The 121896-nt window shown below is 39.0% G+C and overlaps 3 protein-coding genes and 1 long non-coding RNA gene across 5 annotated transcripts; 3 read left to right on the forward strand and 1 right to left on the reverse strand.

Annotated features, from left to right (window-relative positions):
* Positions 1-16231: 16231 nt before the first annotated feature.
* LOC110382840 (uncharacterized) lies at positions 16232-34945 on the forward strand. The gene is made up of 10 exons (XM_049840176.2): positions 16232-16427; positions 28516-28697; positions 29137-29268; positions 29488-29878; positions 30340-30719; positions 31038-31159; positions 31404-31538; positions 32017-32268; positions 33112-33225; positions 33754-34945. The coding sequence occupies exons 2-10, from the start codon at positions 28521-28523 to the stop codon at positions 33836-33838; spliced, it is 1788 nt and encodes a 595-aa protein (XP_049696133.2). The 5' UTR covers positions 16232-16427; positions 28516-28520; the 3' UTR covers positions 33839-34945.
* A 3922-nt stretch (positions 34946-38867) lies between these two features.
* Positions 38868-121690, forward strand: LOC135119218 (uncharacterized). Its single transcript, XR_010278055.1, has 2 exons — positions 38868-39248; positions 121060-121690. It is a non-coding gene; the product is annotated as an uncharacterized LOC135119218 (long non-coding RNA).
* LOC110382839 (protein PFC0760c) lies at positions 40368-54352 on the reverse strand. Of its 2 annotated transcripts, XM_064043292.1 has the most exons (12): positions 54098-54352; positions 52943-53095; positions 52071-52217; positions 51173-51292; positions 50725-50781; positions 50153-50241; positions 49357-49554; positions 47331-47471; positions 46379-46512; positions 45756-45839; positions 44815-44939; positions 40368-44138 (listed from the first exon to the last, which is right to left on the reverse strand). In XM_064043292.1, the coding sequence occupies exons 1-12, from the start codon at positions 54281-54283 to the stop codon at positions 42378-42380; spliced, it is 3195 nt and encodes a 1064-aa protein (XP_063899362.1). In that variant the 5' UTR covers positions 54284-54352; the 3' UTR covers positions 40368-42377. The 2 variants fall into 2 exon arrangements, with proteins under 2 accessions (XP_063899362.1, XP_063899363.1); XM_064043293.1 differs by lacking the exon at positions 50725-50781.
* On the forward strand, positions 54742-119626 carry LOC110380284 (nuclear pore complex protein Nup98-Nup96). Its single transcript, XM_064043153.1, has 45 exons — positions 54742-54910; positions 62182-62313; positions 64122-64250; positions 64556-64765; positions 65622-65756; positions 66242-66384; positions 66875-67004; positions 67574-67753; positions 68369-68463; positions 69112-69262; positions 71486-71617; positions 74347-74466; positions 75109-75211; positions 75756-75868; positions 84429-84571; positions 85574-85725; positions 86641-86771; positions 87068-87107; positions 87556-87638; positions 89121-89285; positions 91614-91721; positions 92786-92905; positions 95428-95578; positions 96559-96773; positions 98882-99001; positions 103236-103298; positions 103746-103844; positions 104263-104553; positions 105498-105587; positions 105875-106003; positions 106640-106755; positions 107517-107678; positions 108225-108303; positions 108601-108729; positions 109285-109407; positions 109979-110153; positions 112279-112456; positions 113395-113516; positions 114028-114156; positions 114646-114796; positions 115755-115857; positions 116481-116602; positions 117312-117433; positions 118957-119104; positions 119564-119626. Exons 2-45 carry the CDS (start codon positions 62271-62273, stop codon positions 119624-119626), a joined length of 5706 nt encoding a protein of 1901 aa, XP_063899223.1. The 5' UTR covers positions 54742-54910; positions 62182-62270.
* Positions 121691-121896: the final 206 nt, after the last annotated feature.

The following is a 121896-nucleotide window of genomic DNA, read 5'->3' on the forward strand; positions in this document are numbered from 1 at the left end:
AAATATTCTTTGAATCATTTGCTATTGTGTCTTTGTTTTTTTTAGCTGAAGGTATGTACCTAATTACTTTTATTTTTTAGATTTTTAAGTATTTATTTCATACAATCCTAAAAACATGTAAATTTCGTCGTAACAGTTGAATAAAGTCCACTGCTGGACATAGACGAATTTTGCATACATGTTGATGAGCGCATTGTGGGAAATTTTTGGCTTCGGAGTTGCTGCTGTCCATCTCGCGAATCTCTTTGTCGAATAAGCTCGCGTGGGACAGGCGGAGCCGTCAAAGAAGTCAAACCGACTGTATGTCTCCTTTCTGAGAAATGATGATCCTGCTTTTAATGACCATATAACATGTTCGACCTCCTCGTTGAAGGACATATTACATGGGACGTTAACGGTGTAATACTCTGACCAAAATGTGAGGTGTTTTTTCACATACGAGGTCAATTTTTTTCCTCTAAATAATATAAGTATAGACAGTCTCACCAAGGGGTATTGTGTTGCCCGGGTAACTGGGTTGAGGAGGCCAGATAGGCTCCTTGTAGTCAGCTGCATCCGGTGAGACTGGTAGCCGACCCCAACGTAGTTCGGAAAAGGCTCGGGAGATGATGATAATATACTAAATATCGTGTCTGTGTAAATATTCTCATTTCGTAAATATTCTTTGAATCATTTGCTATTGTGTCTTTGTTTTTTTTAGGTGGAGGTATGTACCTAATTACTTTTATTTTTTTAGATTTTTAAGTATATATTTTATACAATCCTAAAAATATGTAAATTTCGTCGTAACAGTTGAATAAAGTCCACTGCTGGACATAGACGAATTTGCATACATGTTGATGAGCGCATTGTGGGAAATTTTTGGCTTCGGAGTTGCTGCTGTCCATCTCGCGAATCTTTTTGTCGAATCGCGTAGGCGTTCAGGAGCAGGTGGTAACCGTTAAAATCATGTGGGACGATAAGCTCGCGTGGGACAGGCGGAGCCGTCAAAGAAGTCAAGCCGTCTGTATGTCGCCTTTCTGAGATATGATGATCCTGCTTTTAATGACTATATATCATGTTCGACCTCCTCGTTGAAGGACATATTACATGGGACGTTAACGGTGTAATACTCTGACCAAAATGTGAGGTGTTTTTTCACATACGAGGTCAATTTTTTTCCTCTAAATAATATAAGTATAGACAGTCTCACCAAGGGGTATTGTGTTGCCCGGGTAACTGGGTTGAGGAGGCCAGATAGGCTCCTTGTAGTCAGCTGCATCCGGTGAGACTGGTAGCCGACCCCAACGTAGTTCGGAAAAGGCTCGGGAGATGATGATAATATACTAAATATCGTGTCTGTGTAAATATTCTCATTTCGTAAATATTCTTTGAATCATTTGCTATTGTGTCTTTGTTTTTTTTAGGTGGAGGTATGTACCTAATTACTTTTATTTTTTTAGATTTTTAAGTATATATTTTATACAATCCTAAAAATATGTAAATTTCGTCGTAACAGTTGAATAAAGTCCACTGCTGGACATAGACGAATTTGCATACATGTTGATGAGCGCATTGTGGGAAATTTTTGGCTTCGGAGTTGCTGCTGTCCATCTCGCGAATCTTTTTGTCGAATCGCGTAGGCGTTCAGGAGCAGGTGGTAACCGTTAAAATCATGTGGGACGATAAGCTCGCGTGGGACAGGCGGAGCCGTCAAAGAAGTCAAGCCGTCTGTATGTCGCCTTTCTGAGATATGATGATCCTGCTTTTAATGACCATATAACATGTTCGACCTCCTCGTTGAAGGACATATTACATGGGATGTTAACGGTGTAATACTCTGACTAAAATGTGAGGTGTTTTTTCACATACGAAGTCTATTTTTTTCCTCTAAATAATATAAGTATATACAGTCTCACCAAGGGGTATTGTGTTGCCCGGGTAACTGGGTTGAGGAGGCCAGATAGGCTCCTTGTAGTCAGCTGCATCCGGTGAGACTGGTAGCCGACCCCAACGTAGTTCGGAAAAGGCTCGGGAGATGATGATAATATACTAAATATCGTGTCTGTGTAAATATTCTCATTTCGTAAATATTCTTTGAATCATTTGCTATTGTGTCTTTGTTTTTTTTAGCTCCAGGTATGTACCTAATTACTTTATTTTTTTTAGATTTTTAAGTATTTATTTTATACAATCCTAAAAATATGTAAATTTCGTCGTAACAGTTGAATAAAGTCCACTGCTGGACATAGACGAATTTGCATACATGTTGATGAGCGCATTGTGGGAAATTTTTGGCTTCGGAGTTGCTGCTGTCCATCTCGCGAATCTTTTTGTCGAATCGCGTAGGCACGTATGAGTTCAGGAGCAGTTGGTAAGCGTTAAAATCATGTGGGACGATAAGCTCGCGTGGGACAGGCGGAGCCGTCAAAGAAGTCAAACCGACTGTATGTCTCCTTTCTGAGATATGATGATCCTGCTTTTAATGACTATATATCATGTTCGACCTCCTCGTTGAAGGACATATTACATGGGACGTTAACGGTGTAATACTCTGACCAAAATGTGAGGTGTTTTTTCACATACGAGGTCTATTTTTTTTCCTCTAAATAATATAAGTATAGACAGTCTCACCAAGGGGTATTGTGTTGCCCGGGTAACTGGGTTGAGGAGGCCAGATAGGCTCCTTGTAGTCAGCTGCATCCGGTGAGACTGGTAGGCGACCCCAACGTAGTTCGGAAAAGGCTCGGGAGATGATGATAATATACTAAATATCGTGTCTGTGTAAATATTCTCATTTCGTAAATATTCTTTGAATCATTTGCTATTGTGTCTTTGTTTTTTTTAGTTGAAGGTATGTACCTAATTACTTTTACTTTTTAGATTTTTAAGTATTTATTTCATACAATCCTAAAAACATGTAAATTTCGTCGTAACAGTTGAATAAAGTCCACTGCTGGACATAGACGAATTTTGCATACATGTTGATGAGCGCATTGTGGGAAATTTTTGGCTTCGGAGTTGCTGCTGTCCATCTCGCGAATCTCTTTGTCGAATAAGCTCGCGTGGGACAGGCGGAGCCGTCAAAGAAGTCAAACCGACTGTATGTCTCCTTTCTGAGAAATGATGATCCTGCTTTTAATGACCATATAACATGTTCGACCTCCTCGTTGAAGGACATATTACATGGGACGTTAACGGTGTAATACTCTGACCAAAATGTGAGGTGTTTTTTCACATACGAGGTCAATTTTTTTCCTCTAAATAATATAAGTATAGACAGTCTCACCAAGGGGTATTGTGTTGCCCGGGTAACTGGGTTGAGGAGGCCAGATAGGCTCCTTGTAGTCAGCTGCATCCGGTGAGACTGGTAGCCGACCCCAACGTAGTTCGGAAAAGGCTCGGGAGATGATGATAATATACTAAATATCGTGTCTGTGTAAATATTCTCATTTCGTAAATATTCTTTGAATCATTTGCTATTGTGTCTTTGTTTTTTTTAGGTGGAGGTATGTACCTAATTACTTTTATTTTTTTAGATTTTTAAGTATATATTTTATACAATCCTAAAAATATGTAAATTTCGTCGTAACAGTTGAATAAAGTCCACTGCTGGACATAGACGAATTTGCATACATGTTGATGAGCGCATTGTGGGAAATTTTTGGCTTCGGAGTTGCTGCTGTCCATCTCGCGAATCTTTTTGTCGAATCGCGTAGGCGTTCAGGAGCAGGTGGTAACCGTTAAAATCATGTGGGACGATAAGCTCGCGTGGGACAGGCGGAGCCGTCAAAGAAGTCAAGCCGTCTGTATGTCGCCTTTCTGAGATATGATGATCCTGCTTTTAATGACCATATAACATGTTAACCTCCTCGTTGAAAGACATATTACATGGGATGTTAACGGTGTAATACTCTGACTAAAATGTGAGGTGTTTTTTCACATACGAAGTCTATTTTTTTCCTCTAAATAATATAAGTATATACAGTCTCACCAAGGGGTATTGTGTTGCCCGGGTAACTGGGTTGAGGAGGCCAGATAGGCTCCTTGTAGTCAGCTGCATCCGGTGAGACTGGTAGCCGACCCCAACGTAGTTCGGAAAAGGCTCGGGAGATGATGATAATATACTAAATATCGTGTCTGTGTAAATATTCTCATTTCGTAAATATTCTTTGAATCATTTGCTATTGTGTCTTTGTTTTTTTTAGTTGAAGGTATGTACCTAATTACTTTTACTTTTTAGATTTTTAAGTATTTATTTCATACAATCCTAAAAACATGTAAATTTCGTCGTAACAGTTGAATAAAGTCCACTGCTGGACATAGACGAATTTTGCATACATGTTGATGAGCGCATTGTGGGAAATTTTTGGCTTCGGAGTTGCTGCTGTCCATCTCGCGAATCTCTTTGTCGAATAAGCTCGCGTGGGACAGGCGGAGCCGTCAAAGAAGTCAAACCGACTGTATGTCTCCTTTCTGAGAAATGATGATCCTGCTTTTAATGACCGTATAACATGTTCGACCTCCTCGTTGAAGGACATATTACATGGGACGTTAACGGTGTAATACTCTGACCAAAATGTGAGGTGTTTTTTCACATACGAGGTCAATTTTTTTTCTCTAAATAATATAAGTATAGACAGTCTCACCAAGGGGTATTGTGTTGCCCGGGTAACTGGGTTGAGGAGGCCAGATAGGCTCCTTGTAGTCAGCTGCATCCGGTGAGACTGGTAGCCGACCCCAACGTAGTTCGGAAAAGGCTCGGGAGATGATGATAATATACTAAATATCGTGTCTGTGTAAATATTCTCATTTCGTAAATATTCTTTGAATCATTTGCTATTGTGTCTTTGTTTTTTTTAGGTGGAGGTATGTACCTAATTACTTTTATTTTTTTAGATTTTTAAGTATATATTTTATACAATCCTAAAATATGTAAATTTCGTCGTAACAGTTGAATAAAGTCCACTGCTGGACATAGACGAATTTGCATACATGTTGATGAGCGCATTGTGGGAAATTTTTGGCTTCGGAGTTGCTGCTGTCCATCTCGCGAATCTTTTTGTCGAATCGCGTAGGCGTTCAGGAGCAGGTGGTAAGCGTTAAAATCATGTGGGACGATAAGCTCGCGTGGGACACAGGAGTTATGTAATGCCCATAAGGCTATATCTGTACTAGAATGTGGTAAGATTAGTGAACAGGTTACTAATACTTGCAACCTTTTTGATGAGTTAGTTGCCTGTAGGTCAAACAAGTTGCCTTGTAAGTTAGCTGAAACTATTGATTTGACTGGTGATGATACCATTCCAATATGTCCTGTAGTTATGAGTCATAATAAATTAAAAAAATATATTAAAATCAACAAGTTTATTAGACGGTCAAAGAGATATTTGAAAAAACAAAATCTCTTAAAATTAAACATTTTACTTAGAAAGGACCGTGTTAGCTTAACAAAGACACTAAGTTCCTGTACTGCTGAATTAGAATATTGTAAATCTATGTATGAGATGGAAACTCAGCAGCTTCAACAAGATTTAAAATACAAGGAGTCTTTGCTAAAGGATATTTTTAGTAAATATGAGTCTTCTCAAGAACAACTAAGCAAGCGGTTATTTGAGGCAGTGGAGCTGATGGACCTGGTGAAGTCCAACACGGAGAGGTATGAGTCTCTGACAAATAGCCTTTCATGTGATGTTGCAAGCCAACCATCACCTTCAATACCATTGTCTGAAATATCTGTGCCTACACCTGCTATAGAGAATATTCATATACAAAAATTTAATACTTTGCTTTTCACAGATGCATTGGGTGCTGGCTTTGGAAAAATTTACCCAATTACCTTAGCCATCACTTTACCAATCACAGTTACCATGACATAACTTTTAAGCAAATTGTTGAGAAAATTGGCAGTACAAAATTAGATAGTAATTCTATAATAGTTCTGTTGTTAGGTAGTAGTTCTGGAACAACAAAAGAGGACATTGTGAAGGGTATTGACACCTTACTTAGTTTAAACATTGGAAAGTTAATGTTATGTGCTTTCCCTTATTCTGATAGTTTTTCAGAATACCAAAATAAGTGTATATTTAATTTAAATAATACATTACACATGTTGACATGTTGTCATAGTGACAAACTTTTACTTTTTGATACTAATAAGTTTATTAGTGATTTTACTTTGATTAAGGGAGCTGTATCTGTTCCTGGTAGTTACATACTATTGCTATGTTGATAGCATATAATATTGACAATATTATATCTAATATAATGAAATGTAGGTTAGGGGACGAGGGTATGCTGTATAGTTATACTAACAGCACACTGATAGATTGTTGTATGATGACGTCATGTACGAAGGGGGGTCCACAAATACTGTCTACCACCACTACCACCACCACCACCAATATGTTAGAACATTCTAATCATATTGAACACGCCGGTGGCATAGATTCTTCTATGCAAGTTATATCATTTGTGGAGAAAACTCCTGATATAAATAATTTAAACTAATTATTAAGACAACAGAAGATATTCCAGTATTTAATAATTTTAAAGATAGAAGCAAGTTATCTTCTGGCGACTTAGTTAATTACAAAAATCACAGAAATGAGCAACATATTTTAAAACTTTTCAATCAAAATATTCAGAGTTGCTCTTCTAAACTTCTTGAAATAGAATTAGTATTAGAACAAACCAAGTTTGATGTAATTTGTATTACAGAACATTGGCTGAAAGATTATCAAGTAGAATCTATAAATTTTGAGAATTATTATGTAGCTAGTTACTTTAGCCGGAAATCCATGATACATGGTGGCTCCTTAATATTAGTCAAAAATCATATTAAATATAAAGTAAGAAAAGATATAGTTGATATGTCAGTGGAACATAATATTGAATTGTCCTGTGTTGAGCTAGATAAGCATGTGATAGTGTGTGTCTACAGACCACCGCAACACCAGAATCTTTGTGTATTTGATTCTGTCATGGAAGATGTCTTGAAAAAAGTCAGTAGCAGTAGTAAGTCAGTCATCATATGTGGTGATTTTAATATTAATATTTTAGAAAATAATATTATAAGTTCGAGTTTTTTAAATCTTTTCAAATCATTTAATTTGCATAACGTTTTTGAAGAACCTACTAGGGTAACACCAACTACTGCTACTTGTTTATACAATATTTTTTGCAGCTGTGAGTACCTGCATAAGTCCATAGTGAATTACTTGCCATCTGATCACAGTGGACAAGTGATCACTTTCCACACTTACTCTCCACCAGAGAAAACAAAAATAAATTTTAGAGAATATACTTCAAAAAAAATCGATAAACTAAATCAGACTCTAGCTGATAAACTGTGTGTACATAGCTTCAATCTTAAAAATCCAAGTGATATTTATGCCGATTTTTTCTCTGTATTAAACGACCAATTCAACTTAGCTTTTCCAGTCAAAACTAAAATTATTAAATCTAAGTTCTTATTTAGTGACTGGGCAACCCCGGGTATTCGTAAAAGTAGAGAAAAGCTGTTTGAACTTTATGGTTTAAAGCCTTATAACGCCGATCCAAGTTTCCGTGACCACGTCTCAAAATATTCAAAAATATTTAAAACCGTTTGTAAACAGGCAAAATCTATTCATGTTAGAAATAAAATAAAACATGCTGATGATAAAATAAAAACTACTTGGACAGTAATTAACAACGAAACAGGGAGACGAAAAGTTCGAAAAACTGATTTAAGTCTAGAAACTGATAAAGGTCCCATCAGCAGTAACCTTGAAGTAGCTCAAGAGTTTGAAGCATTCTTCACTAAAATACCTTTCGAGACGACAAAAGCACTAAATTCTTCCACCACCGTGTCTATCGATCTACTCAAAAAACATGTTAAACCATGCTCTTTACTATTTAAATTTCAACATACCAGCCCCGAGGCTATTATTAAAGCCTTTAAAGATCTTAAAATAAAATCAACAGAAGATCTGTGGGGTATGTCTGTCAAGGTATGTAGTTAACTTACATATTTAATGTTAGCGTAGACCAAGGCTTGTTTCCTGACTTAATGAAACACAGCAAAGTAGTTCCTTTATTCAAATCGGGAAATAGTAAGGAATCGAATAACTACAGACCCGTTTCTGTCTTGCCGGTTCTCAGCAAGGTATTTGAAAAGTTGATGCTTGAAAAGATGTTGCGCCATTCCAATAAAAACTCCATCTTTCACAAAGAACAATACGGTTTCACTAAAGGTCGCTGTACAACCGATGCTGGTGTAACTTTGATCAAGCACATCTTTAAGGCTTGGGAGGAAGCTGAAGACTCTATTGGAATCTTCTGCGATCTCTCAAAAGCTTTTGACTGTGTAAATCACGAAACGCTTTTGCGAAAGCTAGAGCATTACGGAATAAGAGATACTTCTCTCCAGCTGTTAAAATCTTATCTAAATGGTCGGCAACTTAAAGTTCAAGTAAACGGCGTAAATTCACGAGGTTCAGTGATGGCAATGGGCGTACCACAAGGTTCTATATTAGGTCCGTTCCTCTTTTTAGTTTACATAAATGATTTGCCCTACTTATTTGATAATCAACCTAAAATGGTGTTGTTTGCCGATGACACTTCTCTTATTTTTAATATTGATCGACGTAGACGTACCTTAGACGACGTAAACAATTCCATTATCCAGGTTCAAAATTGGTTCAACGCAAATAACTTGGCTCTTAATGAAAAAAAAACAAAATGCATTCGATTTTCATTGCCAAATGTAAAAAGTAGTGAATGTGACATTATACTTAATAGTGAAAAACTAGAATTTATAAATCAAACAGTTTTCCTGGGAATCACTCTTGACAAAAAACTACAGTGACCCCACATTACATCTCTTGCGGGTCGTCTTAGCTCGGCCGCCTATGCTATTAGAAAGATGAGGCAGCTAGCGGACGTAGAAACAGCTAGACTGGTATATTTTAGTTACTTCCACAGCATCATGTCGTACGGCATTCTGCTGTGGGGACGAGCTGCTGACATTGAATGCATATTTATCTTGCAAAAGCGAGCTGTCAGAGCTATGTACAACTTACGTAGTCGTGAATCTCTTAGGGAACTGTTTAAAAAAATTAATATCAGGACCGTACCTTGCCAATTTATTTATGAAAATATCATGTATGTTAGGAAAAACTTACATTTGTTTGAAAAAATATGTGATAGACATAATTATAATACTAGAAATAAAAATAAGATAGCTATCCCGCAGTTTAGATTATCTAAAGTACATACATCTTTCATGGGATATTGTGTCAAATGTTATAATAAAATACCAGACAACATTCTGGAACTAAATGACATGCGGTTTAAAACTCATATAAAAGCCACACTTTGTAAGCAAGCATATTATAAATTAGAAGATTACATTCAAGATAAAAATGCTTGGAAACATGCTGGTCCTGCTCCATAGGACATACTGACAATATCTAATTAATTAACAAATTAAAATTACACCAGCAAATGAAATTGTATTCATCTTTTGATTATTTGTTTGTAACTTTGTACCAAAATATAAACCAATTTGTAAATGTGAACACCATGTAGCATTTTAATTGTCACTTTATCCTCATTTGTCTTTGCGATTCTACATGATCTTCGCATGCTTTTACTGTATGTATCAATACATACAAATTGTAATACTATATTATTTTTAAAAAGAGTAACCATGGAGTTTCTTGCCCGTTCTTCTCCATAGGAAGCTACTTTTGGAATGGGCAACTAGAATCAAACTTAGTTATAATTTTGACGTTCATAAGTGCTTGTAAAGGCCTAAATGAAATAAATGATTTGACTTTGACTTTGACTTTGACTTTGACAGGCGAAGCCGTCAAAGAAGTCAAACCGACTGTATGTCTCCTTTCTGAGATATGATGATCCTGCTTTTAATGACCATATATCATGTTCGACCTCCTCGTTGAAGGACATATTACATGGGATGTTAACGGTGTAATACTCTGACTAAAATGTGAGGTGTTTTTTCACATACGAAGTCTATTTTTTTCCTCTAAATAATATAAGTATATACAGTCTCACCAAGGGGTATTGTGTTGCCCGGGTAACTGGGTTGAGGAGGCCAGATAGGCTCCTTGTAGCCAGCTGCATCCGGTGAGACTGGTAGCCGACCCCAACGTAGTTCGGAAAAGGCTCGGGAGATGATGATAATATACTAAATATCGTGTCTGTGTAAATATTCTCATTTCGTAAATATTCTTTGAATCATTTGCTATTGTGTCTTTGTTTTTTTTAGAACCAAGTATGTACCTAATTACTTTAATTTTTTTAGATTTTTAAGTATATATTTTATACAATCCTAAAAATATGTAAATTTCGTCGTAAAAGTTGAATAAAGTCCACTGCTGGACATAGACGAATTTGCATACATGTTGATGAGCGCATTGTGGGAAATTTTTGGCTTCGGAGTTGCTGCTGTCCATCTAACTAATGAATCGCGAATCTCTTTGTCGAATCGCGTAGGCGTTCAGGAGCAAGTGGTAAGCGTTAAAATCATGTGGGACGATAAGCTCGCGTGGGACAGGCGGAGCCGTCAAAGAAGTCAAGCCGTCTGTATGTCGCCTTTCTGAGATATGATGATCCTGCTTTTAATGACCATATAACATGTTCGACCTCCTCGTTGAAGGACATATTACATGGGATGTTAACGGTGTAATACTCTGACTAAAATGTGAGGTGTTTTTTCACATACGAAGTCTATTTTTTTCCTCTAAATAATATAAGTATATACAGTCTCACCAAGGGGTATTGTGTTGCCCGGGTAACTGGGTTGAGGAGGCCAGATAGGCTCCTTGTAGCCAGCTGCATCCGGTGAGACTGGTAGCCGACCCCAACGTAGTTCGGAAAAGGCTCGGGAGATGATGATAATATACTAAATATCGTGTCTGTGTAAATATTCTCATTTCGTAAATATTCTTTGAATCATTTGCTATTGTGTCTTTGTTTTTTTTAGAACCAGGTATGTACCTAATTACTTTACTTTTTTTTAGATTTTTAAGTATTTATTTTATACAATCCTAAAAACATGTAAATTTCGTCGTAACAGTTGAATAAAGTCCACTGCTGGACATAGACGAATTTTGCATACATGTTGATGAGCGCATTGTGGGAATTTTTTGGCTTCGGAGTTGCTGCTGTCCATCTCGCGAATCTTTTTGTCGAATCGCGTAGGCGTTCAGGAGCAGGTGGTAAGCGTTAAAATCATGTGGGACGATAAGCTCGCGTGGGACAGGCGGAGCCGTCAAAGAAGTCAAACCGACTGTATGTCTCCTTTCTGAGATATGATAATCCTGCTTTTAATGACCATATATCATGTTCGACCTCCTCGTTGAAGGACATATTACATGGGATGTTAACGGTGTAATACTCTGACTAAAATGTGAGGTGTTTTTTCACATACGAAGTCTATTTTTTTCCTCTAAATAATATAAGTATATACAGTCTCACCAAGGGGTATTGTGTTGCCCGGGTAACTGGGTTGAGGAGGCCAGATAGGCTCCTTGTAGTCAGCTGCATCCGGTGAGACTGGTAGCCGACCCCAACGTAGTTCGGAAAAGGCTCGGGAGATGATGATAATATACTAAATATCGTGTCTGTGTAAATATTCTCATTTCGTAAATATTCTTTGAATCATTTGCTATTGTGTCTTTGTTTTTTTTAGATGAAGGTATGTACCTAATTACTTTAATTTTTTTAGATTTTTAAGTATATATTTTATACAATCCTAAAAATATGTAAATTTCGTCGTAACAGTTGAATAAAGTCCACTGCTGGACATAGACGAATTTGCATACATGTTGATGAGCGCATTGTGGGAAATTTTTGGCTTCGGAGTTGCTGCTGTCCATCTCGCGAATCTTTTTGTCGAATCGCGTAGGCGTTCAGGAGCAGGTGGTAAGCGTTAAAATCATGTGGGACGATAAGCTCGCGTGGGACAGGCGGAGCCGTCAAAGAAGTCAAGCCGACTGTATGTCGCCTTTCTGAGATATGATGATCCTGCTTTTAATGACCATATAACATGTTCGACCTCCTCGTTGAAGGACATATTACATGGGATGTTAACGGTGTAATACTCTGACTAAAATGTGAGGTGTTTTTTCACATACGAAGTCTATTTTTTTCCTCTAAATAATATAAGTATATACAGTCTCACCAAGGGGTATTGTGTTGCCCGGGTAACTGGGTTGAGGAGGCCAGATAGGCTCCTTGTAGCCAGCTGCATCCGGTGAGACTGGTAGCCGACCCCAACGTAGTTCGGAAAAGGCTCGGGAGATGATGATAATATACTAAATATCGTGTCTGTGTAAATATTCTCATTTCGTAAATATTCTTTGAATCATTTGCTAATGTGTCTTTGTTTTTTTTAGGTGCAGGTATGTACCTAATTACTTTAATTTTTTTAGATTTTTAAGTATATATTTTATACAATCCTAAAAATATGTAAATTTCGTCGTAAAAGTTGAATAAAGTCCACTGCTGGACATAGACGAATTTGCATACATGTTGATGAGCGCATTGTGGGAAATTTTTGGCTTCGGAGTTGCGGCTGTCCATCTCGCGAATCTTTTTGTCGAATCGCGTAGGCACGTATGAGTTCAGGAGCAGTTGGTAAGCGTTAGAATCATGTGGGACAATAAGCTCGCGTGGGACAGCCGGATCCGTCAAAGAAGTCAAACCGACTGTATGTCGCCTTTCTGAGAAATGATGATCCTGCTTTTAATGACCGTATAACATGTTCGACCTCCTCGTTGAAGGACATATTACATGGGATGTTAACGGTGTAATACTCTGACCAAAATGTGAGGTGTTTGTTCACATACGAGGTCTATTTAAATGCTTGATCATTATGAAAAATGCCCAATGTATCATATATGTGCACCTATACATATAATGCGCTGTGCGGCACTTCATATAAGAATATTATTCATCATATTAGGTTCGATACCCTCGTCGGGCCGAAGTCGCTTTGTGGATTTTAGGAACTTTCTCCGAACAGCCAGGAAACTGAATTGGTGATTATAACACACTGTGCATCGGAGAGCACGATAACGTCTCGGTCCTGCGTCTCTCCGGTCGGGTCGGATTGCCGTCCCATCGCGCTATGAGAGCGATGGAATAGAGAATGCACCTGTGTCTGCAAAACGGTTCATAAAATGTATTTTATGATCGATTAGCCGTTTTCCCGCGGTTTGACCCGCGTCTCGTGGGAACTACTGCCGGTACCGGGATAAAATATAGCCTTTTTTACTCAGGAAGAGTGCAGCTTTCCAGCAGTGAAAAAATTAAAAAAAACAAACAAACAATTTCCTTTTAATAACATTATTAGTACCTACCTATAGCAAAAAACTATCAGGTACTTACTTCATTTCGTGTTTTATTATTGTTGAATTCGATTAATCATGAATTAAATCATTAATTTTTCTAGGTACACGCAGAAAGGTAATTTTTTGTCTTATCTAAACATAATAATGACGAAATGGTTTGGAAATCATAACCTATGCGGGTATAAGGAATCCGCTAGCTTCTCTGTTGCTTGAGTTAAATTTTGTTATATGTGCTATGTGAAAGAATATGTTTCTTGCGTGGTAGACTTGTGGGAAAACCAACCTCTCAAGTATGAGTGTGAAGGTTCGCTTCCAAGCAGGCAAGTACGAATGCAACTTTTCTAAGTTTGTATACATGTACTAAGTATAGGACAACAATCAAAATCGGAGGGCACAATAAACTATAGGTCCCGGCTGCTTTGAAGAGAATAGTGAGAGCACCTGTGTGCGCAAATGCTTGTGCACTATAATATATCCTGCGCAGCTGGCTGATCTTATATGGAAACATGGTCACAACTATGTTATGTTCGAATATTTATGATTAAGTTGTAGACATAAAGGGCTTTTTTTTATTTTTATTTTCTCTTATATTACTAGCGGATAGTGTACATAGCTTTCCAAACAATGACAGAATATTAATATTAATGATACTGGCGGTTTTCCTGCGGTTTCACCCGCGTTCCGGATTTACGTCCTCACGTACCTGAACAAAATATAATCTACATATGTTACTCAGGGATCATGTAGCTTCCCAACAATGAAATAACGTTTTCAAATGGGTGACTTTTTCGGACCCTTTAGGCCGCTGCCTCGAATTTTGCGGGCAGCGGGGCGGCAGCGGCGGCGGCGCGGGCGGTCACCGTTTGACTAGCGCTCACCGCTCGTTGCCCGCTCCCCGCGCCGCTGTATTCGAGGGCCGGTCCATATCATTATACGCGTAAGATCCTGCCGCTCCCTCGCCGCCGCCGCTGCCGCCCCGCTGCCCGCAAAATTCGAGGCAGCGACCTTAGAGTTCAAATAAAAAATGTGTCCTCTTTACGATAAAGAGGACACATTTGTTCCTTCTTCTTCTCCTTGTTTTGTTTCTTCTTCTTCTTTAGAAATAATAATAAATGATGTGGTTTTCATAACGGTATTTGTTTTCAGGGCCCGGCGAAGCATTAACAATGAAGAAGTTATTTTGTGTTCTTTTGTGTTTTATCCGAATATTACTATATTATATTAATCTGAGCATCCCAAGCTGTTGGTTTTATTTCTGCCTTTATATCGGGTGTGTCGTACCTAATCACATTAACGAACATTAAAATTACCTATCACAATATCTATACTAATATTATAAAGCTGAAGAGTTTGTTTGTTTGTTTGAACGCGCTAATCTCAGGAACTACTGGTCCGATTTAAACATTTCTTTCAGTGTTAGATAGCCCATTTATCGAGGAAGACCATAGGCTACTTTTTATTCCGGTACGGGAAGTAGTTCCCACGGGATGCGGGTGAAACCGCTGGCAGAAGCTAGTAGGTACTTTATAATATTCCATGACGAATTGTAAAAAAAAAATAACCTAATCTATTCAGTGGTTTAGCCACAGGAGTAATTTTTCTTTTATCTCTCTTACAACATCATTTGTCAGAGATAAAAAGTTAGGAATATCGACTGTTTTGACCAATTGACAGCTGTCATATATCAAGGGAGAATTTCCGTTGTTTGTAATGACTGACTCTTATATGGTGTTCTATCTAAGACTATGTAACTAAGACTACCCCAATCTGCAAAGCGTATTGTGTTGTCCAGGCAACTGGGTTGAGGAGGTCAGATAGACAGTCGCTCCAAGTGGCACACTGGTACTCAGCTGCATCCGGTTAGACTGGAAGCCGACCCCAACATACATAGTTAGTTAAAAGTGAAGCTAATGTAAGCGTGTTAAAAAAGCTGTTCAAATGATGAGTCACACTGACTAACCAGTGGGCCGACAGTTGACCCGGTACATTTTAAAGAAAATATGAACTCCAATCAAAGGTTTCAGTCGATCTGAGACCAGCTAAATCCAAACTAATATTATAGATGCAAAAGTAACTGTCTGTCAGTCTTTCTGTCTGTCTGTCTTTTCTTCACGCCTAAACTACTGAACCGATTTGTGTGAAATTTGGTACGGACATAATTTGGAACTTGAGAAAGGACATAGGATAGTTTTAAGGAATTTTTTTTCCAGACATACAGCGCCATCTATTAGTCAAAAATCAATTCACTACTATAAATAAACTAATAATACTAAAGCTGTGCTATTTTGGTCTATACGGTTACTCTATAATCATATTGCAATCGTAAATCATTTACAGACAAAATGATTCATTATTGATGACAGAAAAAAATAATAACGTTTATTTCAAAGAAAAAAAATAGCGGAATGCCATGCGCTTCAATCGTAATTAAGTCGGGACTGGATCTCAGTCGAATGTGAATCGTATGTCGCTTAAGTAAAATTAGGAGAATCGGGCCCAGGCGTCTTCGATTAATCGGTGAGCCGACATAAAAACAATATCCCGACGAATTGAGAACCTCCTCCTTTTTTGAAGTCGGTTTATAAAATATATCGTGTTACTAGTGAACATTGTAGCTTCCCAACAGTGAATGAATTTTTCAAATCCGTTTCGTAATTTAGGACCCTATAGAGCACAATCACAAACAAAAATGTTGCCTCTTTATTATTTTAAGTAAGAAGACCACTAAAAAGTACACAGTACCGTACAATAATAAAGATCCTCCGAACGCCCACCCGACTCACACTTGGCCAGTTAAATTGAAGCAAACATTGCAAACTTTTTACATACAAACTGCGTAGACGCAACTTTCGCCGGTAACCGTACACAAATACCAACCAACATAACAGTATTCATATTTTAGTACCAATTTGACTGTCGGACCGAACGCACGTCATTTTTCTTTCCGAGCGCAAATCGTAATTTTGTTTACGTATCAAAAATCGTGTGTGTATATTGAATTTGGTAGATTTTAGTGTTCATATAAAAGTGTTATTTGGCATAAAAATTATTGGTTTTTGAAGTGGTTTTGTAACACTTTTTGTGGTGAGTAATTATGTGTATGTAGTTTATAAAATTATGTCTCTTGCTGTGACTTGCGTTTAGAAAGATTATCTATTTATCTTAATTGACTAACACGTTAGTTGAGAAGGGATGGCTTGCGCGGATTGTGGGTTCAATACCCGGCTGAAGTATGAATAACAAAGTTAAAAGGTCAAAATCGTTTTATTTACATTCTACTAGGCGATTTCCCGCGCTACTACTGCCCGTACTGGGATAAAATATAGCCTATATCACTCCCAGATAATGTAGCTTTCTAATGGTGAAAAAAGAATTTAAAATCGGTCCACTAATTTTTGATTTTATTCATTACAAACAAACAAAGGGCCTCATCTTTATACTATTACTATAAAAAAGAGGTCAAAAGCGTTGTTTACATTTTATTCAAAGTTTTTGAATAGAAAGTATCTTGCAAGTTTTAATATATTTTTAAGCGACTTTCCAAAAAGTAAGAGGTTCTAAAAGTTTAACACTTTCTTACAGGAGTATCATTAGTTATTTACAGTAATAATGCAACCTTATATTAAACAAATAACAATTAACAAAACAAAATTTACAAATTACCTATGAAATAAAGCGGAATTACAATCAAAGTATCAAAAAACTCATCTACGTCGTTGTCAGCGTGGATCGTGCTCAAAAGGCTGAAAAGAAAAATTCTTAAAACAGCCAAAAGCAAAAAAAAAAACTTTAAGATGCTATCATAGAGATGTCAGCAACCCCAGGGCCCCGATTCTCCTAAGTTAATAATGTCAAAATCTAATAGAAATCGAATCGCAATATGATCGAAATAGCAGTTTTAACCATATCGGGCATTCTGCTACTAATAAAAGCATTTGATTGACATTTGATTGGTGTGCGATTGGTCTGCTATTTTGGTGATTTTGGTCTATACGGTAGTTTGCTGTACAATCATTTTGCAATCGTAAATCATTTGCAGACAAAATGATTCATTATTAAATGACAGAAAAGGATAAAAACGTTTATTTCAAAGAAAAAATAGCGGAATGCCACATACGTTTCAATCGTAATCGAGTCGGGATTGGATCTCAGTCGAATCGAGTCGAACATGAATCGTATGTCGCTTAAGTAAAATTAGGAGAATCGGGCCCCAGCGGGGCCCAACAGGGCCGAAGTCTGTCGGGGCTGCGGGTTGTTCGAAAGAGATACCGCGGCCCTGGTACATAAAAGGCCGACGACTGAAAACGACGGTTTTTAGCCAGTAAGAGTCTAACACTCCCTCACCGCTGCTAACCCACAGCGGGAGGGGTCATTTGATGATTTTTGACGTCGTTAAAAAAAAAGGTGCTATCATGGGTCTAGCTAGAAGGCGGTGACGAAATAAACATCATCATGATCTCAGCCATAGAACGTCCACTGCTGAACATAGGCCTCCCCCTTAGATCTCCACAGATACACAAATTATGAAACAGTATTTTTAAAAGCTTCATGAAATACAACTGAATGAAATGTATTGTGGAAGCCAATTATTTGTACTTAGCACCCTCTAAGTAAAAAAGTGTTAGTTGAAGCTCAAGTTTACCGACCACACCACAAACTGTGTCACCATGAATCACTACCATTAAACTATCACTAAAGTTACTACTAACTTAGTGACTATCATTAAAGTTGTCTCAAAAACGCTTCAGCGTGTTGGTTAAAGCTTTGGTTTCCTAGGAAAGCGGTGCCGTCATATAGCGGCCGTAATACAGCGGTGAATGACGTCACCAGAACGTTGTCTCTATGTAAACAAAATGGGGCGGTTTCCCAGAGAGCGGTAACTGACGCCGTAACTTGTAAAAGCGGTGCCGCCATTAGCACGACGGCCGTCTTGACGGTGTCAGATAGTTTGGTGAACGTTTTATTGAAAGCGGTGAAGCTTTATTAAATACGTATTTGTGTTTTTTTTTTTCGAAAGTACCTACCATATTATTGTATTGTCATCAGAACTAAATAGGTACAGTTGCCAATTTCAAGTTCAATTTTCATGACGCTACGATCCTTGGAAGATACCACTACATAGCTACATACAGGTCGACCTAATAAAACTGTGCTGATAAATAGATGTAATTTCATAGTCACAAGCTGGTATTTTCTCAAAATGTATGTGAAATCGTGGGAAACACAGTTCCAAAAATGTCACCCAACTCAGCAGTTCACATGTCAGTACTTACTTACCTATTATAATTCGGTCAATTTTGACCAAATCACATAGGCAGAGCAAAATTACATATAATATTTTCAAATGGAGGCAAATAGGCAGTCGCTTCTTATAAAGCACTGGTACTCAGCTGGATCCGGTTAGACTGGAAGCCGACCCCAACATAGTTGGGAAAAGGCTCGGAGGATGATGATGGATGACAGCCGGGACCCACCAATTTAACGTGCCTTCCGAAACACGGAGGAACTCGTCATGACAATATGATTACCCATCCATAGAGCGACCGCGCCGTTTTTCGAGTTTTTAACCAACATCAAAAAACGAGGAGGTTCTCAAGGCGCCAGTTTATTTTTGTTTGTTTCGTTTCGTCTTTATTGCATGCATAGAAACCTCGCATACTATTCTTTTAGTCGGCCGATAGTTTGTTCGGGCTCATAAATCAGTATGAAGATGAATGGTACTTAGTACGCACATAAGAAAGATCCTGGTATTTGGCCGGTATCAGACTGGCTGAAAACTTTGATTGGACTCAAGAATTTATTTAAAAAAATGTTTATTATGCAAGTTAGTTTACAATAAATAAACAGTTATTTTGAGAAAACCGGCCATGTGCGAGTCAAAATCGCACACGAAGGGTTCCGTACCATTATTTATAAATCGGACAAAAAAATAATCACGTTTGTTGTATGGGAGCCCCCAAAATATGCATTTAATTCTAGTTTTCAGTATTTGTTGTTATAGCGACAACAGAATTACATCATCTGCAAAAATGTCAACTGTCTAACTATCACGGTTCATGAGATACATCCTAGCTTAGTGACAGACGGACGGACGGACGGACGGACAGAGGAGCGAAAACAATAGGGTCCCGTTTTACCCTTTGGGTACGGAACCCTAAAAAACTGAGGTCTATGTTGTCTTTTTCCGCTGACTCATAAGAACAGTTATAGATTTTCTAAAAACTCCGTACCTAAATATTTTTGGTATATATAACCTTGCTTTCTAGTTTACATAGCTGGTCAGATCTATTAGTACCTATGCGCTAATATAAGAGTCTACTGACCCAGTCACGTGATACCTTTCACCAATTAGCTTAGATATATATATCAGTATTTGTGAACTTCTGCCATTTAACACTTCAAGTTGAACTGTTTAGATACCGCGGCCCTGGTACATAAAAGGCCTACTACGGAACACGACGGTGTTTAGTCAGTAAGAGTCTGACACTCCCTCACCGCGCGTAACCCACAGCGGGAGGGGCCATATGATGATTACTGACGTGGTTAAAAAAAAATGGACTGTTTACCCGATTATAGAAGGCAGACATGTGTTGCTGGGGAGTTTGTTGCGCCACTTCTTCCCAGCAAAAACACATAGGAAGTGGTGGGCGTTTGGGGGTTGTCTTTTGTTTTTGACGTTCGAAAAGGGCTGATCTTTTTTTTTTTACTGACGTCAAAAATCATCAAATGAATCCCGCTGTGGGTTAGCAGCAGCGGTGAGGGAGTGTCAGACTCTTACTGACTAAAAACCGTCGTGTTCCGTGGCAGGCCTTTTATGTAGGTAGCAGGGCCGCGGTAACTCGCGCGAACAACCCGCAGCCCCGGCAGAAAAGGGCTGATCTATCATCCTAATTTTTAGTTTAAGTTTGGAGGCTATATTCATATTGATATCAATTATTTACGTTCTACAAGTTTTTTTACACGGTGTTACAGTAAGCTTATAGCCTAGTATATATAAGGTATTGAATACTTACACTAATCTATTACCTACTCCTCAAGTTTCCATCTGTAAGCAAGTTTCTTGTCTTATTAATAGAAAACTGCGGCCCGATTCTCCTAATTTTACTTAAGCGACATACGATTCACGTTCGACTGCGATCCAATCACGACTCGATTACGATTGAAGCGTATTTGGCATTCCGCTATGAATGATTTACAATTGCAATATAGCAGACCAATAGCAAACCAATCGAATGTCGTTGGAATACGATTGGTCTTATTTTAGTAGCAGAATGCCCGATATGGTTAGAACTGCTATTGCGATCATATTGCGATACGATTTATATTCAATTTTGACATTAATATCTTAGGAGAATCGGGCCCCTGAGTTTAAAACAAAACGACTCATGATGCCGCTTCATGTGGCTGCGTCAGTATAACGGTAATATTAGAACCTTCGCAGGCATCTCGTCTGTTAACTGTAGTCTAATATCTAGGTAAGCAGATAACTAGGCATTCTGTTACTGCGGACTGTGGCCTAAGTTCACTGAACAAGCCCGTTTTTAGCACGGTTTTAACGTCAAACTATATGAACCACTAGACCAACGAGGCAGTCTAAACAATAATATGGTACTGTCGAACTGATGGAAACTGAACTTTATCGTATCTCTTAGCGTTTTATAAAAAGCAGTTTAGATACTATACGTAACATTATAGCGAGATATAACCAATTACTGCGTTACTTAACTTCCTTATAAAAAAGGTAAGTAAGTAGAATACATGATTATGTTGTAAGATTTACCGCATTCTGCAAACTTTTAGTCGGCCGATAGTTTGATCCATTTGTTTGACCATTGAGAGCAAAATAAGAAGGTGCCGTAACGGAAAATCGTCTAAAAAAGTAGCGCGACAAAATGCGGGTGAGCGGGGGACGAGGAACGTTACTGTCTTCGCCCATTTTAAGTAATACTAAAAATCAATGGTGATAGATGTCTCAAAGAGCCCAAACGCCTCGTTCGTTCTCTCGTAACTGATCGTTTTGGTCATGCCCACCGTAAGAATTTGACCTAGAAGAAGGCGCTTGATCTACCTGCAATATGGCAACTCCGCTCATCTCTCCTTACTCCGTGGTTCGAGCTCATAATGGAGTATGGAGACGATGGTATGGTAGTAAGCCGCGAGGATCGATCGCTTATTTAGCACGATCAAATTGTTGGTTCCCGGCTGTCATTTGAACATCTTTGGCATTGTTACGGGTAGTCAGAAGCAGGAAAGCCTGAAAACAAGTCTTACCAAGGGGTATTGGGTTGCCCGGGTAACTGGTTTGAGGTGGTTAGATAGGCAGTCGCTCCATGGAACAAGTATTCAACTGTTGTTTTGTATTGTATTCAACTGAACAAGTATTCAACAAGTACTCAACTGCAAGTCAAATAAAATTCAAATTTAAGTTCAAAGCGATCTCTCTCTTCTTAGTCGTTTCCCTCACTGCTGAGGATCGTGACTCCTTCTGATCTTGTCCACTAGATGTCGCCATTTATTGCGTTCTGTTGCTTGATGCATTGCAACATTCATAGGCATCTCCAGCTCTTTGGTAATTTGGTCAGACCACCGTATGGGACTTCGGCCTCTCGGTCTCCTTCCTTCTACTTTCCCGGTCACTATCAGGCGCTCTAAATTATTGGCATCTCTGCGAGCAATATAGCGATAGTCACATGTTTTTATTCCAAATAGGCCTTTGCAGGCTCCGATAAAACGACACACTGGTTGCACGGTACCAAAAAGTTGGGCTCATGGAGAAGAGCCGGCAAGAAACTCCATGGAGACTTTCTTTTCAGTTTCCACCGCAATAACGTAAAAGATTTCCAAATACCTAGCCCAATAAATCAATAAATATACCCAAACAGTTCATAGTTACCAAACAAACAGTATTTTACTGATTTGAATACCAAATTACTGAATCTATATTCGTAACTGCGAACAATTGACGTATACTCACCTACATGCATGAAATTAACGAAACTATTCATGTAGGAAAATAAAGTGGACAGCACGGATTGAAATAACTGATATTTGTGTCGCAAATGCCAAAAACAGAGGCCTCATTTCAGGAGCGGCTGGTCTCATTAAGGAGATCAGCCAACTGCGCAGGACATAAATTATAGTGCACAGGCATTTGCTTGGACACAGGTGCACTCACTATTCCTTTACTGTCATGGCGCGAACGGACGACAATCCGACACCACCGGAGAGATGTCAGACACAGGACTGACATTAAACTACTCTCTGATGCACGGGTGTATCAATCACCAACTTCAGGCTCTCAACACCAGGGTTTAAACTGAGAACATCCCTCTTTTTGCGTCGTTGGTTAAAAATCTCGCATCAAATGTATATTTCAGATATTATAGTTATCGGCACGAATCTTGAGCTCTGACCTTCACCTGCGCAGAAGTAATTTATTGGGTCCCTTTTGTGGTATAAAGCGAGGCGCGGAGGCGGGCTAAAGCGGTGATTGGCCCGCAGCGCATCGCGTCATAGCCGTCACTCGAGATTGGTTCTTTGCTAATAAATCACTTCTGCGCAGATGTAGGTCAGAGCTCAAGATTCGTGCCGATAACTATAATATAAATGCTATGCTACCTCTCTATTTTGGCCTTTTGCAACTGTGCTACGCTTTCAAATTGATAGAATATAATAAAAATTACCAAACAATGTGTTTATTAGTCAGAAGCACGATACCTATTCACGTCAAGTTTGAAATACGTCATAGAAGTTTTAACAACTTTACTGTTTGACGATATGGGTTGTCTTAAAGCTGGTAACTGGTTCCCGCAGTTTCATTCGCGTCTTGGGGGAACTTACTCCTGAATGTGGAAATATAGAAATATAGCCTATGTTACTCGGGGATAGAGTAGCTTTCCAACAGTGAAAGATTTTTTTCTGCAGAGTACAAACAAAGAACGTATTCTCCCCATTTTGTTAGTATAGATTAGAAATACAAAATGGTAATTACATATGTAGTTACCTAATATGAGTCACTTTATAAATAAAGAATTGTTTGCAATTTACAGTCACCGCTTTGAACCTGTTAATTAATATGTGTATGCTAACCCCGCGGTTTCGCCTATGTCCCGTGAGATTAAAAAGATAAAAAAAATACACTTTAACGGCCAGTTTCTTCATCAAAAGTTAAAGTTAAAGTAATGTCTAAAGTAAAAGTAACGGTCAAATTCGTTTTTTCAAGGCTAAAGTGACAGCAAAACTAATAGAAAATTTTAATTTAACCGTTACTTTAGACATTACTTTAGCCATAACTTTAACTTTAACTTTTGATGAAGAAACTGGCCGTAAGTCGACGGATATAGTTTGTTTGGACTCATAAATAAATATGAATATGTATGGTAGTATGCAGTTGTATATTACAAAGATCTGGTATCTAATCGTATCTGAATACTAATTCAATCAGTAGCAGACCGACTGAAAATGATTGAAATAGTTTCCGCTCAGTTTTAGAGCATATAATAAAAAAAAACTCATAAATTATTCAAAAATAAATTGCGAACATTCACAAATAAGAAACGTGTGAATTGCTGTTTCAATTTACTTTTATTGTAGCTGTAAACATTTTGCTAAAAATTACTTCGACTACCTTGGATTGAGTAACTAGGTTTCAGTGTGAAGTTTCACCCGCATCTCTAGGGAACCTACTTCCCACACCCGGATAAAAAAATGCCCAATAGCCTTCCTCAATAAATTACTAGTACTGATTTTTAGGGTTCCGTACCCAAAGGATAAAACGGAACCCTATTGTTTTCGCTCCTCTGTCGGGCGTATCAATCACCAACTTCCAGGCTCCGGGCTGCTTTGTGAAAGTTTTCTAAAACCCACAAAGCGGCTCAGCAGCCGCACTTACTACAGCTACCAACTACCTATAGGATCTGTTACAGCCTTTTTTTATCGTACCACTGCTCTCACACGGAGAAGGTTTGAGCGTTAATCACCACGCTTGCTCAATGCGGGTTGCTGATTTCGGACTATAGTCCAGGTTTCCTCAAGATGTTTTCCTTGACCTTTTTATCAGCCATTGGTGTCTAGGGTACACTTAGAAAGTACATAAAAACTGAGAAAAGTGCCATTGGTACTTGCCTGACCAGGAAACGAACCCCGCACTCTCATACTCGAGAGGTTGGTTCTTTACCCACTAGGCCCCTATAGGTATAGTGTACCTATTAGGCCTCGCCACGGTCCATAACTAGCGTAGGAACTGTAGAAGTCTCACGTGCTACTTACTGGAGCCAAACCACGTAAGAGCGATCTTTATCACGCTCTGGTAATCATGGGATATTATCTGTCGCATCCGCGTGAGTTCAATGACTCTATTTACCCGACTGCGGCGAATGAGGTTGTGTGTTTGACTAGTAGCTTGGTAGATAGATGGGTGCGTTTTTAGGGTTCCGTACCCAAAGGGTAAAACGGGACCCTATTGTTTTCGCTCAACTGTCCATCCGTCCGTCCGTCCACCAGGCTGTATCTCATGAACCGTGATAGATAGAGAGCTGAAATTTTCATCACCGCTATAACAATAAATACTGAAAACTAGAATCAAATAAATATTGGGGGGAGAGGGAGGGCTCCCATACAACAAACGTGATTCTTTGTCGGTTTTATAAATAATGGTACAGAACCTTTCGTGCGCGAGTCCGACTCGCACTTGGCCGGTTTTTAGGAAATAGTTGGGGCCAGATTCTTCAAAAGGCTAAGTTCTGTGGTGACCATCTTGTCATTAAGTTACTCCGTGTTTCGGAAGGCACGATAAATTGTTAAGTCCAGGCTGTCATTTGAACATTTTTGGTAGTCAATACGGGAAGTCAGAAACCAGAAAATCTGATAATCAGTCTAAAGGATAACTGTGTTGAGGGTGTCAAATAGGTAGTCGCTCCGTGTGACACACTGGTACTCAGCTGCGGTCGATTAGACTGGAAGCCAACCCCAACACGCTAAGAAAAGTTTTTTTATGGGTTATCATCAAATGAGCCCTCCCGCTGTTTGTTAGCAACATGAGGGAGTATCAGACTCTTACTGACTAAAACCCATCATGTTCCTTCATAGGCCTGTTATGTACCAAGGCCGCGGTAACTCGAACAATCCCGCAGCCAATTCTTTTAACAAAACTGCCTCTTACTAAACACTATAATAATAATTTATAGCTCAAAAAATTGCCAATATATCCTACAGTCTATGTAGTAAGCTAGCAATATTGCACACAGACTATGTAACTTCCTAGTTTTGTACGGTATGAGCATTTAATAGCTAGATTGTGATACACGCTAAGGCTGGTTATTCACGGTATGGTACGATACGGTACGGTACGGTGTGGTATTTTCAAGCGATGTGTAAAAATGTTCACCTCGTGGTGGCCTATTGGGTAAAGAACCAACCTTTCAGGTATGAGGGTGTGGGTTCGATTCCAGGTCAGGCAAGCACCAATGCTAACTTTTCTAAGTTTGTATATTATCATCATCATCATCATCTCAGCCATAGAACGTCCACTGCTGAACATAGGCCTCCCCCTTAGATCTCCACAGATACCTGTTGGAGGTACTTTCAAAGAATATCTTGGACACCAATAGCTGACAAAAAGGTGAAGGAAAACATCTTGAGGAAACCTGAACTATCCATTGGTGATTTTTGGTATAGTCCAGGTTTCTTCAAGATGTTTTCGTGTTACAGCGGCCCTGGTACATAACAGGCCTACGAAAGAACATGATGGGTGTTAGTCAGTCAGAGTCTGATACTCCCTCACGTTGCTAACATTAAGTAGCCTGAGCCTTAGGTCTTAGGCTGTCATTAAGCAGTGCTTACTATCTATACTAATATTATAAAGCTGAAGAGTTTGTTTGTTTGTTTGAACGCGCTAATCTCAGGAACTACTGGTCCAATTTGAAAAATTCTTTCAGTGTTAGATAGCCCATTTATCGAGGCAGGCTATATGCTACTTTTTATCCGGGTTCGTGCAGAGATTTCTACGGGATGCGGGTGAAACCGGTGGCAGAAGCTAGTTATAGATATATACGTAACCACGTAAGTAAATAGCTATTCCTTCTTAATTAAAACTTCTTTGACGATGTGTCGTAAAGTATATTACGCTTTATCTACGTTTTTGCTAGAAAATTACTTCCTCAATTTTAGATTGACATCTTAAAACCCGGCCAATCGCGAGTCGGACTCGCGTACGAATGGTTCCGTACCTTTACGAGTGTCATTAAAAAAATACGTTGTTAATAGATAAAATGCTTATTACCCGACTGCCAAAGAAGGAGGGTAATGTTTTATTATTCTTGTTTTCAGTGTTTCATTATAGCGGCAACAATAGGTAATACATCATCTGTGAAAGTTTCAACTGTCTAGTTATAATGTTTCTTGTGATACTTACAGCCTGTGACAGACGAACGGACGAATAGACAGCGAAGTTTTTGTAGTATGCTCACATTACTTAAACTTCGCTAAGTTTTAATCATCGGGTACATAATCCTAATAAAAATTGCGTAAATGTAGGATTCTGCTGGGGTGCACTGTGTGGCACTGTAACGAACTCAAATGTTTCTCCTGTTCTACTCGCTCTAATTATGACAAAAGGTTAAAAACGCTTAACCCTATAAAAAGCAAAAAATAACTTTTAACACTACGTAAACTAAATTTTGTCGTGTCGGGGGACCGCTCTAATTCATTACTTTAGATACGTTTTTTTTTTAAACGAATGTTGTAATTAGGTAGGTTTGATTAGATTTATGTAAGTATTTATGAAGGTAAAAAGCGGTCCCCCGACACGTCAAAATTTAGTTTACGTAGTGTTAAAAGTTATTTTTTGCTTTTTATAGGGTTAAGCGTTTTTAACCTTTTGTCATAATTATTGCGTACTTTTTTTGGGTCGGGGGTTTTTTTAAATTTATAATTTAATTTTATTTCATGCTTTTTAAAGGAGCTCCTTAATTTTTCCTTCTTTCATTTAATTTATTTTATCTTAAGATGTGATCGCTATATGCGATCTCGGCCAAAGGAAGCTGTTTAACAATCCTCATGACAAACTGGCTCTGGGAGAATTGCACAGATTGAGAAACAATAAAGATTATCCTTTGGACATTCTAGATTTTCAGCAAAAATATAAATCGGTTTATCCGTTTTATTCCGGCATTTCAGGGTTTCATCCACCACATCCCATTTCCAGCATCAGGTTCTCGTCAATTAGAAACATGAAGAGAACTCGTCAAGACAAATTCAACGAGCCCAAACTCGATGGGTTTACTAAAAGGCAGTTCAGGGTTACGTCTCCTACCTTCGAGCCCTAACAGCAGACCAGCTCAGTGGTTCCAAAAGACATTAGTGTTTCAAATTTCAGATCCCACATATACTTGCAAGTAAACTGAGCGTGTAACATTCCTATGACATCTAGCAAACGAGCTGATGACCTTGAAGACCTGAACCGATTTCCACCAAACATAGCTAAGAACACTCCCGACTGACATACCTTTTAAACAAAAAAAACCGCATTACAATCGGATCATCCGTTTGGGAGCTACGATGCCACATACACACACACACACACACGCACACACACACACACACAGACACGTCAAACTTATAACACCCCGTCGTTTTTGCGTCGGGGGTTAACAAAACAGCCACAAATGTAACTGGGTTGAGGAGGTTAGCCCATCTAACCTCCTCAACCCAGTTACATTTGTGGCTGTTTTGTTGTCAGTCGTCAGTCAGTCGTTCCTTGTGGCACACTGGTACTCAGCTGCATCCGGTTGGACTGGAAGCCGAACAAAACATATTTCGAGCAAAAGGCTAGGGTGATGATGACCATTATTTTTCTCTATTTCTAAAAAAAGATGAGGTTTTCCTATCTCTATTATTTTGCAATATTGACGACCATTTTTTCAGTTTTTTTTTTTTTTTAATAAAAAAAAAAAATATTAGCTTCACTTGTTACTATGTATTTAAGAAAATCTTGCAATCTTAATTTGACCCACTTCCCGGTCTTCGATTAGGATGAAATTTTGCACCCGCTCTGAGTTCTGATGACAATACATGACTTGGTAACGAAGGACTAGAAACGTTACAAAAAGCTTGTTTTTTAGTTTTTTTTAACCTTTTGGTGCTGTATTTAATTTAGTGTTAATACGTATTTCAGACACAATGTTCCAATACGACTACGAGAAGCGACCGCCGTCGTCGACGTCGTGCGAGAGTCGTGCGACGGCGACGACCGACTGGAGCCGAGGATACCCGAGCTTGCCCGAACGCGTGCCGAACGCGCGTCGCCCCCTGCCGCCCAGACCAACTGTCATACACCGGGTGCCTGATAAGACTACTGTGAGTTCATCTGCCTAGCCTTTTCTTAGCGACATTAATGATGAGGTCGGGTTCTTGTCTTGAAGGATGCAGCTGAGTGCCAGTTTGGCACATGCAGCGACTGCTTATCTGACCCCCTCAACCCAGATACCCGGGCAACCCAATACCCCTAAGTTAGACTAGTGTCAGATTTACTGGCTTCTGACTACCCGTAACGACTGCCAAGGATGTTCAATGACAGCCGGGACCTAAAGATTAACGTGTCATCCGAAACACAGTCATTGGTGTCTAAGATACTTAGAAAATACTTACAAACTTGGAAAAGTTGCATTGGAACTTGGCTGACCTGGAATCGAACCCGCGCCCTCATACTCGGGAGGTTGGTTCTTTGCCCGCTAGGCCACCACGACTTTATAATACTAGTATAGATATTGAACACATTTTCATCCATAAATTCCAGGTGCCTCTAAAAGTATGGATAATAGCGAGCGCGTCGTGCTTCGCGGTGTGCGCGGCGCTGGTGCTGGCGACTGTCGTCATCACCAAGTGGGGCAGCTCCGACGCCTTCACCACTAGGGAGCTGTTCCCGCCGGTAATCTATCTATCTATATGTATAGTTTAGATATAAAAGTATGGATAAGTATGTTTCGCGGTGTGCATAATGCATAATCTGAATAAATAAAAATGAATCCCTACAGCATCCCTAAAATTCGAGGAGAGATATACCTACTTAGGCCCGGGAGAAGGACACAGTCACAAACCGACCGCGCCAAGCGTTGCTGAACCTACATGTTAATAATTATCTTTTCAGGAACCAATCCTAGCTCCTCAGTACCCCACGCCAGCACAATACACAACAGAATCGGACGAAATAGAAGAAAGCGCCATTTTGCAAAAAAATATCGTTGCCAACAGAGAGCATAAAAACCTCATTTCGAAAACTCAAATACATCCTCTACACGACGAAATCCTTCATGAAGAACGAAATATTAAGAAAAAAGATAAAGCTGTCATTGAAACGCCTGAAGAAGATTTAAAAGCAAAAGATAATTTGAATTTGGAATCTCTTAAAGAACAGAAAATGGCGCGAAAGATTGAAGCCAATGAAACAAAGATGGTGGTCGAGGAAGTCCCGAGTTTCAAGCCGATGTTGCCAGAATTAAATATACATAAGGATTTGGATTTAATGTATAATATGGGTCGTAAGTTAATACTTTACACTTTTTAATAGTAGAAAACCAAAGTTTTTCTTTCTTCTATGTTAAGTCCTCAATCAAACGTGATTCAATTAAAAAATCTATGCTTAGAATATAAATATATTTAGTTATATTTATGTTTACTTATAAGATCGTTCTTGCAGCTAAGATATTATCAGACCTATAATCGATGGAGGCCCTTTCAAAATACGGGAGTGCAAAGGACGAGGAACATTACTGTCTTTGCCCTATTACGCTTTACTTGGACCTGAAAATTTTTTTGCAATGCCAAAAATGGTTGACAGGTGTCTCAAAGAACCCGAACACCTCGTTAGTTCACTCGTAACTAATCGTTTAGGTCATGCCCACCGTACCTATTTGGCCTAGATGATTCGCCTGTCCTACCTAAGGCATCTCCGCTCATCTTTCTTTACTCCTTTTAAATAATATAAATATTCTCTCCACAGCCAAAGACGACTACTTGTACGACGACGAAAATCTCTACGACGACTACATGCAAAGCAATACCATGACCTCATACCTCATCGAGAAAGTCCAGGAACTACACGACTGGGTGGTCACAGACCCCGACTTCAAGAACAACACGACGAGAACTGACACCGACTTCGGATCTTTATTAAAAGCCTTAAATGAAAGTCTGGTCGAAGGGAACGTGACGATAGTCATGCATAAGCTAAAAGACATGTATTTTGGGGAGAATTATACGAATTTGAATAGTAGTAGGAAGATGATTGTGACAAATAGTACTGATATGGTGTCCTTTGGGATTTTGACTCTGGATGTGATGCTGTTGCATAATATTCAGTTGATGGCTTGGGAGAATCAGGTGAGAATTTTAATGTTTCTGCTTTAGTAGACATAGCAATCATTTCTTTGAAAAGAATCATCATCCGCCGAGAATTTTTCCCAACTATGTAGGGATCGGCCTTCAGTTTAACCGGATGTAGCTGAGTACCAGTGTTATACAAGCGACTGCCCTATCTGACTCCCTCAACCTAGTTACCTTGGCAACTCAATACCCCTTGGTTAGACTGGTGTCAGACTTACTGGCTTCTGACTACCCGTAACGACTGTCAAGGATGTTCAAAGGCAGCTGGTTAAAAAATTCAATAAAGTAAATAATGACTTAAAATAAATATTTCAGGAGATAGCCCGAAACAAGATGCTGAAAGACCCCGACGTGTTTGCCTTCAACGCTCTGTTCCTAGACCCGAGTAAGGTGGAGACCAAGCATAACGAAGTGGCTCACGATGGATCCATATTCTTGTAAGTAACACTCATATTATAAACACTTCTTAAGAAAAAATAATAGTTTACAAAAAAACATGTTTTTAGCACGTCCGCCATATTGGGGCGGCCGCCATATTGGATTTGTAATTACGTTTCTTAGCTAGTCATGTATTGTCATCAGACGGCACACGTACCACAAACGATTTAAAGTTCGTGTGATGACTCGAGTCTTCTTTTGAAATGTTTTTTTATTTTTTATTTTTACCTTATTATTTAACAGGAAGCGACTAACCCCCCGTCAGGACCCCATAGACGACTTGGACATCGGGAAGAACCTTCTAGAGAACATCATGGAGGTCGGCATGAGCACCGCTCGCGCCGCCATACACCTCGGCAGAGCTTACAAGAACACCAGGTATGTACCACGGACCAACAATCTTCCGAGCCTTTTCCCAACTTTGTTTTGGTCGGCTTCCAGTGTAACCGGATGAGTACCAGTGTTTTATATAAAGCAACTGCCTATTTGACCTCTTCTGTTAGTAATTAAGTCTGACACCAGTCTAGTGAAGGGGTACCTATTGGGTTACCGAGTAACTGGGTTGAGGAGGTGAGATAGGGCAGTCACACCCTTGTAAAACACTGTCAATCCGCTGCATCCGTTTAGACTGGAAGCCGACCCCAACTTAGTAAGGCAAATGGCTCGGGAGATGATGATGACAATAATATAGTACCTACCTACTTTCAAACTGATCTGACGATGGAGTTGGAAGAACTGGAAATTCATGATGCAACATCGTATCATAGCTGGACCTGTTGGAAAAGTCTTGTTATGATTTGTACTTGCATTTATAAAATCGTGTTTTTCTAGTGTTTTTTTAATTTATTTTTTCCAGAAACATCCTCAACCAGATTTCAAACAAGGAACTGCAGGCTAGCAACATTCAGAACCAGTTATCCCGCAACATAGATGGCAACACTCACGCTCTCAACCACTTACAAACCTCTTTTGACAGTACGCACGGTGTTGCCAGTACAAATGGTAGTTTTTATACCGAGTTGGATTGCATTTGGTTGCTGTACTGCAGGAATTTGGTCGCGACTACTAAGTTGAATCAGCCTTACAATACTATGGCTAGGATTAATGGGTAAGTTTATAATGTGTTTTTTTCTTAAATAGCTATATTTTCTAATTAGCGACCCGCCCCGGCTTCGCTCGGGATAACAGTATTTCCCCACTATTTAATGTATGTTATTATACATTAAACCTTCCTTTTCAATCACTCTATCTATTAAAAGAAACCGCATGAAAATCGATTGCGTAGTTTTGAAGATTTAAGCGTACAAAGGGATATAGGGACGGAAAAAGCGACTTTGTTTTATACTATGTAGTGAGGAAGTCCATGCATAATTTAAATGGCACTGAACCTGAACACTAGGATACCCTGTATCGTGGGGCTCATTCCCTTTCGTCTCCAGTGGATAATTTTCTCTAGATTTTCGCTAGTAAGCTAAAACAGTTTCCTTACATAAGTTCTTTAACATTTATACTCGCACAAAATTTTGTTTTTGTTTCATAAGTTCTGAAATTAAATCATCAAGATAGTTAGATGTGGACAGGGTCTCAAATCATGGATAACAAATACATAGTTAGTAGCAATTCCCTACAGGAGAACCACTTCCCGAAACAGGGTAAAAAGTAGCCTATTTACTTAGTCGCTATATGTATACCAAACATTTTCATTCTATCGATTTGGTGGGGAAGGGTGAGAGACAGACAGAGTTACTCTCTTAAAAAATTTAAGGAAATTAATATTTTGGGTGTAAAATCTCTGACGTGTTATAAAAACTTAACACATAAAATAACGAATTGCTATTCAGAAGACCCTAGATTACTTTCTTATAAACTATCGAACTAAATTATACTGCTTACATGAATTATTTCTTGAATTAATGATGTAGGTATGTAATGTTTATAAATTTTGTTTCAGCGTGGCTCTGCGGATGCTAACAGGCGAGCTGGCAGCAAACAAGGCGCTGGACACCATGATATATGAACTGCTCACCGGCTGGACTGATCTCAAGTGTAACGATATGTTCCCCAGGTAAATAGGTACAATCAAATATACAAAAAAAAACATTATCACTTATATTATATAATAAGGTGTGGTGGTGGCCTCGTGGGTAAAGAACAAGAGGGAGTGGGTATCGGACCTACTCCCTGACATTCCAGGTCAGGCAAGTAGCAACGCAACTTTTCCAAGTTGTATGTACTTTCTAAGTATATGTTGGACACCAATGACTGTGTGTTCGGATGTCACGTTAAACTGTAGGTATTCAAGTCATCATCCTCCGAGCCTTTTTCCCAACTATGTTGGAGTCGGCTTCCAGTCTAACCGAATGTAGCTGAGTACCAGTGCTTTACAAGAAGCGACTGCCTATCTGACCTCCTCAACCCAGTTACCCGGGCAACCCAAAACCCCTTGGTTAGACTGGTGTCAGACTTACTGGCTTCTGACTACCCGTAACGACTGCCAAGGATGTTCACTGACAGCCGGGACTTACAGTTTAACGTGCCATCCGAAACACAACTACAAGTGTAGGTATTCAAGTATTCCTTATATTTTACCCAGGTGCAGCAAAGTGAACGCAGCGTCAGTAGTAATGGACACAATTCTTCAATCTCATAGAAAATCACAAGCCACCAACAGAGGATGATACACATTATTGAGTACATAGTTAAATTATTCTTTTTAACCTATTAAATACCCCAATTAGTTAGTTATTTGAGGTAGCTCAATTTTCCCGTTCCTTTACAATTAGTTTATCAGAAAGCTATTCTTTTGTTTGTTTGATATGTTTCCACGGTAATAGGGCTGAATTAATAAATATGAGATCTGGCATAATGAAGGACTGGATACAGTCAAAAACTATTAAAATACCTAAAGTGTCGTAGTAATTGCTTCGGCCGCTTTACCGTGAAAATGTGGCAAATAATGTTTCTATCGCATTTATAAAACAAGTTTGTTTAAAAATAGTAATATTGTATTAAATAATCTGATTTGTTTGCTCAGTATCTACTTATTGATTCGATTTAGGGATAAATCAAACGCTGTAACTAAGAATAGTTGAAAAAAAAACTACCAAATTGGTAAGAAAATTGTTACACTGGCAATATTTTTTGTAATTGTTAAGTTTTTAGAGTTTATTACTTTGCTTAATTTATCTGATTTATTGTATTTTAAACTCCGTTTGAGGTAAAGTTTTTATATTCAAACTTCGTACTCTCAAATGTAGTTTGAAGATTATATTTTTTAGTCTTAAGATTAATTTAAACTTAACGTTATGAAATAAAAGTACTTATAAAACCAGGAAATATTTCTAGCGTGGTCATACGTTAGCTATCTTATTTAAGAGGCTCAGTAAAATGCACACTAAACTGTGGGCCAACTATCAGCCGATAGTTTGTGGCGCTATAATCTATAAAATAGCTGAACGCAGGGATATGTATGTAATCGCGTAAACGTTGGAAATCTATTTTTTACCTAAGGTCTTCCAAACTATACACAGCTATAGCACACAGGGACGAAAATAATCGTGTATACTTTGTAATAATCTAACTAGCTAGCTTGTTCCAAAGTATACTGTATCTAAACATTTACGAACTAATCGTGTATAGATTGTAATAAGATTTCGCATCGGCGAAAGACCACGGTAGAAATTATATAAGCAGGCCTGTCATTTAATAACTTGTAAAGTACATAATTCCTTAATTTTAAGTACAAAAGTAAATCAATTAAAATAGGTATTGTATAAGTAATGTTAATTTAAATTAAAGAGGCTTATTTTGTTAAATAGACTGAGAAATTAAAATAAAAACGTTGAATAAAATGTGATATGTTTTATTTCACAAGTAAGTCGTGGTAGTCTACATAGTGGGTAAAGAGCCAACCTCTCGAGTATGAGGGTGTGGGTTCGATTCCAGTTAAGGCAAGTACCAATGCAACTTTTCTAAGTTTGTACGTACTTTCTAAGTATATCTTGGACACTAATGGCTGATAAAAAGGTGAAGGAAACATCTTCTATACATATAATATAGGTGAATATTTGTGAAAGACAGCTGGGTGATCTCCTTAGAGAGAATAGCCGCCGTGGCCGACAATCAGACTTGACGCTACTATTGTTATTATAGACTACATCCAACAACTGTACTGGGTTGATGCCTAAGGAAGACAAAAATCAGGAAGAACCCTCGTAAAATAAAAATACAGCAACACATTATTCATTTAATAGCTTAACCGAAGATTATATTCAGATTTTTCGATACTATCCTTTGACTACCCTTGTCTAAAGCCCTCAGAGTTTTCTTGAGGGTCTTTATAATAGTTTCCATTATCTCTTGAACGTCGTATCGCTTATTATCTGCAAAGTCCCTCAAGCTAGTTTCTATGTCTATCCATTCTAGAGTATTCGACTCGTTTCTAGGCATCTTCTGATCAAGTAAGTCGATAATTTCTAAAAATGCCAGCGTAGAGTTGACCCGGTGACTGGCACTAAGAGTCTCAACGATCAAAGGCTGATTTTTATGCGTTATAACGTTCTTCAATATCATGAAAATAGGACGTAAAAGTCTTACAGGTAACCTCTCCATTTTGTCGACTGCCTCTTTTAACTTTTTTTCCGTGTGACTTTCGAGAGCGTTGTGGTAATTTGTATTTTTCGCAACCTCGGTTAAGGCGTCTATGCTTTGCTTGAACTTCTTGTCGTCACATTGAAGGAGGATAGTTAGTACGTCAGTTAAGAATTCTGGGAAGCCCTTCCCACTGCGACATATACCGAACTTTTTACACGCATGTCCTAGTTCCAGCTTTTGTTCTTTCTGTATTTCTTTTTGGAATATATTCGCTGTGCCGACATTGTGTCTCAAAACACCTTTCTTATCCATATCCCCGATCATAAAATTAACCAAACGGTTCAAAATACGATTGGACATATCTATAGTGTTCAATACCACTTTCTGGGTTCCTAACCTGGTTTTAATTTTCTGCGTTTTGGTATCAGCTAGAAACTCTTTGAATTTATCTTCGTAGCTTTTTGATATTGCTTCTATTTGCTTTTTAACGTGGTACTGACTCGTTTTGCCTTTAACAACGTCGAAGACTTTGAGTGTTTGTTTGTACAAATGATTTGTGAAGTCATTCACTTTGGCGTCGTCCTTAATTTTGTGTGTCTTATTGTCATATATCTCGCCGGTTCTCATTGTGGTAACTACAGTTGTAGTTGGTTTAGTCGCATTCGTTACAACAGTTCCATTCGCTCTAACTACTTTTCCTGTATTTTCATTAGTTTTATTTAAATGATGGTCTTTAGCCAGTTTCTCTTTCTCATTAAATGCGGCATTAGTTTTGTCAATAAAAGAAGCCGCATCTTCGTTTACCTTACCATGTTTTTCAAAACTATTTGCTTTAAATTTCTCAACTTTCTCAGGCGTTGGTTCATACGGATCTATGGGTTTTCTGACCTTTTTTGGAGTAGTAAAGTCGTACATATCGAATCTTGTGGCTTCTTTCGGCGTGGTTGCTTCGTCGCTGTCGATTAAAGATGAACTTTCTTCACTTTTGGAGCTGAACGTAACATGTTTGGCAGTCTTTTTGTCATCATCATTTTCAAGACTTTCTTGCATTTTTTCAAACTCGTGATGTTTTTCCTTTTTCTTAACTTCGTGCTTCTTCTTATTATCATGATGATCATCGTTCTTCTTGTGTTTCCCACTCTTCTTATTGCTATGCTTATCTGATTTCCGTTCGTGCTTTCTAGGTTTACGCTCGCCTTTATCAGTTTTCCGTTTAACTTTTTCATTAGATTTTGCGTGTTTTGTTTTCTTGCGTTTATCAGATTCTTTTGGAGTTTTATGTTTTTCATGGTGGACAGTTTTCCGAAGCTCCGCTGCCTGTTTTCGCACTTTGGCTTCTTTTTGCGTCAGTCTTTCCTCATCTTGGTGCAATTTGTCGTGTTCTGTGTGAGCGCCTCGTTTGTGTGGCTTCTCGTCTTGTTCCTCGGAACTGTCATCGTTGGTCTTGGCGTCTCCGAGTCTGCTGGCTGCTCCGGGACTCAGGATCTTGTACTCGTAACTCCAGTTCGGTCCAAGATCTATGAGCCCATCTATTTTGATGTTCACTCCTTCTATGAATGTTATCGTACCTGAAAATTGTCGCACTATTATTGTAAAGGCAATTTTGTGTGGTTGACCTACGTTTGTTTATCGAATGGATTTTGATGCAACTTGGCAATAATACAGCTTATCAGAAGAGATGATCTCTCTGCGGTGGTGTCGGATTGCCATTCCATCGCGCTATGAGAGTGAAGGAATAGTGAACTTGTGTTTGCGCAAATGCTCGTGCACTATAATATGTCCTGCGCAGCTTTCTGATCTCCTTATATGAGAACAACCCATAATTGGCTAGGACGCCATTATTATAAATAACTAGCTGGTGCCCGCGACTTTGTCTGCGCAGGATTAGTATTTCGAACAATATGTTTATAAATTGTAGCCTATGTGTTATTCTGATGTATAAGCTATATTATTGTAAAGTTTCATTAAAATCCATTCAGTAGTTTTTGCGTGAAAGAGTAACAAACATCCATCCATCCATCCATACAAACTTTCGCGTTTATAATATTAGTAGGATGTATCGATCTATGGACTTTTTAATATCCATCTTTAAATGATATAAGGGAAAAATCACTCACAAAAAATAAAGAAAATCTTCTGTGTAAAGTACATTCCATCTCCTTATCGTGCCGGCTTAGAACAATATATTTCATAGTTTATTGTTTTTATAATATTTTTATGTTTACGATGAAATACGTTGTAGCATTTATTTTATCAAAAACTAGCCATTTTCCCGCGGTTTCACCCGCGTCCCGTGGGAGCCATTGCCCGCACCGGGATAAAATATAGCCTATGTTACTCGCAGATAATATAGCTTTCTAATGGTGAAATAATATTTAAAATCGGTCCAGTAGTTTTTGAGTATTACAACCAAACAAACAAAGTTTTCCTCTTTATAATATTAGTATACCTAGATGTATTTTTATAATAGGTACCTGTATTTTCTCTTTAAGAGCTCATGACAAAGTTAAATCGATCGCTTGGCGCGGTCGACCATGGATGGGTGACCAACTTATCATGACAAGGTCTTCCGTGTTTCAGAAGGCACGGTATATTGGCGATTGCAACTGTCATTTGAACATCTTTAGCAGTTGCTATGGGTAGTCATTAAGGGTGTCAGAAGCCAGAAAGACAAACACCAGCTTACTAAATAAAATGTTTTTCTTTCTTTCTAAAAAAACGGCTAAGTAAATCGGACTCGCTCACGAAGGGTTCCGTACCATTATTTAAAATGAGCAACAAATCACGTTTGTTGTATGGGAGCCCCTCAAAATATTTATTCTACTCTAGTTTTTGTTGTTATAGCGGCAACAGAAATACACCATCTTTGAAAATTTCAACTCTAACTATCACAGTTGCAAGAGATACAACCTGGTGACAGACGGACGGACAGAGGAGCGAAAACAATAGGGTCCCGTTTTACAATTGGAGTACGGAACCCTAAAAATACCTATCTAAATCAGTTCATTTACTTAAATCATTTTTTTGTTAAGAACTATGGCGCCACAGACAGACTCTCCTCGACAGACCCTCTTTTTGCGACAATGGTCAATTTTGAAAAAATAAAACAAAATCTTTATAAAATATCTATAATATGTAATTATATTCATATTTACAAAAAATAGTTTTACACTTATTATCAATATTATCTTAGGGTAGACTAAATCAATCAATTTTATCATTTAGCTTGGGTTTACTCTTAGCCGAAAGCAATTTACTTACGACTGACTTTAAACCATTTCACCAATATGCATAACCTCCTTTTTAACAGTCGGTTAAGACTGAGACTGAATCTAGCCAAAAACTTGTACCTAAATATACAGTTCTGAAAATATTTATTATAGATGTTTTTATCTCACGAAAGCGGGTGAGCTGTATTAGTGTGTGTAAATGCATATGCACATTATATTTGTACAGTCAACTGCTGGACAGTGGTAACAGTTTTATAGGAAAATCGTACTTATTACTATTGAGTTAAGGTGCATGACAGTTAACACTGATGTGCGGTCTACCGTACGACTCGGCGACTTGACACACATACAAACACTATATGCATGTACATTTACATACACAAGTATAGCTTACCCGTTTTCGTGTAGCTTTCTTAGCTTGGACGCATACATTCGGTTTCCTGATCAATAATTCAGATTCAGAAACCGAAATTCCTTTTTTTTCGTACAAAATGTTCATAAGAGTGCACACGTTCTTACTTTTTCCGAACGGAAAAAAACCTGACATGCGTTTCGGTTTTTTTCCGTGCGTTCACATATTCAGAACCGGAACGTATGCACTAGTGCCACGGAATCCCGATTCTGAATTCCTGATTAGAAAACCGAATGTGTGCGTCCAAGCTTAAATTTGATTTTACCCACATGCAAAAAAAAAGAAAATTCGGTACAATGGTTTTAACAACATGCAGGCTTTTGGAAACTGTGGTAAACAGTCAGATATTTTGTATATTTATTATATTATATATGTGTAGTCATCATTTGTCATCCTTAGGCTTAAAGTACACCGACAACATAAAAGTCAGTTTTGTCTTAAAACAACTGTTTACCTTGAAAATTGAAAGTAAGTTCAGACAGACCGGCTCGGAGAGCATCGGCGCGCATTTTTCTTTTCACACAGACCCGAATCGGCTCCGATCGGCTACGTTCGGTTGAAAGAGCATGCAATCAGAGCCAAACGTCTGCAAGACCGAGAAAAAGTACACGATCGGAGCCGATCGGCTCCTCTTATTATTTCACACCAAGCGCCTTCGAGCATTCTTAATGACAACAGCGGTGCACATGCAAAAATAAACCTTACTACAAATACTAAGTACTCGATTTTCAACGTATGTAATTTGCTCTCCTCTCCGAGCCGGTCTGTCTTGAACGGACCCTAAAAATAAAAAAAACTATTCTTAGGTGGCTTAATGCCCCGTCGGGGCTGCGGGATTGTTCGCGCGAGTTACCGCGGCCCTGGTACATAAAAGGCCTACGACGGAACACGACGGTTTTTAGTCAGTAAAAGTCTGACACTCCCTCACCGCTGCTAACCTGTGGGTTATTTTGTGGGTAGTTGTGGGCGGGAGAGGTCATTTGATGATTTTTGCCATCGTTAAAAAAAAGGTGCCTAGATGTCAGTGTCTCGTAGACGCAGCTATGTTTAATTCACCACCGACTTCTTCCGGGTTTCCATCATCAGATCCTGACCTGATGACTATGGGACCACCTGAGAACTATACCCTATCTGTCTTCGAGTAATCGGTGAACATACATAAGAAAAAAAAATCTAAGATCCCGACGAATTGAGAACCTCCTCCTTTTTGGGAAGTCGGTAAAAACTGACGTTTACATTGTCGGTACACTTAGGTACCAGACTTTTCAAGGGGGTGCCAATTTTACATAGAGCATGGTAATTTTACCGATAACACCTCTTAAAAAGGTATTCTTACAAAATTAGTTAGGTATATAGACTTTGCAATTTCTCTGCTTAATAATATTATACAAATTCGTTCACATAAGTAGATAAGTAGCGCTTTCTTTTGACTAAATCACTTCCCTTCGGCTGGCTTCGGGACCAAGAAAAGTAAATTATTTCTACGTAAAAGGTTACGTAGCAAGATAAATAATTATTTCTACGGGCTCTAGACAGACGGACTGCATTTCAACTGCAATCTAACTGCCAATTGCAGTTCAAGGGCAGTTAGATTGCAGTTGAACGTGCAGTCCGACTGCAGTTGAATTGCAGTCGGCGTGTAGTCGGGTTCTGAAGTTGATTTGCAGTTCTATTGCAGTCGTGTCAACTGCATTCAAACGGCCCATGAACTGCAATTTGCAGTTAGATTGCAGTTGAAATGCAGTCCGTCTGTCTAGAGCCTAAGTGGTTACGTAGCCACTCGATGGGAATCAGCGAGTGTGAAAAGGATTCATTTCAAGTGTTGACAAAAATGCTTTTAAAGCGCCATCCGCAAACACAATAAAAACTAATATTAAAAATAAAGTAACAAAAAATATATTTATCTCAATTCTCTTTCAGTTTGACGAAATCAGTTCAGGAAAACCACAATTTTGAACTTAAAATAACATATCGCAAAACAAAATATTTTTATTTATTTTTTCATTCTTGTATAACAAGAATCGTCAAGTTTTTAAATCGCTTGGTAATCGAGCGAGATATGGGCGACCAAGCAGAAAAAACATACAAACATCCCAATTTTCAACCTCCTCCTTTCTGGGAAGTCGGTTATAATTATATAATCATCGGCACGAATCTCTAGCGCTGACCTCCACCTGCGCGGAAGTGATTTATTAGCAAAGAACCAATCCCGAGTGAGGGCTATGACGCGATGCGCTGCGGGCCAATCACCGCTTTAGCCCGCCCCCGCGCCTCACTTCATACCACCAAAGGGACCCAATAAATCACTTTTGCGCAGGTGAAGATCAGCGCTCAAGATTCGTGCCGATGATTATACAAAATAGCATGGGCACTTTTGTATGAACATTGTACCTACCCAGTTTTCAAAATTGCTCAAGTGATGAGACCTATGTCATATGAAAGCTCTTGACGAGCACTATCAATTGTATTTTTTTTTATGTCTTTATTTGTATCATTTATTAATACATATTTTGCATTGTTTAACTTTCTGATGAACTGTTTCGGATGGCACGTTAAACTGTAGGTCCCGGCTGTCATTGAACATGCTTGACAGTCGTTACGGGTAGTCAGAAGCCAGAAATCTGACACCAGTCTAACCAAGGGGTATTGGGTTGCCCGGGTAACTGGGTTGAGGAGCTCAGAGATAGGCAGTCGCTCCTTGTGGCACACTGGTACTCAGCTGCATGCGGTTAGACTGGAAGCCGACATCAACATAGTTGGGGAAAGGCTCGGGAGATGATGTTTGTCAAGAATTTTCATATGACATAGGTCTTATTCCTCCCCACTCAGAGACATTTAATGATTACTTAATTCACTCCTTAGTGACGGAATGTCATACAAATCCTTCACTAAGGAATGGCTTAAGTAACCATTAAATGACGCTGAGTGGGGAGTATTGTTAAGCAATGTTAAGAAATGGGTACAAATTGACGCATAATCCTTTCAAGCATCAAAATTAAATTCATCCGGTATAACATCAATTTCGGCAGACTTTGCCGCGATTAAGTCTTCTAGAGCTATTTTATCATTATAATTCTCATTAATTTGCTGATTAGAATTATCATTGGTCTCCCCAATCTCAGCGTCCAGAGCCGCCATTAAGTTTGAATCGTCTAATTCTTCAACAAGCTTATTTTTATCATTATTTACTATGACACTGACAGCATTCTTATAATCTGTATCTGTCACGTCATTAATGTCATCTATTTTTGAGTTTTGACTAAAGTTTTCCATTGAGAATTCGTTAATTTGAGATTTATGTTCGGAACTAATTTCGGGTAGTGATGTAGCATTGTCACTGGTATCGATATTCATTTTATCGACAATTTCTTTTCGCTCATTTTCGCTAATAACATCACTCTGAGTGTTATCATTAAGTAAACTTTCGTTTAAAGTACCAATAGAATTAGAATCTTGACTTTCGAAATCATTTTTCGAATCGTCAACGTCATTTTTGAGTGAAACGTCATCGCTAACGTCATTACCTTCGTTCTGATTTTCGTCTTTACTCACTTCTGGTAAATCGTCATTAATTTTAGTATCGACAACGTTTTTACTTAGAACGTCACTATCATTATCGTCATTCATATTATTAATAGAACCATTATTAATTGTATTATCTTCTAACCGAGTTAAATCATCATTATTATTAAGCCTACTTAAATTATTTGAACCGTTTTCATTGCACACAATATTCTCATTATTCGCAACACTACTAATGTCTTTTTCTATCGATACTTGAGTCACATCACTAGCATTAATTTCACTTAAATTACTTTGTGCATTGATTTGATCATTTTTATCGATAACTTTGCTAACGTCACTACTATCGACATCAGCTGCTTTATCATCACTAGTATTAGTATTTTCAATGTCTTTATCAACAACAGACTCTTTATCAACATCATCAACATTGTTAGAAACAGCACTATCATCATTTTCATCAACAACTTTTGATACATCGTCACTAGCGGCCATTTTAACATCACTAGAACCGATTTGATCATCACTAGGACCGATTTTGTCATCACTAAAACCGATTTTATCATCAACTACATCATTATCAACACTAGGACAATGTTTTTCATCACTGGCATCAATTATTTGATCACTAGGTCCAGTCTCATCATCTTTAGTAGCAATTTTGTCATCACCGTCAACTTTGTCATCACCCGAGCCATTCTGATCATCAGTATTTAACTTATCATCACTAACATCCATACTTTTATTTTCATCATCAACTTTATCACTTAAAACCGCACTTAAGTTAGCACTATCATTCTTTTCATCACCAAAATCATCATCATCACCCAAATTGTTGATAATATCATTAATATCTCTTGTCACATCATCTTCTGTGTCATTCAGAAGAGAATCAAACGCATTCTTCTCTTGTTTAACTCTTCTGCGCTTTTTGGGCACTTTACCGAGACATTTTTTGGAGAATAAAGTCTTTAGAGTAAGATTAGCGAGTGTGTCCACTCTCTTCTGTTTAAGAGAAGGGTCGAGTACAGAAGTGCAGGTGATATCATCGTCAGAAGAGTCTTCTGAATCCCAGTGGATGTAGTTCTCTTCTGAATAGAATTCGTCCTTAATTTCGTCCTTGATTGCAACCATTTTGTCTAGACCGGGTTCTGACTTTATTCTGAGACTCGAAACAGATGATATGTAGGGGTAGATGCAGTTTTTGTCGAGGCCGAAATCCTGGGGACAAAATATAGATATTAGTATAAGTTGCTGATTTTAATTATTTACTGTTACTGTTACGGCCTTTTTATCGTCCCACTGCTGGGCTGCGGCCTCCTCTCACACGGAGAGGGATTGAGCATTAATCACCACGCTTGCTCAATGCGGGTTGCTGATTTCAAACTTTGCAGTCCAGGTTTCCTCAAGATGTTTTCCTTCACTTTTTTATCAGCCATTGGTGTCCAAGATATACTTAGTAAGTACATATTAGTATTATTTTACTATTACAGTGTGCAGAACGGGATGGATTATCAGACTCCTATTGATTAATAAAGCTATTCTCTGAGGTTTCTCTTTCCCAAGGGACCTACTTCCTGATCCCTGATCCCTTTTTTACCTTCTAGGCTATCTGTGCACCTTTAAGCAGCAATTTTGGAATAAAACGCGTCAGACAGTCATTTTCGCAATTATAATAAACTAGCTGTTCCATGCGGTTTCTCCCGCATTCTGTGTCGTACCGGGGTAAAAAATAGTCTATGTTACTCGAACTAAACTCTGGTAGACTCTGGAGCTAAAAAAGCTAAACTTTTCAACAGTGAAATAATCATTCAAATCGGTCCAGCCTTTTCGCAGCCTTTAGGATACAAACAAAACATATTTCTTCTTTATCATATTAGTATAGATATCTACTCACGGCGGTAACATTGGACACATCGTAGTGTTCCTGCTTGAGGTTGCTGAGCAAGGGATCGCAGCGGGATATCCGCACCTGCGCCGGCTTCAGTCTGCCCAGTAGCTCCGGGGATACTGTCACTTCACCTGGGAAAAGTAATCATTATATGAGAAATTATTTATTTATTGATACTTGTTCCGGCTATCTTCAAGATATCACTGACGTCACGCCGGCGGCCGCGGGCGGGGGGCACTTGCTATCATCATCCTCCGAGCCTTTTTCTCAACTATGTTGGGGTCGGCTTCCAGTCTAACCGGATGCAGCTGAGTACCAGTGCTTTACATGTAGCGACTGCCTATCTGACCTCCTCAACCCAGTTACCCGGACAACCCGATACCCCTTGGTTAGACACGGGCGGCACGGGGGGCACTTGCTATATACCAGCATAAAGAACGCACGCGCCTCGTCTTCATTTTTATTTAATAATTCTCAATGTATATTGGAGAATTAAAGTTGTCAATTTCTTAATTGACGACCTCGATGGCGCAATGGTCACCATGCCGGACTGCCGAACCTGAGGTCCCGGGTTCGATTCTCGGCTCGGTCGACATTTGTGTGATGAGCATGCTTGTTAGCCGTGGTCTGGGTGTTACAATATGTATTTATAAATATGTATATATATAGCTATATGTAGTTTATCAGTTGTGTTAGCACCCATAACACAAGTTAATTAATAACTTACCATGGGGCTATCCGACCGTGTGTGAAAAGGTATCCCGACATTATTAATAGTTCGTTATTATTTGTCCCACCCGTGGACAATACTTTATGTAAAAAAATGATACATTGGCAGACTTAATGCGACAAGGCATTTTCTACCAGTCTACCGTCGGGTTAGAGGGAGATAATAATAATCTTTCAATGTATAATATATTTCTGGGAAATATTATAAAAAATCTCACCTTTCTTCTTAGCAGTACAGACTAGTTCGTGTTTCTTCAGATTCTTCAATATTGCGTAGTTTCTCCTGCATTTTGGACATTTACCTGGAAATGACAAATACATGTCAAATATTATTTTTATAAGGTTTTACTAGTGTCCCGAAGTTTTTATATACTGTACTAGCCGTTTTCCCGCGGTTTCACCCGCGTCCCGTGGTAACTACTGCCCGCACCGGGATAAAATATAGCCTATGTTACTCGTGGATAATGTAGCTTTCGAATGGTGAAAGAATTTTTAAAAACGATCCAGTAGTTTTAGAGCATATTCATTACAACCAAACAAACAAACAAAGTTTTCCTCTTTATAATATTAGTATAAATGTATTGGAACCTCAGACACTCAGCTGCATTCACTTAAAATGATGAATATCTATAAGGTCTAATAATTAAATCTGGCAAAATTTTCATCAAGTGTGACTATGTTAGAAAGAGGATTAAAACTTAGAACACTAAATGTTTGCATATAATTTGTTTATATGTATCCTTTTCCACTGGCACCCAGGAAAAGAAAATTTTGGGTATAATTCTTGAGAAAGTCGCTGTTTTTCGAAAAATTCTTCTAATAGGGAGAATAAGCAACTCACCGCCAGGCCTGTAGTCCTCGCCCATACACTTGTGTGTGTCCAGCAAGTGGTTGGTGGGGAACAGATGCCAGCACACCGAGCATTTGACATCCGGCACCTCAGGCAGTGGGATGCATTGGTTGTTAGCGAAATGACTGAAATGTAAAACAAAAACAAATTAATTACCTATGTAATCTTTGTTTGACAACAATGACCACTAATTCTGTTGAAGAATTTTTGAAAAATATGTTCAAATACACAAATAATTAAAAATATATATTCTGTCTGTCACACAGCTGTATCTTATGGACTGTATAGAGATAGTTGAAGTCTTTACAGATTATGTATTACTTTTACCGCTCTAACAATGATTGCTGAAAACTATAGTAAACCTTATACAACCTGTACTGTTATTGACGTCGCCACATGACATACATGCACATTTGTTGGTTTAAAATATTGGTATACGTGGCCAAGTCCTGACACTATTATTGGATCAGTCATTTATTACAACTAGGCTGAAAAATCAGCACTTTGTGAAGGTCAAGTTTACAAAAGACAGCCGCCAAAAACGCCCACCCTTCACGACTTCCTGTTTTTGCTGGAAAGAAGAAATAGTGGAACCAACTCCCCAGCAATACAATTCTATTCACCGTAGTATGTATACTCACTCGTCATAAGCCGCGAGATGTTTGAAGTCAGCAGTACAGCGTCTACAGTTGTAAGGGCGGCCGCGACTGCGATGCTGTCTTATAAGGCACTCTCATTCACGCTCAAAGTAAATACTACTTTGTACTGCCCAAATGAAATCTAAACTCAATAAACATTATTTTGAGTGCCCAAATGATCTCTAAACTCAGAATACATTATCTTGTGCTGCCTAAATGACCTCTACAGCCGGTACACACTAGTTTGAGTGCCCAAATGACCTATAAACTCGTAAACATACTGCCTAAATGACCCTTATACTCACTCATCATAAGCGGCGAGGTGTTTGAAGTCTGCAGTACAGCGTCTACAGTTGTAGGGGCGGCCGCGACTGCGATGCTGTCTGTGATGGGTCGACGCTTCATCTGCTGACGGAAACCACAAGCCACAGGGGTTGCAGGCCATACTGAAATTAAGAGTATAGATATTTTTATTAACTGAATAAAAAGAAAGAAATAACATTTATAGGTACACACAGAAAGATATACCCACGATATATATAAGAGAAAAACCGACCAAGTGCGAGTCGGACTCGCGTGCGAAGGGTTCCGTATCATCTAGACACACGGCAGTGTGTCCGCCAAGTTCGAGCAAAAAAAGCGACACACCGGCCGTGGGTTATATTACACGAACCATTTCGGGCCAAATTCGACCCCCCTATAACTCAAAATCTATTTTATTTACTCATATCAAATTTCTAGTATCTGTTGAGACCCCCTCACTTATCTAAAATACAAAATTTCATTAATATACCTATTGTAGGTCTTGAGATATTGACGTCAGAAAATCGCTATTTTTACTATACACTCACTGACTGACTGACTGACTGACTGACTGACTCACTCATCAAAAACCTAGACCACTTCCAATGGTCGTATTGACTTGAAATTTGGCATGGAGGTAGGTCTTTATGTCAAGGTAAAGGAAAAAATCTGAAAATGGCCAAGTGTGAGTCGGTTTCAAAATAATGAAGGTATTTATACCCCTAAGGAACTAAAACGAACTAAATTTATCTATATTTATATAATATATCTTCGAATGGTCGTACCGATCTGAAATTCGTTACAAAGGTTTGTATTTAGTCAAAGTAAAGTAAAAATCTGAAAACGGCCAAGTGTGAGTCACTTTCGAAAATAACGAATGTGTAACTTTGATCCACGAACATAATGTATGATAACATGTCATGTCAGTCAGTTGGTAAATCTAGGCCATTTAGTTAATCTAGTTTCTTTCTTTGTAAGAAGCATAGTGCATATTCAAAACTTAATAATAAGAAAACAATAAAATAAACAACCTTACAAAAATAAATGAAATCCCACCCAAAACAAAAATGTGAAAGACTGCCAAGTTCGATGAAATGGGAATACTTCGCCTATAAAAGAAGTGAGATCTGAATAAGTACCAAGTTCCATACACATACCTTAGTTAAAAATAGTTACTTTTTAATGATGTCACTTGGCAAGTTTTAATAGAAAATTAAATACTTGATTCATTGCGTTTAGTAGGTTTATAACAAGGTGTGTGAAAACTTGCCAAGTAACATCATTAAAAAGTAACTATTTTTAACTAAGGTATGTGTATGGAACTTGGTACTTATTCAGATCTCACTTCTTTTATAGGCGAAGTATTCCCATTTCATCGAACTTGGCAGTCTTTCACATTTTTGTTTTGGGTGGGATTAATAATAAAACGGACAAAAAAATCACTACATCATCTGTGGAAATTTCAACTCTCTAACTTTCATGAGATACAGCCTGGTGACAGACGGACCGACGGACGGACAGAGGAGCGAAAACAATAGGGTCCCTCTGTGAGAATTTCAACTTTCTAACTATCACGGTTCATGAGATACAGCCTGGTGACAAACGGACGGACGGACAGAGGAGCGAAAACAATAGGGTCCCGTTTTACCCTCTGGGTATGGAACCCTAAAAAGAAGCCTGTATGATAATTTGATACATACGCAACATTACTGCTTAGTTTCATCCAACAGTTTTTGCGTGTATTTATAATCTACTAGCCGTTTTCCCGCGGTTTCACCCGCGTCCCGTGGGAGCTACTGCCCGTAGCGGGATAAAATATAGCCTATGTTACTCGCAGATAATATAGCTTTCTAATGGTGAAAAAATATTTAAAATCAATCCAGTAGTTTTTGAGTTTATCCATTACAACCAAACAAACATCATATTAGTATAGAAGTATAGATATACCCATCTAGTAAAGAGGTAAACAATGTTCGTTTTAAAACTTAAAAACTCTTTCTAAATATAGATTAGTTACAAAACACTCACCGTGGACTAGTAAACCCAACAACATGCATCTTCATATGATTGGTGACAGCCTGCACCGTCTTCAGACCCTGGCTGCAGACGCTGCACTGGTGAGCTGGGACGGGGGACGGAGGCCTTTTGGTTGGGGGCTTCGCTTTGAGCTTGGAACGGGGAGACGTTTTGGGGGACGGTTTCGGTGGTGGGGACTTTGCTGCTATCCTGTAGAAGAAATTTTAGAGGTTCATTAGCATAGTTACAGACATCAAAATAGTAGAGAAACGCAAATAATGGCGTCCACGGCCGATTTCGGCCACGGCGGCTGTTCTCATTTAAGGAGATCAGCCAGCTGCTCAGGACATATTATAGTGCACGAGCATTTGCGCAGACACAGGTGCACTCACTATTCCTTCACTCTCATAGCGCGATGGGACACGCAAATAGTGGTTAAAGAACTAACCTCTCAAGAATGAGTGCGTGGGTTCGATCCCAGGTCAGGCAAGTACCAATGCAACTTTTCTAAGTTTGTATGTACTTTCTCAGTATATCTTAGACACCAATGACTGTGTTTCGGATGGAACGTTAAACTGTAGGTCCCGGCTGTCATTGAACATCCTTGGCATTCGTTACGGGCAATCAAAAATCAGGAAGTCTGACAACCAGTCTTACCAAGGAGTATTGTGTTGCCCGTGCAACTGGGTTGAGGAGGTCAGATAGGCAGTCGCTCCTTGTGGCACACCGGTACTAAGCTGCTGCTTAGACTGGAAGCCAACCCCAACATAGTTGGGGAAAGGCTAGGCATATAATTGAATGTACTTACTTGACTTTTTTGACAGGAGTATCCAGTTTGACAGGCTCCTTATCGCGTGACCGTTTCAGACGCGGTGTCAACAAAGAATTGTCCTCAGACTAAAAAATAAAATTAAATAATACATTAAAAACCGGCCAAGTGCGAGTCGGACTCGCGCACGAAGGGTTGTTATAGCGGCAACCAAAATACATCTATGAAAATTTTAGTTCTCTAACTGTCACGGTTTATGAGATACAGCCTGGTGACAGACCGACGGACAGACAGAGGAGCGAAGACAATAGAGTCCTGTTTTACCCTTTGGGTACGGAACCCTAAAAATGTGTTTTAGACAAGTTAAACTGATGATTTATAAAAAGTAGTTTTAGCCACTTAATTAAAAAGAGGGGATGTTCAAGTTTCGACTGTTTTTTGTCTGTCTGTGGTATAGTTGCTCGTGGATGAACCGATTCAGCACAAAATATCAGATGAATGGATTTTGACGAAACTTAGTACATAATATTAGTTAATTACATTATCAGAATAGTATATAAATATTATTTTTCCATGTGTGGGAAATGGGTAGTCTAATAATGAATGAGTACCTTTATTTCCTTCTTCAGTATAGACTTGGGTGTACTCTTTGGAGATTTTGATTTATCCTGTAATATTCAAAATCATAATTGGATGGGAGAGTGTTACACTAAGTTCGATTATAGTTTTTTTTGTTGAAAAGAAACTATACAGATGTTACAGGCGTGGTCAGTTCGAGGATGAGTGACTATCTTTTCATGATGATTTACTTTGGTGCTAATCAACTATGTGAAAGATGGCCCGATATTATACCTATCTACACTAACATAATAGAGAAAAAAACATTTCATTGTTGACAGTAACCACTGATGTGCAGTCTACCGTACCACAACTAAAGACTCCTTAAAAAGGTACTGAACCGATTTAAAAAATTCTTTCACTACTAGAAATCTCTTCCCGAGTAAAATAGGCCACATTATATTTATTTATTCAAACCATGGGACCATGGGGAATAAATACCTGCAATCGACTGAGCGATACGTTATCATCTTTGGAGTTGTTTCTATGTCTGGTGAGCCGCGGCGGCGTCGGCGAGCGACGGCGCCGGCTCGAGCGGGAGTCCGATGAACTGCGCTTTTCCTGAATACAATACATTTTCATTAATGTAATATAATTTTAGATCTCTCTCCGGTGGTGCCAGATCGTCGTCCCGTCGGACTATGAGAGTGCAGGAATAGAGAGTGCACCTGTTTCCAAGCAAATGTGCCTTCACTATATCGGCCTTAGACGTGATAGAATAGCTAGTATCTGATACAGATGTGATGGGTAGAACAGAGTGGAGTAGAAAAACGTGGAAGGCTGACTCAATCACCACACCATATATGTCTAACAGGCAAGGGACGATTCAACTACCGCCGCCAGATTAGCGCGAGCGAGGGGGTGACACATTTTATTTTGAAAATGTATTATAACAGTTAGAGCCATAAAGTAAATAAAAAAAAAAATGTTAATAAGAATGCGCGAGCTGAGCGAGCGCGATTGTTTTTTGCAGTTTAGCAATACAAATCTACGTAATATTCACATAAAAGAAAAACTGACTAAGAATTGGCAAAATGCACATACGTTTACAAAGAAAAGAACGCGAGCGAAGCGAGCACGATTTTAATAACCAATTTTACTGATGATCGTATATTTGAAAATGTAACAAAATATTATAAAGACATTGGTTCATATTGGAATGTCATTAGAAAACGATTGGTCTTACATTAGAAACAGAATGCCCGCTAAGGTTAAAACTGCTATTGAGATTCGATTGATATACAGTTAACACATGATTAAATTAGCAGAAATAAGCCCTAGGCTGAATTTAACTACCTCAAGTTCGCGTTTCTTTGCTGATAGGCCCTTATGCACATACCTTGGACTTCAAATCCGGTTCTTTCTTGATGAGCACTTTGGGCTGCATCACTTTGCCTCTCTTGTGCTTGGCTATGGGCTCCCCATCAGAATCATCGTTTATGTACACCGGCTCTGTGAGTCCGAGGATACACTCTCCCGCATCTGGCTGAAAAAAAATAATTAAAAGTTAGAAACATACTCAACACGCGCGGTATACGGGCGAAAGTTTTACGTGACAACGACGTCTGTCTCTCTCGCTCTTAGGCGGGCTAACCATGCCCGAGTGGAAGGGATGCCTACCTCTCACTCGCTCTCATTGTGAGCGCATAGCGTGAGCGGAGCGTAACGCAGTTTCTTGAAATGTCACCCGGCAAACCAATTTATAAGACGTTGTCAAGTCAAAAGATATATTCCAGGATCCCGTGGGGACTACTTCGCGCACTTGGATAAAAATTACCTTATTATATTATACATATTACAGCCACATTTCATAAAAATCCCATTCAGTACTTTTTGCGTGGTGACTATGTTTTTGTCATTATTCTATGGTAATTGCGATCATTTATTTGAAATCACGTCTTATTGGAAAATACGACTTATTTTTATTTAATAAACACTGAGTTGCTGTTATGTGCTGGAGACCCTGGGTACTAAAAGTCTTATTGGACATAATAATTTGTATAAATGAATTTGTTTACTGCACTTGTCCACATTATGTAGGTATAGCTCCACAGGCAAAGAACCAACCTTACCAAAGGGCATTTAGTTGCCCATCTAATTGAGTTGAGGAGGTCAGATAGTCATGTAAAACACTAGTACTCAACTGGCCGGTTAAACCGGAAGCCGACCGCAACATAGTTAGGAAAAGGTTAGCACTTGAAGTAAACTTACAGCTCCTCGGGGCATGGACTGGGGCGGCAGGCCGAGCCTCAGGCGCGTCCTCTTGTTAGTCTGCCGGCACATCTCCAGGAACTCGTAGAAGTCATTCACCTTGTCCACGCACAGCTCACAGATGAGGGGGGGCATTTTATCATCTTGATGCACCTGGAATACAAATAATAGTTGGCTGTAGGCTTAGAATATATTTATTTATTTATTCCTTTACATCAGGCAACTAAGGCCATAGCAAATACGATACATTAGTTAACATTACAATTCTTATAGGTAAACTAATACATATAATAAAACAATACATAAATAATGAAACAAAATAATAACTAAAAACTAATTCATAAAAAAAAGAACACAATTTAGTCTATTTGTTGACACGAATATTATTGAAATTGGTGTTGTGTCTGGGCTCCAACTTCTCGACTCTTAAGGTCCAGTTCGTCTTGACTTGATATATATTTATAAATATATATAATATGTACAGTACATGTAGTGTATCAGTTGTGTTAGCACCCAATGAAGTTCATTTCACACTGTCGGGAAGATCTATTTTCCATCAATGATTATGTACAAAAAACATGTTTTTCAATAAAAAGTCATTAAACATATTACATACTAGCTGTTCCCCGCGGCTTCAACTTTGTCCTGTGGAAACTACGTCCCATACTATTATAAAATATAGCCATTGTTGCTTCGGAAGAGAGTAGCTTTCCAACAGAGAAAGAATGGTTGTAATTGGTGTACATGACTGATGGATCTGAATAACCATACAGAGTACTTCAAGAACGTGCAGTAAAAAGGTGCACTTATGATATTAAAGTTGCAAGCAATTAACTAAATGAGAAGGCTAACCTATTTTCAAATTCGATATAAGTAGGTACGTTTTGATACAAACTTATGGAATTTTATAAGTGTCTATACGTTTTTTAGACACTGCAGATTAAGTTTATTGTTTTTATAAGCGGAATAGATAAGTTTGATGTGTTATTTCAGACTTGAGTCTTCGCTATCGGGGGCATTTGTTTGACAACAAACAAAATATTTTCAAACACATTTTTTTACAATAAGTTATGAATGGAAACGCTTGATTATGGTTCCAATTAGTCGCTATTCTAGTTTATTTCATTATTAGGCTATCATATCAGTTCTAGATACCTCAATTTGTACGCATTCGCGAATCTTTTGCTTTAGCTCCACATCAGTGTCGTCCGAGTCGACAACATTTTGAATAATCGGCATTTTGTAGCCCGCGCCCGCTCCACAGAGACGACATGCTCTGTAAATCTCGTATATCGTCTGCTTGTCCTTTTTAGAGTTTAATATGCGATCCATTTTGGACATTTTTGCATTTCTATTGGAATTAAAACGACAGCTATGACGACGATTGCCGCTTTTCCGCCATTAGAAATGATACCAGGGTGAAAAACCACCATAAATAATAGTTTTTTTTTTTCAGAAAATAAAAGTATAAATGAAAATCGACTAAGGTAATCGTTATCAATCATCGGCATCGCTCTGGTTCTGCACTGATTGTAGCAGCAGCATTCCGATATTGCTTTGCAGGTTTGCAGCAGGCGAGCGGTAGCCGGTAAACAATTGAGCAATAGTTGTGATGATGCTTCGTAAAATTCGCACAAAATTTTGAGAATTTATGAAAATGCGAATACGAATATTCGTTATCACCAAATAAGATCGCACAACACTAAATTACGTACGGTTTGTTAACTATTAGGTATCTGACTAAAATCTACTATTTTCTCTGTGGTCTCAACTTTGCCATTCTGGTACATCTCTACACATTCTACTCTTCTATCTTATCTGTGGTTTGTCAATGTGCTAGTGAGTGGTTTTGCATGGTGTTTACTCTCAGAATTTTGCTGAAAAGTGATAAAATAACGGTGTTTCTGTATATTCCATCGATACAGTGTCGGCGAGTGCCGATCACACGTTTTCAGTGCTTTTTCCCTTGTAAGTATTGTGTATATTGTTCGAAAACGATGTCTGTTTGTATAAACCAACCAATTTGAACGGTGTAACCGCCTTTTGTAATTGCACACATTTTTTTAGCGTGATTGCATGTTTTGCTTCTCTTTTGATGTTTTATGATTGTAGACTAGCTAATAATGGCGTTATTATCAAGTATTTCATCTGTATAAACTTTCTATAACCAATAAGACGCGCAAAAAAAATGCGTCGTAACAAATTTTCGTAAAATCTTCGGCGACCTCCCGCGATGCTATATTTGGCCGCATAATATGTCAAAATTGTCATAAATTCCTGCTATCTCTTGATTATATACCAAAATTAACAATATCATGTAATTTTCGGCGTTTAAATTCAAGTTTTTCCATCAAATTGAAATTTTCGCCAAATTAGGTTAAACTTTCGGAAAGTATTTACATAAAAGTTAAGGTTATATTAGTCAAATTTAGTTTCAGTGACCTTGACCTGCAAAGACCATTTTGGTGGCAAATATTTTTTCAGTAGTACATACATAGTGTTATACATTAAAAAGTATTTAAAACTCATGACTGCTTATAACATTTAAAAATAAAGTATGAAGAAGGTTAAAATCTATCCAGGCCATAATATGAAAATTTTGCAGTGATGTTTACGTTCAAGTGTGAAAACGGCTCTGCCGCACATTCAAACAAATACTCCAGTATGTCCTAAGTTAGTCCTTTATTATATTTTTTGTTGAATTTAAGAATTTTAAGCTGTTTAACATTAGCAAAGGTACCTTTCTAATGTTAATTGGACTTTAGCGCAGGCTATTACAGCATAGTAGAGCGAACCAGTTTTTAAAATACCAACCATTCACTATTCTAGTCTCTACCCACTGAGTATAACCTCAGAGAGAAGATATTCTATTGGTTGTTTAAAATCTTCTCTGCTCTGCCAAAGTAGTCTAGGATTTAGTATATTCTTTCACAACTGAGGAATAATTCATGATTTTGTGATTTCCTTTGGCAGAGTTATGTACCAGGTTGACCAGCTGGTCAACCTACATGAATTTGTAAAATCAAATCAAAATGTCAATCAAACATTAACCATCCACTATTGTGATAAGGTTGAAAATCTATTGAAGACATTTAACAGATTAAAGTAGGTTGATTTCTTGTCTATACTATAACTTTTAGGTTCCGTACCCAAAGGGTAAAACGGGACCCTATTGTTTTCGCTCCTCTGTCCTTCCGTCCATCTGTGCGTCGATCACCAGGCTGTATCTCATGAGCCGTGATAGTTAGAGAGCTGAAATTTTCACAGATGATGTATTTCTGTTGCTGCTATAACAACAAATACTGAAAACTAGAATAAAACAAATATTTTTAACTAGAATAATACAAATAATATATATTACAAATAATACAACAAATGTGATTTTTTTTGCTCATTTTCTAAATAATGTTATGGAACCCTTTGTGCGCGAGTCTGACTGGCACTTGGCCGGTATTTTGTTGAATACTAACTTTTAAAATTGTATTAAATCTTTCCCAGCATGTATAGAAGATATTTTGTCTATACATTTACAAACAAGGGCTATGTATGTAGACGTATAATGCAATTAAAATCAAAACAGTAAAGTTAGGAAAAGTATTCAAAGATATTTCAATTCATTTGTGATTGCTTAGTTGTCCATGCCACCAAAATAGGCTACATTATAAAATTTCTACATAAAAAATTCTGTAGAAATATTGCTTAAAGCTGTTTTCCCCTGGTTTCACCTGCATCCCCTGGGTAGTACTGCCCATACCCAAATAAAATATAGCCTATGCTTCCCGGGAAGAATGTAGATTTCAAACAGCTAAATAATTTTTTAAATCTGTTCAGTACTTTCGGAGCCTTTAGAGTACAAACAAACAAACAAAAAAAATCCTTTTTAACCCCCGACGCAAAAACGACGGGGTGTTATAAGTTTGACGTGTCTGTGTGTGTGTGTGTGTGTGTGTGTGTGTGTGTGTGTGTATGTGGCATCGTAGCTCCCAAACGGATGATCCGATTGTAATGCGGTTTTTTTTGTTTAAAAGGTATGCCAGTCGGGAGTGTTCTTAGCTATGTTTGGTGGAAATCGGTTCAGGTCTTCAAGGTCATCAGCTCGTTTGCTAGATGTGATAGGAATGTTACACGCTCTGTTTACTTGCAAGTATATGTGGGATCTGAAATTTGAAACACTAATGTCTTTTGGAACCACTGAGCTGGTCTGCTGTTAGGGCACGAAGGTAGGAGACGTAACCCTGAACTGCCTTTTAGTAAACCCATCGAGTTTGGGCTCGTTGAATTTGTCTTGACGAGTTCTCTTCATGTTTCTGATTGACGAGAACCTGATGCTGGAAATGGGATGTGGCTGATGAAACCCTGAAATGCCGGAATGAAACGGATAAACCGATTTATATTTTTGCTGAAAATCTAGAATGTCCAAAGGTTAATCTTTATTGTTTCTCAGTCTGTGCAATTCTCCCAGAGCCAGTTTGTCATGAGGATTGTTAAACAGCTTCCTTTGGCCGAGATCGCATATAGCGACCCCATCTTAAGATAAAATAAATTAAATAAAAGAAGGAAAAATTAAGGAGCTCCTTTAAAAAGCATGAAATAAAATTAAATTATAAATTTAAAAAAACCCCCGACCCAAAAAGTATGCAATAATTATGACAAAGGTTAAAACGCTAAACCCTATAAAAAGCAAAAAATAACTTTTAACACTACGTAAACTAAATTTTGACGTGTCGGGGGACCGCTTTTTACCTTCATAAATACTTACATAAATAAAATGATACCTACCTAATTAAAACATTCGTTTAAAAAAAAACACGTATCTAAAGTAATGAAGTAGAGCGGTCCCCCGACACGACAAAATTTAGTTTACGTAGTGTTAAAAGTTATTTTTTGCTTTTTATAGGGTTTAGCGTTTTTAACCTTTTGTCATAATTATTGCATACTTTTTTTGGGTCGGGGGTTTTTTTAAATTTATAATTTAATTTTTATAATCAATGCGAAAGTAACTGTCTGTCTGTCTATTACGCTTTCACGTCTAAACCACTAAACTAATTTTAATAAAATTTGGTACAGAGATAGAGTTGTCCTTGAGAAAGAATTTTCTTCGAAACACGATATAAACGAACTATGCGCGGGCGAAGCCGCGGGCGGAAGCTAGTTTTATATAAACAACTAGTCGACAGACTTCCTAGGTCCTAAGTCAAAGTCAAAATCATTTATTAAAATAGGCTAATACGATTAGCACTTTTTAACGTCAAAATTTTACAAGAATGACAGCACCCCCAAAACGACCCCCTTTCACCACTTCCTAGTGTTATGGCTGGAAAGAAGAAGCGGTGAAGAACAAACTTCCCAGCAAGGTCCTGACAATTATGTACGAAAAAGCCGGGATTTGCATTTTAATGTGCCCTTGAAAAACACAAATGAACCCGCTATATACACACACAACATAGTACATAGTCACCGATCCCCGGACTGACCGCGCCAAGCGTAACTTAACTTTATGATCGGTCAATCCGTGCATTTTCGACTTAGCCACGAGCGCCCATCCACGGACCGAGCCAATGCTTAACCTTATCGATAAACCTGCGCTATTACCTAGCTACGTATAAAAAACAAACATATGTATAACTGACCTACATAGTCAATGTTTATAAACATAGATTGTATAACAACAAAGCGTGCAAAATTCTCTGAAAACGATTTCACAATATTTACAAAACATTGCGCAATACACATGTATTAAAATTTAATTAAAAGAACGTCTCCGTACCTATTTCAAATGTATTAACTTTTAATCTATGATATAGAGCAGCTTAACAAAATACCAAAAGAGTTTCAAGTCATAAAAAGTCTTTATTAAAAAGAAGAAAGTCGGTTTTTGCTATCGCTTTGCACACCTCCCTACTATGTTGCGTCACATTTCGATACAAGGAAAACGGGTGGGTATAAAAGGCTTCGTAGGCGCCCATTTCGCTCAGTCTAGACTTGATACACAGTCACGCTGGTCGTTCTCACAACGAGCAGTTGTATGAGGTCCAAATAATATATAACGCCCATATATTATTATATTTCCACATACAAACACACTGAAAAAAGTTTACATAAAAAGTTTTTTTTTATTTATAAAAAAAAAGTTAAAGTTATATTTTTATTGTTCAGTTAAAATATTTTGTTAATATTTTTGTCTGCAAGTAAGTCCCATTTCTTCAATCTTCATAGCATTTACATTTTTATATATTAGTATAAGTATATTTATATTATTTATTTATTATCTAAGTACTTATTTATATGTAATTTTGGTGTCCTAAGCCGATTATCGGCTACGGCGGCAGTTCTCTATAAGGAGATCAGCCAGCTGCGCAGGACATATTATAGTGCACAAGCATTTGCGCAGACAAAGGCAAAGGCATGTTATCTCTGCATCACCTTAAGGTTGACTGGAGAGAATGCCCATGGCATTAAGTCCGCCTTTGTAATTGTATGATTGCATAAAGTTAAATAAATAAAGGCCTCAATACGGGAACCCCTAATAAAAAAAAAAAACAGGGTAACGTTTCGTTAGCCAGAGCTACTTACGGCCGTTTCAATATTCTATCTGTCTTATTTTGCTGACTAGAGATAGGTATTTGACATAACTTGTATGGAGTAAATGTCGAAACTCTATCGCTAGTTAGTAAATGGACACATTGGTATATAGAATATTGCTACAGCTGTTTAGAGATGGGTGGTGATGGATGGTACAGTCGTACATAAGATCTTCGATCTAAAGAATACAACAGTCTTTCGTGTATTAAATTCATATATAAGACACACAAAAGTTACATACAAAAGCTCAACTCTGGATCGATAGACTAACGGCCGTTTCTAAAGTTTATCTGTGCATTTGCTTAATAGAGATACCTAGTATGTTAACATTAGCTCCATACAAGTAATGTTAAATTTTTATCTCGTAAGCGAAAGGAAAGATGTATAAAATATTGGGAATGGCCGTAACTTCAATACTTATACTTATATAAATATATGGTATTTGACATCAACAATACATACTGTCCGGTCATTGACCTTCACGGTTGAAATGACACCAATCAATGAGTCATTAGAACACTCAGATTGAGGAAAGATATTAGTTAAAAGACCGCTGCGTACGTGGCGGGGTTTTTTGCAAAATTTTGGAAATGTCAATGCTGTCCTGTCATTGAACATCTTTGGTCGTTTCGGGTAGTCAGATGCCAGTAAGTCTGACAACCAGTCTTACCAAGGGGTGTTGGGTTGCACGGGTAACTGGGTTGAGGAGATCAGATAGGCAGTCGCTCCTTGGGGCACACTGGTGCTCAGCTGCATACGGTTAGAGTGGAAGCCGACCCCAACACATTTGGGAAAAGGCTAGGCAGATAATGACGGGACGGGAACGTGGCACTCACGGACTTTCATGTCCTGGTCCCGATCTCGCTCCCAGCCGATGTATTATCTCGTCACGGAGACAATGGCCTTTAGTTGGTCTCTCAAATACGAATATGTATCACGGGTTCGATTCCCGTGCTGAACAAATATGTTCTCACTTTATACATATATGTACCTATATCGCGGGTTCGATTCCCGTTCGATACATCTACTTACAAAGCAAGCTATACCAAAATAGAATTAAAGAGCTTAAATATTTTAAATGCCACATACACACATAGAGTTAAGCGCCTTCAAAAAAAAAACCGGCCAAGTGCGAGTCGGACTCGTGCACGAAGGGTTCCGTAAATTACAGTTAAATCAACCTATCTCAAAAACTATAAGAGATACTTTGATCAAACCAAAAATCGTTGAAAGAGTTAATTAGCATGCATCACCTCTATTTTTTTTAGAATTTTATACCCCGTAGTTATAAAAATAGAGGGGGGGGGACATACTTTTTACGACTTTGAGAGCTGATATCTCAAAAACCGTTCACTTTAAGAAAAATGTTTTTTAGAAAACTTTATATCATTTTAAAAGACCTTTCCATTGATACCCCACACGGGTATGTACATCGAAAAAAAAAATTTCATCCCTCAGTTACATGTATGGGGGGCCCCACCCCCAATTCTTTTTTTTACTATTTAGTGTCATATTTTTGTAGCGGTTCATACAACACATATTCCCATCAAATTTCATCACTGTAGTACTTATAGTTTCCGAGTAAATCGGCTGTGACAGACGGACAGACGGACAGACGGACAGACGGACATGACGAAACTATAAGGGTTCCGTTTTTGCCATTTTGGCTACGGAACCCTAAAAAAGTAGGTGTTCAATGCGTCGAAATCTTATATTGAATCACCAGACACACAATAAGCTTATGACGTAGCGTCAAAACCTACGTATTTGAGTAGGTCGTCGCTTCTGATTATGATATCATTTAGTCAACTGAATTATTGATTACTAGCTTCCGCCCGCGGTTTCGCCCGCGTATAGTTCGGTTATATCGCGTTTCCAAGAGAATCCTTCAAAAGTCCGGGATAAAAACTATCCTATGTTCTTTCTCAAAGTCAACTCTATTTCTGTACCAAATTTAAATAAAATCAGTTCAGTGGTTTGGACGTGAAATCGTAACAGACAGACAGAGTTACTTTCTCATTTATAATATTAAGTAGGGATTCTATTATATGTAAATGCTAAAGTAATTGTATGTCTGTCTGTTACGCTTGCACGATGAAACTACTGAACTGGTTTTGGCACTAAGATAGCCTAGATTCTAGACTGAAGTAATCTTTTTATATTGCTAGACTACCTCGTTGGTCTAGTGGTCGCAACCGGGGCAGCTGTGCCCGAGGTCTCGGGTTCGATTCCCGAGTCGGGCCGCTGGAAACAACTATAATAGTTATAATATAGATAGCAGATTTATGAAACTAATTCATGGTCAGAGCCAAAACTCTATGCTTAACTATGTCTACCACGGGTTCGATTCCCGTGCGTAAGAAATATTTTGATTCCCGGTTCTGGCTATTTCATATTATATCTACGTACGTTCATTTACGTCCATCTAAAATTACATCCAAAATGGCTCAGCAGTTATGTAGTAAAATTCTAACAAAGCAACATTCTTATGTATAACGAGGGCACTATTGTCCACACATATGTATAAAATTTGCCTATATGCTATTCTGATGTATAAGCTAAGTTTCATCAAAATCCATTCGGTATTTTTTACGTGAAAGAAAATAAAAACATTTTCATTTTGTATTTGTATTATAATGTGTATATTCTTGTTTCAGAAGTCATGATGTTCAAAGTCTAATAAAAAATAGTTTATAAGTGAAGTCAAACAATTGGATTATAAGGAAAACCCGGAAAAATAGACACCATGTTCCAGAAACCAGCTTTTGGTTCCAACACGACCAATTTTGGTAAGTCTTCTACTGTTTTCTTAAAATCATCTGCCGAGCCTTTTCCCAACTATGTTGGGGTCGGCTTCCAGTCTAACCGGATGCAGCTGAGCACCAGCGCATTACAAGGAGCGACTGCCCTATCTGACCTCCTCAACCCAGTTACCCGGGCAACTCAATACTCCCTGGTAAGACTAGTTTCTGGTAGTTGCATCCGCTTACCGTGGAAACTTTCGCCCCTTCCCGGAAAACAATGAAAGAATTTTTCATATCGGTTTAGTGTTTTCTAAGCTTATAGCATACTAGCAGTTTTCCCGCGGTTTCACCCGCGTACCGTGAGAACTATTGGCCGTACCGGGATAAAATATAGCCTATGTTACTCGGGAAGAGTGTAGCTTTCCAACTGTGAAAGTATTTTTCAAATCGGTTTCGTAGTTTCTTCTTTAGAGTCCAAACAAACAATTGTTTTTCTCTTTATATGAGTATACTGGCTTCCGCCCGCGGCTTCGCCCGCGTCGAGTTCGGTTATATCGCGTTTCCAAAAGAACTCTTCAAAAGTCCGGGATAAAAACTATCCTATGTTCTTTCTCAAAGTCAACTCTATCTCTGAACCAAATTTTATTGAAACCATTTCAGTGGTTTAGACGTGAAAGCGTAACAGACAGACAGTAACTTTCGCATTTATAATATTAGTAGGGATTTTATGTATAATTTTTGCTTACCGATGTAAAGTACCCTTTCCACCCAATATTATATTGCTGCGCAATTTACTCAGAAATTTTCCATGACGTCACAAATCAGATGACTCATACATACAAATATGTGTGACGTAGGCCTGAGTCATGGATATTTTTAGCTCGCACTATCTTTTGCGCAGTAGGTATGCGAGTTCGATTACTGTGTTGGGGAAAATGTTTTCTTTGAAATGTGCTGGTGTTTATTTTGATACTGAATTTCGTAGCGAGTTTTTGGAAGTCGGTTATTTAATATGTTTTTTATTTATTGACTTTCAATGTCTTAGTATTTTTTTGGCCTAAAATACACAGGTTAACATACCCTTGTCGCATCTCCGCTAAAGGCTTATAGTTAAAAACTTTTTCAAAAAATATAAAACTGACTTCAATAAAATGTAACTTAAAATTTTCTCTTAAGTTTGACAAATGCTATGCTGAGAATTTCATCAAAATTGGTCTAGCCAACCATGAGATGATCGCGTACAAACATACGCATATGTAGGTATTAACATACGCTCTTTATTTGAAGTCATTGTTCCCTGGCGACATTAAGTTTGCCGAGTCTTATACGTTATGTACAATGTTTTGTTTATATTTTTATACAGAATGTGACTAATGAATACTTATAATGTAATCAAAACAATGAAATTCAATATCAGCTGTGAATGGCAATCATAGATTAAACAAAGCCATGATAAAGATAATACGTAGGTACATGTATGCAATATTATTGTAATACATTTTCAAGGACATGTTTCAAGGTCATGAAGTATTTATCTCTAAAACTGTTGAAAGAAGTTTTAAAAGATATTATTTGTATTACAGATGAACTATTATTTATAGTATATTCGAGCTTACGTATTTGGCACTGTTTAATAAAATGCCTATAATAAACTCCACAGTGTATATTAGTCTAGCTTTTTCAAAATTATTATCTTAGACCACTACACAAAACAAAGACCATTCAAAACAACATCCCAACTTCTTTACTTTAAAAAATAAACAAAACACAACTCAAGGTCACACCAAGTCCGAAATCAGGTCCAAGGTCGAAATCCCAAGGTCAAGGTCAATAATTTCCTCTTCATCCTCCAGGGTCGTTCAACGCGGGTACGTCGACGGCGTCTCCGTTCGGCGGCTTCAAGCCGGCGACGGGTACCAGCGCGTTTGGAGCCCCGCCTGCCTTCGGGGCTGCTACGTCGACCCAGCAGACTACGGGTGGAGGTATGTGAACTAACTTGTATATAAAATAATTAGGTATACAGAAGATATGTACTTCTTCTATAGAAAAGACTAGCTTCTGCCAGCGGTTTCACCCGCATCCCGTGGGAACTACTTCCCGTACCGGGATAAAAAGTAGCCTATAGCCATCCTCGATAAATGGGCTATCTATCACTGAAAGAAATTTTCAAATCGGACCAGTAGTTCCTGAGATTAGCGCGTTCAAGCAAACAAACAAACAATCTCTTCAGCTTTATAGTATTAGTATAGATTTCATAAATCTCTAACCCACTCCAATTTCTTCCCAGGCCTATTTGGCTCCACAAACACCACAGGAGGCCTGTTTGGTGGCTCAACAGCGTCCACTTCCACAGCGGGCTTCGGCGCGAGCACATCGGGCTTCGGTTTCGGAGCCCCTCAGCCGGCCAGCGGAGGCCTATTCGGAAATACTTCTACCGTAGGCGGGGGACTGTTTGGGAATCAACATAATCAGACCGCTTTCGGGGCTAAGCCTACTGGTGAGAATTTATTTAATAAATAATAATTAAAGGAAAGTAATTGGTATACAATTTTAGAAACCCTAAAATAATGGGCATGTAATTTTTCTATTTCTCTCATAGAAAAATAACAACTAATGTATAACACGATTGAATTTTGTGTTACGTCACGTTTTGGTACAGACGATATACGTCAATCTGTCAAAAGTCTTCAATAGATTTTCAACTTTATGACAATAGTGGAAGGTTGATGTTTGATTGACAATATTTGACAGATTCGAGTGACCTGCGCCTGTATAAATTTTACACTAACGTGTCGTCACAAACAATGTCTAAAGAATATTAATGTTTTGATAAAATAAAATATGAAACGTAAGTATCCAATATTTTTTAGAATTTTGTAGGAGAAAAATATAAAACACACGCGCAGATAAAGTGCAACAAACACGTCCTGCAAAACATCGGTCCGATTATCTGTCCTACAAAAAGTCTGACTCTATATGCCTTGGGCAGTAGTTTTTTTTTCCGCAATAGGCTAGTTTCCTAAAAAATAATAAACAGTCCGTCTTGTAGATTGTCCAAAATTAAGCGATACGTATTTTTTCTTTTTTAAATTGGATCAGAACTTGTTAAGATATAGCGTGTTAAAGTTGAGTGTGACGTCACAAGTTGCTACAATTTTCAGGACACTGTGACGTAAAAGGCCCCCACTCCTAATTTTTGAAGTGTATTATCTTTGTCATTTTATGTTTAATTAAAAAAAAGAAAAAATACGTATCCAATATTTTTTGATTATCTAAAAAGCGGACTAAATATTATTTCATTATTTCGACCCTGGAAACTACCCTATTATTTAACTTATACAATATTCCACCAGGTTTTGGCTTCGGCAGCACAAGTACAACTGGTGCGGCTTCCGGCAGTCTGTTCGGATCCACACCAGCCACGGGTACCGGACTATTCGGACAACAGAACAACACCATCGGAGGTGGACTGTTCTCTAATAATACTGGTAAGTTTGTCTGTATGTGGAAGAGCTTTTGTTAGAAAATAGGTGAACATTTGTAGCTTTTACCCGCGTTCAAACTTGCGTAGCGAGGGAATTAAAAAATATGTATGTGATTTATTACGTCACATCTACGAAACAGTCAAAGGATGATGTCTCTTTTACCCAAATGTCTTTGTGACTGTGTCAAATCCAATATGGCGACTGAGATGACGATTAGATTGTGTAAAAGAAATCGAAAATCATCTTCATCATGCTTCTGTGTATGCATGTATATTTGTTGCTCTTTTTCGCAAAAAGTACCTAATGGATTTTGATGAAACATACAGTCCTCCAAGTCCTCCCATCAAAATTACTTAAAGGCTTCTATTCATCATAGTGCTGTCATCAAACTGCTATTGAAATATAACCTTTATTCCCACAACTTTATAGTCGATTTTTCAAACAACATTTTCTTTAACATTGCACTAATATTATCCTATTTTCCACAGCAGGAGCATTCGGTCAACAGCAACAGCAGGCGTCGGGCACAGCACACGTCAAGTACAACCCGGTAGTCGGCACCGACGTGGTCGTCAAGTCTGGCACCTCGCAGAATGTCAACATCAAGCATCATTGTATTACTTGTATGAAGGTCAGTTGTGTTCCGCCAAAGTTTTTGTCGGCATACATACATCCTTATAGGGCATATAAGTCTTTGCATCGTCCCACTGCCGGGCTGCGGCCTCCTCTCACACGGAGAAGGATTGAGCATTAATCACCACGCTTGCTCAATGCGGGTTGCTGATTTCAGACCATGGATAACAAAATGATGAATGTCGCCATAATGCGACTGTCCGCAGGACGTGGAATTTTACGCCGTTTATCATACATTAGGGCCAATTTCACTGTTTTCTTAACACGGGAATACTTTTTTCGAACTAATCCAGAATTATCGTTAAACTTACTCCATGTCCAACCTTTGCATTTGGAATCAATCGTTATAATGTTACCAACCTACCTATCATATAAACGACTTTCGTTTTAGTGCAATGTAACTTAACAATTTACTTTCAAATGTACCGTTATTTACCTGTATTGTGTAAGTGATATTTCTTACCTATTTTCCCATTCTTTCTCCCCAGGAATATGAGAACAAATCCCTGGAAGAGTTGCGTCTAGAAGACTATGTGGCTGGTCGAAAGGGCAGCAGCGGTGCTGTGTTCGGCGGCTTCCAACAGCAGACGGAGAACAAGCCGCTGTTCGGCAACACCTGTGAGTAAACATAACATGAAAATATAATAGAATATTCTTTATTGTACACCAATCATGGACAAGGACATTACAAACAAATATTTGTGAGTACAATAGGCGGTCTTATCGCTCAAAAGCAATCTCTTACAGACAACCTTTGGATGGAGTCGATTTGTAAAGCGGAGGACATAACAAAAAAATAATGATTAAATACAGTCGTCTATTGTCATCGGAACTCAGAGCGTGTGCAAAATTTGGGACCCACAGGGAAGTGGGTCAAATTAAGATTTCAAGATTTTGTTACATACATAGTTACAAGGGTAGCTAATATAAGCGTGTTAAAAAGTCATTTATTCAAAACACAAACAGAGCTATGATACGATGTTCCAGTTCATATCTTCCGGCTCCATCATCAGATCAGTTCGACAGTACCATATTATTGTATTGTCATCAGAACTACATACAGCTGACAATTTTCATGATGCTACGATTCTTGGACGATAGTTAAATTGGTTACCGTAGTTTCCATTAGATAGTTACATACGGTAAAAGCGTATTAAAACTGACTTATACCATTACTTCCCCTCCAGCATTCGGTCAACCAGCAACCACGAGCTCCAACTCAGTGTTCGGAGGCTCCGCCCTGGGCGGCGGCTTCGGCGCCACAGCCCCTACATCGTCGTTCTCTTTCGCGGCGACTCCAGCGCAGCCCGCCACGCAGGGGCTGTTCGGACAGGCTAAACCGGCCTTCGGGGCTACGCCTGCTACTGGTGAGTTTGAAGAAAATAGTATTTATTTAAAATGATTTGAATAAATAAATGCAAAATAAATGATTATTTCACTTAGGCCTTTACAAGCACTTATGAACGTTAAAAATATAAATAAGTTTGTTTCTAGTTGCCAAAGTATTCAAAGTAGGAAAATCAGCACATTTCAAGGTCCAAATTACGTTGAGACAGCACTCAATTTTCAGATCAATTGTCAGATCCGTTCTGAGTAAAGCACACTGCTAAACAGTCGACAGACAGAAAGTTAATACATATGTTTACGAAAATTTTGAATTCAATCAAAGTTTTCAGTCAATCTGATATTGGCTAAGTACTTGATAGTTATTATGTGTGTACTACTATTCATCTACATATTGATTAATGTATACTAATAAATAATGTATACTGATACCGAAAAAACTATTGGCTGACTAAAAGTTTACAGTTAGACTAGCTAGACTAGCTTCCCGCAACTAGATACAAACTATATTATTGCTGTTTCGTAAAAAATCATAGCTTATGCGTGTAAACATAACTAACCATTTCGCATTTATCAGTATAGTACAAGTCATAAGATTAGTTTTATTTTTATTTATATTATGTATTTTTGAAATACAGGTGGCACGGGCTTATTCGGTGCTACTACTACTCAGGCGCCCACTTTTGGCACAAACACCTCCACGTTCGGCTTCGGGACTAACACACAGCCACAGGTGAGATACACACAACCACAGGTGAGATTATCAATATTAATACTAAAGTTAGAATTAGATAATAATTTAAAAATTACTTGGTTTTATTTATAGTAAAAAGGCGCATTTTTTATAATCATTCCACATTAGCGTCCCTTTACTTCTTCGCGCACTATGTAAATTTTTCCTTCTTTGATAAACAGGCTATCTTATACTGAGAGCTTTTTTGATCGGCGTATTTGTTCCTGGGTTTAGCGCATTAAAACTAACAAACTCTAAATAGTACCTACTTCTGAACCACTGTATAAGAGTGGGTTTGTTTTTGTCTATTAAGGCATTGTAGTTTTAAAACAGATACGTCAATTTACACAAGGTTTTTTTTACTTTAATAGTAGCTGTTATTAGCTACAATTCCCAGCCATTATTTCAGATTTACTTATTTATTCTTCAACAAATTTACATTTGTGTCGAAAAGTTGATTTTGACAATAAAGGTACTTAACAAAAAAAAAAACATTTACAAATCATTATACAGCCAGGAAGAATAAAGAATACAACATTTTACAACAATACAACACATATAGGATATATTTCATTATACATATTTTCTCTAAAATTGTCTACATTTTTTTGTCAACTCAAACACTAACCAACACCTGTTATCCTACAGCAACAAACCGGCGGCCTCCTATTCGGCGGCGCGAAGCCGGCGACTTCCGGCTTCGGCACAGCGCCGACGAGCACCGGCTTCGGCGGCTTCGGCTCCACCGGCGTGTTCGGAGCAAAGACGCAGGCGCCTAGCTTCGGGACTCAGGCTCCTGGTATGTATTATTCCCATATTTTATAGTGATAGCTTCCGCCCGCGGCTTCGCCCGCATAGAGTGCAGTTATATCGCGTTTCCAAGAGAATTCTTCAAAAGTCCGGGTAAAAAACTATCCTATGTTCTTTCTCAAGGTCAACTCTATCTTTGTACCAAATTTTATTAAAATCAGTTCAGTGGTTTAGACGTGAAAGCTTAACAGACAGACAAGAGTTACTTTCGCATTTATAATATTGGTAGGGATAATAAAAAGGAAACTTTTGTTTGTTTGCACCCTAAAGGCTGAGAAATTACTGAATCGATTTGAAAAAAATATTCGGTGTTAAAAAGCCACACTATTCCCTAGTGACGTAGTCCTATATGTTGTAAGGATACGAGATGAAGATTTTTTCAAGTCTATTATAGTTCGGCCGCTCAGAGAATGCGTTTCTGACACATCGCGATTGAACTGACGACGTAACTTTGTAATGGCGTTGCAGTACGATAAAAATATTTTTGCTGGTTGTTTATCGTTTTAACAATTGTTGAGCATTAAAACAACATTATTATATCAATAATAATCAATGAATGTTGTAATTTTGTGCCAAATTGAGTGTCAAATAACTTGGTAAACAATATTTTTCTAAATCTATACTGCGCTATTACAAGGTTATGTCAGCGCTTTATATTTGTAGTGCTGTGCTAAAAATAACAGGCAAGTATCGTAATCTGTTCTGGTTGATGGTTCTTATACAGTTATACTTATAATATAAAATAATACGTTTTGTTTTTATTTTTAAGAATTTGAAAATAATGGACTATAGGATAACTTTTATGAAATATAAAAATAAAACTATGATCAAACTGAACGCGCGAAAGAAAGTAGCATTTTTATATTTAGGTTGAAAATGGTAACCCCAAATGGCATCATGGGCCGTCATTTTGTGACGCTAAATAGTCATTTGTTGTCGTTTCGTGCGCTAAGACTAAGTGCCCTGCCTCATTAGGACGCCAATGGCGACGTCGCGGGCTACGTATCCAAGCAGTTAGTATTGAAATGTATGGAACCTAACTCACTTGGCGACGGTTTGGTAACGTCGCCAAATTGGAGGCGTGGCCACGAGCTACAGTTCCCTTTGTGGCTTCTGGCTACCGTGGCAACTTGGCGACGTGGCCACAGTAGCCACTATAATGTACACGGTAAAGCGCACCTCCCTCACACAGTCGCCAATGTGGTCGCCAGTCAGCTTGCAATTTCTTGAGCGACGACGTAAACAATTGACTGTCGAGACGCCATGGCCACTCGACTTGGCGACATTTGGATGCCAGAAGTAGCCAGACCTGTGCCGCTGGCGACGTCGCCATGGCGTCCCAGTGAGGTAGAGCTCTAAAAACCTGATTTTGGAAGATTTTGACCGAGATATCAGGATTGATTCTGTTATTGATAATACCTAATATAAACGTAATATACACGTAGGCGAAGATGATGATGAAGACACCACCTCCTCAAGCGAATCGGAGTCTGATTAACATTCTGTACGCACATTCAATTCAATGTACTTACTTTATTGCATAGAAATACAGATTGTAACTTTGTAACAAAGAATAAATAAAACGATTTTATTATATGAATATTACCTTTTTTTGGTTTCCACTTAAATAACTAAAATATAAATTTTAAATGATTCCGCCAATTTAAAACGAAAATAATCTTAAAATAATGCGGCGGTTTATTTTGGGGGAACGGTAACGAACTCAGTGTTATGTTGTGCCCATCACTAGTCCTGACTAACTGATAGGTGTCAGGAACGCATTCTCTGAACGGCCGAACTATAACAGTTTTAGAGCCTTTAGAGGTACAAAGAAAATTAAATCCTATTTATTATATTAGTATAGCATGTAGTAATTATCCTGTTGGACCCGAAAGGATATGAGGAAACTACCCAAATGGGAATAAAATAGTATCTTATGTATCCTAGTTCTAAGCTACCTCCTCGCTTATTTAAAGCCAAATCGCTTCAACCGTTCTAAGTCATAAATAGTGTAACTAACATGACAAGTCATTATAAAATGTGGTCCGGTATGGTTATAAACCATAGTCTCGAACAAGATGAAGTTTAACCTAGTACAAAACCCGTACTTTTTAACATCACATTTTATAATCAGGTGGAAAAATATTTTCCTTATAATATTACGTATTAAATTCAAAGTATTTCACCAATATTATTTTTATATTTTCGCCAGCATTCGGTTCGATGACCACCGGGGCTTTCGGCACGAGCACATCTCAGTCGGGAGGCCTGTTCGCGGGACAGGGCTTCGGCAAACCCACCACGGCGCCTACTTTCGGCTTCAACAACCCACAGACTGGGCTGGGTAAGTTTGCTACTGTTTAAATATAGTTATTTGTATAATTTATTCAATTCTTTAGTGACACTGCCATGCTTTAAGTCTCCTTTTTGATTTTTTTTTTTGAAATTAATGTAACAATCAAATGGCATCTTCAAAGACGTTTTTAGGGTTCCGTACCTAAAGAGTAAAACGGAACCCTATTGTTTTCGCTCCTCTGTCCGTCCGTCACCAGGCTGTATCTCATGAACCGTGATAGTTACAGAGCGGAAATTTTCACAGATGACGTATTTCTGTTGCCTTCATAACAACAAATACTGAAAACTAAAATAAAATAAATATTTTGAGGGGCTCCCATACAACAAACGTGATTTTTTTGCTTATTTTCTAAACTAGCTTCTGCCCGCGACTTCGTACGCGGATCCTGTCCCTTATGCCAGCGACTGCGGGGTCAGCAAAATTAAAGATCTGGATCGTCTGATGTTGAATTTAAGGGGCCCGTTGACGGGAAAACAACAGAATACGCAAAATCATTCGAAACGTTCCATATATTTAACTTGTGTACATCAACAGCAAAAGCACAGCAGACTTAACAAAACGCTAAGAACTAAAGGCGTGACCATAGGGATAAAAGTAGTGATTCTAATTAGTCCGCATTTAAGTGGTTTTTCTGAACGGACCCTTAAAAAACAAATTAGTGGTGACCTAGTGTTTTGAGAACCAATCTCTCAAGCATGAGTGTGTGACTGCGATTCCAGGTCTGGCAAGTACTTGCCAATGCAACTTTTCTTAGTTCGTATGTACTTTCTTAGAATATTTTGGACACCAATGACCGGTTTTTGGAGGAGCTGTCTTTTCTAGTGTGTCCCGGCTATCATTGAACATCCTTGGCAGTCGTTATGGGCAGTCAGAAGCCAGTAAGTGAGACCAGTTTTACCAAGAGGTATTGGGTTGAGCGGATAACCGGGTTGTGGAGGTCAGATAGGCAGTCTTTTTCTGTAAAACACTGGTACTCAGTTGCATCGAAGCCGACCTTAACGTAGTTGGGGAAAAGGCTCTTGAGGTAATAACAATAATAACAATGAGATTTAACGCAACAAAGTCGGAGAGTGGGGGCTCGTGATGTCACGTCTATGTAAACAAAATTCAAGCGTTTTGTATCTTCGTTGTTCTTTGTTTGTGAAAGAAAAGAAAAAATAGTTGTCCATTATATTAGGGTTATCTAAAAGACGGACTATTACTTTCTTTGATTCACCATGCTTATTTTGTATAATTTGTATCAGTGAACGTCTCCGACTCGCGAGACAATGAGTAGCATATTCTTTACTTCAGAAGTTCTCTAGAGATATGGATGTAGATGCGTAAATATGCCAATAACGGAAGCGCGCTTCGCGATCCAATGAGATTTCCTCGGAGCAAGTTGCAGACTGATGTGTTTTAGATCTTCATTTTTTATAAGTCAGCAGAGAGTGCTTATCAGATAGAACAACTTTTGCTAAAACGTCATACCCGTATTGCTTATCAGATAGAACAACTTTTGCTAAAACGTCATACCCGTATATGCTACAGAGTAGCTGGGCTCTTGGGGTTCCACACCAGGTGTTTTAGATCTTCATTTTTTATAAGTCAGCAGAGAGTGCTTATCAGATAGAACAACTTTTGCTAAAACGTCATACCCGTATTGCTTATCAGATTGAACAACTTTTGCTAAAACGTCATACCCGTATATGCTACAGTGTAGCTGGGCTCTTGGGGTTCCACATCAGGTGTTCCAGATCTTCAAATTTATTCTCGCAACCGAAAATGCTCATCACGTGGAACAATTTTTGTCATGACACCATTTTTGTATCTCTTATAGTTTTGTTGATCTGTTGGTGTTCTGCACCAGGTCTTCAAGTTTCGAAGATAAATTATAGCCTATATGTTGCCCCGACTTTATACCGATACAACAAAGAAAAAATCATTGAAATCCGTCCAGTAGTTCCGAAGATTAGCGTGTACAAACAAACAGACATACAGACAAACAGACAAAAAATTTTTTTTGGATTTGTGCTCCATTACTGTTTCTAAACCCCACCCAATTATTATTTTTTTAATATATTCAATGTACAGACACAGTTTTTTTACAGATTTATTATATGTATAGATAATGGTACGGGACCCCTCGTGCGCGATTTCGACTCGCACTTGGCCGGTTTTTTTTTTAATAAATGAATGTAACATGTAAATGATACAGTTTTACGTCGGCGTTATGAAGTTGTTGACCAATTTATTTGACACTGGCCGTTTTCCCGCCGTTTCACTCGCGTCTCGTTAGAACTACTGCCCATTCCCGAATAAAATATAGCCTATGTTCACCGGGGATAATATAACTTCCCAACGTAGAAAGATTTTTTTTAATCGGTCTTCAAAGTGGTTTCGGAGCGATGAATACGTCAAACAAACAATTATATATTTTCTTTTCTTATAGTAATAGATGAAAAAGTGCTGATTTAAATTAGCCTAATTTCAGTAAACATGCCTTTGACTCTGTTAAATAATCTATACTAATATTATAAAGCTGAAGAGTTTGCTTGTTTGAACGCGCTAATCTCAGGAACCATTGGTCCGATTTGAAAAATTATTTCAGTGTTAGATATTATCAAGGAGGGCTATAGGCAACTTTTTATCCGGGTTCGTGCAGAGGTTCCCACGGGATGCGGGTGAAACCGCTGGCAGAAGCTAGTTTTTCATAATCCTCTCTTTCTTCACTACAGGAGGCGGTCTGGCCGGGTTAGGCACGAACACGTTTCAAGCGAAGCCGGCAGTACCCGCGTTTGGACAACTCGGCGCTACCATGTTCAACCAGCCGACACAGAACAATACTTTTAAGACTGGTAAGTTGTTTTATTTATTTATACAACACTAGCTTTTGCCCGCAACTTCGTTCGCGTGGAATAGTGACTACCAGCAGATTTTTGATTTGACCAATAGATGGCGCTATATGTCCGGAATATTTTTTTTTTTTGTAATAAAAACTATCCTATGTCCTTTCTCAAGTTTCAAACTATGTCTGTACCAAATTTCACACAAATCGGTTCAGTAGTTTAGGCGTGAAGAAAAGACAGACAGACAGACAGAGTTACTTTCGCATTTATAATATTAGTTTGGATGAGACATGTACAAAGGCGGACTTAATGCCATAAGCATTCTTTCCAGTCAACCCTAAGAAGAGATATAATCTTTTAGCACTCGACGCAAAAAGTGTATGTATCTCGTATGTGTTTCTCTCTCTCTTTCAGTGCGTGTGTGTTTGTGGCACTTTTTAGCCCAAAAATTACTTAACCCTTCAGTATCTGGCAATAATTTTTCATCAAAATTCGTTCAGTCGTTTGCACGTGAAGAATTATCAAACAAACACATACACTTTCACCTTTATAATAGTTATTTTTAAAACTCGCTGACGTATATTTTCATGATATTCTGTAGACATTTTTTAATCTAAATATCATGCACTAATCTCCGCATTTATTTCCCAGGTCTAGACAGCGGCCTCGGCGGCGGTATGTTCGGCAACAACAGCTCGCTGGGGCTCGGCATGACGCTCGGCGGCATGCAGAACAACACTACTAGTGTCATGAAGTAAGTACATCATCATCGTCATCATCCATCATCATCACCATCATCATCATCGACAGTGGTTCAACATCTTTGGCAATTGATACGGGTACTCTTAAAGTCTGACAACCTGTCTTAACCCTACGTATTAGGTTGAGGTGAAGTAGTCAGTTGCTCTTATGTAGCACTCAGCTGCATCCGGTTGGACTGGAAGCTGACTCCTACATAGCTGGTAAAAGGCTAAGCAAATGACAATTCGTCCGGGCGGGGTTTCAAAGTGTCCTGGGAAAACCCGGACATTTTTCATGTAAGGAAGCACCTCATTTAATATAAGTAAATGGTAAAAAAATTTGGTCTTGTTTTGTTTTAAAACTTTTCCGAATCGTCCGATTTTTTTAAAAGTTTGTCCGGGTTTGGCGTAGTTTGAGATAACAGCCCTATGCGCATTAAACATTTTGAAATCCCTAAATTATATTTTGAAAAAAATTGCTCATTTGATTGGCCTATTTTCATTCAAAAAACATATTTGTCTTTGACAGCATACTAACACTAATATTATTTGTTTCAGCAACAGCCTCTCGGGTTCGTCGGCGGGCGGTAACGTGCACGAACAGATATTAACTCTAGCGGCCCGGCCTTACGGCGACTCGCCACTTTTCAAGGATTTACTGCCGGATTCATGTGAGTATTTCTATAGATTGAAGGTGTTTTGTGCTGTTGACAGTCAGTCAGTTAGTGGTAGCAGATGTTGAATATCGAACCCATAATCACTTATGCCTGTTTCACCAACAGTCTCTAAACGTTTCCCTCACTAAGTGTCACTTAGAATAAAGGTTTCCCCAATATTTAAAGCTTATAAGGGACACTTAAGCTTTGGTCAAAACGAAATTCGTATTTAGTGTTCCCTAAATGCTCTTAGGGGATCCCAAAATTTAGGTATTTGTTGGTGAAAATGGGCATTATACTCAGAGCAATAGTTGCCTTCATCGATAATAGTTATTTGTTATACAAGAGTGCAAAGTTGCTTTTTAACCGCGGGCTCAATTTTGATGACCGAGCAACCGAAGGATTCTAAAATTGAAACACGAGCGTAGCGAGTGTTTCAATAATTAGAATCCTGAGCGATAGCGAGGGAATCAAAAGAGCACAAGGTGAAAAATCTTTGCACTCGAGTGCAACACGTAACTTTTCATCCCACCTCATCGAGGAAAGGAGATGGCCAAAAAACACCCAGAGTCGACAGGAACTTCATATGTATGATTGGATTCAGTATAATTTGTGGATTTTAAAAAGTATTTCAAATCATCTAAAAACCATGGGGTTCTCTTTTTATAACGTTTTTTCGATCAAGATTTTAGTTCACAAAAAAGTTTACTTTTACTGTTTGATGTTCGTTAGAAGTTGAATGCAGACTAGAGATGTAAAGTGACCGTCACGTTATATGTGACCGATTAATCTGACCGAGCATATTGGACATTTATCCAATTTGACCGGTCACTTATTGTCATTTATTGTCAGCAACGTCAGAATCGTTTTTTTTGTATAAAAATAGAATTTATTAGAAATAAACGTTTTTTCTTTCTTTATTTTATAAAACTACGGAAGTTTTAGAATCATCGAAGCTAACCAAATGTCATTCATCGATCTTTAAGATAAGATTTCGCCCGGCGGGAAATGTCGTGCGGTGTTCCGCAGGGGACGGTTCTGGGCCGCTCTTGTGGAACATCGGCTACGACTGGGTGCTGCGCGCCGACCTCCCTAGCGGCGTCAGCGTGGTCTGCTACGCTGACGACACGCTGGTTCTGGCACAAGGGAGGTCGCACCAGGAGGCGGCCGAGATAATGACGCGCGGGGTTGCGACGATCATCGAGAGGATCTAGCTGCTGGGCCTGGAGGTGACCTTGCACAAATCCGAGGCCATGTGCTTTCATGGGCTTCGGAACGCGCCACCTTCAGGCTCCCAAGTCACGGTGGGGGGGGGGTTCCCATCGGCGTCGAGAGGGCGATGAAGTACCTAGGACTCGTCCTCGACAGCCGGTGGAAATTCGTTGAGCATTTCCGACGTTTGGGCCCCAAACTGGAGAAGGCAGGTGCTGCCTTCAAAAGGCTCCTGCCCAATCTGGGAGGCCCAAACGCCCCCTGCCGTAAACTCTACGCGGGGGTCATGCGGTCCATGGCCCTTTACGGGGCCCCGGTATGGGCACGTTCGGTACGGCCGCGTGCTGTACACTACCTGAACGTGCCCCAAAAGGTGATAGCCATTAGGCTAATCCGGGGGTACCGTACGATCTCCCGCGAAGCAGCTGGCCTACTTGCTGGACTGCCACCGTGGGATCTGGAGGCGAGGGTCTTCTTGCGCCTGTACGACTGGCGCGAGGAGGCTCTGCGCCGGGGGGAAACTCCGCTGCCGCGGCAAGTTGTCGCGCAGCGGGCAGAGCTCCGGCGCGATCTCATGGTGGCCTGGAGGGAGCGACTGTCGCAACCCACTTACCGCCTCCATATGGTGGCGGTAAGTCCCCTCTTTGAGGAGTGGCTCGGGAGGAGTCATGGCGCCCTCACGTACCGCATGACGCAGGTCCTCACCGGACACGGTTGTTTCGGGAGGTACCTGTACCGAATCGGTCGTGAGGAGGCGCCCGGGTGTCACCACTGTGTCGACAGCCCCGAGGACACGGTGGACCACACAGTCCAGGTGTGCCCCACATGGGAAGGGCACCGCTGGGTCCTCGTCGAGGCTTTAGGCGGCGGCGACCTCTCGCGTCCTGCCCTGATCCAGGCCATGGTCCGGGGCGAGAGGGAATGGGATGCCGTCGCCTCCTTCTGCGAAGCAATCATGCTCGAGAAGGAGGAGGCGGAACGCCAGAGAGTTCGCACCTCTCATCCCAGCCGCCGTGCTGGACCAGGTAGACACAACGGGCGCCGGGTGTCGCGAGATGACTCCCGGCCACCGTAGGTGTGGGTCTGTGGGCGGTGAGTTCCGGTGGCTCATCGTCCCTCTGTCTACTTAGACGACAGACCCGTGTCGACGGCGCGCGTTGCTCCACGCGCTCCTCAAAGAGATGTCAGCAACCCCAGAGGGGCCCAGTTGGGCCAAGGCCTGCCGGGGCTGCGGGTTGTTCGAAAGAGTTACCGCGGCTCTGGTACATAAAAGGCCTACGACGGAACACGACGGTTTTTAGTCAGTAAGAGTCTGACACTCCCTCACCGCTGCTAACCCACAGCGGGAGGGGTCATTTGATGATTTTTAACGTCGATAAAAAAAAAAGATTTCGCCGACACTCTATGATTTGTCAGTATACATCAATAAAAATAAATACGTACTTGAGAGTCTATCTTTTTAAAAGGTTATCTATGCACTATGTTGGTTTAGAAAGGCAATTATAGGTATTATTTCACATTCATAATGTTTTTAATTTGCTTGAGACGAAAATAATAATTGTACCAAGTAAAAAATACTTATTTAATATATCTGACCAGTCTGACAATAAATGTCCAATGTGACCGGTCATTTAATAGTAATTGACGGTCACTTATCGTATGTGACCGTCAGTTTACAACACTAATGCAGACTCGTGATTGGACCGTTTTGCATTGCTAAGTCATTTGTTATATTTGACAATGTCACATGGCGCGATTTTCAAAGACAATTTCTCCAAAAACATTTCATAGCCAGTTGTGAAGGTTGCATGTGCAAGGTCGGTGCTTAATCGTATCTGGAGTGGTTAAATACAAGACCTTTTAATCTCCAGGCAAACTCTGTAACTATGGGGATATTACCATTGGCTTGTATAATGTTAGTGTACCTTGTTTTTTATGTGCCTTGATGTCAATAATCTTATAAATCAACATAAATTCAACAGAGCTTATTTTTGTGAAAATATGATATAGCTCCTATACCCCATGGATTTCAGGCTGGATTTTTTGGCACCATCAAAGGTCAATAATAATGAACCCATTGGTACCCATTTCGTTGCTGTCGATTCTGGGTTTTTTTCCTATGAAAATTTGGCCATCTCCTTTGGCCATCTCCTTTAGGTACTTTTTAGAAATCAAATGTATTGTACAGTTATTGTGGGCAACCTTTAAGGTTATGTTTTGTCATTCTTAGGCAGCTGCAAGCTCGCTGTCACCCCGCCGCACGGTGGATCGAAAATCGGCTGTAGAAGACATAGGATCTCGATGTCTTAAATGTTTTTTTTTTTTGCTGGAAATGACTTCTGCCGATCATTACTGTTCTATAAAATGTCATATGAAGTAATTGTGTGCACAAACGGAAGAGTTATAATTTTTATAAGAAAAAAATGTATGGAGCTGACATGAAAAATGAAGATATCTCTGGAATCGCAAGGTTGGCCGTTATATCCTTGCACTCTGTTATAGTACTATTTATTTATGAATTTTTGACATACTTCATATCGCGGCATCACTTGCGATTTTTTTTTTAAAAATCGTCAAAATTAAAAATAAAAAATGTTTATGATATGTTCATTTTAATGCTTAAATATGGCTATACCAAGTGTAAATTACAATATTTTTTATGCTTAGACCAAAATATTCTAAGAAATCACAAAGTCGTATTACCTACTTTGTGATTTTCATTTGAAATTATATGGTAATTATGAATTACGTAATATGTATCTTGTCTAATGCCTCAAGTCCACATTAGCTAATGATTAATAAAACTTAATACCTAGTTAAAAGGATACGGACCAGAATAATTTGGGGTACTCGCTAATTTAGCAATAAGTGCAGGATTAGCTTAATGAAAGTAATTAGATAAATGTGATACCATCATTAGTCAATAACAATAAATAGTCAAACATTGGATTCACAACTTCAGTTCATTTAGAGCATTTCTAATACTAACATCTAGACACACGGCAGTGTGTCCGCCAAGTTCGAGCAAAAAAAGCGACACACCGGCCGTGGGTTATATTACACGAACCATTTCGGGCCAAATTCGACCCCCCTGTAACTCAAAATCTATTTTATTTACGCGTATCAAATTTCTAGTATCTGTTGAGACCCCCTCACTTATCTAAAATACAAAATTTCATTAATATACCTATTGTAGTTCTTGAGATATTGACGTCAGAAAATCGCTATTTTTACTATACACTCACTGACTGACTGATTCACTGACTCACTCATCAAAAACCTAGACCACTTCCAATGGTCGTACTGACTTGAAATTTGGCATGGAGGTAGGTCTTTATGTCAAGGTAAAGGGAAAAATCTGAAAATGGCCAAGTGTGAGTCGGTTTCAAAATAATGAAGGTGTTTTATACCCGGTGTAAATTTATACCCCTAAGGAACTAAAACGAACTAAATTTATCTATATTTATATAATATATCTTCGAATGGTACAAAGGTTTGTATTTAGTCAAAGTAGAGTAAAAATCTGAAAACGGCCAAGTGTGAATCACTTTCGAAAATAACGAATGTGTAACTTTGATCCACGAAAATAATATATGATAACATGTCATATCAGTCAGTTGGTAAATCTAGTCCATTTAGTTAATCGTGTTCATTTCTTTGTAAGAAACATAGTGCATATTATAAAATCTAAAATATAGTATAAATGAGACATTTCTTTAACTAACTTCATCATAAGAAAAAAATAAAATAAACAACCTTACAAAAATAAATGAAATCCCACCCAAAACAAAAATGTGAAAGACTGCCAAGTTCGATAATATGGGAATGCTTCGCCTATAAAAGAAGTGAGATCTGAATAAGTACCAAGTTCCATACACATACCTCAGTTAAAAATAGTTACTTTTTAATGATGTTACTTGGCAAGTTTTAATAGAAAATTAAATACTTGATTCATTGCGTTTAGTAGGTTTATAACAAGGTGTGTGAAAACTTGCCAAGTAACATCATGAAAAAGTAACTATTTTTACCCGAGGTATGTGTATGGAACTTGGTACTTATTCAGATCTCACTTCTTTTATAGGCGAAGCATTCCCATATTATCGAACTTGGCAGTCTTTCACATTTTTGTTTTGGGTGGGATCTATCCTACCGTGTCTTTTTACTAAGTTACCGTGAATAATGGAAAGCATTATTACAAATTTGGATTTGTTTGTTATTCTGAGAAATCAGGATGCTTTGTCTTTCGATCACGAAATATTGTTCAACACACTTGTTATTCGACTGGGCTCTAGCCTTTCAGACGAAGACAGTGTTACCGTGAAAGAATTTTGTCGAAGATTTACACGGGCAGTTCAAAAGAGATGGTTACGATCCCACAGAAATAGTGAAGTTTTTAGACGTGATTACAGTAATTGGCTCGAGGCAAATATTGACTGGCCAAACTGCGTGCAAACCAATTTGCTCATTAAAGAATCAACAAGTGAAAATATTTCTACTGAACCTGTACCTGAACCTGTACCATCAACTTCAACAATGAAATCAACTTCAACGATGACAAAAAGATCTAGAAAGCCGTTTGAAGATCTAAGTAACAAGCAGAAAAAGAGACGATCTGATGAATATAAAGGCGATGACCCTAATGAAGTAGCTTATTCAGCTGCAGCACTTTTGAAAGGAGATGGTCGTGAGGATATTGCATCTGTTATTGAACATATGCTCCAAAATCCAGAAGCAGCAGCAAAAATTAAGGAAATGTTGAACAAACCAGCTCCTTCAACAATATTTTCACCAGAAAAAGCACTGGGTTTGCTACTTTCATTAAAACTATCGAAATGGCAATATATAACATTAAGGGAAACGACTATTCGAGAAGGTTCAAAGGAGATATATCCTTCTTACTATAAAGTGCAAAAAGCTAAGCTACAGTGCTACCCTCCGAAGGCATTTGTGACTGTAACGGATTCATCTGCTAAGATTGCACTACAAGCGTTACTAGATTTAACAGTGAACAGAATTTTTGAAACTATTCGTAATACTGATGCGATACAAAATAAACAATTGATATTAATATCAAAGTGGGGATTTGACGGTGCATCTAACCAAAGTAGATATAAGCAAAACATAGAGAGTGGTCAAGATGATTCCAGCATATTTATGACGTCTTTGGTTCCATTAAAGTTGACAGCTGACGGTGATACCGTATGGGTGAATCCAAAACCCTGCTCACCTATGTATTGCCGTCCAGTCCAGTTTAGTTTTGTGAAAGAAACCAAAGACGTTGTCATAAATGAAAAAACTGCAATGGATAACGAAATTGAAGCTCTCGTTCCCTCAAAATGTCAAGGACATGAAATTAGTCACAAATTAATGATGACGATGATTGACGGCAAAATTTGTACATATCTGTCTGAAGCTAAGTCAAATGCGGCCTGCTACCTGTGTTTGGCTAAGCCTACAGAAATGAATAAGTTAGATGTCATTGCGTCAAAAACCATTTCTTCTGGTGTGTATGAGTTCGGATTATCAACACTTCATGCCCGCATTAATGTGATGGAATGTCTTTTACACATAGCGTATCGTCTCGACTTCAAAAAGTGGTCTGCAAGAGGAGAAGGTCATCAAGAGTTATTGCATTCACGAAAAAAACTCATTCAAGATCGATTCAAAGATGATCTCAACCTTTTGATTGACATCGTTAAGCAAGGATCAGGCACAACTAATGACGGGAACACAGCAAGGCGGTTTTTTGAATTTCCTGATAAAACTGCAGCGATCACTGGATTAGATGAAGACCTAATACGCAGATTTTCTGTGATTCTGCAAGCTATCACATCTGGAGAGATTATAGACGTGCCGAAATTTAAAGAATACGCTAGAACAACCGCTGAAAAATACGTGGAACTGTATGATTGGTACTATATGTCATCAACCGTCCACAAATTGTTGATTCACGGAGGGGACATAATTGCAGAAAATGCTATTGTACCAATTGGAAGTCTTTCGGAAGAAGCTTCAGAGGCCCGAAACAAAGACTTTAGGAGGTTCAGAGAACACCATTCGAGGAAAAAGAGTCGACAAGCATCAAACGAGGATATCCTCAATATGCTTATCATCTCTTCTGATCCTCTAATTTCTTTCACAAGACCAAAATTAGATGCCCACAAGCGGCAGACATATTTTAAGGAAACAGTAGAACTATTGCAACTTCAGGATCAGGAAGCTCCGACAGAGTTCTTAGAAGTTATATCTATTGTAGAGCCTGATTCTGAAGTGGATTCTGATGGTGACGAATTATAAAATAAGTTAACTTTTATTGTTTATGTTAGGGTAGGTTAAGTTCATTTTTTATATAATTTACTTTTATTTTTAATCATACAATAGTTTACCATTTATTGTAATTGAGTAATGATCACGTTTATCTAATTATTATGGCACGTATCCTTTTAACAGGTACATAGGTATTAAGTTTTATTAATCATTAGTTAATGTGGACTTGAGGTAGGTATTAGTCAAGATTACATTATTATGTAAGTCATAATTACCATGTAATTTCAAATAAGCATAAAAAATATTGTAAGTTACACTTGGTATCCAGGTCAATCCAGGAATCCAGGTCAGGCAAGTACCAATGCAACTTTTCTAAGTTTGTATGTACTTTCTAATTATATCTTAGACACCAATGGCTGATAAAAAGGTGAAGGAAAACATCTTGAGGAAACCTGGACTATATAGTCTGAAATCACCAACCCGCATTGAGCAAGCGTGGTGATTAATGCTCAATCCTTCTCCGTGTGAGAGGAGGCCTGTGCCCAGCAGTGGGACGATAAATAGGCTGTAACTAACTAACTACACTTGGTATAGCCATATTTAAGCATTAAAATGAACATATCCTAAACATTTTTTATTTTTTAATTTTGATGATTTTTAAAAAAAAAATCGCAAGTGATGCCGCGATATGAAGTATGTCAAAAAATCATAAATAAATAGTACTATAACAGAGTGCAAGGATATAACGGCCAACCTTGCGATTCCAGAGATATCTTCATTTTTCATGTCAGCTCCATACATTTTTTTCTTATAAAAATTATAACTCCTCCATTTGTGCACACAATTACTTCATATGACATTTTATAGAACAGTAATGATCGGCAGAAGTCATTTCCAGCAAAAAAAAAAAACATTTAAGACATCGAGATCCTATGTCTTCTACAGCCGATTTTCGATCCACCGTGCGCCGTTGACTTCTTATATTGCATTATAAAGTTATTCGTATGAGATGCAATTTAAGGGTTATAATCAAATGGTAATTTTTTTAGTGAAATTAAGGTGTTTCATTGTTATTTAAAATATTTGTCTTCCACAGCGACAACAGCAGAAGATGTCCTAAAGCCCACAAACCCAGCGGCAGTAAAGGCAGTGCTAGACAGCTCCAACAGTGCGGCGTACCGCGTGACGTCACCCACCGCCATACGACTCACCGTCACCCCGCGAGCTAGCAGCGATAAGGTACCTTATCCACAGAAAGTCTTTTTAGGGTTCCGTACTCAAAGTGATATGGGCATGTGATGCGAAGGAATGAGAGTCAAGTTGTGAGGAAGGTGATGAGTATGAACGTGGACGGATATAGTGGAAGAGGAAGACCAAAGAAACGATGGATGGATTGTGTGAAAGTAGATATGGTAAGAAAGAATGTTACTTGTGAGATGACGGCAGATAGAAGAGTATGGAAGAAGAAAACATGCTGCGCCGACCACTAATAAAATTGGGATAAGGGCAGGAGGATGATGATGACCCAAAGGGTGAAACGGGACCCTATTTACTTGTTTATTTATTTGGATTTCCAACAACCAGAAATACAGATTACAGACAGGTTTTAGGAATAGATATTAACTTTTCTTGTGATTCCTATTGTTTTCGCTCCTCTGTCCGTCTGTCCGTCCGTCTGTGCCCAGGCTGTATCTCATGAACCGTCATAGTTAGAGAGTTGAAATTTTCACAGATGATGTATTTCTGTTGCCGCTATACCAACAAATAATGAAAACTAGAATAGAATAAATATTTTGGGGGGTTCCATACATAAAACGTGATTTTTTTGTCCTTTTTATATAAGATTCCAAAATTTTCTTACATACGTATACAACAAGCTAGTATGGGCGTGTTAAAAAGGCTACCCAAATGATTTCTATTTTACACTCTCTTAGACCGACTTCACATAAAGACGTTCCCATTTTAACACATAACTAGCTTCCGCCCGCGGCTTTGCCCGCGTGATATATTGATAAAAAGTAGCCAATGTGTTTATCCAGGGTATCACCTATCTACATACGAAATTTCAACCGAATCGGTCCAGTCGTTTTTGTGTGAAAGAATAACAAACATACATCCATATATTCTCACAAAATCACATTTATAATATTAGTCGGATTCAATTATTGCTATTTTACATTGTCTTTTAACCGACTAAAAAAATGGAATTTCCCAGTTTCTTACACCAAATTTTCTCCCCAGAAATCCCTATTCGACGGTCTAGAAGAAACAGACGCGAGTTTAGAAGACAAGCTTTGCCTGAAGCCGTCGCGCAAGCGCCTCGTACTGCGCCCCAATCAGAGGGCCAATGAAGGACATAACGACTCTGTGGATCACGCTAATGATACTGGCAGGTATGTAATTGGTTTCTTAGTGAGACTACAAATTAATTTATACCTTTTGTGATATTTAAGTATTAAGATTGTAAGTCGTGGTGGCTTAGTGGGCAAAGAACCAACCTCTCGAGTATGAGGGCGCGGGTTCGATTCCAGATCAGGCAAGTACCAATGCAACTTTAAGTTTGTATGTACTTTCTAAGTATATCTTATACACCAATGACTGTGTTTCGGATGGCACGTTAAACTGTAGGTCCCGGCTGTCATTGAACATCCCTGGCAGTCGTTACGGGTAGTCAGAAGCCAGTAAGTCTGACACCAGTCTAACCAAAGGGGTATTGGGTTGCCCGGGTAACTGGGTTGAGGAGGTCAGATAGGCAGTCGCTTCTTGTAAAGCACTAGTACTTAGCTGAATCCTGTTAGACTGGAAGCCGACCCCAACATAGTTTGGGAAAAAGGCTCGGAGGATGATTTGTGATATTTAAGCTATGTTACTGCAGAGTTTCATTAGTTCAGTAACAATAATACCCTATATCCTTACAAAATGTTGCCATATCGATAATGTGCATACAGGGTGTGTCGTTCACAATCACATTAAATCCTATAGCATATACTTTATGATATTCTATGGCGAATTGTAAAAAATTTTTTTTTCGTTTTTATAATTTACAACATCATGTGTAAAGCAGAGATAAAGTTAGGAGTATCGTATGTTTTGACCAGTTGACAGCTGTCAGTTTTCAAGGGAGAATTTCAGTTGTTTGTAATGACTGACTTTTATATTGTGTTCTAATTTTAGCACATTTTATTCTATTTACTTTGTTTGAAAAATGAATATTTATTTACTTTATGGGTCAGCCGTTTTCATATAAAACATCTATACGTGAAATTGTCCATTGTTATAGCTAACTCAATAACGTATTTCCTCCTCAGATCACTAGAAGATCAGCCGCAATCCAACGGCGGGGTACCGGCCGGCAGCCTGGCCGCAGATCAGCCGAACATAGACGAGGTGGACCGCAAACAGGACGACTATGTCTCCTTGAAGAATTCCGCTGGTAGACGTGAGTATAATATTGTCTTGAAGTTTTTTTTATTTTAATTGTGTCTGTATTTTTAATTTCGTAGTGACCGATAAACCGCATATATTTCGATTATTGACGACGTTTCCGGGTCCCGTGCCAAATCGGACTCTATGATCCTATATTCCATTTTATTCTAACGTTTTTCTATACCTTGTAAAGTGTTGACAGTGTTCTTGATGAACCAAATAATGAAAGTTTCACAGATAATCAATCATTTATTAAATTGAAAAAACTAATAACATTATTATTAACTATATCTTTTGTTTATATTGTAGAAGCTGATGTTTCTTCCGGTCCTGACAAACATGGAAGTTGGTAAGTCATTAACACATCCACATTAATATTTATAACTAGCTTTTGCCCGCGGCTTCGCTCCCGTCAACTGACTTCTCTACTTTACCCTATTTTTTTTCATAAGAACCTTCTCCTGACAATAACAAACACAACAAAAAATAATTAGCCAAATTGGTCCAAGCGTTGTTGAGTTATGCGCTTACCAACACATTTTGCGATTCATTTTTATATTATAGATGTCTAAGCATATGCACTAGCATCTGCAAGCCTTCTTCACCCATATTCTATGGAACAACTTATCTCACCTGAATGAAAGTTATCCTCTATCTAACTCTGAATTATCTAACTAAGAAATCCTGGGATTAGTAAGTTCAATCAAACAAAAAAGCCTTCGTTAGTGTAAATTGTGTATTTGCAAAATTTAATTCAAATTATCTCATAATAATTTGAATATTTTTTCTTTTCTTAGGCTCAGTGCTTCTACGATGCCATGGGGCGACAAGGAGAAGTCAATCGATGGAGACCCGACGCCACGACTCTATCCTAATATTGGTAAGTATTTTGTGTTATACTAGCTTTAGCCTGCGGTTTTACTCGTGAAATAAATTAACATCTATCTTCTATCTATCTATATAAATAAAAATGAACTGTTGTTCGATAGTCTGATTAAAACTCGAGAACGGCTGGGCCGATTGAGCTGATTTTGGTTTTAAAATGTTTGTAGACGATACAAAGTTCGCGGGATCAGCTAGTTAGAAATAATTAAAATGAAATTATCATAAAGGACAATGGGCGATTCCGGTCCAAATGTCCACCACGAACAAGACCCATATGGCTAGATAGCCCGTTAAATATAGAACATTTTTTGTTATGAAAGTAAAAAAAAATATTATGCCAGAAAAAAGTTATAGCAAAATCAAATAAAACATTTTATAGATTTTTTCAATTTAATTTTTTCAATTACTTTTCGTGATGTTCGATTTTCGTACTTTCTGTAACTTCTGACAATATAGAATTGTTCATTATTAGAGAGAAGACACCACCAGTTACATAGAACTTTCTTAGATCCAGGCACCGCTGAGGTATATTCAAGCACTTCTGGCGCCTCAATTGGTTAGTGATTCGTACATCCATCGGGCAAAAAAATATGGACTGTTTATATGCAAATGTGTCTTACTCATCTTATTATTGATTTAGTTATTTACAACACAAAAAAAAAACTATCCTAGTAGAACAATAAAAAAAAAATATATATATATACACATACACTATATCTAAAAGGCGTTATCTTACTCATCTTAGTTTTAGATAAAGTGCAGAAATAGAAGTGGAAAAAAAATAATTAAAAAAAATAACATACAAAAACTACCGAAAATTAAGAATACATTTTTGGCTATAACTTTTTTTTGGCATTGTTTTTTTTTACTTTCTTAGTAAAAGTTACTCTAAATTAAGTGGACTATTTAATTATATAGGTCTCGTTCGTGGTGGACATTTGGACCAAACTTCATACATTCTTGCCCAATCTCCTTTAGCCATGTCAAAAGAACTCGCGTCAATAGTGTTTTTTTTTTTTTCAACCGATTCCATTTTTTTCTTTTAAATCGATTCCATGGTATAAATTAAACATCTAGAACTGTCAGGGATATCATCTTATCGCAAGAAAAGTTAAATTAAAGCAACAAAATAAATGCAGGAACCGTTGTCTGTTTAACATTTTCCATATTATATGTTTATTATAATAATCTAATAAATCAATATGAAGAGGATGATACTTTTAGAAAATATTTGAAAAGACACAATTGAATACCTTATCTGGTCCAGCAACCATTTATTTTTGAACAACGAAAGAAAATACAAATGAAATGAAATCGTTTATTTTGCAAGTTGGACATTACTTTACACGTCATTTTAAGAACGCTGAGGTCGGCATTTCCTAATGACTGATCCCTGAGAAGAAACGCCGAAACAAACTCAAGGGTCACAAAACATAGAAAGAACATTTGACTTTGAATATTTTAATCTTCTATTTAGACAAAGACATTCAAGCCCAAGTATCAGAGCGCCGAGCCAGCTGGTTGACCACGAAACCGCTGCGCAAACCCCTCGTGTCCAACCCTGATGCTGCAGAGAACTCCGTCAGAGAACTCAGGGTCAGAGACCGCTCACACGACAAGGAGAATGTCGATACTCTGTCCGGTAAGTTAAACCCACCAAAAAGCTAGAAAAACACGCTAAAAAAACAAAAAAAACCGATTTCATCATCTCCCTAGCCTTTTCAAATGTAATATAATAATATAATGTCAAAATTGAATAGAAATTAAATCGCAATAGCAATTTTAACCTTAGCGGGTTCTGCTACTAATATAAGACCAATCGTATGCCAATGACCTTCGATTGGTTTGCGATTGGTCCGCCATTTTGGTGATTTTGGTCTTTAGGGTAGTTTGCTTTACAATAATATTTGCAATCGTAAATCATTTGCAGACTCATTATTGAAGCACAGAAACGGATAAAAACTTTTATTTATAAGAAAAAATTGCGCATACATACGCTTCAATGGAATTTGAGTCGGGATTGGATCTCAGTCGGATGTGAATCGTATGTCACTTGAGTAACATTAGGAGAATCGGGCCCCAGATGTTTCAAATAGTTGTTCCGCCGGTGTATGCTCCTATCCGCCATAAAGTTTGCCTCCTCCCCTCGTAGCGACGTCGCCGTGCTCGAGCGCAGAGCGGCTGCAGTTCTGTAGGCATCGCTGCGGAGAGCAGACCGACTGCTCGCGATGTCAGAACTTAGCGCATCAGATAACTAGAATCATATTAATAGTTTCGGAGTCTTTCTTATAAAAGAGTGATTTTTTTTACTGTTTAAACCGACTTCCCAAAAAGATGGAGGTTCTCAAAAATCAAATATTTTTTCGCTGTGTTTTAGTGTCTAATAGATGTAAGGTTTTTCATAAAACAATGATATATAGACTGTTTTAACCGAATTTGCAAAAAAGAGGATATTTCAACAATGAAATCCTTTCTCTTAACATATTAGTATAGATTACTCATCAAAACTTCTTTAAAATCGATGATCTATATGTAAAGTGCACAGACAATATTCGTATCCGCCATAAAGTTTGCTTTCACCTCCTCCCCTCGTAGCGACGTCGCCGTGCTCGAGCGCAGAGCGGCTGCAGTTCTGTAAGCATCGCTGCGGAGAGCAGACCGACTGCTCGCGGTGTCAGAACATAGCGCATCAGATAACTAGAATAATATTAATAGTTTCGCAGTCTTTCTTATAGAAGAGTGATTTTTTTACTGTTTTTACCCAACTTCGCAAAAAGGAGGAGGTTCTCAAAAATCTAATATTTTTTCTTTGTGTATTGGTGTCTAATAGATTTAAGGTTTTTCATAAAACAATGATATATAGACTGTTTTGACCGACTTTCCAAAAAAAGTTGATTTTTCAACAATCAAATCCTTTCTCTTAACATATTAGTATAGATTACTTCACAAAACTTCTTTTAAATCGATGATCTATACGTAAAGTGTACAGACAATGTTCAGAGCCGCCATAAAGTTTGCCTCGTTCATCTGCTTCCCACGGACTAGCAAGCGCAGCGTAGGACGTCCACCAGCAAGGTGGACAGACGACCTTGTGAAGGTCGCCGTCGACGCTGGATGCAGGTCGCCTCCAACAGGTATCTGTGGAGATCTAAGGGGGAGGCCTATGTTCAGCAGTGGACGTCCTATGGCTGACATGATGATGATGATGATCTGCTTCCTCCCCCCTCGTAGCGACGTCGCCGTGCTCGAGCGCAGAGCGGCTGCAGTTCTGTAAGCATCGCTGCGGAGAGCAGACCGACTGCTCGCGATGTCAGAAAATTGCGCATCAGATTGGCGGATTATATGGTTAATTTAAATTTTGTTGTGGGTAGTTCTGTAGGTAGTATGTACATTATGTAGGACGCAGATAAAGAATATAATTTTATTTAAACGGCAAAGTAAAATAAGCGTCCGTTTTTCTTAAATCTGATATTTACTTTGAAAATTCATAGTGAATAGTGGTTTTAAGAAAACAGTTGTTTATGTTGTCGGTGTATTTGGTCCTTAGTTCTGTAGATAGTGAGAATAATATAGATGATGAAAAGTTAGGTTTAAGGGTTCTTTCTAGTTGTATGTTATAAGAATAAGTAGCTCAGTGTAGCAATTTTCTTAAAACATCTGTAAATGCATAGACTTCACTAGACTATCTGAATACCTTGTTTTTTTTTTGCGACGTTAATAATCATCGAATGCTCCCTCCCGCTGTGGGTTAGCAGCGGTGAGGGAGTGTCAGACTCTTACTGACTAAACACTGTCGTAGGCCTTTTATGTACCAGCGCCGCGGTATCTCTTTCGAACAACCCGCAGCCCCGGCAGGACTGTCTGAATACCTTTGTTTTCAATCTGTTCGTTGGTTTTGGTCTAAAAGCTCAACAACAGACTTTATTGTAATGATATTAGCAAGGTTTTAAACTATATAATTTTCTCACAGTATCGGAGGAGGAGCACGTTTCGCCTCGCGAGTTGCCGCCGCATCCCACCGGCGTGAAGCTGACTCGCCCCGGCTACTACACCATACCCAGCCTCGATGAGATGATCAGTAAGTATACTCTGTATTAATAACTAGCTGTTTATACCATTGTCCCGTAGGAACTACTGCCCGTACCGGGATAAAAAGTAGCTTATCCTTGTTACTGTTATAGCCCTTTTTATCGTCCCACTGCTGGGCTGCGGTCTCCTCTCACACGGAGAAGAATTGAGCATTAATCACCACGCTTGCTCAATGCGGGTTGCTGATTTCATACTTAATAGTCCAGGTTTCCTCAAGATGTTTTCCTTCACCTTTATTTATCAGCCATTGGTTACTAAAATATACTTAGAAAGTGCATACAAACTTAGAAAAGTTGCATTGGTACTTGCCTGAACTGGAATCGAACTCACACCCTCATTACTCGAGAGGTTGGTTATCTACCCACTAGGCCCACTCGACTTTTTTAAATTCATGCATATACAAATAGGAAATGTCTCTCACCCAAAAACACACCGTTTTAGATCATATTGCAACTTTTAAATTATAGTGCTATAATTTTCCTTATATTAATTTACTTATATAATTATTTGACTTGTTCTGTATAAATTCTGGTTCTTCCAACCTAACAGACAGACATGTGTTGCTGGGGAGTTTGTTCCACCACGTCTTCTTCCCAGCAAAAACACATAGGAAGTGGTGAAGGGTGGGCGTTTTGGGGGCTGTCTTTTGTCTTTGACGTTCGAAAAGTGCTGATTTTCAGCCTAATTTGAATAAACGTTTTTGAGATTGAGTTCAGCTACTTTTGAAGTTACTTGTCAATTTTTTATTCAAATTGATGCATATAAAAATAGGAAATGTCTTTATGGCACTCAAAACACACCGTTTTAGATCATATTGCAACTTTTAAATTAGGGTTGGACCACATCTGGCAGCACGGAATCGCCTTTTTCCGTCGCCCCTTCTCTTTCTGTCGCTTAGAACTGCCTTTTGCTAGACCGAGACAGAAAGCATAATGCGAAAGCACGCGGCGAAATCCTCGAGGCGATCGCCATCACTTAATCTGTCCCAGATGTGGTCCAACCCTTATAGTGCTATAATTTTCTTTATATTAATTTGCTTTATTTTCTCGTCAGGTTACATACGCAGCGACGGTAGCTGCGTGGTGCCGCACCTGACGGTGGGCCGCCACAACTACGGCAGCGTGCACTACGACGCAGAGATCGACGTCAGCGGCATGGACTTGGATAGTTTGGGTTAGTTCATGCTTATTAACCGACTTCACAAAAAAGAAGAGGTCCTTTTTTAACGACGTCAAAAATCATCAAATGACCCCTCCCGCTGTGGGTTAGCAGCGGTGAGGGAGTGTCAGACTCTTACTGACTAAACACCGTCGTGTTCCGTCATAGACCTTTTATGTATCAGGGCCGCGGTAATGATTACCGATTCCTCGAAGATTTAAGAGAAGAGTTCACAAAATTATTGTTCTACTAGCTTTCGCCTGCGGTTTCACCTGCGTCCCGTAGCCGGATGGTGACAAAACTATCCTAAAACCTTCTCCCGGGTCTAAGTTACCTCCCTTTTAATTTTCAGCCAAATCGGTCAAGCCGTTTTCATGTTATGTCGTGACAATGGAAAGTGGGTTTCATTTTTATATATATAGATTTGAAAGGATATGCTTCCCGAATGGTCCCATTGTCATCAGGTCCAGGATCTGATGATGGGAACCCAGAGAGATTGTGGGCAACATTCGATAGTTGTAGGCATGCATACGCATAGGTTAATACTTGATATCAAAATCAAAATCAAAATCAAAAGTCATTTATTCAAAGTAGGCTGAAAATCAGCACTTTTCGAACGTCAAAACAAAAGACAGCCCCCAAAACGCCCGCCCTTCACCACTTCCTATGTGTTTTTGCTGGGAAGAAGAAGTGGTGGAACAAACTCCCCAGCAACACAATTCTGTCTGAATGGTTTGAAGAACCGTATACAAATATTTAAATATCACTATACAACATTGTATACATAAATTTGTATATAAAATCAATTTAAATACTTAATCATGTTGGCTAGTACACACCTTACCCATACCTATTACTCAAGCAGTTACAAAAGAAATTTAATAAAAAAAAGAGTGAAAAATATAAAAAATATAATGCCTCCATTCAGTGAAGACTGAAGATAGATATAGTTTAGGGCGTACCCACCGACATGTCAAACAGTTTTTATGAAAAAAATTAAATAAATAACAACATAAACAATGAAAACGGTGAACTAGGACTACCGTTCAAACCAAAAGTCATATATATTAGGTATATTACGGGTGTACAAATATGTAGTCAGCAAGACGACCTGGTACCACAAGCAGCACCCGTTCACGAGCATAACGCGAGGATCAGCCATCGCCCCCCTCGCACATTTTTGAGGGAGGGAGGCAACCCGACCACCGACGCTACCGCAAGCAATACCGTCAAAGGGAGCATGACGACTTGCAGCTACACGACAAGGAAACAGTTAATACTAATAGATTCGCAGTCGCTAGTAGACCATTTATAAAATTAAGAAACAACTCATCGTAAAAACAGAACGATGATGGTAATTTGTCAGTATAAATTTAAAAAAAAATGTCACGTATAAAATAATATAAATCACATCAACTTATAATGATAACTTTTGAAGCTGTCCAGTGTTTAACATGAGGACCAACTATTTTTATCGTTTATGTAGTCATTAACTGTATAATAAGCTTTCTTCGACAGAATAGATTTGACCTGCACTTTAAATTTATCAAAAGGTAATTCTAAAAACGACTGAGGAAGTTTATTATAAAATCGAATACCAAGCCCCATAAATGTTCCATGTACCTTGTGAAGCCTGTGAATGGGTACGCACAGTTTATGCTTGTTCCTAGTGTTGATACTGTGGACATCACTTTTCTTGGTGTAGTGATGAATATTCTGCCTAATGTATAATATGTTAGCAAGGATGAATTGCGATGCCACAGTAAGGATACCTATTTCTTTAAAAAGTTCCCTTAAAGAATGCCTGCTACCTAACTTATATATTGCACGAACAGCTCGTTTCTGTAATACGAAAATGTTTTCTATATCTGCAGCTTTGCCCCACAGTAGAATACCGTAGGACATAACGCAATGAAAGTAACTAAAATAGACTAGTCGAGCTGTGTACACGTCAGTGAATTGTCTTACTTTTCTGACGGCGTAGGCAGCAGAACTAAGCCTACCCGCGAGGCTAGATATATGCGAGCCCCACTGTAGCTTTGCATCAACTGTTATTCCCAGAAACACTGTTGACTTCACAGTTTCAAGAACTTCATTATTTAGGATAATATTAGGTCCTAAGTGTTTTACATTAGTATTCAGGTATATGTCTGTTAACATTATCACTGACTAGCTTCTGCCAGCGGTTTCACCCGCATCCCGTGGGAACTACTTCCCGTGCCGGGATAAAAAGTAGCCTATGGCCTTCCTCGATAAATGGGCTATCTAACACTGAAAGAAATTATCAAATCGGACCAGTAGTTCCTGAGATTAGCGCGTTCAAACAAACAAACAAACTCTTCAGCTTTATAATATTAGTATAGAAGAATCGGCGGCGAAATAAACATAATACAGTTATGTTTACGTTACTAGACACTAATTTCTAGACCTTATTTTTTGTTTTGCTTTTTAGTGATTTTTCTAGAAAAATGTACTTTGCGAATTACTCACTCACCCCTTGAATGAATTTGTCTATTAACAATTTTGTCTGTTTCCAGTTCACTTCTTAAACAAGGAGGTGATAGTATACCCTGAGGAGTCGGAGAAGCCTCCACTAGGGTCCGGCCTGAACCGCCGCGCCGTGGTGACGCTCGACCGCGTGTGGCCGCGAGACAAGAGCGAGAAGCGACCCATCACTGATCCTGACAGGTAATATTCATTTTCGAAAATCCAAGACATAATATGGAAAAATCGACAATGAGATGCCCCATGGAGGGGCGAAATATGTATCGAGTATCCAGCCTAAGGTTCTTTCTAGGAGTCTTTTCCCAACTATGTTGGGGTCGGCTTCCAGTCAAACGGGATGCTGAGTACCAGTGTGCCACATGGAGCGATTGCCTATCTGACCTTCGCAACACAACCCGGGCAACCTAATACCCCTTTTTTTTTCGATGTTAAAAATCATCAAATGACCCCTCCCGCTGTGGGTTACGCGCGGTGAGGGAGTGTCAGACTCTTACTGACTAAAAACCGTCGTGTTCCGTCGTAGGCCGCTATGTACCAGGGCCGCGGTATCTCTTTCGTACAACCCGCAGCCCCGGCAGGCCTTGGCCCTGCTGGGCCCCGCTGGCGTTGCTGACATCTCATTGAGGAGCGCGTGGAACAACGCGCGCCGTCGACACCGGTCTGTCGTCTAAGTAAACAGAGGGCCAATGCTGCCAAATATGTTCAAATGACAGCCGAGATCTACCTAGTTAGGCTTTTGGTATCGATGTTCTGTTAACTATATCGCGCAGATAAAATTGAAATTTTTTTGTTCAATAGGCTATCATATACTTACTGAACTCGGCAGATGCACTTGAAAATGGCAAAATATAATTATCCTACTAGGTCTGCACACTTTTCAGAAAAAGATTTTTTTTTTCGCAAAAAATACGGAAATAGCACTTTTAAGAATTATATTAAAAACTAGCTGATCCCGCGAACTTCGTATCGTTCAAGCCTTCCCTGGACCTCTACAAACATTTTAAAACCAAAATCAGCTCAATCGGTCCAGCCGTTCTCGAGTTTTAATCAGACTATCGAACAACAATTCATTTTTATTTATATAGATTTTATTTACCTTCGTTTTGCTGTCGTTTACTATCTTCATGCAAAAACACTTAATTTATAACCTTTTTCATTCGCAGACTTCTAAAAATGGACTACGAGAACAAACTACGGCGCGTCTGCGATAAACACAACACTAAGTTCATAGAGTACCGGCCGCAGACCGGCAGCTGGGTGTTCCGCGTCGAACACTTCAGCAAGTACGGGCTGACGGACTCTGATGAGGAGGAGGACGTGCCCGAGCTCATGAAGAGGCAGCTCGTTACTCAGACGCTGCAGAAGGCTGCTGCTCCTAGTAAGTACATTAAAAAACAGAAAAACACGACTTTTTCGACGAAAAGAGCCCCCAAAACGCCCTCAGATGGATTTTGTGGTTCTCATCGCATGTTCGAAAACTATATCTACGTACTAGATTTTGTCATCATCGGAATTTTTGAATTCAAACTTGGCTGCAAAACAGCACATTTCAGACGTCCAAATTAGCAATTATAATTCATACAGAGAAAGATTCAGCGTTTGTTCAATGCGGGTTGGTAATGTCAGACTTTATAGTCCAAGTTTCCTCAAGATGTTTTTCTTCACTCTAAGATACACTTAGAAAGTAGTATGTAGTCTGGGTGTTCCGCGTCGAAACCTTCAGCAAGTACGGGTTGACTAACTCTGATGAGGAGGAGGACGTGCCCGAGCTCATGAAGAGGCAGCTCGTTACGCAGACGCTGCAGAAGGCTGCTGCTCCGAGTAAGTAACTTCAAACTCAAAATTTGAACAAAAAAAACGATTTTTTGAACGTCGAAATTGACAAAAGACAGCCCCCCAAAGGCACACTTTAAAAAATGATTTTTTTAACGTCGAAATTTACAAAAAATAGCCCACATAACGACGAAAAAATGAATTTTGGGGATCTCATCGCATGTTCGAAAACTATATCTACGTAGATTCTGTCATCATCAGAATTTTTCAATTCAATCTTGGCTGCAAACAGCACATTTTGAACGTCGAAATTTATTTAGGTCTTTCCATTTTACTTGTTTATTTAAACACATACATATAGCTATCTTTACAGGCTTAACCTAAAACAATATTTAGTGTAGTTTTAGTACTAAGCATATTATTGTTCCACACATGAATTTATTTCGTGTTTTTAACCCCCGACGCAAAAACGACGGGGTGTTATAAGTTTGACGTGTCTGTGTGTGTGTGTGTGTGTGTGTGTGTGTGTATGTGGCATCGTAGCTCCCAAACGGATGATCCGATTGTAATGCGGTTTTTTTTGTTTAAAAGGTATGTCAGTCGGGAGTGTTCTTAGCTATGTTTGGTGGAAATCGGTCCAGTTCTTCAAGGTCATCAGCTCGTTTGCTAGATGTGATAGGAATGTTACACGCTCAGTTTACTTGCAAGTATATGGGGGATCTGAAATTTGAAACACTAATGTCTTTTGGAACCACTGAGCTGGTCTGCTGGTAGGGCACGAAGGTAGGAGACATAACCCTGAACTGCCTTTCAGTAAACCCATCGAGTTTGGGCTCGTTGAATTTGTCTTGACGAGTTCTCTTCATGTTTCTGATTGACGAGAACCTAATGCTGGAAATGGGATGTGGCGGATGAAACCCTGAAATGCCGGAATGAAACGGATAAACCGATTTATATTTTTACTGAAAATCTAGAATGTCCAAAGGTTAATCTTTATTGTTTCTCAATCTGTGCAATTCTCCCAGAGCCAGTTTGTCATGAGGATTGTTAAACAGCTTCCTTTGGCCGAGATCGCATATAGCGACCCCATCTTAAGATAAAATAAATTAAATGAAAGAAGGAAAAATTAAGGAGCTCCTTCAAAAAGTATGAAATAAAATTAAATTATAAATTTAAAAAAACCCCCGACCCAAAAAAAGTACGCAATAATTATGACAAAAGGTTAAAAACGCTAAACCCTATAAAAAGGAAAAAATAACTTTTAACACTACGTAAACTAAATTTTGACGTGTCGGGGGACCGCTTTTTACCTTCATAAATCAAATGATACCTACTTAATTACAACATTCGTTTAAAAAAAATACGTATCTAAAGTAATGAATTAGAGCGGTCCCCCGACACGACAAAATTTAGTTTACGTAGTGTTAAAAGTTATTTTTTCCTTTTTATAGGGTTTAGCGTTTTTAACCTTTTGTCATAATTATTGCGTACTTTTTTTGGGTCGGGGGTTTTTTTAAATTTATAATTTAATTTTTGTGTTAAGTTAGTAAATAATTCGTGTCGGTGTGACAGCGTTCGGCAGTTGCACCCCAACACATCTGATACAGTTGCATCTCAACTTCAATCGTCTAGACTTGAATCCCCAACATATTTAGTTTCGCCAGTTTTTCCAGTGCTGTTAATTTATTTTATGATCTTTTTCCTTGTTCCCAGCACCAAAACAGCCAGTAGGCACAGCATCAGCGGGACTGGGCGGGCTGGGCGGCCTGGCCGAGGACAACCTGTTCGCGATGCAGCAGACCTCGCTCAACCTGCTCAACGGCGCCGCCAAAGGTAGGTCTGATGATGATGATGAAAATGACGGCATATATGGCGTCCACGGCCGATTTCGGCCACGGCGGCTGTTCTCATTTAAGGAGATTAGCCAGCTGGGAAGGACATATTACATTGCACGAGCATTGGCTTGGACTGCGGTGCACTCACTATTCCTTCACTCTCATAGCGCGATGGGACGACAATCCGACACCACCGGAGAGAGATCACAAGCAGGACTGACATTTACGTGCTCTCCGATGCACGGGTGTATCAATCACCAACTTCCAGACTCCGGGCTGCTTTGTGAAAGTCTTCTAAAACCCACAAAGCGATTTCGGCCCGTCTCGGGAATCGAACCCGAGACCTCCTGCTCGGCAGCCGCACTTGCGACAGCTAGACCAACGAGGCAATTAATAATACTAGAGATAGTCGGAGAGCACGTTAATGTCGGTCCTGCTTGTGATCTCTCTCCGGTGGTGTCGGATTGTCGTCCCATCGCGCTATGAGAGTGAAGGAATAGTGAGTGCACCGCAGTCCATACAAATAGCCTATGTCTGTTCTCAGGCCTTAGTCTATTTGTGTACGAAACATTTCATTTGTTCTGACGTGAAAGTGCGACAGGTAGACTTTATAGAGACTCTACTTAACGGAGCAACATGTGATAACAGACCATCCACACACTTAAGGCCAGTTTCTTCATCAAAAGTAAAAGTCAAAGTAATGTCTAAAGTAAAAGTAACGGTCAAATTCGGCAACGGCTAAAGTGACAGCAAAACTAATAGAAAAAATGAATTTGACCGTTACTTTTACTTTAGACATTACTTTGACTTTTACTTTGGCTTTTACTTTTGATGAAGAAACTGGCTGTTAGTGACCTTTAATAGGATGCTTTTGTTACTGCATCGTTTCAACTTGCCATCATTTTGAAATTAAGCTGAATATGTAGATTTACAACTAAGTTTAGATTCGTAACTAATGAAAGCAGTTTGATTCACACCCTCCTACAGGTAACCAAATGAAAACATACCGCTTCAATCCGACATACGACTCCCATCACGGGGTCCTAATTGACCCCAAACACGGGGTCACTTACAACCCCATGCACGGTGTATATAACACCCAGGGTATAGGGGTGTCTTACGACCCGGAGTATGGGGTCCCGAATGACCCCGAGGTCCCGAATGACCCCGCACCGTCAGCGCCGTATAACGAAGAATATATGAATGAAAAGAGAGTCGCTAGAGCAATGCTATGTACTAATATGTATTTGATAACTATAGTTTTGTTAGTCATTGTTATATCTCTTGCATTTATTTTTCTCTTTTTTATGTTTTTTAAGAATTAGATATTTAAGTATATGTAGTTTATCTTATAGACCCCAAAAAAAGGGTTGACTTACAATCCCATGCTTTGTGTACTTGATAAAAATCAAACGCGACAAGAGAATTCTTAGACCCCAAGTATGTGGTCCCAAATGACCCCGAGTATGTGGTCCCAAATGACCCCGAGGGGTCCCGAATGACCCTGAATGAATGTTTTGTTAGTAATTGTGATATATTTTAGTGTGCTTTATATTTTTTAAGAAGTAATTAGATTCTTTATTTATATTTGTTTTATGATAGAAATAAAATGTATTCTACTTAGAATATTGTTATGAGAATGTTAAGATGAATTTGTGGTATTATGTGAATGGATAGAATAAGGGAGAAAGTGTATGAAAGGTTTTTTGATTGTTAGAAAGTAGAATTTTTATTTTGTTGAAAGACTTTTGAGTGTGAAAGGTTGTTGTGATGTTATATAAAAGAAAATGATAATTTGATTGAAACATTGACATGTTTGGTTATGATCTATCATAGATATAAAATTATAATACTTTAGAATATACATATAACCACTACTAGATGATAAATAGATGTTTTGCTAAAATTTACTAAGAATATTTTGTAAAACTTAGTTTATTTTGCATGATATTCGAAATATAAATTAAACTTCTTTAGACTTTAACTATTTATGGGATAAATAATTATTCAATAATATAAAATATAGTTAATAGGCATTAATGTTATAACCTAGAAATATACTCTATATAATATAACTTATATTATTCCTTTGTATTGAGATTATTAAATTATTAAATAAATTGAGAAAAAAAAAACGTTGAGTAATAAGTGAGACCCTACTATTTCTTAAATTAGCCTATAGAATACCTCGATAAATGAGCTATCTGACAATGAAAGTATTTATCAAATCAGTCCAGTAGTTCCTGAGGTTAGGGCGTTCAAGCATGCTGCTATTCGATCTATAGACAAAATAAACAATATGATGAGTGACAGAGAGGAATGGAAGCGGAAGACATATATTGCGCCGACCCCAATTGGGAAAAAGAAAGGTCAAAATAAATATTAAATAAGTAAAAGTCTCAGCCACTATTATTAGGTACTAGCCGTTTTCCCGCGGTTTCACCCGCGTCCCGTGGGAGCTACTGCCCGCACCGGGATAAAATATAGCCTATGTTACTCGCAGATAATATAGCTTTCTAATGGTGAATGAATATTTAAAATCGGTCTAGTAGTTTTTGAGTTTATCCATTACAAACAAACAAACAAAGTTTTCCTCTTTATAATATTAGTATAGATTGAGTCAGCCATAGCTATAAGTAACCATCAATATCGAAGTCCTTAGAAAACTCGTAGGTATAATATCTTCAAAGACCTACCTACTATAATCATCGGCACGGATATTGAGCCCTGACCTTCACCTGCGCAGAAGCGATTTATTGGTTTATTGCCTTAAGTGTACAGTGCGCAAAGCGATCCTCACTCTTCCGCCGAGAGCTCATTATCCGTGCCGATAACTATAAAAGGTTTAAAAGCCAGATAGTCAAGCAGCCATTTTTAGGGTTTCATACCCAAAGGGTAAAACGGGATCTAAAGAACCGTGATAGACAGTTTCAATTTTCACAAATGATGCATTTCTGTTGCCGCTATAACAACAAATACTGAAAACTAGAATAAAATAAATACTTTTAGGGGGCTCCCAGAAAACAAACATGAGTGCATACGTATAGTTATCGGCACGAATCTTGAGCTCTGACCTACATCTGCGCAGAAGTGATTTATTAGCAAATAACCAATCCCGAGTGACGGCTATGACGCGATGCGCTGCGGGCCAATCACCGCTTTAGCCCGCCCCCGCGCCTCACTTCATACCACAAAAGGGACCCAATAAATTACTTCTGCGCAGGTGAAGGTCAGGGCTCAAGATTCGTGCTGATAACTTTTGCCCAAAGCTTTAGTAGGTTGTTAATTACCTACCGCTGTAAGTAACAATAGTAGCGTGAGTTTTCTACTGATTAAAACCCACCATGTTCCTTCTGGAGCCCTTTGTATACCAGGGCCGCGTTAACCCGTACATACTATCCCGCAGCCCGTATAGTCGAATAATCTTATTCACATGAGAACGTCCTTGACCCACGTCCTCACGTGACCTTGACCCACCTCCTCACGTGACCTTGACCCACTTCCTCACGTGACCTTGACCCACTTAATAAATGACCTTGAAATTTATTCTTTAATTATTTTGGCTTTGCTATTTTAATGACCTTGACATTTATACATAAATGACCTTGACCTAAATAAATGAATGGCCTTGACCTACATAAAAAGAAAGCACATGCAATTTTTTTAATGCATAGAAAATGACGTGAAATTACAACAGTTCATACAGAGAAAAAAAGAGTTAAAAAGCTTGCTCAAGGCGGATTAACGATGTCAGACTTAGATTAGGTTTCCAGAAGAGGTTTTCAGTTATCGATGTCCAAGATATACATAGAAGTATATAAAATACTTACAATAGTTACATAGGTTCCATCCCAGACATTATTGGTCTTACTAAAAAAACTTAAACATGTGTCAAACACGTATCTAACAAAAATGTGCTGCAAAATGGACCTTATTTCAACGTCATAATCTCACATTTTACACATAAACATCTGTACTGAACTGTGTGGTTTAGACAACTGGTAAACTGACGTTTAAAAGTTTTGGTGGTACGGTAGACCGCACATCAGTGGTAACTGTCATGCACCTTAACTCAATAGTAATAAAAACGATTTTCCTATAAAACTGTTACCACTGACCTGAAGTTGACTGTACGACGGTATCTGTATAACAAGAAGCCTGTACGTTCCGCTCTATGCACGCTGGCCTAAAGATTTGTGTTATAAAGTTATAAGGCTATATTTTTGTTACAGCTTTCGAAATGGACACCACGGAAGATAATACGGAGTCACAAAGTCTCTATTTAGATAACAGAGGTAAGCTTCTACTAATATATAGTTATCGGCACGGATATTGAGCCCTGACCTTCACCTGCGCAGAAGCGATTTATCTGTTTATTGCCTTATGTGTACAGTGCGCAAAGCGATCCCCACTCTTCCGCCGAGAGCTCATTATCCGTGCCGGTAACTATACTAGCTGCTCTCATTATAGAACTACTTCCCGCATAAGGGTGATAAGAAGCTTTGGCTGATTTATAAGTTATATTACTGCCAGGTTTCATCCGAATCCTTTCAGTAGTTTATGCCTAAAAAGTAACAAAGATACTCTTCTTACTTATTACATTACTAGCTAACTATTTCCCACAAGGGAAGGTATAGCTTGCCAAAATAAAAGAACTTTATTTAACGATTTAGCCTTTTTAAAACAACAGTTTTTTTTCCACTTTTTATTTAAAATAAATTTACTATAATTTATTGTTTTAGCATATGGAGTAAAAAGTCCTACGAGCGAACTAGCTCGCTTGGAAAACCGACAGAGCCACAATGTCCAGCTTATGAAGGCGTCGCTCTATGCTGACACCGGTAAGTAATAATAGTTATTTATTTATTAACTTAAAGAAAATTCTCAATAGTGTCTTTCAAAATAAATAGGTTACCGATACTTGAACTCGTGGTTCTCGTGAGTGAACTAATAAGGTTAAAAATAAGTTTCTTATCATGAGAATCACATGTCGCCCTGTATAAACTGTGGTAGGACAATATTACAAAATACATAGAACCATTCACCCGCGTCTTGTGGAAACAAATAGGCTATATAACAGAAATATATTTTTTAAATCAAACTTGAGATTATCGCATTCAAACAATCTCTCCAGCTTTACAATATCATCGCGTATGAGAGTGAAGGAATAGTGAGTGCACCTGTGTCCAAGCAAATGCTTGTGACTGTGAATCGTTAGGACGCCATTATTAAGGATTAATGATTATTATTTTCCCACAGAAATGGAAGATGATGCCTCCGTATCGACGGGAGACCAGTTAGTACCAGTGTCTGTCCCGCTACTAACTATGCCGACACTCGCGCCGTCTGTCATCAAGGACGACCAGCAGATATCCATGACTGAGCCAGCTGATGCTGAAGGTAAGAACCTTCCTCCTGTCCTGATCCCCTCAGAGATAGGAGACCAGTTAGTACCAGTGTCTGTCCCGCTACTAACTATGCCGACACTCGCGCCGTCTGTCATCAAGGACGACCAGCAGATATCCATGACTGAGGCTCCTGATGCTGAAGGTAAGAACACAACCAAGGAGTCATCATCCTCCGAGCCTTTTTCCCAATCATGTTGGGGTCGGCTTCCAGTCTAACCGGATTCAGCTGAGTACCAGTGCTTTACAAGAAGCGACTGCCTATCTGACCTCCTCAACCCAGTTACCCGGGCAACCCGATACCCCTTGGTTAGACTGGTGTCACACTTACTGGCTTCTGACTACCCGTAACGACTACCATGGATGGTTTTCTTTTCACAATGGTCAAAATATGACTGCACAAGCGAGAGCCGTCATGGATAATTTCACGAAGACAAAATTATACAATGTGTCCCGGGGATAAGTGACCGCCCGAAATTTTTTGAATATTTGTACAAAATTAAGGATAATTTCCTTTATATTTTCGACTTACCGCCTTTGGTTTTTTTTTTAATGATTTTTAGTAAATACTGTGACGTGCTGCAGTTTTTTTTAAGATATTTCCTAAGTTTTTACATCTTTTTAAATTCTTTTTTCTTTATTGACTAGCCGACATCATAGTTTATCAATTAAAATTATCAAACATAACAAAAATGTAATAAAACATTTATTAGAAAAAAAAGAAAATAAAAATTCAAAGAAAATAACGCCTTTTTTTCAGTTTTTTCAAAATAAGTCCAATAAATGCCCCGATAATATCACTTTCTTTTAATTTATTAATAAACTACATGATATTTCCTACAATAGCTCACAACAATGTTTGCTGCTATTTCAAACAAATGCAAAAATACAGTCAGTTGAAATTTGAAAAAAAAGAGCAAAGCCTGTTATTAACAGGCCTGACAATAAAATTTTTTTAATGATTTTTTTCAAAAATATAAATGAAATTATCCTTAATTTTGTACAAATATTCAAAAAAATTCGGGCGGTCACTTATCCCCGGGACACATTGTATAATTTCCTTTTGTAAATGTTTTTTCTTATTTTCAGAAACTCCGATGAAGCCGCTCATAGTTCGTCCTCATACAATTGTGTTGAACTATCACAGAAAAGTGCCTCCATTCAAACAGACTATTGCTGGTAAGTTACTGGATTCTATTTGCCTAGGCATTTAACTAACGGTATAGCATGATAGGAAATATGTAAAGAAACCAAAAAAAAAACAAGTTTTGATTCAATTTAATTTTCGAAATACATAATAATTAACTCAAAACGTTTTTTTTTCTTGCGGTTTCACTCGAGTCTCGTAATTTCGGAGTATTTAGAGAACAAACAAAAATTATTCCTCTTTATTATAAACATTTTTTTTAAAGGGGAATTTGGGTTTTCGTATCGGGGTTTTTTATATTTAAATTTGGCTTTGACAGGTCGTCTGGACGCAGCCTACATATCCGACATGTCAGTGTGTCGGGCTCGCCACGCCCGCGTGGGCTTCGGTCCGGCGGGGGCGCTCGCCTTCGCCACCTCCCTGCAGTCGGTCAACGACCTGCCTAGAAGTAAGTATACTTATCGCCATGAAGAACAAAATGACTAGCGGAAATCATATCCCGACCCTTTTCCTGACTATGTTGGAGTCGGCTCACAGTCTTATAGTTATCGGCTCGGATAATGAGCTCTCGGCGGAAAAGTGGGGATCGCTTTGCGCACTGTACACTTATGGCAATAAACCAATAAATCCCCTCTGCGCAGGTAAAGGTCAGGGCTCAATATCCTTGCCGATGATTATACCTTCTAGTCTATGCAGCTGAGTACCAGTTATACAAGGAGCGACTGCTCCTCGTCAACACAGTTATCCGGGTAACTCAATACCCAGAGTTTCTGACTGCCCGTAACGACTGCCAAAGATGTACAAATGACATCCGGGACCTACAGTTTATAGCATTTTCCGAACTCGTTATGACAAGATGGTCACCCCTCTCCGACCGCGCCAAGCGTTGCTTTACCTTAGAATCGATTGATCCGCGCGGTTTTGACTTAGCCACGAACCCTTCAAAATATAGGAGGAGGCAAAATAAACACAGTCAACAGATCCACTACCGACTTCTAGAGCCATCTCAAAAAAATTGTATTTGTCCCTTTCAATGAAGCCGGTTTTTTTGTAGACAGTAATTAACGCATGTATATGTCCACAGCGGCAGAACTATCAGAATTGGGCAGGTATGTGCGTGGGAGAGCTTCTAACGACTGGTCAGAACCTCTGCTCGTCAGAATGGCTATCGGACAACCCGAGAAAGATGATGCTATGTTGGTATGTAATAATAATCTATACTAATATTATAAAGAGAAAAACTTTGCTTGGTTGTAATGCATAAACTCAAAAACTACTGGACCGATTTAAATATTCTTTCACCATTAGAAAGCTATATTATCTGCAAGTAACATAAGCTATATTTTATCCCGGTGCAGGCAGTAGTTACCACGGGACGCGGGTGAAACCAAGGGAAAATAGCTGCTATTATAAAAATGAATAGTCCAGAAAAAATAAAATAATAAATAAGACGACTCATTACAGTGCTAGTACGACAGACCCAGCAAAAATTTGCAAGATAAATAAAAATAAATAGTACTAGCCGTTTTCCCGCGGTTTCACCCGCGTCCCGTGGGAAGAGAACTACTGCCCGTACCGGGATAAAATATAGCCTATGTTATTCGGGAAGAGTGCAGCTTTCGAACAGTGAAGACAGAATTTTGAAATCGGTTCAAAAGTTTCGGAGGCTTGTAAAGCTCTTGGCCGGTTTTTTGTATGATTTATAGTTCTCTGACCTACATCTGCGCAGAAGTGATTTATTAGCAAAGAACCAATCCCGAGTGACGGCTATGACGCGATGCGCTGCGGGCCAATCACCGCTTTAGCCCGCCCCCGCGCCTCACTTCATACCATAAAAGGGACCCAATAAATCACTTCTGCGCAGGTGAAGGTCAGAGCTCAAGATTCTTGCCAATAACTATACATAAATTTTGAAACATATTTGTGGTAAGATCAATATATAATCTCTTCTATATTCCCAGGAAGTCTTAAAGAAGCAATTAGAGGTACTTCTCAACCACTCGACGCACATAGAGGTAGCGGAAGGTCAATGCCCCCAGCTGCGAGTGTCGCAGGAATCGCGCGACCGACGCGACGTGCTGCGACAGTATTTGCGACTCGCTAATGTTAATAACAGACATAAGGTACGATCATTGAGGTTTTACTCGCATTTTTTTTATTATTTTAGAGTTCTTTCGTTAGGTTTCCGAACTAAAAAGTGTTGCTTTTACGCTAGTCCATTCTGTAACAAATACATTGAGCAAGCAGATTGAAGCAACGGTAACGAAATTTAACTATTACCAGAACATAAGTGGCGTACTTTAATATGCGAAATCTTCGTTCGCTTAGAACGCCTATGGTAATACCGTCATACCATACATACATACACCATATTCGTCTTCTTTCAAATTAGCAGTAAATAAGCCAAAAACAATGTCATTTTAATAGTGGATCTTTCAGCACATCTTTCAAGACAAATTGTTGTGAAACATAGTGCAATCAATCAATTGGTGCCTTTCACCGATTTCCTTTACACATATCATACCTACACAACTTTCATCAGAATTCTTATGTCATTTCACAAATTCTTCGAGATTCAGACTACTTTTTCATTTAAAGAATTGTGTTTGTTTCGTTCAAAGTGTTCGGCTGGTATGAATTGTATTAATATTTGAATGATTTGTCGACAGTTCGGCGTGTCCGGAGCATATTGTCACGAAGTGTGGCAACTGTGTGATGCACTGTGGGGCGCTGATCTTGAAAACGATGGTAAGTGTATATCATATCCATACCATTATTTTATGTACATTTTATTTAAATTATTAAAAACTAACTGTATCTCGCTGTTTATCCCTCGTTCCTTGTGAACGGTACCTGTACAAAATATAAGCTATGCTACTCTGGTATAATATAACCTATATTATACCAGAGTAGCATAGCTTATATTTTACCAAATTAGATAGAATTTTAATTCGGTTATGTAGTTTCTATTTCCTTGAAAAAAATGTTTCCTCTTTATGATATATATTAATAAAATATTTACCATATATAATGTTTGTTCTTCAGGTGTACCGAGCCAAGACCTCCTATCCACAGTGAACAGGCACCGGAAGCTGCTGGACTGGCTCAAGAGTGCCGTCTCCGAGGCCACGGATGAGGAACTGTCTGAACCCATGCCCGGGGAGAAGGAGGACGGTAGGTCTTTTATATTTATAGGATTTAACAAGTCCATAGGTGCATTGATCTCTTTCCGCTGGTGTCGGATTGTCGTCTCATCGCGCTATGAGAGTGAAGGAATAGAGAGTGCACCTGTGTCCAAGCAAATGCTCGTGCACTATAACATGTCCTGCGCAGCTGACTGATCTCCTTAAATAAGAACAGCCGCCGTTGCCGAAATCGGCCGTGGATAATTATTAGGTGCATGGGTCTTAAAAGTTGATCCCATTGAGAAGAACCGGCAAGAAACTTCATGGACATTTAAATATTATAATTTTAAATGTTTTATTTATATTTTTACATTAAATATTTGAAAATGTAAAGAATATGAATGTAATTAAATAAGACAGTGGATAGATGACGGCTGCCCAAGACCGGGATACTTTTCGTTCGATGGCTTAGGCCGTTCGGCATTGGACGACAATTGGCTGATATATGATGAATAAGACACAAAAAAATATATAGAAATACATTTCTAACTCAAAAATCCAACAAACGTATTTATAATAAGATTTTTCTTGTTTTCTTTCATAGAAGCGGATGGCCACAGCGCTAGAATCTGGACGCTGCTACTGGGCGGGCGAATCCTGGAGGCGTGCAAGGTGGCCAAAGAACACGGCGATCTCAACATGGCCATGCTCATCGCTCAGGCTGCTGGTAAGTTTAGATAATGAACTGCATTAACTAAATAAAAACGAATATTTATAGGACTTTTCTTTAAAAAATAACTATCAAACAAATATACTACTTCTTAAAATAATATTTCAATTTATTTCATCAAGATGTTTGAGTGCCTATTCAAATGTTAATTAAATTTATTCCATGGTTTCACTCGCTTTTACCTCAGAAAGCATTGCGCTTTCATACTAGCGCTTTTTCTCGCCCGTAAACAATCCATTTTTTTTTACGCGCTGCGTATTGAAGAATTTTTGGAGAACTCGCAACAATTTCGAGGCAAAAAATTGTAATTTAAAATGCATTTTTATTTTTCTGCATTTGGATTTAGTCATGTGATAAACCAAGCTTACCTATATGATATTTTCCTTTTGGGCACGGTCCCACTCGATAGCGATGGGGAGCATTTTTTAAAAGCTTATAGTAGTTTTTAGGTTTTAATGTAAATACTTCTTTTATATTGTTTTTTTAACCTTTTTAATAAAAGTAAATCTTTGTTGAATATTCATATTTAGGGGTAATCTTTACATATTGTATTTAATTTTGTCCACAGGCGACCCATCATTCCGGTCCCTCATTACTCGTCAACTATCTCTCTGGCGAGAATGTGGTGCCGACACCCTCATATCTTCCCACCGCTGGGCAACACTGCAGCTCATCGCTGGACAACCGCCCAGAGACAAGCTGGCCCACTCGCACTGGCTCACTGCCCTACACGCTACTGCTAGGTAACATATAGTGTGTCTAGTCTATGCCGCGTGTGTCCCACCGCTGGGCAACACTGCAGCTCATCGCTGGACAACCGCCCAGAGACAAGCTGGCCCACTCGCACTGGCTCACTGCCCTACACGCTACTGCTAGGTAACATATAGTGTGTCTAGTCTATGCCGCGTGTGTCCCACCGCTGGCAACACTGCAGCTCATCGCTGGACAACCGCCCAGAGACAAGCTGGCCCACTCGCACTGGCTCACTGCCCTACACGCTACTGCTAGGTAACATATAGTGTGTCTAGTCTATGCCGCGTGTGTCCCACCGCTGGGCAACACTGCAGCTCATCGCTGGACAACCGCCCAGAGACAAGCTGGCCCACTCGCACTGGCTCACTGCCCTACACGCTACTGCTAGGTAACATATAGTGTGTCTAGTCTATGCCGCGTGTGTCCCACCGCTGGCAACACTGCAGCTCATCGCTGGACAACCGCCCAGAGACAAGCTGGCCCACTCGCACTGGCTCACTGCCCTACACGCTACTGCTAGGTAACATATAGTGTGTCTAGTCTATGCCGTGTGTGTCCCACCGCTGGGCAACACTGCAGCTCATCGCTGGACAACCGCCCAGAGACAAGCTGGCCCACTCGCACTGGCTCACTGCCCTACACGCTACTGCTAGGTAACATATAGTGTGTCTAGTCTATGCCGCGTGTGTCCCACCGCTGGGCAACACTGCAGCTCATCGCTGGACAACCGCCCAGAGACAAGCTGGCCCACTCGCACTGGCTCACTGCCCTACACGCTACTGCTAGGTAACATATAGTGTGTCTAGTCTATGCCGCGTGTGTCCCACCGCTGGCAACACTGCAGCTCATCGCTGGACAACCGCCCAGAGACAAGCTGGCCCACTCGCACTGGCTCACTGCCCTACACGCTACTGCTAGGTAACATATAGTGTGTCTAGTCTATGCCGCGTGTGTCCCACCGCTGGCAACACTGCAGCTCATCGCTGGACAACCGCCCAGAGACAAGCTGGCCCACTCGCACTGGCTCACTGCCCTACACGCTACTGCTAGGTAACATATAGTGTGTCTAGTCTATGCCGCGTGTGTCCCACCGCTGGGCAACACTGCAGCTCATCGCTGGACAACCGCCCAGAGACAAGCTGGCCCACTCGCACTGGCTCACTGCCCTACACGCTACTGCTAGGTAACATATAGTGTGTCTAGTCTATGCCGCGTGTGTCCCACCGCTGGGCAACACTGCAGCTCATCGCTGGACAACCGCCCAGAGACAAGCTGGCCCACTCGCACTGGCTCACTGCCCTACACGCTACTGCTAGGTAACATATAGTGTGTCTAGTCTATGCCGCGTGTGTCCCACCGCTGGGCAACACTGCAGCTCATCGCTGGACAACCGCCCAGAGACAAGCTGGCCCACTCGCACTGGCTCACTGCCCTACACGCTACTGCTAGGTAACATATAGTGTGTCTAGTCTATGCCGCGTGTGTCCCACCGCTGGGCAACACTGCAGCTCATCGCTGGACAATCGCCCAGAGACAAGCTGGTGTACGTAAAACCGCTACTGCTAGGTAAGACTACTGGTTGTCAGACTTACTCGCTTCTGACTACCCGTAACGACTGCCAAAGATGTCCAAATGTCAGCCGGGACCTACCAATTTAACGTACGTTTCGAAACACGCAGTAATTCATTATGACAAGATGTTCACAAAAGAAAGCCTTCTTTGTTCCTTCAAAAATATAATTTTAATACTACAATACTTATTTTGTTCTAGTATTTGTTGTAACAGAAATACATAATCTGTGACAATATCAACTATTTCGCTGTCACGGTTCATGAGATACAGCCTGGTGACAGTCTTAATAATAGTTTCCCATTTTGAAGTCATCATCTCCCGAGCATTTCCCCAACTACGTTGGGGTCTAAGCAGCAGCTGAGTACCCGTATTTTACAAGGAGCGACTGCCTATCTGACCTCAACCCAGTTACCCGGACAACCCAATACCCTTTGGGTAAGCTGGTGTCAGGCTTTCTCTCTTCTGACTACTAGTAACGACTGCCGATTCAAATGTGACAGCCGATTTGAATTATGGAATCATATTGTTTAATATCTTCCGCAGGTACCTATGCTCCCACGTACCATCACTGGAGCAGGTGATGAGAACGTACGAAGGCTTCTTCACCACTGGTGAGGATCGAGATGATGAAGTGGATCTGACTGTCGTGGACGGTGATGAGATGGGCATGAGGCTGCCTCTGCCGCCGTACGTTAACCAGTACGATGTTACTGTTGACTATGTGAGTAGAATTTGGCTAGCCGGTTCCTTGTTTGCTTGGGATGTTAGTTCATCCTTTTTCTTGTGTATCTTTCCAGTTTTGACACTAGGAAAGGTGTGAACACACACCCCGTTTTGGGGGACCTTAAAGTTAAAGTTACAGCCTTTTTATCGTCCCACTGCTGGGCTGCGGCCTCCTCTCACACGGAGAAGGATTGAGCATTAATCACCACGCTCACGCTTGCTCAATGCGGGTTGGCGATTTCAGACTTTACAGTCCAGGTTTCCTCAAGTTGTTTTCCTTCACCTTTTTATCATTAGGCCATTGGCGTCTAAGATATACTTAGAAAGTACATACAAACTTAGAAAAGTTGCATTGTTACTTGCCTGACCTGGAATCGAACCTGCGTCCTGATACACGAGGGGTTGGTTCTTTGCCCACTAGGCCACCACGACCTTGTCCAAAGTAATTGGACGTGAAAAGGTGGCCATTTAAATAGCCCTATTTCTTTGAATCGTGGTCGTCTTGACCACATGGACCAACTACCTATCTGATCTACCCTACCTAGTTATCCGGGCAACTCAATACGGATTGGTCTAACCAGTCTTACTGCTTGGCAGACTTTCTGGCTTCGTTCAACCTGTAACGATTGAAAAATGTTCAAATGGCAACCAGCACCCACCAGTTTATTGTGCCTTTCGAAACACGGAAGAACTCTTAATAACTAACAGCCTTACTTATAAACGTGAGAATTAAATATAAGTAATACTTAAGGGCTCTTTGAGAAAATTCTTACTTATAAACGTTGCTTAAGCATGTCTTAACTAACATTTAATCACTACTGATTAGTTAAAATGTTGCTTAGAAGGTGATTAGAGATTTTACAAGTAAGGGGGAAGATGTTCACTCATCCACGGATTCCTAGCATACACAGTATAAATAATGTGATTTGCCCACAGAACGGCAAGCAACGTCGCGTTCTAGACCTCCGCTACGAGTTGCTGCGAGCTCGCGCCTTCAACTGCAGACCCAAGCTGAGACCTGCTGCTTACACTCCCGATCCGTTAGACTATAGCTTGTGGTAAGTTCTTAATTTGCCTAGGCTCTTCCTGTGTAGGAGTGTAGCTGAGTACCAGTGTGACACAAGGAGCGACTGCCTGTCCGATCTCTTCAACCTAGTTAGGGTCCGTTCAGACAGACCGGCTCGGCGAGGAGAGCAAATTCTTAACACGTTAAAAATCGAGTACTTAGTATTCGTAGTAAGCTTTATTTTTAAATATGCACTACTTTTGTCATTAAGAATGCTCGAAGGCGTTTAGTGTGCAATAATAAGAGGAGCCGATCGGCTCCGATCGCGTACTTTTTCTTGACGTTTGGCTCCGATTGCGTGCTCTTTAATGCTCGCGCAGCCGATCGACTCCGGTCAATGTGAAAAGAAAAATGCGTGCCGATGCTCTCCGACCCGGTCTGTTTGAACTTATGGGTATGCAAATAAATATGAATATGAAAGATATGTTCTGGAACTTCATGATGGAACATCGTGTTCTAAGGACGTGTTTTTCATATATTATTGATGTATTTTGTTGTTACAGTTTCCTGCTAGGCACGTGGTTCGGCAACCCCTCAATAGAGAGTATAACGGGCATCGCTGATCAACTAGAAGCGAGTGGCGAGTGGCATCTAGCCGTGCAAGCTCTCTGCTATCACCCCGACGATGTGGCGTGAGTATATTATATTTTTGGAACGAAAAAAATTAAAAAAAAATGGGCAAATATCGAGTCGGAATCGTGCACAAAGAGTGGATGGAATATTTTTAGGATTCCGTACCCAAAGGGTAAAACGGAACCCTATTGTTTTCGCTCCTCTGTCCGTCCGTCCGTCACCAGGCTGTATCTCATGAACCGTGATAGTTAGAGAACTGAAATTTTCACAGATGATGTATTTCTGTTGCCGCTATATCAACAAATACTGAAACTAAAATAAAATAAATATTTTGGGGGGCTCCCATACAACAAACGTGATTTTTTTACTCATTTTCTAAATAATGGGTACGGAACCCTTCGTGCGCGAGTCCGACTCGCACTTGGCCGGTTTTTTATTCTATTTACTTATTTTATTTTTTTTACCAGTATATTAACGTATTTAACACCCGATATAATAGAATTTAGCCGCACCTACTCAACTATATTTCTCTTTATCTCTTCGAACAGTCGAGGCCACCTCATCCGCGGCGTCCTGTCTCGTCACGCGCCCAGCAAGGCGGACAACCCTGCAACACAGGCGCGGCTCGAGCTCGTCACGCGGCTGCGAGTGCCGCGACAATGGCTGCTGTTGGCTCAGGCGCATAGAGCTAAGTATGAGGTAAGGAGACTTATAGTTTTTTTGCCGTAAGAAGAGTTCCTTGACAGTTCTTGTTTGACAAATGAACGAAATTTGATCGATTTTTTTGTAATATCGAATCAGTTGGCAAAGAAAATGAAATCGGGTTACCGATTTTAGATCCTGCAAATATTATAAATGTGAAAGTTGGTATGGGTGCGTGTGTGTATGTTTGTTTATTTTCACACAAAAACTGCTGTACGGATTTTGATTACTCGCATTTTGAGCATTTTGAGCACTCGTACTGACGCGACGCGTTCGCGATTACAAGATGGCCGCTCCGATTTGTGTCTACGAGTAGTGTCAATCTATATTGGCAGAAGTTCCGTTCCACACATTAAACTTTTTTAAGATTTATACTTTGTTATTTTATTTACTTAATTTATTAACAGTTATTTAAAACCACAATAATTTACTTAAGGCAATATTTTTTTTATCATATCATTTTTATTTTTTTTCCAGTTTATTACTCTAAAGTAGTATGCATGTCACGGAAAAAAATGAAGGACATGGAACTCTTCTTATGGCAAAAAAACTACAAATAAAAAGGAATTTTGTAATACCAAAAATCAAAATCATCATCATCGTCCTCCTGCTCTTATCCCAATTTTATTTGTGGTCGGCGCAGCATGTTTTCTCCTTCCATACTCGTCTGTCGTCATCTCACAAGTGACATTCTTTCTTACCATATCTACTTTCACACAATCCATCCATCGTTTCTTCGGTCTTCCTCTTCCACTCAAAATCAACAGTCATTTATTCAAATTAGGCTGCAAAACAGCACTTTTTGAACGTCAGAAATTTACAAAAGACAGCCCCCAAAACGCCCACCCTACACCACTTCCTATGTGTTTTTGCTAGGAAGAACTGCTATTATAATAATATGAAAAAACAGCGAGGAAAATCCAATATACATAAAAATTTTGTCTGTTTGTTGCAGCGTCTGCCCGCCTTAGAAGCGGAGTACCTGGTCGGTGCTGGTCAGTGGAACGCGGCGCATAAAGTGTTGCTCGACGAGCTGTTACCCGAAGCTGTGTTAGCAGGTAAATATATACTAAAATTGTTATGTATTCTTGTGTAGGAAATACGGATAAAGTCAAAAGAAATGATTATCAAACATAAATTTCTTTAAGGCTATAGAAATCTTGAAATTATGAAAATCATTTGATACTATAACATTGCATTTTTTTTATTGTATTGATGTAATAAGATGGACAATTTTGTTTGATTGCAAATCAATATTTGAATTGAGTACAGCTAATATTGATTACATTGTGATTATTATTTTATTCAACAGTAAAGTTTCAATTTATATTAATTTCACTTGTGACTACATATGTACCTAAGAAAATGCTTTAGTCTTAATTTGACCCACTTCCCGGTCTTCGATGAGGATGAAATTTTGCACACGCTCTGAGTTCTGATGACAATACATGACTATATAGCTAAAACGTTATTACTAATCCAATATGGCGGACTGGCTATTTGAAAGTCCTATGATTATGATTTAAATTTATTTAAATAAAGCATGGAACCTCTTGTCCAAAAAACGAAAAAAATACATAAACGCTCCACGCTTTCTTTCATCAAACTAAATGTCCGAATTATTTTGTAATGTTTTAAAAGCGTGTTTTTTAGTTTTTTAACCTTCTACCTTAACTTTCAGATGACTTACAAAGTATAGCACCTTTACTAGAGAAAATGAACAGTGCGGCAGAACGTGACGAACTCAGCGGCTGGCAGAGCGGCGGACAAGCGCTGCATCTGTATCTACACGTCTGTGTGCAGGTATGTACTCGTCACACTCGCCACAAGCACGTCACACTCTTCTTCCTCCTGCCCCGTTCCCAATTTTATTGGGGTCGGCGCAATATATCTTCCCCTTCCATTTTCCCCTGTCACTCGTCATACTGACACTCACTCCCTTCCTATTCATGTCATCTTTCAGGCAATCCATCCATCTTTTCTTAGGTCTTCCTCTTCCTCTCCATCCATCTACATTCATACTTAGCACACACTTTGTTGTGCGTATCATCCCTCCTCATTACATGCAAGCACGTCACACTCGTCACATGTAAATTCACCACACATTTCACACACAAACTCGTCACAAGTAAAAAAGTTACAATCCGTCACACGTGCAACACGTTGCACTCGTCATACATACAATACGTCGCACTCGTCACACCTACAATACATAACATTTGTCACACCACACTTGCACTACAATATATCCTACTTGCTGGCTGATCTCTTCAGAGCACAACCGCCGTGGCTGACAATCGACCGGAACTAGAAAAATTAGAATTTATTTACTTGCTTGAAATATGGTTACAACTGTAGGTCTTAAAATACAATTATGTTTCTTCATATCTCGCCTCATATTCAGCATGCAAATTTAATATGAAAGGGGCGTAATTATTAATAAATACCATACAAAATTTTTAACAAATGAAATTTTACAATTACGCCATTAACAATGACATTTTCCCAACAGATACGCGGTCTAGTATCGTCGGCAGAAGCCCAGCGTGACCGCGCCAACGTTCACGCGCAACTCGAAGCGTTGCGGCCCAAAGTCGCCGCCGCATGCCGGGCGTTAGGCGGGTTGCAGCCTAAGTAAGTAATATGTATTTATTTACTAGATTTTTTATTTAATTTTATTTAACTATAAAATACGCTATGGAAGCCTTACAGCTATATAAAAACTTAGAAGTCCTCGCCGTATTTATGAGAATAGTACCCATTAAACAACGACAGTTTTCAATCACAAAGTAATACACAGAGAAGGGTAATAAACGAAAATTCCGAGTTACTTGAAACACTTAAGAGGACGAATTGGAATTTTTGGCGCCAAGGATGTCAATTTTTCTCAGTAAATACAAAACGGATCAAAATACAACTTGGTTACCTGAAAGTTCATGATATAAGCCTTATTTTGTTAGTTGTAGAAACATGATTAGGTAACTTTTATAACAGAGAAAAATATATCAAACATACCTCTTTTTAAAAAGAGATTCACATATTATGGGCAAACGGGACCGATTTAAGCCTCTTAACTTTTTTAGTAGTTGAGTATATACATACTCTTTAAAATGGTAGTAGGAATTTTTATTAAATTATCATTTCTAAATATTAAAATTACAAAACCATTTTGTCGCTTACGACTTTTAGTTATAAGCTAGCGCGCGTATTGTTATCCTCGCCCCGCTCAGACGCTCCGACCCCTTTTGGCGCCTTAGATGCGCGTGCCGGTTATGGAATTATTGTTGACCACTTCCTCGCCTTAAGGCTCAAGGAACTTCTGGCTGACACCTTCTCGTTGAGAATTCATCTTTATCAGCTCGAAGTTATCAAACATAGTATTCACTAGGCACCAGCTTCTGCAGCCTGGCCTACGCGTTCGTGACATTTTAACAGCTGACAAGACCGTCCTTAGCGCCCAAGAAATCACCCCCGCTATCTATTTCTCACTCCCGCGTGGATCTTTAGTGACACTAATGACCTGACCAGACTGATGTTTCTAAAAGTCATTCCGTGTCTCTGTATTGTCCGTGTTTTCATTCATAGGCGTATTTATCATAAGAAGTTAGTAAGTCTGACACCAGTCTAGCCTAAGAGTCTATCGGATTACCCGGGTAACTGGGTTGAGGGGGTCAGATAGACAGACGCTCCTAGCAATCACTGGTACTCAGCTGAATCCGGTTAGACTGGAAGCCGACCCCAACATAGTTGGGGTTAACGCTCGTTAGTTGATGATGACTTGTATATAAGTATCCGTTGTTTTCATATTTACTTTTTGAATTTACCCTTGATTTTTAGGGTTACCTAAATAGTAAAATGCGACCCTTTTGTTTTCGCTCCTCTGTCCGTCCGTCCGTCTGTCACCAGGCTGTACCTCATGAACCATGATAGTTAGAGAGTTGAAATTTTCATAGATGATGTATTTCTGTTGCCGCTATAACAACAAATACTGAAAACTAGAATAAAATAAATATTTTGGGGGGCTTCCATACAACAAACGTGATTTTTTTTTCTCATTTTCTAAATAATGGTACGGAACCCTTCGTGCGCGAGTCCAATTCGCACTTGGCCGGTTTTTATGGAAGTGAAACTTATGCGAAATGTCCTGTTTGTTCTAGGAGCTTAGGAGGCCGCTTCGCCCGTGCCGAGATGGGGGCCCGGCTGGTGCAGTGCACGCTGGCGGGCGGGGAAGCCGCCGCGCATGTCGCCGCGCTGCTGAGGACGCTCGCCCTCCCGCCCGACACCACGCACACTGCACAGCACAAGGTACTGTAGCATGGAGGAGTCTAGGGGGTCGGCTCGCTCGTGCCGAGATGGGGGCCCGGCTGGTGCAGCCGTATCACCTATCTACATACCCAATTTCAACCAAATCGGTCCAGTCGTTTTGCGTGAAAAATATACATGACAAACATAGGTACATTCTCACAAACTTTCACATTTATAATATTAGTAAAATAGTAGAATATAAGTGGAATGTATTGCCTTCTACACATAGTGCCGACGGCATCCCGCTGTGGTTATGCAAAGCGACATGTCCCGTTATTATGCCGACCCATATATCCCATCGCGCTATGAGAGTGAAGAAATAGTGAGTGCACCTGTGTCTGCGCAAATGCTCGTGCACTATAACATGTCCTGCGCAGCTGGCTGATCTCCTTACATGAGGACTTACTGGCTGACAATCAGCCGAGATGTATTAATTTATTATTATTGTGTTGTTCACAGATTAGCTCAATGCTAGCGTCTCGTGCGGCCGAGAGCGCTTGTCCTGCATCGCCAGCCAGCTAAGACCGGCAAAGTTATATGACGAGAACTGTATGTAGATAATTGAATAAATTTTGTTTTTTTTCTACTGGAAAAATATTGGTAATAAATGATTTGGAAATGACGATGTGTTGATATAGGTCGCGGCAAACTTAATGGCGGCTTGTAGCTAACTTCAGAGCATAGGTACGCGCATTTGTCGTAAAGTTTTTGAATCTGAATATCATTTGAACCGACATTAAGTTTGGTACGAACTACACACTAGATAACGTATAAATTAAGGCTTAAAAGTCTTGAAAAAATCGAATTTGTAATCCGAAACTTGTTTGGTTATGTTTGTATAGAAGAATTACATAAAAATAGGGAGTCTTAGGTTTAAATTAGTAATTTATTTTTTGAGTCATATATTTAAGTATTTGTACTCAGAACCAATCTTTTTGTCACTACATTATATTGTTAATATTACGTGAATATTTAATAATTACTAGATTTTCCATAAAATATGTAATATGTTCGAATTTAACAAATAAATATTGTATACGAAAGAAAAATAAAAAAATAATATTTCAGACAATTTCGTCAACTTTACACAATTTGAATTAACAAAAACATTATTGAAACAATTTCATGCAGATCTATTTTTTTTATTATATAAATCAATTGTTTAGAAACATTGGTAAAATCTTAATGAAATGGATCCACAGAGAATAGTAGATAGATTGTCAAACTGCATTTGCGTTTGATACATACAGTAGCCCGATTCTGCTAATGTCAAAATTGAATCGCAATAGCAGTTTTAACCATATCGGGCATTCTGCTACTAATATAAGACTAATCGTATTCCAACGACATTCGATTGGTTTGCGATTGGTCTGCCATTTGGTCTATACGGTAGTTTACTCTACAATCATATTCAAATAGTAAATAATTTGCAAACAATATGATTCATTATTGAATTACAGAAACGGATAAAAACGTTTATTTAACACAAAAAATAGCGGAATGCCACATACGCTTCAATAGTATTTGAGTCGTGATTGGATCTCAGTCGGATGTGAATCGTATGTCGCTTGAGTAAAATTAGTAGAATCGCGCCCCTAGGCCACTATATAGTGGTTTTATCAACTGCATCATTATATTATTATTTGTCTTATTTCGATAACTTAGGCGTCGTCCTAATTGGCAGCGATCGCACGATGGCGCGATGCGTTTTTCATCTCACGATCTCACTTGCGAGGTTCAAATAGGACACTCTGATGAAATCTGTATGTTTGAACTCATCGAACGACGAGAACGCATCGTGTCATCGTACAATCGCTGTCAATTAGGACGACGTCTTAAGTCGAATATATTCGAACTGAATCTGTAAATATGTAATGCGAAAAATACTGTTTGTTTGTTATTCTTTTCTTAGTACAGTCAACTTCAGGTCAGTGGTAACAGTTTTATAGGAAAAGGTACTTATTACTATTGAGTTAAGGTGCATGACAGTTACCACTGATGTGCAGTCTACTGTACGTAATAGGAGTAGTTCCTTCATTGTGCGGACGAAACCGCGGGATATGCCTAGTTTAGTTCTTAGTTATTAATGTAAAAACTATTTTTGTGAGAGTTCAAACGAATTTGTGAAAACAATTTGGTAGTTGACTAGGTCAAAAATATAAATTCTTTATCATTTTCTTTTTGGTAAAGTATTTTAAAATAATTTTCATTTACCGTTTTGATGGGAAATATTGTCTAAAATATAATAAAAATGAGTATGGGACTAGAACGTCATAGTTCGCGTTTTCCGTTTTAACTGTTTTTGACAGAAGACTATTGAATTTGTCTAGTTGCCAAATCATTGTCTGCCTAGCCTTACCAACTATGTTGATGTCGGCTTCCAGTCTAACCGAATGCAGCTGAGTACCAGCGTGTCACAAGGAGCGACTGCCTATCTGACCTCCTGAGTCAACTACCGGATTAATTGTTTGTTTTTTTTTTGTATGTAAATATCGTTTGAGCTCATGAATGTATGTACAATGTAATTGTTATTGTTAAAATACTAAGTAAACGGTTTTCAATTCAATAAATATTATTTTCATTTTATTTTTGAGGTTTAATTTTCTTCATATCATCTGCTTAGCCTTTTCTCAACTATGTTGGGGTCGGCTTCCAGTCTAAACTGATGATGAGTACTAGTGTGCCATATGGAGCGACTGCCTATCTGACGACCTACACTATTACGGTAAATCTTTAGATTCATTTTAATGATATGACGTAAGGTTACCCGGGCAACCCAATACCCCTTGGTT

The sequence above is a fragment of the Helicoverpa armigera genome, chromosome 31 (genome assembly GCF_030705265.1).
Source record: "Helicoverpa armigera isolate CAAS_96S chromosome 31, ASM3070526v1, whole genome shotgun sequence".
Lineage (NCBI taxonomy): Eukaryota > Metazoa > Arthropoda > Insecta > Lepidoptera > Noctuidae > Helicoverpa > Helicoverpa armigera.

Excerpts from the sequence above, each read along its gene's own strand:
- LOC110382840 (XM_049840176.2), top strand. The coding sequence starts at position 28,521 with ATGTTCCAATACGACTACGAGAAGCGACCGCCGTCGTCGACGTCGTGC. Across the intron at positions 29,879-30,339 it reads TTTAATGTATAATATGGGTC|CCAAAGACGACTACTTGTAC; the intron begins GTAAGTTAATAC and ends TTCTCTCCACAG. Across the intron at positions 31,539-32,016 it reads AGAGCTTACAAGAACACCAG|AAACATCCTCAACCAGATTT; the intron begins GTATGTACCACG and ends TATTTTTTCCAG.
- LOC110380284 (XM_064043153.1), top strand. The coding sequence starts at position 62,271 with ATGTTCCAGAAACCAGCTTTTGGTTCCAACACGACCAATTTTG. Across the intron at positions 75,869-84,428 it reads GGATTTACTGCCGGATTCAT|CGACAACAGCAGAAGATGTC; the intron begins GTGAGTATTTCT and ends TGTCTTCCACAG. Across the intron at positions 105,588-105,874 it reads ATTCAAACAGACTATTGCTG|GTCGTCTGGACGCAGCCTAC; the intron begins GTAAGTTACTGG and ends TGGCTTTGACAG.
- LOC110382839 (XM_064043292.1), bottom strand. The coding sequence starts at position 54,283 with ATGTCCAAAATGGATCGCATATTAAACTCTAAAAAGGACAAGCAGACG. Across the intron at positions 51,293-52,070 it reads AACCGGATTTGAAGTCCAAG|GAAAAGCGCAGTTCATCGGA; the intron begins GTATGTGCATAA and ends TATTGTATTCAG. Across the intron at positions 44,940-45,755 it reads CTGTACTGCTAAGAAGAAAG|GTGAAGTGACAGTATCCCCG; the intron begins GTGAGATTTTTT and ends TACTTTTCCCAG.